The sequence below is a fragment of the Tamandua tetradactyla genome, chromosome 24 (assembly GCF_023851605.1).
Source record: "Tamandua tetradactyla isolate mTamTet1 chromosome 24, mTamTet1.pri, whole genome shotgun sequence".
Lineage (NCBI taxonomy): Eukaryota > Metazoa > Chordata > Mammalia > Pilosa > Myrmecophagidae > Tamandua > Tamandua tetradactyla.
In genome coordinates this window covers 36,500,426-36,625,073 of record NC_135350.1, presented here as the reverse complement: position 1 = coordinate 36,625,073, position 124,648 = coordinate 36,500,426, and the positions used below count along the sequence as shown (strand labels likewise).

At 36.2% G+C, this 124,648-nt stretch overlaps 1 protein-coding gene across 1 annotated transcript; it reads left to right on the top strand.

The window, feature by feature from the left end:
• Positions 1-8,084: 8,084 nt before the first annotated feature.
• On the top strand, positions 8,085-98,462 carry MMRN1 (multimerin 1). Its single transcript, XM_077142864.1, has 9 exons — positions 8,085-8,179; positions 33,064-33,893; positions 54,249-54,368; positions 56,833-56,939; positions 75,858-75,971; positions 77,252-77,425; positions 81,667-83,655; positions 96,204-96,356; positions 97,629-98,462. Exons 2-9 carry the CDS (start codon positions 33,313-33,315, stop codon positions 98,048-98,050), a joined length of 3,660 nt encoding a protein of 1,219 aa, XP_076998979.1. The 5' UTR covers positions 8,085-8,179; positions 33,064-33,312; the 3' UTR covers positions 98,051-98,462.
• Positions 98,463-124,648: the final 26,186 nt, after the last annotated feature.

Genomic DNA, 124,648 nt, shown 5'->3' with positions numbered 1-124,648 from the left:
AATTTGCATTTCACGACACCACTTTGGTTTCTGGGCAGAGTACTGATTATAAGAAACCCAGAGTGGAAGAAGTAAGAACTGTTAGAAAGCCAACAAAACAATCCAGGAGAGTCATGATGATGGTATGGAAGTCCTAGGAATAGGTTAGAATCTGGATATATTCAGAAAGTAGAGATGCTACTTTTGTTTGTGTAGTAGATGTTCTTTGTGAGAGAAAGTGATTGGACAATAGTAGTCATTTACTGTGGATGAGAAGGCTGGGAGGAACACGTTATTTTATATAGGGAGGTGATTGTCAAAATTTCGGTTCTAAGTATACCCCTTACATATCTAACTGGGTATTTCAAACAAGCACTTAGATCTGGCTGTGGAGAAGGCAGCAAAGAATTTTGGCTTGAAGATGTACATATTGGAGTCATCTAAATATAGGTTAATGTAGATATTTGATCTGAATATAGATATTTTAAATCTTCAGACACAATGAGATAATCACCTAGGTATGAAAACGAGAGAGAAAGTACAAAAGGGCCATATGCTTAGCTATAAAGCATTTTAGCATTAGAGATCAAGGAGAGTAGCAGGAAAAAGAAAAGGAGACTAAGAAATATGGGCCCATAAGATAAGAGAAAAAAACAGTACGATCTGATCTCCCACAATCCAAGTGAAAAAATTGTTTCTAGAAAGTTAGACTCACCAACCATATCAAATGCTACTAATAACTGGAGTAAGATGAGGCCTGAGAACTGACCATTAGAATTTGGCAAGATAGAGGTTGCTATGGAGCCAAATCAAAAAGATCTTGAGAAAAACTGAGTTGGTGGAGTAGAAAGGAAAGAAAGCTTAAAGCCTTACTTGGGAATAGTGATTTAGAGAGACTAGAGGATGAAGAAATGAACATGTGTAGTAGAGTGAAATGGTTTTCTGTAAAGAAAAGCAGAGAAATGTGGCTATGATTGAAAGCCAAATTCTAAAAAAGACTTTTTTTTTACCATATTCATATCAACACAGACATCCATTATACGATTTTTCCAACTCTGTTCATTTTTTTAAGCTTCTCTTATGGCATAGCACACTGGAACACACATCAAGTAATAAGTACCTCAATAAATAATGTACCAAATATCATCAAAATATTAAGGTTATTGATAAATGGTTACAGAGTAGACATACACTTTAAAAGTGCTGAACAACTTAATTGAAAGTGATACTGCAATTTTTTTTATCAAAGAACTATGAGTGCTTGTTTTTTTAATATGCTAAAAGGCTATAAAATGAAAATATGAACAATGATATTTGAAATTAGGAATAGAGAAGTTCTATGTTAAAACAATGCTTAAGGTATTTAAAAAATAAGGTAAGGAGAAGATGGAAATTGGGAGAAGAGTAAGAAAATAGGGTAACCCCATATTACTCATAAAGCAATGCCCAGATTCTTTTACTTTACCCATATTAGATAAACTCAGGGAATGTGTTAGTTGCTACAGGAGAAACTCAGAATTATAAAGCCTTGCTTTATTGATGATGCCTTGCTTTGGACATTGTCCCAGCCTTAAAATCATGAGCAAATAAATTTCCATTGTTTAAGCTGAACCATTTCATAGTATTTGCCTAAGAGCCTAGGAAACTAAAATAAAAAATAACAAGTCTTGATCAGGATCTGGAGAAAATGGAATCCTCATATATTGCTGGTGGGTTTATAATATGGTACACAACTTTGAAAAAGTCCGATTGTTCCTAAAAAGCTAAACATAGAGTCACCATATAACCCAGTGGTTCCACTCCTTGGGTGAATTGTAAACATACATCTATACAAAAACTTGTACATGAATATCCATAGCAGCTTTATTCATTATAGACAAAAGGTGGAAATAACTCTACTGTCCATAAGTTGATGAACAGATAAACAAAATGTGTTTACACAGGGGATGGAATATTATTCTGTCATAAAAAGTAATGCAGGATAGGTCAGTGCGACAGTGGCTCAGTGGCAGTATTCTCGCCTGCCATGCTGGAGACCCAGGTTTGATTCCTGGTGTCTGCCCATGCAAAAAACAAAAGTAATACAGATGATGTACTGATACATGTTACAACATGGATGAAACTTGAAAACATTATGCTAAGTAAAAGAAACCAGGTGCAAAAGGCCATATATTCTACATCTGCATTTAGATAACTCCAGAGAGATAGAAAATATATTAGTGCTTCTCAGGGGCTGTGGTAAAGGGAGAATGGGGAATGACTGCTAATGGAAATATTTGGGTGGGGTGAAAGGTGATGAAAATGTTCTGGAAATAAATGAGTTTCACATTCTTGTGACTATACTAAAGCCATTGAATTTTAGTTATGAGGTTGAATTTTATGGCATGTGAATCATATCTCATTTTTTAAATGGGGGAAGATATTCTATATTCATGGAGTATAAAGAAAAGAGGTAAGGACATTCTTCATGTCTCTGAGAAGTTCAGAGCCAGGGAATAGAAATAGATTTGCAGAAAGTGGGACCTACTCTTTCACCCTTTGAATAACATCATATTTTATCAAGGCGACATTTTTTTATATGCATGACATCACTTTCTGGTACCAACTTTTATTATTTTTCATCTATTGTCAGAGGAAAAGTTAAATCTCAGTTATAGTTTATGAGCACACTAGTTTCTTAGGAATCAATTGATTTTTATCAAATGCAGAAAGAAGTGTTGACATTTTTAGCATGACAGTCTCTATGAAGTTAAATCATTTTGATGGTATTTGCTTTTAAAGGATTACATAGATCACTCACTTTTTCTTTGATCTTACTGAATATAACTAAGGAGGCAGAAATAATATTTGTGATAGGGATATGAGCTAAGAGGGCAGTTGGGGCACTGGGAAGAGGATACAGTTTTTTTTAGCCTTATTGAGATCATTTAAACCCAAACATAACATTAAAAAAATTTTTTTTCTGCCTTCCAAATATGAAGTGTTAAGATGCCATGCCAGAAATAGTCCAATTGTAATATCTGTGCCCTCTTCTGTTCTTCAAAAACCTATTAGTCATGCTCATCATAAAAAAAAAATTGCCTAAAATTATAACTTGGTCAGTCCAGCGATGGAGTGGCATAACACTGTGTCCAGGACCCAGGTCCATCCATCCTAATGCTTTGCCCTGCCTGGCTTTTAATTCTAAGTTCTGCTCATGACCCAAGTTGACTGCCAGAGTTTCATATAATGTGTCCATATTCCATCCAATATCAAAGAAGAAGGAACAAAGAAAGGTGCATTTCTCTCTTTCAGGACACTTTCTGGCAGCTGGACAAAGAGTTTCTGTTTACAACCCATTGAACTTAGTCACATCATACAAGCTTATCATGGGCAAAACTAGGACATGAAGCCATTTTCTAGGTGGTAAAGCAAAAATAAGGGATTCTATTACTATGGAAAAGGGGGGAAATAATTATCGGTAGGTCAATTTCCCTGGAAAGCAGACCATAGGATGAAGATTAGCATGCAAGGAAATTTATTGAGGAGTGCTCTTCGGATCAATAACTGTGGAATGTGGAGAAGAAAAGAAGTTTTGGGTAGAGGGAGAAATCGAGATGTTCTGCAGTCCCAACAAAGTCCTAAGCCAACCCATGGGGAGTTCTAGAGCACAAATGACCCATCAGAATTACCCCAAGTTGGGGTGAAAAGGCTGGGCCTTTATATCCCAACATTGGTAATTCATTGCAGGCCATGTTGGAAGGAAATGTGATGAGATGCAGAACAGTTTTCTTAAAACATGATAAATTGCCAAAGAAGACTGACAGCTAAAGACAGTCTTCCAGAAGCTGGGAGAATAAATTCTTCATTCTTGAAGAGGGAATATACATCATATCATCTAATACAGCAGACAGCTAGTAGTCTCTGCCATAGGTGCTATGGAGGATAAAAAACATTAATTAAAATTTTATCTTATAAAATGTATCTTGCCTTGGCACATGAGTACCTTACATTCCAGTTACATTCCAAATAACTCTAATACAAGCTTATGAGGAATAAATGTTTTATAGAGTGTCATGGTTAGGGACAGGTGTCAACTTGGCCAAGTTATGGTACCTGTTCATCTGATTGGGCAAGCGCTGGCCTGTCTGTTGCAATGAGGACATTTCATAGGATTAGGTCATGATCACGTCAGCTACATCCACAGCTGATTCCATTTGTAATCAGCCAAAGGGGAGTGTCTTCTGCAATTAGTGATGCTAAATCCAATCATGGGAAGCCTTTTAAGGAGGACTCAGAGGAGACAGGTTGCATTCCTGCTTTGGCTGGTGAGCCTCTCCTGTGGAGTTCATCCAGGCCATCCATTGGAGTCGTCGGCTTCGCAGCCTGCCCTGTGGATTTTGGACTCTGCATTCCTACGGTCACGTGAGACACTTTCATAAATTTTATATTTGCAAGTGTTCCCTGTTGATTCTGTTTCTCTAGAGAACCCTAACTAATACATAGAGTAATACAAATGAAAAGCTATGAGAGTTCAGAAGTCACTTTTCATCCACTCATTTACAAGTATTTATTAAGCACCTACCACATTCCAAACACTGTACTAAGCAATGTGATAAAAACAAATGAATACAATAGATGTAGCCCTTTGCAATAATGGGGCTTACTAACTCATTTGGGGAATGTCTTAGTTTTCCAGTTTGGCTACAACAGTAATGTGTGGTCTCACAGATTTGGAAGCTAAGAGGACTGCTTCCTCCTAGGGTCAGTAGCATCTGGCTAACCAGCAATACCTGGGTTCTTTGTCTTTTCCCATTACAGGATGATGGCCTCTCCTTTCTCTTCTAGGGTTCCCCTGGCTTCTGGCTTCCCATCTCCTTATAAAGCCTCCAGTAATCCTTATTAAGACCCACCCTCATTCAACTGGACCATCCTTAACTGTAACCTTAACCTTAACCTAGCCTTAAAAAAAAATCTTCAAAAGACCTTATTTACAATGGGTTCATGCTCACAGAAACACAGATTAAGATTAAAAACATGTCTAAATTGGGGTACATAATTCAATCTAATGCAGTGAGAATGATTGCAAACAAGTAGCAAGTAAAACAGCAGTTAGTTGTGATATGCTGTGGGAAGGAAACAAACCATAAATAAATGAACATGTTTGAAGGAGATACTTCTAACAGAAAGAGGGACATATATAGCTGAGAATTAAGATTAGAAAGAATAGCCATGGGAAGAGTTGAAATAGAGTTTTTTTAGACAAGGAGCACAAAAGGTTTAATGACGAAATGACAAGTTTGAGAACTGACTGGGACATGGTAAGCAAAGGAGAGACAGGTGTGAGAGGAATTTGGAGTGGTTAGGAGCTTATTTGGTACGTGGGTTTTATATTAGGACACAATGGGAAGACAAGGATTTAACCACCCACACGAGTGTACATAATCACATTTATATTTTATATACATTTTCTCTGGCTGCAGTAGAGAAAATGATATTTGAAGTTTAAAAAGGCTCCTCCAGAAAGCTTAACAGTTTTTGAAACTGGCTTTCAGCATTCATTAAACAATTACGGATTAAACTCATAAATGGGCCACCTAATGGAGATACGGTGATGAGAAAAAAAGGCAAAATTCTTTACCTCATGGCCTCATAGAGTTTACTTTTCCATCAGGATTGATTCTCTCTATAGCAATTATGGAAATGAATGTGTGAAAAGTAATCTCTGAATTCCAATAGCTCTTTATTTTTCTTGCTCTTCAAAATGCTTATTTCTTTCTACCTTGTATTAGAATTTTATATGCATGTGTGTATATGTATACATATATACATACTATATATATATATTAAGCACATACTGTACATATATATATTATTTGATGCATGTATTCTATACATAATAGTGTAGTAAGCAGTCTTTGCAGCAGGCAGGCCTCTCCCCTCCTTCTTCTGGTTCAGCTGCCTTCTTTGTGGAAAATACCCAAACCCTCTCCCCTAGCTCAGGAACGAATGAAACTGCAAGTAAGCAAGATAAGGCACATTCCTGGGTTAGGGACCCCTCCCTTAAAGGCTTATGAGCTTCTGTAACCCAGCTTTGCGCCCTTCTCAACTTAAACTACCTATTCATTTACCTTACCTTTAACATGTCATCCTGTCTATAAAACAGAGGCTACTCGTCTGAGCCCTATGGCCGTAGACAATAAAAAAACCTACTTCCGGAAACTTTGAAGCCTCGGCCTCGGTTTGTCCTATCTCCCTGTAACTTTCCAGGAGGCTTGAAGCCTCGTCCCTTTTTCATGCAACAATATGTTTAAAATGTATATATTTGTATACAGTTTATATTCATATATGGATTTTAGATACAGTATATTATATGGTAATATATTGACATATTTATATTATATACTAAATTTTGTATTAATATCATTTTCATGTTTTCTGTAGATTTGAATAAAGATACCAATTTACTAGAATAATTTGTACAGTGTATTCTTAGCTTTGGCATGCCCAATACTGTGCGCTAGATCCAAGCAGTGTTGTTTTTATATGTTGCTAAGAAGATAATTTTATATTTTGTTTTAAATATCTTTCCTTTCTTTTCAATTTTGTGTGAAAATACATATCTGTCCAAGTCTAATCTATTTGCAAATGTAATGTACATCAGTGTCAAAGCAAGAAATATTTTTATTTGCTTATGTCTGATTAAGTCATTTTACTTGTACTTCACAAAGCAGTTAGGAAGTTATATACTCTGTCTCAAAAAAGGACAGGCTATTAGGAAATAGAGGAGAACTGAATATAATGCTCTTTTTTATTTCAACAGGTAAAAGCTTTCATAGAATTCTGAGATGGAAGTTTATATTATTTCATGTAAGAGATTTATGACAGTATATACTAAGGTCCTATTCATCTCATATAAGCAGAACAGCTAATGCAATGCTGGTTTGATTAAAAAAAGGAAAAAGAACACAGTGCTCTAATGTTTTTTCCTAAATAGACTAAAAATTTTTTTTCTTTCAAAAGAGAGCATTTAAAAACCCACTGAAATTTAGGTATGACCTAAACCTCTTCAAAATTGTTCCAGGGGCAGAGATCTGACTGTGCTAAATAATTCTGGAAGCTGGTTTTCAACAATGAACAGCCTGGAGACTTTTTCAACAATGTGTTTGGTAGGGGGCGTTTCAGCTGCTTAAAGAGAGAGAAATCTCTAAGGGAGGAAAATATGTCGGGGGGAAGAACTCAGACTTATGTCACAGCTTCCACTACCTGGAAGTATGTGGTCCCTTTAACACATATTTATTTACTGATCACCTACCAGGAGCAGGACTGGACCTTAAAAAGATGAGCAAAGCAGAGGTCTCTTTCCGCTTTCTGCGTGCAGGAGAAAATCTATGTACTCCACAGAAGAAAAGTGACAAACGTTGCAGCAGAGGAGGGTGTGTAAAAGGATCAACTCCTGGGTGCACCAAGAAGTTTTCTCTGTGCTCTGGAAACTCTGCCTATAATGCAGACAGTCAATAACTGTCCCTCCACCCCCCACTACACACACACATTTTAAAGGAGCTGCATAAGAAACTATGTAATGCTTCAGAAAACAATTGGGGTAGATTTTATCAGTGTGGTGTGTCCGAATATGAACTGTTCTCAGTAATGCAACCCAGGGCTATAGCAATAGCCTTTAATCAAAAAGCTAGAGCAGATTACTCCAGCTTCCACTGATGTATTCTGGTTCCTAAAGCAAATAGAATTAAATTTCTAAATCTTACCATTAAAATTATATATTATCTGTTTTCAATACTAGTTTATAGATTGTTAATTAAAAATATATAGCACTATCAGGATATTGGAAACAATTCCCCTAGCCTTACATTATTCTGAACGCTTCAATCACAGTTGCAGCTAAACCTTTGAGTTTGATAACACCTTTTTTTTTTTTTTTTTTTTTTTTTAGCAAAAATCATACGCAACACTGAAAGGACAGGAGGCAGATTGGGGGTCAGTGCCCTCAGGCATCTTAGTTTCTAGGTCTCTGGGCTTCTGTTGCTAGGCATCCACTGAAAGAATAATGGCAGGGCCATTGTAAGGGTTTGTTGTGTTTTCCCCCCTCAAGCTCCCCTTTCTTTGCTACTGAAGATAACAGTATTTGGAGACAGCCATGGAGAGGCCCACGGAGGCCACATGTTAGTATCTAGTTTTTATTCCACAGACAAAGAATATTAAGGTAAGGGAAACTGATTTTTTTTTTTAATTCAGTAATCTGCTTCTTAAAACAATTTTAAAATTAAGGTTTGCCACTGTTGTTTCCAATAAGATGACAGTTCTCTTTACTTTGAGTAGCACAGGAAGTAATTTATTTGGCATTAGTTTCCCTTGAAAATGTGTCTCATTTACCACGATTCAGTAGAAGTGTGGACAGAGAAAATTTACTGGTAGAATTTAACAGGACATGAAAATAGCCTGAAGAACAGCATTTATGTTGAAGACTGTTATCATGTTATTACAGCTTATGGCACAGTATTCAGCTGTTTAGTTGATAAACCGAATCAAGTACGAAATCAACAAACTTTGTGTTGTTAGACTGTTCATCCTTTGGAGGTGATATGTTGCTTCTTTAATTTCACAGATGCTCTGATTGCTCTGGGTGTGGAAACCACAGAAAAAGTTGGTGCCTTTTCTCAATATGACTGCTTTCTTTGAAACCAAGTCTCTTTGTTTGTGGTTTCTTCTTGTTTTCTCACAAACCAGGAGTAGGCTTATATATGTCATTATAATTATTAAAAATCCAAGATAATAGGTGAATCAGGTTAACTTAGGGGAGAGAGTTTAGTTAAGCCCTAGAGAGAGTCAAAGGACCTGGGTTGAAATAGCTGTTCTGTGACTTCACAGTTACTGGATCATGGGCAGTTCCTTAACTTCCTGGTAAAATCAGGGTTATAACAATTCGTTACAGAATTGTTCACGAAATTAAATAAGGTAGTACGGTTATATGACAATAATGTTCTTGGCAGGTCAGTGCATAATAAGCATTAACTGTCAGTATTATTATTATTATCAGGAGAAGGTCAGTGTTAATCTGCTCTTTTATTGACATAAATGAGGAAAACTCAAAAAATGTTCAAGAGCAGTTTATAAAACAAGTGAGGCACACAGAAGGCTTTCTGGTACTTAGGGTAAAAAAAAAAAAAAAGGCTGCCTTGAGGATCAAAATATTCAAGCATAGTGGGTCTAGGCTCTTGCCAAGACAAGAGAAGAAAAAATATAAAGGAAATTATGCAGAAGACTAGTAGAGTATAGCTCTAGTTTTTTGATATTATCATATACCAATTTTTCCAAGAAATTATTTTGCATTATATAAAGCAGTCTCATATGCACTGACACATGATTTTTGGAAGCAGAATAGCCAAGAGGTAACTGAAGCTTGGCGAGGACAAGAAATATGTCTGACACCACACCAGCAGTACGTTATAGAGGGAGGATGCTAGAAAAGGTCTCTTGGACAAACCTGATATTGTTTGCTATGCTGCCTTCTTTCTACACTGCATTTTCTTGTGATTCTAAAAGAAATAGTTAAAGGATTCCGAGGGAAGAGGTCTGTGCAAATATCAGAAAGGGGTAAGAAAATCCTTGGGCTTTTTATTAAGTGAGTGAATATTATCTACATACTGGGATTTGGAAGCAGAAGCAGTGGTACATGTAAGAGAAAGGAATTTATTGACATGCTTTATTGAGTGCAAATCCCAAGCATTCTTTTGAATGTTTTAAGTAGATAATTTATGTTACTGTTTCTTTAATTTAACCTGATGATTTGCGTACAGTAAGCTAAATAACACACTGCAAATGCTAATGGAGGCAATTTCTTAATTTTATTGGAGTGTATGGGAAAATCTAGTTAAGTTTAAATTTCAAGCTGGGAAAATTCATACTTGAAACCTAGAACTTCACTTGTAAACTTGAAGAAAACACAGTGGCAACACATTTCTTAAATTTAAGAGTTGTTTATTCTAATATATTAAAGCACTCCAAGGAAACATGGCTATTTTCTAATAATGATATATAAAATCTCCAAAAGTCGAGGATTGTGGTTGGATGCACTTGTTTTCTTAAAATATTTTTTCCTGATTATAAAAACAAGTGTTATTTTGTATGAATATAAATGTGTGTGTGAATAAATTCTATGCCTTTTCTTTTTTGAACTGAAGGATTGAGCTAGGAGTATTATTTAAAAGCGTTCCGTGTTTGTCAAAAGTTGCTCTTGGTGAATGGAAGTTGTCATATTATAATCAATATTCTTACCATAAATCTAGAAATGGCTCATTTAGTATTGATTCATTTTCTTGGACGCTAAGATATCGTTCACCTTCTTTGATCCAATGATGTTTTGTTGCAAGTTGCGTACTAAATCCTGTGCTGGGCTACCTTTCAATTTTCAATTCACCTTTCCAGAACAGTAATGATAACATTAACGAAGGAGCTGATTACATGTTACACATCCACAATTTCAGAGAATAATTCAGTTATACATAATGTGTTTTGTGAGCTATTTTTGTAATTTTGTCCTGATTATAATACTTTCTAATGACATCTGGTCATTTCCAAAAATATTTCGCTAATGAGACTTAGCAGCTGGGGTATCTGTAAAGTTAAACTAACTTTATATAAATTGGGCTAGTGCATTAACCACCTTTCCTGCTGTTTATTAAAACTAACCCTCTCAGATGTCATATGCTTTAGTTATTTTGCTGACTTTTCTGTGTTACAATTACTTTCCAATAGACTGATCATACTTCTTTAACTTTATTCCTATAAGAGGTGTGGAAATTGTTGCTGTATTTGGAGTGCTTAAAATGTTACAGTAATGGATGGTGATGATGGTAACATGACACTGTGAATGCAATTAATAGGACTGAAATATATATCTATATATGATTATAAAAGGGAAAGTGTTAGGTTGTATATATAGTAAGAGAATACGTTTTTTAAAAGTCCATGGAACTACACTACACAGAGAACTGAAAGTTAAACCACGACCTTTAATTAATAACATAATTGTAAATATGTGCTTTCAATCACAATAAATGTTCCACGCCCATGTAAGGAATTGGTGATAAGATGATATATGGGAACCCTCCTTTTTTTGCATCGTTGCTCTGTAAACCCACAACTACTCTAATAAAGGAAAAATTAAAAATTAAGAGAAAGAATTGTTGGGTTCTATTCAACTACTTATTATTACATTTCTGTTGCTTTGGAAATCCATATTCCTCATGTTGTACCATTTTTATCAAGATTATTTTGACTTAAAAATAAAAGTATAAATACATACATTGTTAGAAACAGTACTTAACAGTTTTTGCCCCCTTAATAAAATTAGGACCAATCTTCCAAATTCTAAAGATAAAGGTAACCAGATTTAGGTGATTTTAAGAGAATATCTGTGATGACAGAGTTAGGTACAGAAAGTCTACTGACCTAGTTTTATGAAACCTGGATTGTAGTGCTGTTTTTTAACATTGAAATCTACTGTATTTTTTCTCTACTGTGTTTTTCCTCCATTTTGTGTTCTACTAATATTGGATTTTTTTGGTAAATATCAATTCAACTTAAGATGACTTTCTGCCCTGTAGATATTCTCTGCTCCTCAGAAGAATATAAATACTAGATTTATTGCTTTTGGTAATGGAAAACTTGCACACTTAAATTAAGAAAGATCAATAAAATGCTACAAATGGGCAAACATTCTTGATTTTCAATTGTATTAAATTTGTTTCTTGTACTTTAAAAAACTAATGTATAATTTACATATAATAAAATGTATTCAATTCACTGAAGTGAATGAATTGTCCATCAATGTACAAGTCAATGGATTTTGACTGTTGTATATATATCCATTATCAACCACCCAAAACAAAAGGTAAAATAGTTCCATCATCCTGGAAAGGTCTTTCAAGGCCCTTCCAAGTCTTCCCAAAGCTGAGAGGAAACTACTTTCTGATTCCTACCATTATAAATTAGCATTTCCTGTTTTGACTGCTTATAAATAGAACAGTAACATATGTGTTTTTCTGTGTGTCTCCTCCCTTGCTCAATATCTTTATTTTGATATTCATCTATAGTATTGCATTTACCAGTAGCTCATTCCTTTTTCAGGTTGAGTAGTATTCCATTGTATGAATATTTTATACATTGTCTCTATATTTTTCTCTTGATGTACATTTGGACTGTTTCTAGTTTCAGGCTGCTACTGTGACTATGGTTGTTATGATCGTTCTTATACCACTTTTTTTGTGCACCTATGTTTTTATTTCTTTTGGATAAATACTAAGTGTAAAATTCCAGTGTAATGGGGGAAATATGGGTGCACTTTATAATTGCCAAACAGTTCACCCAAATTGGCACCATTTTATACTTCTATTGGGAGTGTGTGAGAGTTCTGGCTGCCTCACTCTCTCAACTTTTGGTGTTGTGACTTTTTGTTGTTGCTATTTTAACTCTCCTAATTGTTATGATGGGTGTGAAATGATATACCTGTGTAAATTTAACTGCTTTGCATTTTTGTGATTGAAGATGCTAGGTGTCTTTTCATGCGCATGGTGACTTTTTTTTGTATACTGTTATGGTGAGATCATATTTCATTATTTTTCCATATGAGTATCCTGTTATTGCAGCACGACTTTTTGAATTTTTGCATGTTTGTTGGTTGTGTTTATTTGTTTTGCCTGTTTGTTTTTTGGGAGACTGGAAATCGAACCTGGGTCTCCATCATGGCAGGTGAGAATTCTACCACTGAACTACCCTACACCCCAACTGTAGACCATTTTTATATCTTCTTTTTTGAAGATCTTAAGTCTTTTGACAATTTGTGAATCAGATTGCTTTGCTTCATATTATTAATTTATAGGAGTTTATTATATATTCTGGATAAAAGTAATTTGTTCAAATACTTAAAGCCCTCTATTTTTTCTAAGAAGAGGCTGATAATCTGTGGTATGATGTGGCAATAGAGCTGCACAAAATATCACCACTGGATACTTCTAATCAAATATTTATAAGAGGCAAGGTTCTGGGTGATTATTTATTTGAAATCTTAGAATATTTTTGTCAAACTAAGGAGCATTATGAGATTGTCTGATTGGTTCTAAATGTGCCAGAGAAAGTAGAAAAAGAAAAAGGATGAAGTCAGGTCTTCAAATTCACAGCTTAAATGCTACATAAATTACCTGAACGTTTCTACGTCTGCCTTGAAAGAGAGACTTATCTTGTGCAGCTGCAAAGATGAGATTAAACCCAGACTCTAATCCTGTGAGTAACTGAATTACAATGCAAATTGAATTCTCAACCCAACAGCATGTTTGATATTAAAGTTAAGGCATCTATTGGGAAGGAATGTGTGTTAATTTGCAAGCTGCTGGAATGCAATATACCAGAACTGGAACAGCTTTTAAAAAGGGGATTGTATTAGTTAGGGTTCTCTAGAGAAACAGAATCAACAGGAAACACTTGCAAATATAAAATTTATGAAAGTGTCTCACGTGACTGTAGGAACGCAGTCCAAAATCCACAGGGCAGGCTGCAAAGCCGATGACTCCAATGGATGGCCTGGATGAATTCCACAGGAGAGGCTCACCAGCCAAAGCAGGAATGGAACCTGTCTCCTCTGAGTCCTCCTTAAAAGGCTTCCCATGATTACATTTAGCATCACTAATTGCAGAAGACACTCCCCTTTGGCTGATTACAAATGGAATCAGCTGTGGATGTAGCTGACGTGATCATGTCCTAATTCTATGAAATGTCCTCATTGCAACAGACAGGCCAGTGCTTGCCCAATCAGATAAACAGGTACCACAACTTGGCCAAGTTGACACCTGTCCCTAACCATGACAGTCCACCCCTTGTCAACCTGGCACGTATATATATACCACCTTAGACCATACTTAATTTCCAAATGAAAACAAATAAGCACAAATTTTTTGTTTACCTGACAATACTCAACTGTCCTGCATATAACTGGAAACACATTAAATCTCTCCAGAATAGGGTGCAAATCCTTGGGCAACATTCATTCTTAAACTTGATATCTTACGACTTAAATAGTATAACATGAACAAAACAACATTGCAGTCCTCGTTTCTGTAACTGATCACGTGGTCAAAGTTCATATTTATCACTACCTTCTTCCACTACCCATTCCATGTTCCCTTTACCCTCAGCAAGCACTTCAGCTGGCTGTGGTTCTTTGCCTGGTGGGGTGACCCAAACCTTCATTCCTGAAGTTTCAGAGCCATTAGTAGTCTTGCCTGGATTGTGTTGTTGCAGTTTTCCATTGATTTTAATCACAGGGCATGGTAGTACTAATAGACGCCCCAGGGAATCTCCTATATTCCAAGAAAACTCTTCTTTACCTCCATTATGTAGTTGCAGTCCTACTTCCTTCTGATAGTCAGAGTCAATTACCCCAGACAATAATGTAATTCCCTTCTTGGTGTGTTGATCCAGAGGCATAAGTAGCCCAAAGTGACCAGGTGGCAATCTTAACTTCCAGTTCAGTGGTATCACTGTTGTTTCTCCTGGAGGAAGCACACCCCGTTTTGGAACTAAAACCTGTAGACCAGCAGAACTCAGGGTAGCAGGGACAGGAAGCAAAAATTTTCCTAGTGGATCACGAGGGGTAATAGTGAGTGGCACCACACCCATTTCCACCCCCTTGGTTCCTGGACCCATGGATCCTGGCTATGGGAGAAAGAGCACCATACAGCAGACGCTGATTCAGAGCATACACAGCTTCCTGGAGAACATTACCCCAGCCTTTCAAGTTTTTGCCACCTAGTTGGCACCGTAATTGAGTTTTCAAAAGGCCATTCCACCGTTCTATCAATCCAGCTGCTTCTGGATGATGGGGAACATGGTAAGACCAGAGAATTCCATGAGCATGTGCCCATTCCCGCACTTCATTTGCTGTGAAGTGTGTTCCTTGATCCGAAGCAATGCTGTGTGGAATACCATGATGATGGATAAGGCATTCTGTAAGCCTACGGATGGTACTTTTGGCAGAAGCATTGCGTGCAGGGAAAGCAAACCCATATCCAGAGTATGTGTCTATTCCAGTTAGAACAAATCACTGCCCCTTCCATGAAGGGAGTGGTCCAATGTAATCAACCTGCCACCATGTAGCTGGCTGGTCACCTCGGGGAATGGTGCTATATCGGGGGCTGAGTGTGGGTCTCTGCTGCTGGCAGATTGGGCACTCAGCAGTGGCTGTAGCCAGGTCAGCCTTGGTGAGTGGAAGTCCATGTTGCTGAGCCCATGCATAACCTCCATCCCTACCACCATGACCACTTTGTTCATGAGCCCATTGGGCAATAACAGGAGTTTCTGGGGAAAGAGGCTGACTGGAAACCACAGAATGGGTCATCTTATCCTCTTGATTATTAAAATCTTCCTCTACTGAAGTCACCCTCTGGTGTGCATTCACATGGGACACAAATATCTTCATGTTTTTAGCCCACTCAGAAAGGTCTATCCACATACTTCTTTCCCAGACCTCTTTGTCACCAATTTTCCAATTATGGTCTTTCCAAGTCCCTGGCCATCAAGCCAAACCATTAGCAACAGCCCATGAGTCAGTATACAAATGCACCTCTGGCCAGTTTTCCTTCCAAGCAAAATGAACAACCAGGTGCACTGCTCGAAGTTCTGCCCACTGGGAGGATTTCCCCTCACCACTGTCCTTCAAGGACCCCCCAGAAAGGGGTTGTAATGCTGCAGCTGTCCACTTTCGGGTGGTACCTGCATATCGTGCTGAACCATCTGTAAACCAGGCTCAAGTTTTCTCTTCCTCAGTCAATTCACTGTAAGGAACTCCCCAAGAGGCCATAGCTCTGGTCTGGGAAAGAGAAGGTAATGTGGCAGCAAGAGTGGAAACCATGGGCATTTGTGCCACTTCTTCATGTAACTTACTTGTGCCTTCAGGACCTGCTCTGGCTCTATCTCGTGTATACCATTTCCATTTTACAATAGAGTGCTGCTGTGCACGCCCAACTTTATGGCTTGGTGGGTGAGACAACACCCAGCTCATGAAAGGCAACTCAGGTCTCATGGTAACTTGGTGGCCCATGGTTAAGCGTTCAGTCTCTACTAAGGCCCAGTAGCAGGCCAAAAGCTGTTTCTCAAAAGGAGAGTAGTTATCTGCAGGAGATGGTAAGGCTTTGCTCCAAAATCCTAAAGGTCTGCGTTGTCATTCTCCTATAGGGGCCTGCCAAAGGCTCCAGACAACATCTCTATTTGCCACTGACACTTCCAGCACCATTGGATCTGCTGGATCATACGGCCCAAGTGGCAGAGCAGCTTGCACAGCAGCCTGGACCTGTCGCAGAGCCTCCTCTTGTTCAGTTCCCCACTCAAAATTAGCAGCTTTTCTGGTCACTCGATAAATGGGCCGGAGTAGCACACCCAAATGAGGAATATGTTGTCACCAAAATCCAAAAAGACCAACTAGGCGTTGTGCCTCCTTTTTGGATGTGGGAGGGGCCAGATGCAGCAATTTATCCTTCACCTTAGAAGGGATATCTCAAATGCCCCACACCACTGGACACCTAGAAATTTTACTGAGGTGGAAGTCCCCCGTATTTTTGTTGGATTTATCTCCCATCCTCTGACACGCAAATGCCTTACCAGTAAATCTAGAGTAGTTGCTACTTCTTGCTCACTAGGTCCAATCAACATGATATCATCAATATAATGGACCAGTGTGATGTCTTGTGGGAGGCAGAAACGATCAAGGTCTCTGAGAACAAGATTATGACATAGGGCTGGAGAGATGATATTCCCCTGAGGTAGGACAGTGAAAGTATATTGCTGACTTTGCCAGCTGAAAGCAAACTGTTTCTGGTGGTCCTTACTAATAACTATTGAGAAAAAAGCATTTGCCAGATCAATAGCTGCATACCAGGTACCAGGGGATGTATTGATTTGCTCAAGCAATGATACTACATCTGGAACAGCAGCTGCAATGGGAGTTACCACCTGGTTGAGTTTACAATAATCCACTGTCATTCTCCAAGACCCATCTGTTTTCTGCACAGGCCAAATAGGAGAATTGAACGGGGATGTGGTGGGAATCACCACCCCTGCATCTTTCAAGTCCTTAAGAGTGGCAGTAATCTCTGCAATCCCTCCAAGAATACGGTATTGCTTCTGATTTATTATTTTGCTTGGTAGGAGCAGTTCTAGTGACTTCCACTTGGCCTTTCCCACCATAATAGCCCTCACTGCATGAGTTTGAGAACCAACGTGGGGATTCTGCCAGTTGCTCAGTATGTCTATGCCAATTATACATTCCGAAACTGGGGAATTAACTACAGGATGGGTCCAGGGGCTCACTGGACCCACTGTGAGACATACCTGAGCTAAAACTCCATTGATCACCTGGCCTCCATAAGCCCCCACTCTGACTGGTGGTCCAGAGTGATGTTTTGGGTCCTCTGGAATTAATGTCACTTCTGAACCTGTGTCTGATAATCCCCCAAATATCTGATCATTTCCTTTTCCCCAATGCACAGTTACCCTGGTAAAAGGCCGTCGGTCTCATTGTGGAAGACTTAGAGGAAGGTTAACAGTATAAATTTGTGGCAGTGTAACAGGTTTCTCCCCCATAGGGACCTGGCCTCCCCTTCATTCAAGGGGCTCAGGGTCTGTAAACTGTTTCAAGTCTGGAAAGTGATTAAGGGGCCATGACTCTGTGTTTTTGCAATTCAGGTTAGACTTCTGTTCCCTTGACCTAGAACTCTTTTGTTTATACAGCTCCAACAAGAATTTAGTTGACTGCCCTTCTATTGTATTTCTAGGCACCCCATGATTTACTAGCCAATGCCACAAATCTCTGCATGTCATATAATTTTGATGCCTCCTTTGAGTTTGTTGTCTATTATAATAGCCGCGTCTACCCTGTCTTTGGTGATTAAGTGCTGCCACCTGGCTTCTGCCAACTTGGGATCCTGTCATCCCCATTGTGTTTAAGGATTCCAGCTCAGTGACAGCAGTTCCTACAGTAATATCTGACCTACAGAGAAGTGCAACCACAGAGCTCTTGAGGGATGATGGTGCTAGTCTCACAAACTTATTTCTCACTGTTCTGGTAAAAGGTGCATCCTCTGGACATTCCAGGGGTCTAAGAGCAGGCTTTGCATGATAAATCCACTCTAACATTCCAATCTCTCTAAGCCTCTGGATCGCCTCATCTACATTATACCAGGGCAGTTCTGGAATTTCAACCTCAGGCAATGTTGGCTACGTTTTGATCCATGTTTCAACCAACCACCCAAACAAGCTGTTAACACCTTTTCTAACCACTCGAGCTATAACATTGAATGCAGAATCTCTGCTTAGTGGGCCCATATCAATAAATTCAGCCTGATCCAGCCTTATATTCCTCCCACCATTATCCCACACTCTTAACATCCATTGCCACACATATTTCCCTGATTTCTGTCTATATAAATTGGAAAACTCACACAGTTTTTTTGGAGTATAACATACCTCCTCATGTGTGATACTTTGTACCTCACCTTTAGGGGCCTGTTGGAACTTTAGTCTAGTTATAGGTCTAGAAGAAATGAGGGGTGGTGGGGGTGGGTCATGAAAAGAATTAGAAATATCTTCCAGCCATTTGCTTCAGGGCCTTCATTTGCAGTTTCCTCTGGTGAAACAGGATTAATCACTCTAGGGCTAATCCCTTCAGGAGGAGGTTGGGTGGCCAATTCCTCAAGGCAGGCTGGAGGTGGGGTGGCTATGTCCTCAGGGCAGACTATTACAGGGTTATCTAGAGAAGGCTCAGCATGGTCTAGGGTTTCAACCTCACCCCCAACATCATTATCAATCCATATGTCACCATCCCATTTTTCAGGGTCCCACTCCTTTCTAATCAATGCCCTCACTTTAACGGCAGACACCATGCAAGACTGAGATTTCAGTTTACGTTGTAAAGTTGCTACTCTCACAATAAGATTCTGAGTCTGATTTTCAGAGATCTCAAGTCTACGGCTACAGGAAATAAGATTTTCCTTCAGGATACTCATAGAAACCTCTCCATCATTCAGACAGCGCTTAAGCTTCTCATTTGAAGCCTTAAGCCCATCCCTTTCACCCTTTAATGTAGACAGTGTATCTAACAACAACCAACCAGCATCTCTATAACCCTTATTTCTACAAAACTCTGTAAAGGTGTCAAAAACATTATCCCCCAGAGTCTGGCTTCATACAAGCGAAGCATTAGGAGAATCAAATGATGATATTTTGACTATCTCCTTTGCCAACTCACTCCATGGATTGGGAGTGTCATTCTGATTATGGGAATCAGAGTCCTTAGCGTCTCTGGGTCCAGTCAAAGTAGAAAACCATTCATAAAAACCCATTTTTAAGATTCTGTTCCTTAAGAACCACTCTTGGTACCAAGATGTATTAGTTAGGGTTCTCTAGAGAAACAGAATCAACAGGGAACACTTGCAAATATAAAATTTATGAAAGTGTCTCACATGACCATAGAAACACAGAGTCCAAAATCCACAGGGCAGGCTGTGAAGCCGATGACTCCAATGGATGGCCTGGATGAACTCCACAGGAGAGGCTCACCAGCCAAAGCAGGAATGGAACCTGTCTCCTCTGAGTCCTCCTTAAAAGGCTTCCCATGATTACATTTAGCATCACTAATTGCAGAAGACACTCCCCTTTGGCTGATTACAAATGGAATCAGCTATGGATGTAGCTGACATGATCATGACCTAATCCTATGAAATGTCCTCATTGCAACAGACAGGCCAGTGCTTGCCCAATCAGATAAACAGTACCACAACTTGGCCAAGTTGACACCTGTCCCTAACCATGACAGGGATTTTAATAAAGTTACAAGTTTATAGTTCAAAGGAAGTGAAAGTGTCCAAATTAAGGCACAAATAAGAGGTTACCTTCACTCAAGGAAGGATGATTGGTCTGGAATACCTTTGTCAGCTGGGAAGTCATGTGGCTGGCATCTGCCAGTCTCTTTCTCTTGGTGTCTGTTGCTTTCAGTTTCTGTCCCTGTGAAGGTTCTTCACTTTGCTTCTCCAAGGCTGGCTTTCATCTTTTAGCTTCCCTTGGTTCTCTCTATGTTCTGGCTTGCTTAACATCTCCTGGCGATGCCTGCTGGGCTCCAAGCATCCCCAAACATCTGTGCCTCTGTTCTCTGAAGTGTCTGTTCTCCAAACATCTGTATCTGCTCTCTGTTGGCTCTGAGGTTTCTGTCATTTCTGATTCTCTTCAAAATGTTTCTTCTTTTAAAGGATTCCAGTAAACTAAATCAAGACCCACCTGGATTGGGCGGAGTCACATCTCCATCTACTCAAAAGTTTACACTCCTAATTGGGTGTGTCACATCTCCATGGACATAATCTAATCAAATGATTCCAATCTACAGTACTGAATCAGGATTAAAAAAAAACAGTTGCCTTTACAAGGTTGAATCAGGATTAAAACATGGCTTTTCTGGAGTACATAATACTTTCAAGCTGGCACAGAATGAAATCCTCAAAATTGGATTGGGGACATATGGGCATTTCCTGATGAGCTGGGAGCATTAAGTCCCAAAATTCTGCTGAGTCTTTGTCAGTAGAAACAGCTCTTTTACCCTTATCTGAGGAGGTTAACCTTGCTTTTCTTCAAGTAGAAACTACTCAACTCCTCTGAAGTAGTTGACTTTAAAAATGCTATGCTTCTTCTCAGAATCCATCCACACCATCCCTCTTTACTTTTAAACTTATAACTAAACAACTAATAGTAGGCTTTGAAAGATCTGGCACAAAATGTGACTCATGTGGAGGTACCTATACTCCAGAAGATATGCATGGATTTTCCAATTTAAAGTTTTGGAATAAGGATGGAAGAAACAAAGTTGGATCAGGCTGAATTTATTGGTATGGGTCCACTAACCAAAGATTTTAGATTAAATGCTGTGACTTGAATGGATTAAAAAGAGCTCTAAAAGTTTGTTTAGCTAGTTAGTTTAAACATGGGCCAAAATAAGGTCTACACTAAATTTTGTTGAAATATCAGGGCTGCTTAAATATGCCACAAAAGAAAGAATTCCAAAGCTTAAGGAGATTAGAATATGAGTGTAGTTTTTTCTGTAAGATCTGCTTATCCAATCCAAGAGTGTGCAAGACACACAGCTTTCAGTATGACTGTGAGAAAGAAATTTGTGAGGGGAGTGCCAGAATCCTTGAGATACTTTGTAGTTGTTTTTTCTCTGTAGGTCAGAACCTGTAGTGAGAACTGTTGCCACTGAACAGGGATCCTGAAATGCAATGGGTAGTTGGATCCCAGGATGGCAGTGGTCAAGTAGCAGCAATTAATTGCCAAAAATAGGATGGGCTTGGTTACCATAATGGATAGCAGAGTCAAGCAGTTTCTCCAGAGATCTATGGCATTGGCTAGTTGATCTATGGCCTAGAATAAAATAGATGAGCAGTCTACTAAATTCTTATTTGATCTACATAAACAGAACAGCTTTAGGTCAAGCACATACAAGTCTAATGTGGTAGTTTGAAGCTATATGTACCCAGAAAACATGTTTTAAATGCAGCTCTTAAATAGTGTTGGGGTCTTAATCTTATTACTGGAGTCCTTTATAAGCAAAATGTAATTCAGACATAGAGAGACAGAGCCAAGGAATCAAGAAGCTGAGCATCAATGGAACACAGAAGAAAAGACAGAGAACAGGAAATGCTGCATACATCTTGATATGAGACAAAATAAGGACCAAGGGTCTCCAGCAGTCACAGTCTTCAGGGAGAAAGCACCGCTTGACTTTTGACTTTTCTAACCTCACATGAGTGAATAAATTCTCATTGTTAACCTGACCCATTTCACAGTATTTGTTGAGCAGCCAAACAGATTTTGGTGTCAGGGATATGAGGTGCTCCTATTGCAAATGCCAAAAAATGTGGAAATGACTTTGGAATTGTGTAATAGTCAGAGGCTGGAAGAATTATGAGGTGCTTGATATTGATAGAAAAGGTTTAGATTGCTTCTAAGAGTCTGTTGGTTGAAATATGGATGGTAAAAGTATTTCTGATGAAGGCTTAGAAGAAAATGATTAACGTGAAACTGAAGGGAAGGCAATCCTTGTTATAAAATGGCAGAGAATCTGGTAAAATTGACTTCTGATGTTGAATAGAAGGCAGAACTTGAGAGTAATGAACATGGATATTCAACTGAGGAGATTTCAAGCTAAGTGTGGAAGGTACAGCCTGGTTTCTCCTTGCAGCTTGATGAGAGAGGAAAGGGAGAGCAGAGAGGAAAGCTGATAACTGAATTCCTGAGCACAGAGAAACCAGAAATTGATGGTTTGGAAAATTCTGAGCTTTCAAGAACAGGGTTCCATGGGAGGTTTTAAGTGAACATGGAACCAGTGAGCATTTCCATGGAAGTCAGGATTTGAAATACAGTTATGTAGTAAGAATCTGTGGAAAGTCCTCTCTCTGATGGATTGGAACCCTGTGAACTGCAGGCAAAACTGACAAGCTTTTTGTGAGATTTGTATGTGCAAAACCATACCAGCCTGAACTAAAAGGGACAGAGAGGAGACAAATTGAAGGTAGAAAGGCTTCAGAGGCAGAACTATGGAAGCTGAGGTCTGGACTGAAGATATCTCCTCAGGTCAAGAGAACAGACTCATCCATGTGTGTGGAAAGGGTGAGTCAGCCTTGGTGCTTGGAAAAGGTGTAGGTCCTTTTCCTTCATAACATCATTATGCTCAGAGATGGTGGGGCCTATGCTCCAACATTCACAGAGATTCTGGTCACCACCTTGTGCAGAGAGAAGTTGGGTCCTGTGCCCTGGAAATTGTAGAGAGTCTGGCCAGTTCCCCAGTGTTCAAGGAGAGTGTTCTAGTTTGCTAGCTGCCAGAGTGCAACACAACAGAGATGGATTGGCTTTTAATAAAAGGGGATTTATTTTGTTAGTTCTTCAGAAGAAAGGCAGCTAACTTTCCACTGAGGTTTTTTCTTATGTGGGAAGGCACAGGATGGTCTCTACTGGCCTTCTCTCCAGGCCTCTGGGTTCCAACAACTTTCCCCGGGGTGATTTCTTTCTGCATCTCCAAAGGCCTGGGCTGAGCTGTGAGTGCTGAGATGAGGTATGCTGAGCTGCTTGGGCTGTACTACATTAAACTGTCTCATTTAAGCACCAGCCAATTAAGTCAAACATCATTCATTGCAGCAGGCATGCCTCCTAGCTGACTGCAGATGTAATTAACAACAGATGAGGTTCATGTAACATTGGCTCATGTCCGCAGCAACAAAACCAGGCATGTTCACCTGGCCAAGTTGACAACTGACTCTAACTACCACAGAGAGCATGGTCACTGCACATGCATTTGGAATGGGCAGGGCTGCTGCATCATCAGGACTGGAGGGCAAAATATCATTGCATAGATGTTTCTCAGCTGTTGAAATCTAATGGAGTATGCCCTGCTGGATTTTGAAACTCTTTGGGACCTACAACTCCTGTTTTCCTTCCAATTTCTCCCTATGAGAATGGAAATATTTATCCTATGCCAGTCCCTCCACCATATATTCAAGACATGCAACTGTTTCTTTAGGTTTCACAGGTCCACAGACAGAGGGAAATTGTGCCCCAGTACAAGCCACACTCATAAAACATTTTGATGAGAATTTGTACTTAGCATTTTTTTCTAAAATTACATAAGGCTTTTGAGATGTTATGATGGATTGAATGTATTTTCTGTGTAGAGAAACTAGATCTTTTTGCAGTCTAGAGTGTGGAGTATGGTACTTTGAAGTTTTGTGTACCCCCCAAAAACATATTCTTACATTGGGTTGTTTGTTCTTTTATTGTTGCATTGTATGATTTCTTTGTATATACAGGAAATCAGATCTTTGTCCAAAATGTGATTTCCAAATATGTTCTCCCATTAAGGTGGCTGCCTCTTCATCTTTCTGACAAAGTCTTTTGAGGTGCAGAAGCATTTGATTTTGGGGAGTACCCATTTATCTAGTTTTTCTTTTGTTGCTTATGCTTTGGGTGTAAAGTTTAGGAAGCTACCTCCTATTACTAGGTCTTGAAGATGTTTTCTTACATTTTCTTCTAGAAGCTTTATGGTGCCAGTTCTTATATTTAGGTGTTTGATCCACTTTGAGTTAATTTTTGTGTAAAGTGAAAGATCGGGGTCCTCTTTCATTCTTTTGGCTATTGATATCCAGGTCTTCCATGCCCAATTATTGAAAAGACTATTTTCTCCCAGTTCAGAGGATTTGGGAGCCTTGTCAAAAATCAGTTGACCAGATTTGGTGGTCTATTTCTGCACTCTTGATTTGATTCCATTGGTCAATGCTTCTATCTTTGTGGCAGTACCATGCTGTTTTGATCACTGTGGCCTTATAATAGTTTTAAAGCCAGAAAGTGTCAATCCTCACACTTCATTCTTCTTTTTTAGGATGCTTTTAGCTATTCAGGGTCTGTTTCCCTTCCAGATGAATTTAGTAATTAGCTTTTCCAAATCTTCAAAGTAGGTTGTTGGAGTTTTGATTGGCACTGTGTTGAATCTGTAGATCAATTTGGGTAGAATTGACATCTTAACTATATTTAGCCTTCCTATCCATGAGCAGGGAATGTCTTCCCACCTATTTAGATCTCCTTTTGATGTCTTTTGGCAATGTTACTTAGTTTTCTGTGTACAAGTCTTTTATGTCCCTAGTTAAGTTCATTCCTAAGTACTTGATTCTTTTCATTCTATTTTGAATGGAATTTTTTCCTTAACTGACTCCTCAGCTAGGTCACTGCTTGTGTATGGAAATGTTACTGATTAATTAATTGCACATTAATTTTATATCCCACCACCTTATTGAATATATTTATTAGCTCAAGTAACTTTGTTGTGGATTTTTCAGAACAGTGTCCTGTCATCTGCAAATAATTAAATTTTTTCTTCTTCTTTTCCAATTTGGATGCCTTTTATTTCTTTGTTCCACTGGATTGCTTTAGCTAAAACTTCTAGCACACTGTTTAATAAAAATGGTGACAATGGGCATCCTTGTCTCATTCCTGACCTTAGGGGGAAGCTTTCAGTCTCTCTCCTTGAGTATGTTGCTGTCTATCAGTTTTCATACATTTCCTTTATCATATTGAGGTAGTTACCTTTGATTCCTATTTTTTTGAGTTTTCTTTTTTATCAGAAAAGAATGTTGAATTTTTCAATTGCTTTTTCAGCATCAATTGAGATGATAATGTGATTTTTCCCTTTCAATTTGTTAATATGCTGTATTACATTTATTGATTTCATTGTGTTGAACTATCCTTGCATTCCCGGTATAAACCCCACTTGGTTGTGGTATATAATCCTTTTAATATGTTGTTGGATTTGGTTTGCTAATGTTTTGTTGAGAATTTTTGCATCTATGCTCATTAGGGAGATTGGCTGGTAGTTTTCTTTCCTTATAGCATCTTTACAAAGTTTTGATATTAAAGTAATATTAGCTTCATTAAAATGAGTTAACAAGAGTTCCCTTTTCCTCAATTTTTTGGAAAAGTTTGAACAGGATTGGTGTTTGTACTTTTTGGAATGTTTGTGATGCTGTCTGGCCCTGGGCTTTTCTTTGTAGGAAGATTTTTGATGACTGATTGAATCTCTTAACTTGTGATTGGTTTATTGAGATCTTCTATTTCTTCCTGAGTCAGTGTAGCTTATTTGTGTGTTTCCAGGAATTTGTCTATTTCATTAAAGTTGTCTAGTTTGTTGACATACAGTTGTTCATAGTATCCTCTTATGATTTCTTTTATTTCTTCAGGGTCTGTGGTTAGGCACCCCTTTTCACTTCTGATTTTGTTTACTTGTATCCCCTCTCTTTTTTTCTTTGTCAGTCTTGCTAGTGGCCCATCAATTTTATTGATTTCCTCAAATAACCAACTTTTGGTTTTATTAATTCTTTCTATTGTTCTTTTTTTCTCCCATTCATTTATCTCTGCTTTAATCTTTGTTATTTCTCTCCTTCTATTAGCTTTGGAATTAGTTTGCTGTTTTTTCTCAAGTTCCTCCAGGTGAGCTGTTAAATCCTCAATTTGTGCTCTTTCTTGTTTTTTAATATAGGCATTTAGGGCAATAAATTTCCCTTTCAGTACAGCCTTTGTCACATCCTATAAGTTCTGATAAGTTGTATTCTCATTTTCATTCATCTCCAGATAGATGTTTATTTCTCAAGCAATTTCTTCTTTGGCCCACTGTTGTTTAAGAGTGTGTTATTTAATTTCCATGTATTTGTGAATGTTCTTGTTCTTTGGTGGTTACTGAGATCCAGCTTCATTCCAATGTGATTAGAGAAAATTCTTTGAATAATTTCAGTGTTTTAAAATTTATAAAGGCCTATTTTGTGCCACAGCATATGATCTATCCTGGAGAATGTTCCATGAGCACTAGAGAAGAATGTATATCCTCGTGTTTTGGGATGCAATGTCCTATTTATGTCTGTAGGTCTGACTCCCTTATTAAGTTATTTAACTTCTCTCTGTCCTTGCTGATCTTCTGTCTCATTATTCTATCTATAGAGGAAAGTGGTGTATTGAGGTCTCCTACTATTATTGTTGAAACATCTATCAACTCCTTCCCGTTTTGCCAATGTCTATCTCATGTACTTTGGAGCTCCTTGATTGAGAACATATGCATTTATGATTGTTTTATCTTCTTGGTGAATTGACCCTTTAATTAGTATAGAGTGTCCTTCTTTGTCTCTTATGATGTCTTTACATTTAAAGTCTATTTTTTCTGATGTTAATATAGCTACCCCTGTTTTCTTTTGGTTACAACTTGCATGGAAAATTTTTTTCCATACTTTCACTTTCAATCTATTTGTATCCTTGTGTCTTAGATGATCCTTTTGTAAGCAGCGTATAGCTGGATTATATTTCTTAATCCATTCTTCCAATCTGTCTTTTAATTGGTAAGTTTAGTCTGTTAACATTCAAAGTTATTACCGATCTTGAATCTACCATCTTATCTTTTTCATTTTATCAGATCTGTATATTCTTTTCCCTTTTTCTCTTTTTTTGTCCTTTAGGTTACCCTTATTGGTACTCTTCAATTCTGTGCCCTCCTCCAGACCTCCTGCTCCTGATTTTTTTTTTCAGCCAGCAGAACTCCCTTTAGAATTTCTTACTGGGCTGATCTCTTGTTGACAAATTCTTGTGAGACTTGTTTGTCTGTGAAAATTTTAATCTCTATCGGTTTTTTTGTTTGTTTGTTTGTTTGTTTTTTTGCACTAGCAGGCATTAGGAATTGGACCCAGATCTCTATCATGGCAGATGAGAACTGTGCCTGCTGAGCCACTGTGGCCCCTGTCCCTCAGTTTTAAAGGACAATTTGGCTGGGTATAGGATTCTTGACTGGAAATCTTTCTCTTTCAGGATCTTAAATATATCATCCCACTGCCATCTCACCTCCAGGGTGCTAGTTAAGTAGTCTGAACTCAGTCTTATGTGGTTTCCTTTTCATGTAGTAGGTTGTTTCTCTCTTGTCACTTTCAGAATTTTCTGCTTCTCTTCAACATTTGACAGACTGTTTACTGTGTGTCTTAGGGAAGGCCTATTTGGATTTATTCTGTTTGGAGTTCATTTGGGCTTTTTTGATTTGTATATTTATGTCCTTTTTTAAGGGTTGAGCAGTTTTCCCCCATCATATCCTCAACTACTCTTTCTAGGTCTTTACTCCTCTCTTCTTTTTCTGGGACACCAGTGATTCTTATCTTTGTGTGTGTGTGTGTGTGTGTGTGTGTTTTTGTTTGTTTGTTTTGTTTTTGTCTATCATTTCCCTGAGAGCCAATTCAAATTTTTCCATCTTTTTTGCCATTTGCTGTTTTGAGTGTTCAAAATCAGTTATCCTGTCCTCTATATTGCTTATTCTTTCTTCTGTCTTTTCAGATCTGCTGTTGTGTGCTTCTAGTATGTTTTTTATTTGGTCAGCAGCGTCTTTAATCTCTATGATATCTGCTGTTTTTCTGTTTATTCTTTCAAATTCCTCTTTATGCTCTTCTACTGTCTTTTTGATTTCCTTTATGCCATCCTGCTTATTTTATTAAGTAGAGTTATATGAACATCTTTGATTAGTTGTTCCAATGTCTGTATCTACTCTGGTGTTTTAATTTGGTCATTAGGCATGGCTATATCTGTCTGCATTGTGATATTTTTAGTGATCTCCTGTTGTTTTTGTCACATGTAAATAGGATTGATTTGCTTTGGGAGTTGTTTAAGGCCTTGTGTTTGTGGGATGGAGGTGCAGCAGGGAGAAGGGTATGGGGCAGGCCTGGCACTTGTGAGTGTGGGCACCCAGCAACCAGGGAAGATGTAGCTGTGCAGGTGCACCGGTCTGGGGGGCATTACCCTGGTATGCACTGGTCTAGGGCACAGGGCCCTTTGTGCACATGCATAGAACTGTAGCAGCAGGTCAGTGTTATGCCTTCCTGTGTTGGGAGCAGATGTGACCCAGCTGCACAGGTCAGCACTTTCTCAGAACTGGGAAGCATGACCAAGGGCCATGAGCATGCATGGTTCTAGGACTGCCGTAAACTGAAGTTCCCAGAGCTGAAGGATATGACTGGGGACCCGTGTGCATGCGCTAGTCTAGGAGTGCCATAAACTGATGCGTAGAGCTCAGGGGGGGTGGGGTGAGGCTGTGCAACACTGTGGGTGAGGGGTAGGTGATGGCTGGATATGGAGGTTAGTGCCTATGGCGTTTATGCACTGGTAACAATCTGCAGGGAACAGGGAGGGGGAGGTAGTGCGAGGGAGGGATATAGTAGAGGTGGTTTGGATGCACTTGGGCGGGGACAGTTGGAGCACAGGGAATTGGAGTGGGTGATGGAGTTTGTGTGCCTGGAGTGCGGGGTGAGTCACAGGTCACCAGGCTGCGCCAGTGAGGGTAGCACCATGAGGGTAGCACATTCAAGGAATGTGGCCTGGCTTACTTCCTTACTTACTGGTTCCCTGTCCATGCACTGTAACGGACTCCATACCTCTGCACCAGGGTCCAGCTTTCTGCTTCTCAGTTCCTAAGCCTCTATACCAGAGCCACCCTAGGTGGTGCAGAAGGCTTTCCCAGGTAAGTTGTACTCTTGAATTACTGTCTCAGTCACCCTCCTGTCCCTTTTCTCACTTTTCCATGCAACAGGGCTGAAATCAAGCTATTCTATTTGGCCATCTTCCCAGAAGTCCTACTTTAGCTCTTTGTTTGTCAAGTTACATATTTTTTGGTCCGTTCTTTCTATATTGTTTTCTTCTTTTGTACTGGAATTATTTGATAACCTTTGATTTTCTTTTTATATTTTAAAATATATTTTCTCAGTGATTATCATGGGTTTTATATCTAATACCCTAAATCTGTACCAATCTCATTTGAATTGGTAACAACTTTAACTTCAATAGCATATACAATATTTGTTCCTATACTCATCTGCCCCCATTTTATGTTGCATTTGTAATCAATTCAGCAGAGGGAGATTTTAATGAGCAAGTGATAAGATGACCCATTCTGTAGTTATTAATCAGCTTCACTTCCCAGCTGCTTCTGTTATATGGGCTCATAAACAAAGTGGCCATTGCTGGAGGGATGGTGTTTATACATGGGCTCAGTATGGACTTTCACTTAGCAGCATCAGCTTGGCTACAGACATTGCTCAGTACTCAATCTTCCAGAAGAGACCTACACATGACACCATTCCCTGAGAAAATCAGCCAAGTACCTGGTGGCAGGTTTGTTACATTGGGTTGATTGGCCCTATCATGAAAGTGACTGCATTTTGTTCTTACTGGAACAGATGCTTATTCTGGATAGAGATTTGTCTTCCATACACAACATGTTTCTGTCAAAAATACCATCCTTGAACTTACAAAATACCTTATCCATTATCATAGTATTCCAGAATAAAAGCATTGCTTCTGATCAGCAAACTCACTTCACAGCAAGTGAAATAGAGAAACTGGCCCATGCTCATGGAATTCACTTGTATTACCCCATTCATCATGCTGAAACAGTTGATTTGATAAAACAGTGGAGTAGCCTTTTGAAGACTCAGTTACAGTGCCAACTAGGTGACAATATCTAGCAAGACTGTGGCAATGTTCCCTAGGTGGCTATATGTGCTTTAAATCAGTGTCCAAGATATAGTGCTCTTTCTTCCACAGTCAAGACTCATGGATTCAAGGGGTAAAAATGGGAGTAACATCAAGCATTATGCCCCTAGTGATCCACTAGAAAAATATTTGCTTTTGTTCCCACAAACTTATGCTTTGCTGGTCTAGAGGTCTTAATTTCAAAAGAAGGAATGATTTCACCAGGTTACACAATATTATTCTACTGAACTGGAATTAAAGATGCTATCCAGCCACTGTGGGTTCATGCCCCTGAATCAATAGGCAAAGAGGGAACTTATTATACTGGCTTGGGGAATTGATTCTGGTTACCAAGGGGAAATTGAGCTGGTACTACGCAATAGAGGTAAGAAAGAGTGCCAGGAATATAGGAAATCCCTATAATCTGTTAGTAATACCATGCCCTCTGATTAAAGTCAATGGAAAACTACAATAACGTAATACAGTCAGGACTACTAATGGCCCAGAGTCTACAGGTATGAAAGCTTGGGTCTTCCCCCTAGGCGAAGAAACATGACCCCTTGAGGATTGCTGGGGAATACAGAGTATTGAATGAGTATTAGAAAAAGAAATGAAGACTGTAATTGCTATGAACATTTCTTCTTTATTTTTTAAACAAATATACTTCTTTTCTTCCCTTTCTTATCCTCTTGTCATAAAACATTAGATATATTAACTCCATATCGTAGTATTTAAGTATTGTTTACCTTACATCATAGTATTTAAATACAGTTGACTTTACATCCTAGTTACAGGATATTAAGGAGAAAAGCAAACATCACCCAAGGACTTTGCATCCTCTTCTGTGGAAAGGATTAGTGCCTTTCAGTTGTAAGCAGGATAATTATATCATGTTAGGCAGAATGCCTTTGATATTTTCTTTATTGGAGATTAAGTATAGTTTAAGGAGATATATTTGGATGTTAAAGTTGTCAAGGGCTGGACAGTGATGGTTAATTTTATGTGTCAACTTGGTTAAGGTTATCATGCCCACTTATTTAGTTAAACACGAGACTAGATGTTTCTGCAAAGATATTTTATAGCTCTGATTAACATCACAATCAGTTGATTTCAAATAAAAAAGATTATCCTTGTTTATGTGGGTGTGGGTATTATTCAATCCCTTGAAGACCTTCAGGGAAAAAGCAGGTATTTCCTGGTAAAAAAGAAACTTTGCATCAAGACTCTAACATCAAACCATGTCTGAGTTTCTGGTCTGCCAGCCTGTCCTACAGATTTCATTCTCAGGACTGCAACATCAACATTTACTGAGTTTCCAGTAGGCTGACCTGCCCTATAGATTTTGAACTTGCTAGCCTCCACAATTGTGTGACCCAGTTCCCTAAAATAAATATCTGAATACATATATGCATATATCCTATTGGTTCTGTTTCTCTGGAGAACGCTGAGTGATACAGGAAAAGTATGTCTCTTCCTTCTTTCCAGAAACAGAAGACATTTAATGGGTGTTTTGATGACCAGATATGACTTTGCTCCATGGAAGTGAAAACACCGTTATTTCCAAAATCTTCAAAAGAAATGAGTCTTGAAGACTATTAACTTTAATTAGAAATTAACTTTCTAATTCAAGGACACGCATCTACTAAAATGGAATGTATAAGTTAAGCATTAAGATAGCTTTGCAACCTGTTAGTATAAACATTTCCTTATGAAAGTTATTTAAACATCTTTAATCAATGTGTTACATTTTAATTTAAAGTTAGAAATTTAATGCTAGGACAAAATATGTGGATTTTTTCTCATGTACCACTATGCTCCTCTCACTTAATATTTAGAATTGAATAATTCATTAAAATTCCATATTTCTTGCCCTGTCAGCCCTCAAACCTAAATTTTGCTTTTAATTTCAATTATTTTGCATAGCTTAGAATTTTCTGGCATTAACTACTGCTTCATTTTCTTTTGTTATACATCTCTTAGTCTTTGCTTTATGATTCTAATGTGTGTATGATGGTGTCAAAATAAATCATCTGAGATTATTTTGAGAACAGATGAAGTAAAAACACTGGGGATTTCTGAATTTTGTTTAAGAGGGACTTAGAGGAAGTGATCTGGTTGAAAGATTGTACTTGAGCACTTTGTGGATTTGTAGAGCCAGACGTTGTATTGACTTAGACACTTTTTTTCCTTCTTTTATGTGTTTATGAGGAGGGGAAATAGAGCCCCCTTCTTACTCCTTAATAGGTGCTATTATTGAATATAAAGGGTAAAGAATAAGATGTGAAGAAGCTTCATCTATAGTACAAAATAATTATAGATGATCCCATTTAAGTTTATTTTCACGTGGCTATTTTTCCCTTGTCCATTCCTTAGTGGTAAAATACCAATGACCCCCCAGCTACTAGAAATGAAGGATGGGGCAATAAAGGAAGTAAAATTCTGATTATTTACCCCATTAGTTACTATTTCTGGCAGAAGTTGTGAGAGCAAAATTTAAAATGAGATCAGGATATAGTACTAAAATTCAATTATTTATGCTTTCCTTTTTCATATTATTTTTGGTCACTGAGATTAACTTCAAATAATGCTATAGTGAAAGTGCATTTATAAAAGTATTTTTGCATATATACATTTTTTTTTTTCATAACGCATCCTGTGATGTGTGAAAGGGCAAATACACCATAACCAAGTTTTTTTTTTATGTGCATGTATATATGCTCTTGGCACAAAATGTAGCTCTCTGGATGGGATACAGTGGAAAAGAAGTATCACAAAAAATTTCACAATTTCCTTGAGTAATAGAACAAAATGTTAACCTCCCTGGTCCAGCCCATCCTAACTCATTTCGTACTCCCTATCATCAAAATAAAGTTTCTTTTTTAAATCAGTGGTATGTGAAAATAATTGTACCTAGGAAATAAAGTTCCTGATAGTAATTGCCTGTACTTTCCCATTTAACCTTAGCTTCATCGGAAACACCTCACCACTTCCACAGATCCACTCTACCAGAGGCCACAGATCATAAAAACCTGCAGAAACAGGAAATCAAACTTCCTCAGTCTGCTACCAAAACACAGAAACCTGTTTCCTCTACCCTTCTCAGATTGGCGAAGCTCTGCCCTCGCAAGAATCAGTGTGGAAGCAGTTGTTAAAGGGGATAGAAGGCCTCTGTCTCCCAATTTTATCAGAGCGTTCTTGTTCTAAGCTACTGAGATGAAGGGAATAAGTCTATTTGTCCTGCTCTCCAGTTTATGGAATGGGGGCATTGGAGTTAACAACACTATGTCTCCTTGGACTACCCCTAAGGATGGAAATTCCCAGAAGGCCTGGGAATCTGTTTCAGATCTTCAAAATAAAACACAAAGTCTCCAAACCAAGCAGAACACACTTGCTGAGATAGCCACAACTCCTGAGACAAGAACTTCAGAAGAAGGTCTTCTAAAATCTACCCTGCTCCCCTCAGAAACAAGTGCACCTCTTCAGGGTATGAGAAACCAAACTCTCATACCCACAGAGAAAACAGAAGAAGCGGTGATGGAGTTACAAAGCTTTGCCATCCCTACCAAATCTCGCCTCGAGTTTAGTCCTGCGGCACAATCAGTGGTCCTCTCCAACTCTACGCTGAAATTTCTTCAGAGCTTTGCCAGAAAATCAAATCAACAAGACGGCTCTCTCAACTCAGTTGGTGGTGTAGACAATCGATCCCCACGGGAACCATACCTCAGCAGAGGTGACAGCAGTAGAAGCCGACAAACTGACTACCAAAAATCAAGCTTTGAAACAACTAGAGGAAAGTAAGAAACTTTCTTTTCTTTTTTTTTCTCTGACTATAAGTTGGACAAGATGTGAGGTAATGATTGAATTATCTCACTCTCAGAATTATTTTATTTTCAAGATGAAATTTGATCATATTCATAATCTCACTGTTTCAATTGGCTAGGGCTATTAATTATTGTCTTATTTAGCAGGGAAAAGATGAAAAACCAAGAAGGTCTGCAATTTTGCTATGTCACTTTTCTATTCACTGTATAGTGATGCTTTTACTTGTGATAGACAATATCAAACGATGTACTATCATAGTGGCTGTTAATTTGTTAATTCAGCTGAAAAGTATGTTGGTTGTGCTCAGAAATACACAAAGTGAAAGGAAAAAAATCAGTATATTTTGAACATGAGCTGATTTAAAAATTGGAACTAGCCTGGGGTTGTAGAAAGTCTACAGGTATTAAAGATCCAACAAAGCAGCCCTGGATTGCAACCTTGACTCCAGTCCTAGCTACATCTGTGACTTTGAACAAAGTCAGTTGAGCAACCTGAACCTCAGTTTCTTCATACAGGTATGATATAGATAATGCATATAAAAATATCAGATTTGCAGGTGTAGCATGGAGATTTAAGTTAATGCTTCTCACAGGAAAGGTGGTCAACAGGTAGCATTTTACTAGAATTGATATTATTTCAAATTATATACCTAAGTGTATATATTGAAGTATACTGAATTATATTGTCATCATGAATGTGGCGTATCAGAAAAACCAATTTTTCAAAATGATTTCAGTCTAAAGTCAGAGCAAGTTCAATTTTAATTGTTGAAGTAAAATAATAAGCCAAAGCATAAAGACTTTCAAACTAGGTAAAAACAGACATAAGAAAAAAAGCCTGTGAAAAATGCACATCAGTCTTCTTTTCATCTAATACTCAGGATTATTTGAATGTTTGGAATAATGCTATTGTTCCAAACCTAAACTTTCAGTTACTTTTTATTATAGACAGAACAAATAATTTCAAGTCACCAAACAATGTCTTGGGAGTTTAACTGAATTAACCACATTACTAACAATATAATTCACATTAATAATAGTAACTAAGGCCTGCCACTTAAAAGGCATTATGTTGAAGCTGTTCTTGATATGAGACGAGGAAACACTGGGAAGAATACAAGGCAATCAATTCATATTTATATAAGCTTTATTATTCAAGTCTAGTTTTCACTGTAGTTCAAAGGTTATAGACATTTTTTTAATATGTAAATAAATCAGATTTTAACTAATAACCTGTTCACTTGGAATTGAATCAAGTCTCGATTTACCAGAAAGCAAATGTTATAAAGTATAAAAGGTTCAACTTGGGGTAGGTAGATTTTGTCTGTAACAGACATATTAACAGACATGTATTAATCTTACCCATACTATTAGACGAAAGAATATTGTCTATTAAATAATAATAATAAATATCACTATTGAGACTCTTTTTAAATGATTTATAGGCATTTCTGTCTGTTGTATTTTATTAGAGTCTGTAATGCAATTCAGTTTTTATTTTATGGATTACACAGAACTCAGACACTCATAGGAAATCATTGTGAACCTTTGGGGATGCTGGGTCAACAGGTTTTTAAATAGAATAGGAAATATAATCAAAGAACAAAGGGTCAATTCACATTTAAATGGTACTTACATTTTACATATCATGTAGAAAGTGGCATATTGTTGTTTCATAACTATAAGTGGTAATTGATAGTTGATAAATGCTAGCTGTTAAATTAATGCTAGCTGTATTTCTCCAAGAACCTGGCTTCAGAAGCTTGAGAGTACGTCCTCATTCAAATGATGATTTATAAATTGTTTATTATGTGCCTCCCATTGTATTAGACTCAGAATACACAGAATTTAAAAACATATTAAAAATTCTTGCCTCCAAGGAATTTGTCCTATAAAAAGCAAAAACTAACATATCTGGCTATGAGATTTCTAAGAATTCACTATGTGTTAGGAGGAAACAAGCTGTTTAAGGTATAGCTTGCTGAGCAGACCTTCATTCCATGGCTTTCCAATAAAAATATTAAATCTGAAATCCATGAGATAAAAAAGTACTAAGAGATTCTACAGCCTTAGGTTCTGGAAAATTTGAGGGTTTCTTTTGATAATCCTTTCCATTAAGTCCAAAGCCTCTTCCTCATTAAGTAGTGCAAAGTAAGACACTAGAAGGATATTTGATATTAGGGAAAAGCTGGGTCCTTTGCTTATGGGGCATAGTGCCAATGCAAAGAAGCCTTGATAAGATCAAAAGAGGTTTTTCATACTTTCCAGATTAACAAGTAATAATAATAGTAGAAAATATAATATAATAGACATATCGCCCGGGTGTGCGGGTGGTCAGCTCGCCTTACCTGTGGGAGACCTGGGTTTGATTCCCGCACCATGCACACCCCCCAAAAGAATATATGGAATTTGTTCTTAGGACAAAATTTTTTTTTTTAACTTATTTAGTCAATATCAAACCCCATGAGGAAGATATTGCTGTTATTCCCTTCCAGAGAGCTGAAGTATTTGACCAAAGGTTGCTCAACTAGTGAATCTCAGGACAAAGATTCCAACCCAGTCTGACCACCTTCAGCGCCAGAACTTCAGTAACACTGAGTGGGGGCGACAGTCCCAAGAGTGGGCAGTTCCCTTTGCTGTGCATGAGCCTTCGGAGGTTATCTGCTCCTTGCAGGAAACGTCCAGATTCCTTATAATAGTCTCAGAATGCCATCCTTCACTTGCCTTCTTCCTCCTATTCTCATTTTTTGCTAAAACTTCTCATTCCCTGGTCCACAATGTACTGTTTGTTAGACTGACATTTGTCTCCTAGTTAGCAGGATCACCTTCTCCCACCACCTGCTCCTTTTATACCTAAAAATAATAACTTCAGGAAGTCTTGAAGGCTAAATTGGGCTGTTAAACTGCTCCTATAGCTCTCTTTGGTTTCCTCTATCACTTATTGCATTTATAATAGTGTATTATAATTAGAGAGAACTTGTGATCTCCTAAAATATAGGGAAATATTTTCAGTGCTGATTAGAGTAATTATAATATTACTATGTTATTAGTAGGTGCACAATAAATATTTACTCAAACAATGCAAATTTGGAGGGTCAAAATTTGAGTATAAAGAAGAATCCTTTCTAAGGAAATATTATTTCTCTCTTCGGAAAAAAAACAGGATCATGGATAAATTCTTTTTTTTTTTTTTTGCCCCTTCTGCTCTTGAGAATTTTTTGATAATTCTTAGCATCAGAAACACTTATGTCTATTACTGGCTCCTTTCTACATGATTTTTTGGGCATATATTTCTTTTATCTTGCCCTTTCTTCTTAGCACTGCAGGAGCTCCTGGCTACAACAGAGCTGTGGTTTCCTGTCCAGCAGAGTAGCTGTTGGTCAGTGAGCAAGTACTTTGAAATAGGCAGGATAAAAGGAATAAATTAAGATGAATGTAATTATCAGCTGAACAAATATTTATTGACTATCTAGTATGTCTGGAGTAGTATGCTTGTGCTGGAAATAAAATGGTGAACAAAAGCTTATATAAGTCCTTCCTGCATGGAGACTACAGTCCAAAGGGAAGGGTGTGGGGAGGAAAAACAAATACCGATGCCGTTCAAAGACCGTAAATATTCAGAAAGAAGTATAAAATATAAAGTATAAAATAGGGTGACAGTCTGGCCTGGAGGGGGGCAACTAAGGTTTCCCTAGGAGGCTAATATGTGAAATGAGCCATGGCAGAGATCCTACTGCTTGTCTAACTTCACTTCTTAGTTGTCTCTAAATGGATTTAATTCCCCCAATTCCCTAGCCTGAAAACACATACCTCAGTCTCCACTATCCCATGAACGCATAGCTCCATCAATTAGAAACCTTGAATAGTATCATCTCCTCTTGAACCTTTATCTAATTTATTAACAGCCCTTCTGGTCATCTTGGTACCCCCTTCAGTTTCCTAAATCCCTCTTCTTCTCTTCTTCTTTATCCTACTCCTAACCAACATTATCCAAAGCTAGTCTCCAAACTGATCCACACGCTATCATTCCTGCCTCTTATAATCCATCCTCCACACAAATGTGCTACCTCTGAAGCATTTACGTCAGATTAATGTACTTCATTGGATTGAAGACTTCATAAATTGTAAGTGACACATTATTTGGGGTACTAATAAGAAAAGTTATTGCCAACTGAGTATGGCATCATGCTTTCTTATCACTTAGAAATTTTATTTATTTGTCTCTTTTAGAGTCGGGTAGGTATTTTTAAATCATCTGTTATACTTTTGCATACATAAATGGAAAATATAAATGAAGTAGATGGTTAAGGTATTTCTAAGACAATGACATAACTTCTCTCTGACCCATAGTGAATGAAAATGCCATTGATTTAAAAAAAAGTTCTTGATTTCAGAGATGCATGCCTTAAAATCTGTGAAATATGGTATTTCTCTGGCCTTTGTAAAATCACTCAACGGCTTTCCATTACATTTAGAAATAAAATCCCAAATCCTCTCACCATGGCCTGCAAGGTCTTGCTTAACATGATGCTTGCCTACTTAAGGATTTCTTTTTTCTTCTCTCACTACACTCCCTCCGTTCCATCTTCTCTAGCCAGACTGGCCTTCCGTCTGGGGAGTGAACATGTCAAGTTAAGATGCCCCTGAGGACACTTCCTTTGCTCTTCCTGGAATGTTCTTCCTTAGGCATTTAGAATTAGGGACTCCTTTTCCTCATGTAAGTTCACCTTTAAATATCCTCTCCTCAAAGAGACCTCCTCTGACCACACCATATAAAGCCCACCATCCCTCCTTGCCCACCGTTCCTTAACTTATCACCTTTCTTTTTTTCTTTAAAGTACTTGAAATGCTAGGATCTATTTATTTAGACAGTTGTGAATTTATGTCTTTCCACAGAAGAATATTCATCTATGAGACTAGCAACCTTGTCTATCTTATTTATTATTCTGTTCACTGGCAAGAACTGTGCTAGGTGCATACAAAGAGCTTGATAAATATTTCTGAAGTGAATGCCTTCTGGAGCTCAGAGGAGGTATTAAGACTAGAAATATACAGTTAGGAAGCATTGGTGTATAGAAATATAAGAAGCGGATGTGGATAATGTTTTACATTCTAAGAAAAGGGAAACTAGAATTATTATCTTAGAAACTCTAATAGCCAATAGTCTAAGAGCAGTGTCCCAGGCAGTAAGGAAACTGCGATGGCAGTAAGGAAACTAGAAATATGTGGTGTCATGTAGAGTAAAAGAAGGAAGTATTTCAAGAAGGAGATGATGAGCAACAGGGTTCAATATTGTGAAAAAGAAAATAAAATGAGGACAGAAATTACTGTAAATTCAGTGACATGGAGATGATTAGTAGTGAAGTAAGTGCTACGTTCTAGCCTGAGGGTATTCAGGCATGAAGGGAGGTGAGAAAAGATGAAAGCAGATATGGACAGCTCTATTTACAGGATTTTTTTATGAAAAGGAAGAGTGAGATAGGTCACACAACAGGGCAGGTTCAGAGTTTCCCGTTTTTTGTTTTCATTTTTTTTTGCATTTCATTTTATGGATGGAGAGGTGATAACTGTTAAAATGCTAATGACAAGAGCCAGAAGGAAGGTAAAAGGCGTATTCAGGAAAGACAAGAGGATATTGTCTTTGTGAGTTTAATGACTTGGTTTCTTTTTAAATTTCTTTTATGTTCTTTTTCTTTAAGCTATATAACTCTTTTATGTACAAAGAAAGTAACTTTAAGTGGATTATGACTTCTGGAATTACTGTCTAGATTAAGTTCCGCACATCTTTTATTAGACCACTTGTATATAAAAACATTGACACCTCATTTTTAAAGTTAATGCTCTAATATTATGAAAACTAACCGTTAAGTTAATTCTGTCATCTAGCATTTTGTGATTTTTCTGATCATTTTAGTGAATAACAAGTAAGTTTTAGATGTGAAAAAAAGGATCAGTTGAATTCAAGTCTTATAAGCAAAGTTACGATTAACACCTAATAACATGCAAAGGGGGTTATTCTCATGTGCTATAACATTCTAAAGAGAAGCACACTATTATGTTAAAGAATACATATGTTTTTATTTCTTTGGGAGATAAATGCATTACTGCCTGTGAAAATAAATACTAAATAAATAGAATATTCTATATACCAGTTTTTCTCTTTAATATTTTTAATTTCATTTCTTTGCTACTTCTACTTACTAAATTCCTATTTTGTACTTTACATGCTTGATTTTAATCACTGCTCATATAGTCCAACTTATCAAATAGGAGATTTTTTAATTTCCCCAATTTTGTTTTTCTGAATTGAAAAATAATTTGAAATATATTACTTAGGGAAAATGCTTAAAGAGTCAGTTCACAAGAATAAGTGGATTTAAGGATCACAGAATCTTGTTAGCTTGCCTTTCTGGGAATTTCTGGACAGTGCACTTGGAAAGCCTGACACCTACTGGATTACATATTGTTTACAATTTCCCTGAATGTACTGAAGTTATACTCAGAAGGGGAAGAACGGAAATACAAAATAAAGTACAATTAGGTGAAATAAAACAAATTTAGAAAAATGTTCTATAAAAAATTGTCTTTAAAGATAATTATAGGTGAAAGATAGATATCATACATATTTAATTAAATTTATCATTTAAAAATATAATGTTTGGCTTTAAACATTGCAAAATATATTTGACCTAGAAAATAAACTTCATGCATATTTTAAGGTGCAGGACACATTCAGTTCATTCACCTAAAATGTATTTTGTTATTATACATACACAAGCAATGGTTATTCTGAGGCACTGTGCAGTTGTCAATCATGAAAAATTCAGTTGCATTCAACATACTGTCCCCTCTAAGGAAGGAAAATTAATGATGCCTCACAAAAAACTGTAATTGCAAAAGTTGGTTAAAAAGAGGGATTTCTTCTTAAAACATAAATTAACCAGTAAATCAGAGTATCATAAAATCCCAAGGTCAGATGAAAGTTTTGCATGACTGTCTTTAAAAAATCTATTTCAAATATTATTTGCACACTTTTTTTAAGGCTAATATTTCTATCCAAGTTTGCATACTACATGGGATTTTGATAAAGAATGAATTATACAAAGGGCTTGTACTAAAATACAGTGAATTACAAACACACAATTTTGTTGCTTGTTTGAAAATAACACAGTCATTTTCTTATGGACGTTAGTATCAAGTTGAACTTTTTGAGAAGGAGTATTAGTCAAAGCTAAATATAAAAGGTGCAGTGCTTTATTTAAATGTGATTTACATATCAGAAGTCTTTATACTAAATCTAAGTTCTTGTTTCTCGTTTCTAGTTTCTGAAACTACTTTCTCATGTAAATTCTAGTTAGTCAATAACATGATAAGGGCATTCCCCTTTCAGTTTGATTAGAAAAAAACTAAGATTCTAATAAAATAAGATTCTTTAACACTTTGAAAGTATTAATACTCATGACTTCTTAAGACTATAGAGACATTTTGAATATATTTCGTCTGAAAGCTAACCTTCATCATCTGAATTCAAAATAAACAATGATGACAATCTGTATTGTTTTTCTGGAAACTATTTATTGACTTGAAATATATAAGCAATTATGGGTAAGATGAACTTATCAAATCGTTAAAGAGGAGAAAAAGGAGCCATGGCTCTACTTGAACATGAGACAAAAAGCAAAAGAAATGGGGCAAATAAATACATGCCTTCATAAAAAAAAAATCCCACTTAAATCTGAATCATTTAATCGTTATCAGCAACAGCACACAGACTTATACAATACTAAGTATTTTATATATATTAACTGATTTGGTTCCACAATAATCTTGTGGGATGGATAATATTTTTATCCTTAATTGTTTCAGATAACGCAGCCCCATCTACAGATCAAAGCAATGGCCAATAAGTTGTGAGTCAAGATCTAAAGGCGGGCTCCAGCATCTACAGCCAACAACTCAGTTACAGGTCTCTCAATTTAGGGGAAAATTCACCTGATCATTTTGCATTGCTCTTGCAGGTATTTTCCCCCAGAATTTGGCAATAGAAAATGAAAAACTCCAGACACAGATGCACTCTCTTCTTCATTTGCCCCATGTGTGAAGTAGAAAAAGAGGATGAAAATTTTATCAGGCAGTCTTTCATCAACAGAAATGAACTTCTAAATTTGACTTACAGCGCAAGAAAAAGCATGGGCTTCTCGCGGCTATGAGTTTGAGAGAAACCCCTCCTTTTCCCTTGTGTCCTTTCAGTCTCTTCTCTTTTCCTGCTCCTTTCTGTCCCTTCTGTCTCTTCATTCTTTCCTGCATTTATTTCCTTCCCCTCTTTCTTCTTCAACTTCTGATTTTGGCAAGAGTGATGCAAAATTATTACCTATTACTTTCCATGGCAATTTAACAATTTTCTCCGATTAGGAGTGTGAGTTAGGAAGCGCAATTACCCTGACTGGTGGTGCGATCTAAAATCTGTAGTCTTTTCACTAACCTACAACATTTACTTATTCTCAGTGACTTAATAATTGAACTACTGAACCAAATTAAACTTCATTTGAATGCTTTTCTCCCTAATTATTGACACCACCACCAACAAAAAAAGGTTTTTTGGATATAATCATGCCTTAAAAAATTTAGTTTTCTCTGAAAACCAACTAATTTTCACAAATTTATAGAACAATTAGAAGGAATGAAGCACATATGACCATTTACACTGGTCATTAAAAATACATGGCCACCTTTGATATGGTTAGGGTAAGTTATCCCATTTATTATTTTTTTTTGAGTGAAGATTTAATTGTTATGAACTTGAGGGGTTTGTTGTCCGGTTATGCACAATTTTGCTGTTAGTAATGGTTAAACTTTGTTCAGATAGGTTTTGCTAGGATGTTCTTCCACGTAATAGCAGTCTTTTAATGAAGAAAACAGCGTTCCACGTGAGATAAAGTAGTGACAATATGAATTATTTTCTTATGAATATTTAACATTTTTCTCTTGAAATTAAACCCTTTTAGATACTTCATCCTTTCCCCGAGGCATTTATGACTCCAGTAATACATGTATATATTGTTGTCGGTTTGTGGTTTTTAGTCATTTTTAGATACAAAATAAAGCAGTGATCCTTGGAGCTCCTCAAGTCAGGGATGCATGCGTGGGTGTTAGATGAACCATGGGAAGTTGGGGAAAGGGTCAGCAGATAATCCTCTTTCTTAGGGCAAGTGTTAATTTACAGAGGCAGCCATGCTGTCTTGTTTTATTTTCATCTTGTTCTCCTTTGAATCCCTTTATTCATCTCAAAGAGGAGAATGTAGGAAAGAAAGTCATATCTTCTTCCATCTATTAAGTCTCCCCTGAACATAAAATAGTCCCTAACTTCCAAGAGAAAGTAGCATACTACTGACCTGATTTATTATGGGGATTTTGCTGGTTTACTTTGTTTTCTAGTGTCAAGGTCCTCTGGACCTCATTTTTTCTTCCTTTTATGTCCATTTGAGCCACACGTTACCAATATGAGTCTTGAGACTTTTAACCTTTTAATAATCGAATGACAATTTATTAATCTGTTCTAGGGACTTGTAGAATTGAACAATGTTAATTTCTAGATTATTTTTAAGGAAATACTTTGTATGGTCATTATTAAATGCATCCTTTGTTACTTTAGTCCATTTTCAATTCAGGCTAAGAATGGATGTGATCAGGCCGCGGTGGGCCTTCAATGGCAAATGACCAATGCATGGAGGGTTTTTGTTCGTTCGTTGTGTTTTTAATTTAGTCTTTCTATTATCTCTCTGAAGAATTCGTTTTCTAAAATATTTCAATCAGAAGATGTTTTTAATTAATTACCCAAAAAACTTCAAGCTTTATGAATTGAAATAAAATCCTTTCCCGTCTTCTATCTTGTCTGTTCTGTGGACTAGACCTTTGCTAGTAAATAATCAAAGACGTCTGCTTTTGCCTAGAACAAACCTTTCCCATTAACTTGGAAAATAGCCAGAGAATCAATACAAGCTTTTTTCAGTACATGTTGCTGCGCAAAAGCAACATGGTTATTTCCCTTAAAGAGAATCCCAAGTGCAGTCTGCAGGGTGGAGGGTTATGACCCTATGGAAAGCTAAACACTTCAAAGTGACTGCTCTCCATCCGCCATAATCAGTCTGAAAGGGTAGAAAAGATTTCTAGATTTAAACTAAACGCTTGTCTGGGATCATTGCACTTGCCTGTAAACTGTCTGTCACCATTTTTCCGTGTTTAGTTTCTATTTTTAAACATACATTTTCGGATAATTTGGTTTTAAAATTATATTTACATTTTTAACATCCCTTAATGAGCTTATTTCATTGGTAGCCAAAACCTAATTATGAGTCACACCAGGGGCTCTTTTGCTGTGACGAGTTCTGCCAATTTACACTGGATCAAAGGTTGCTGGGCCATGAGCAATGTGCTGATATGCTTCTTTGCCTACTCAACTATTTTAGGCATGAGATTGTTTTACTATTCAGTGTTTTAAAAAGCGCTCTTTGAGTGACACTGCCTTTTATCCTCACAGAAAATGTATTTCTGTTTTTGTTTTTTTTTTTTTCAAAACCCAGAGTACACAGTGATGGTGTTTGTGTTTTTTGCTTTTTCACATTTTACTGCCCCACACTCCACTCTCTGCAGATATTCAGCAAATAAACATTTGCGTTTGTGGAAGTTATTCATTCTCAGCCATTAGGATAATCAGTGGATTTGCATGAGGAAGCGAGTTAATTTTATTAAGATCCCTTTATTGTGGTCATCTTCATCTTCTTTACTTTTATTTATTTATTTTTTTTGCTTTTTCCAATTCTGTATTACACATCATTTTTGCTTCAAGTATCACTATGCTTTAACAAAGTGTGAAAAATATATTATTTTTAATCTCATTATGGAGCCTGAATTTTTAAAGTTCTTATTCCAAAGAACCTTATGCAATAAGCTGTATAGTGCTCAATTTTATCTGCCTTAGTTAGATGAATGCCTGTCAACCTTATTTGTAGAACATTTAGTGCTAAGAAATCTAAACATTGTGAAGCAGATGTTTATTACCTTCAGCAGATATTTATTACCTTCAGCATCTCTCCTTGGGGAGAGAAAAGTGTCTCTTCTTTGCCTTTAACAGTTAGGTTGATTTTTGCATTATTTTATTTTTAAGCAAAATAGATTTATTACCATTTGCTGATTGAAGCATGCATCTCTTGTTGATTTGTACTTGTAGTGACATTATTTTGCAGTCACACAACATTTCCTTTAATTCTATATATTGCAAATTGCCTCTTCCCTCTCCTTTACTCAACCCCAAAAACAGTCAAAAATAAGAGGAAAGAAAGCAGATTAAGTTTAATAAATTAAGTCTCTGTTTTTGCATAATGTATTCAAAGTAAGAAAAAATGATATAAATAGAAAAGCAAAGGGAAAACAAGTCTTGATTTAATTAAATTATCCAAACAACCTGCAGGGCTTTCTACAGTTTGGCATAGAATATTTTATGATAAAGTGCCCTGTATTACATGCAGGAATGAGGTTATTCCTTCTTTTCTTAAATATGTCTATATATTCCACTGTCTGCCTTTAAAAAATAAAAAAGCAATTTATGACATATATTATAAGCATAGTAAAAGCCTTTTCCAGATTTCTTCCTATAGCAAATAGGTTTCATCCATTAACATGTTATATAATTAATTTTCTCATATGATTTGTTTGATAATTCATTTTCTTATGCAATTGCAAATACTTAACCTTCTATGTCTGCATTTATTTAATAGCTAATATTCAATACTCTATCCACTCTCTACAAATCCATTTGTAGCATTATTGCATATTTTCAATTTAAAATTCCTTGAGGAAGAGTAGTTATCTCTATAACTCATTTTGGATACTTCTACCAGAATGCCATCTAAAAATAGGTACTTTAATGAATGCTGCATCGTCTGATAATGGCATTTTGTGGCAAATAATTTTGTTGCTGTTGAAGTTTCTCAGCTTTATTTAAGCTTTGTGAATTCCTATCCCTATTCTATTCTATCGTTGGAGAGAATACATCAGTGGATGGATCTAATTAAATTTTTTTTTGAAATTCTTAGATTTGAGAAAGGTTTTATATAATATGATCTAACTGAAAAGATACAGGAATCAGAATAACATGCAGCTGAGTGTTTCTATAAGACAAGATTTATTTTATTTTATTTTTATTCAGGATATTTTAAATTGTACTCTACTTTGTGCATACAAAATAATGCATTATCAAACATAGCTTTACTATATATAACTGTGCCTCTAAACAATATATCATTACTTTAATTTCTTGTTTTATGTTAAAAAATCCATCATATTGTATTTACATGACTTGTTTTTGTCATTTAAGTTAAATTTGTTTTATTGCATAATATAACAGTTACTTCCATTTTTACTAAAGAATGAAAAACATTAAGTAATTATGTCAGAATGGATTTAGTCATTCTTCGGTCGATGGGCTTATTTTTGAGTTTTGGTTATTATGAATAATGGTGCTATAAATATTGGAACATAGGATTCTTGGTATACATGTATAATAGTTTCTCTAAAAATACATACATATTTAGAAGTGCAATTGCTGGGTCAGAGAGTATATTCATGTTCAATTTTATAAGACATAGCCAGATTGTTTTTCAAAGTCTTGTACCAATTTACACTTCTACCAGTAATACATTAAATATTCTGATTTTCTATATGTTCTGAATACGTGGGATTACCAAATTCTCAAAATTCATTATTTTTGAGGTATGAAAGACACCTTTGAGGTATGAAAGATCCCTTGTGATCTTAATTTGCATTTTCTTGATAATAAGGAGATTGAGTGTCTTTTTATGTGTGTAATGGGCATTGATTTGTCCATTTTTCTATTATCTTATTTTTCCTTAGTCTTTATTTTACTTTGTTAGTACAAATATTGTATATTATGGATGTTAGTCCTTTTCATGTGTCATACGTGTTCTCCTACTTCATGGCTTCTCTGTACAAATTATTTCTGATTCCTTTAGATTTAAAAAAATTCTTAATTGTAATGTACTCAAATATATAAATCTTGGCTTTTATGGTTAACCATTTTTGTGAGCAAACTCATATTTTTTCTCAAGGACATAAAAAGATCCCATATTTTCTTTAGTGATTTCAAAAATTTGCCTTTCACAATTAAATATTTAATCCATTGGGAAGCGAGCTTGTTAATGTTGTAAGATACTGAGACAGTTTCATTTTCTCCTCATAAGCTTGATCAACAGCTCCATTACAATTTATTAAATATTCCATCCTATCCCCAGTGGTCTATAGTGCAATCGTTTGTTTGTATTTTAGTCATTCCTTCATTTAAACCATGTTTCCTGAGTGCCTAGCATGTGACAGCCACTATGCCTAGGATACAACAGAAGATACAGTAGATAAAACCTGTGTTCTCAGAACACTTTTACTCCAGTTGGGGAGAAAGACAACAATGGCAGACATTTACGTAGCCCTTATTATGAACCAGTCAGTCCTCTGAGTTGGCTGCATGAATTTTGAAACACTTTATTGGATGAATATGCATTCAGGATTGTTGTTTTTTCCTGCTTTTTATCCTTTTATCATTTTGAAGTTTCTCTTTTTTTCCTTCTGGGTATCCCTTTGGTAACACTCCTTGTGTTGAAGTCTTGTCTTGATATTACTACAGCTAGTCTAGATTTCCTATAATTAGAATTTAACTGGTATATACTTTTCATCATTTATAATGTATCTCTGTCTTTAAATATAAATTGCATCTATCATAAACAGCATGTAACTGGGCCTAATAAAAGAAATCCCAATATAGAAACCTCTGTCTTTTAAGTGGGGTAATGTACTTTCTTTTACATTTAGTACAATAATTGATTTTATTAATTTTGTGGCTACCATCTTGCTATTTGTTTATTCATTTTGCCATCTATTTTTGATTATTGTTCTTCCTTCCTGCTTTCTTTAAGATTAAGCAATATGTTTTAGAATTTTATTTTATTTCTTCTATTGGATTTTTATCTTTACCTCTTATATTATTCTAGTAATTACTATATGCATGCTTATTTATGCAGTCTTCATTGACTTAGTATTAAGCCACTTCACATGTAAGAAATTTGCTATAGTCTAATTCCATTTGCTTCCTTCTTATCATTTGTGCTATTACTATCATTTGTTTTACTTTTTACATGAATTCCAAATGCCAAAAAACATTGTTAATTTTGCTTTTAACAGTGAATTAGCTTAAGGAAACCAAGAAATCGGAGAAATAAAAATACATGTTTTGATATTTTCCCACGTGTTTTTTATCTTTTTTTTCAAAATTTTGATTACAGTCTTTGATGTCTTTGAATATCCAGTTTGTATTTGGTAGTAATTTCCTTCAGCCTGAAGAACGTCTTGTAACATTCTTGTAGTTCAAGTCTATTGCTGATCAATCTCAGCCTTTTCTATGTGAAACAACTTTATTTCACCTTTATTTGGAAGAATGTATTTGCTGGATATAAAAATTCTACATTACAAATTTTTATTTTTAAAATTTAAATATATTATTCCATTATCTTTGGGCTTCCACTTTTTCCTGCTGAGGAGTTAGTGATTATTAATATCATTCTGATATATAATGTGCCTGTTTTCTCTGTCTGCTTTTATGACTAAAGTTTTCTTGATATATAATTCACATACCATAAAATCCATCCTTTTAAAGAATGCAGTTCAGTGATTTTTAATATATTCAAAAGGTGTGCAATCATCATTGTGGCAGGGACAGTCTTAGTGTGGCCTTTCCTTGGGATCCACAAATACATCCTGTGCTTAGGACCGTGTGTGCTGGTCTGGTAGGACAGAACCAATCTCCCAGTAGATTAGGGGACTGCCTAATTCCTTCCCCTATCTTCCGAGCATATGCACATGTTTCGTTGGAGACAGTCTGATGCTAGTGGGTATATTTTATGACATCCAGTTCACACCTTAGTTCTCTATCTGCCCCTGGTGGGGAGGGTGCTTGGTTCTTTCACTATGGCACACAAACACAAGAGAAAGGTGCTGCATGTAGAACATCTCCCTGGGTTGGTGATGGATTGGGACCCACTGGCTATAGGGAATCAACACTCACTAGCAAAGATGACTTTGCACTATCTTTTCTCCATGTGAGTAAAAACGTTGTTTCATCCAGTGCTGTGTGAGTTGTGCTTCTGTTAATGATCCCAGCACCTGCATTGTAGTGTGCTGACATCTCTTTAGGTGTCTCTCCTGACTGGCAGTCACCACTATCTAGTTCCAGTACATTTTTATCAATCACAAAAGAAACCCTACAGTCAATTGCCATCACCTCCCAGTCCCAGCCCCAGCCCCAAGAACCCACTAATCTACTTTCAGTTTCCATGAATCTGCCCATTTTGGATATTTCGTAAAATGGAATCCTACAATATGTGATTTTTATGTCTGGCTTCTTCCATTTAGTATTATGTGTCCTGGGTTCACTATTATCGTAGCATTCGTTAGTCCTTCAGTACTTTTTAAAGCTGGATAATATTCCATTGAATGAATGTACCAGATTATTATTAACCATTCTTCAATTGGTGGACATTTGGGTTGTTTGGACTTTTTGGTTATTGTGAATAACATCATGAACATCTGTGAACAAGTTTTTATATATACATATGTTTTCAATTTTCTTGGGTATGTATCCCTAAAATCAAAATTTCTGGGTCATAATGTGACTCATATGCTTAACTTTTTGAGGAGCTACAAAACTGTTTTCCAAAGTGCCTGCACCATTTTACAGTCCTGTGAAAAATGTAGGAGAGTTTACATTTCTCCACATCCTTGCACATACTTATTATTGTTTTTTAACATCTTTTTTATTATAGCCATCCTAGAGGGTGTGAGGTGTTATCTCAACATGGATTTTCTTAAATGCAATTTTATTGAGATATACATACCATGTAATCACTCCGAATGTACAATCAGTGGCTCACAGTATCATCATAGAGTTGTGCACTCATCACCACAGTCAATTTTAGAACTTTTTCATTACTCAAAAAAAATACATATAATAATAAAAATGAAAAAGAACACCCAAAACATCTTATGCCCCCAAACCCTCCTCCTATTATCTATTTATTTATTTTTGTCTTTATTGCTTTACTCATTTGTCCATAACTTGGATAAAGGGAATGTTAGCCCCCAAGGTTTTCATAATCACATGACCACACTGGCGAAGCTATATTGTTATACTCTCGTCTTCAAGACTCAAGGCTATTGGACAGGAGCCTAGGGGTGTGGTTTCCATATGATCCTACAGTACTGTTCCTCTGTATATATTTGGAGGGACTGAGTGTGGGACATGAATGGGCATTTGCACAGGGGCGTTTTGGGCGACAGTATTCGTGATTCCCAATGGATGGAGGTGGCCTAAGGATACAACGACTGAGTAATGGAAGAGGGATCTCTGGCGTATAAATACAATGGACTACTGAGCAGCCTCAAGAAGGAATGAAGTTGTGAGGCATGCAACTAGGTGAACAAACCTTAAGGATTATATGTTGAATGAAATGTCAAGAGCAGAAAGACAAATATTATTATGACTCACTCATATGGACTAACTATAATATGCAAACTCAGTAAACTGAAGTTGAGAGCATGGGTTATCATGTTCAGGCCTATTTTAAAGTGTCGTAGATTGTAAGCTCTTTCAGTAGTCACATATATTCAAGAGATGTAACTGTTATTTCTAAATACTGAGATACTGAGCTGTTTGTTTATAACCTGATTGTCCCCAGAAATTTTAGGTATTTATGTGACAGCTAAGTCAGAGTCAGAGCTCCGAGGCTATGAAAGTCAGCATTACCCCATACAGGTACTATTTAAAAAGCTGAAAAAGGGATCAGACTTCAACTAGAGATGTGAAGGAAGCTGATCTGGATAGAAATAAGGTTTAAGGATGATATCGTCTATATTTCAAAACGTCAACTTCTGTGTGAGACCAAAGGGAGAAATATTTATTTGGTGCAAAATTTATATTCTGGGTAGTGCATTACATAATTTAACTCAGATGGTCAGTTTAGTTGAACAACGTAAGTACATGGAATCTTGAACAGGGCATGAGGTCTTGCTGGTTTGTCCAGGTAGATGTGATGCCCCAATGTATCTCGGAATAATTTGGGCACTGAATAAAGAAGTATTTGCAAAGTCCATTTGAGGGACTGGGAAGAAAGGAGGAAATATTCAGCTTCTCCATTTGGAGAATTCCTAATATTCTTGCAAGCAGTGGCGACAACCAAATCAATAGATTGAGCCCTCAGTATTGGGGTTTGCCCCTAGGAAACTTATTCCTGCAAAAGATAGGCTTAGCCTGCTTTTAGTCCTAACCAGATCTGCTTCATTCATATTTCTAATTGAAGTCTGATCTCTTTTTTCTGCCTTTTAAATAGTTGCTGTATGGAGTAATGGAGTAAAGCTGTCTTTCATAGCTGCAGGACTGTATCTCTGAGTCTCAGGTGTCACAAAGATATCCGAAGTTCCAGGAACTGACCAGATTACACACAAAAAAGCCAACATCTCAGAATTTATAACTAACCCTTACAACTCAGGAATAGTTGTGACTTCTGTGAGAGTTTACAATCTGGGAATCTTTACTATAAGCCTCTACCCGATGACCTATGCTCAAATTCAATTCTCAGAGTTTGCACATTATAGTTGGTACATATTAGTGAGTACATTATAATGTTGGTCTTTTCATTTCTGGCCTATTTCACTTGTTGCATGCCTTAAAACTTCATCCCTTCTTGCAGCTGCTAAATATTCCATTGTATCTATACATCATAGTTCCTGCTTTCATTCATCAGTTGATTTATCCTTAAGCAAACACTATCCACTGCAAATTATAAATACTGTCACCATAAACACCAGTGTGCAAAAATATGTTGTCTTTCATTTCTCTATACAATGTGTTTTAAATTTTTGTACTTATTTGATTATTTTCAATATTATTGTAAATGGAATTGTTTTCTTAATACTGTTTTTGGGTTATTCATTTCTACTGTATGGAAATACAATTGATTTTGTATATTTATCTTCTACCCTGTGAACTTGCTCTTCTCAATTATTAGCTCTATAAGCACTGTGGTAGTTAGATTCAGTTGTCAACTTGGCCAGATGAAGGCACCTAGTTCTGTTGCTGTGGATATGAGCCAATGGTATGTGAACCTCATCTGTTGCTGATTACATCTGCAATCAGCTAGGAGGCGTGCCTGGTGCAATGAATGATGTTTGACTTAATTGGCTGGTGCTTAAATGAGAGAGCACAACATAGCACAGCCCAAGCAGCTCAGCATACCTCATTTCACTAAGCACTCACAACTCAGCCCAGGCCTTTGGAGATGCAGAAAGGAATCACCCTGGGGAAAGTAGTTGGAACCCAGAGGCCTGGAGAGAAGGCCAGCAGAGATTACCCTGAGCCTTCCCACATAAGAAAAGAACCTCAGTGGAAAGTTAGCTGCCTTTCTTCTGAAGAACTAACAAAATAAATCCCCTTTTATTAAAAGCCAATCCTTCTCTGGTGTGTTGCATTCTGGCAGCTAGCAAACTAGAACACATGTATATGCCATCTTTTATTTATTCATTCATTGGTTAATGGACACTTGGGTTGTTTCCATCTTTTGAAAATCATGAATGATTCCTCTGAGTCATCAATGGGAAAATATCTGCTTGAGTCTTTGCTTTCAGCTCTTTTGGGTATACCTGGAAGTGGGATGGCTGAGTCGTTAACTTAATGAGGGACCAATTAACTGTCTTCCAAAGTGGCAGTACCATTTTACATTTCCACCAACCATTACAGTTTCCTTATTTTTCCACATCATCCCCAATTTACTTGTAATTTTCTATTTTTTAAAAATACCAATCCTTCCAGTGGGTGTGAAATGGTATCTTGATGTAGTTTGATTTACATTTCTCTGATGACTAATGATATTGAACATATTTTCATGTGTTTTCTGGCCATTTGTTTATCTACTTTGGATAGATGTCTATTCAAGTCTTTTGCCCATTTCTTAATTGGGTTGTTTGTCATTTTGTTGCTAAGTTGAAGTATATCTTTATACCTATGGTGACTTTTAAAATGATATGTCTGTCCAGCCACCTCATTTCATTACTCTGTCACACATATTCTAACCACCCTAGAACCTGCAAAATTGGATCTGTTTCCTTCACCAAGTGTTCTCTTTCTTTAAGATTCACTTCCCCATGATGCAATTAGAAAAGTTTCTCTAGGAAGGAAGTCATATTGAATGCGAAGCTCGCATCATGCGTTTACTCTCTCGAGAATCAAAACAGTACATTGTCTTTGTCCAACATCTAAAAATTGTTGCTTTATATACATTGTGGAGTTTTACAACTTTTACCATTGGAGAATAAGTCTAATATTCTACTATTACCACAACCAGAAGTCACTGAAATCCATATTCTTAGTTTGATTCATAAAAATTATAGAATAAGCTTGTTTAATTTCTCATATCAAACTATAGTTTTGGTTTAAAAATGCATTTAATCTGTCATTTAATTTGGAGAGAATTGACATATTTACACTGGATCTTCCCATCCATCAGCATGAATTTTCTTAAAATTCTCTCAATGATGTTTAAAATGTTTAAATAATAAATCTTATGTGTTTTTGCTGGATTTTCCTAAGTACATTATTTTTGTTATGGTAAATAGTATTTTTGTTATGGTAAATAGATCTTAAATCTGTGGCTAAACTTTTTAATTAATTATACAAAATTTTATATTGATTTTAACCACATTATTGAACTTTTATTAATTTTAATAGTTGTTTCTAGAATATTTTCTGTTTTCTTTATTCAAATCATAGCATCTACAGCTAATAATAGTTTTCTTTCTTTTTCTCTATCCTTACAGCACTTATTTACTTACTTATCCACTAAATCCTGCTGTAAATTGTTGAAAAGAAGTAAAAGGCCTAGATTTGAGCTTCCATTCTTACCACCGATATTAATATTTGTCACAAAGGCAATTCAGGATTTGACATAGCTGACAGCTAAACACTACAGGTTCTTGTTTTAGCTTTTTATTCTTTCTTTATTTCAGTCACATAGAGTTCCCTTATTTCTTGTGACTACAGCAGTGCATTTATGAATATGTTTTCTTGGGTATCCAAACCTTTTGAAGCTATGCATCAAATTTTCCTAGGCATCTGATTTACCATACTGTCAGAAACAGGTCTCTGGAAATAGTTGCAGTGGGAAGAATTCTTTTTACTAATGATTTATTTTCTAACAAAAATTATTTCCTCCTTAGGAATTGGTGTGCTTATGTACATACCAGGTTATCTCCCACAGTGATACTGGACAACCAGGTCACTTACGTTCCAGCTGGGAGAGGACTCTGTGGATGGTCCAGTGGATCCTGTCCTCAAAGGTACATAAAATTTCTTGAAAATAGCCATGATATGCTCCATGATCATGTACGGCTGGGCATGTACAGAGAAAGTTAGTCTCCAAGGCAGGATTAGAACAGGGGCATCATCGCTTTCAAACTAGGTATATGGCCTTCAGAAAGTTTAAATGCAGTTACTAGTAATACTTGCCGAACAAGATTGTTTTTAGAATCAGAAGAGATACTGCAGTAATAAAACTGGCCTACTGCCTGGTATATTGTGTATTCAGAGAGGATAACTCAACAATTGATTATTCCTATATTTACTATTACTGTTCATTTTGTTCTATGTCTTGCGCAGTAATCCTGTCCTTTAATTCCTTATTCAATTCATGCCCAGTTTTGAAGAGTTATTGATAATTTCCCTTTCATGCTAGTTCAGAGAAGAATCCATGACTTGGCTCATATTCTAAAACACCTTGAAAGTCGCTATTTGCTTTGGTGCATGGTAAAGCAGCTAGGTGACATCTTTCTTCTTGTTAGAAGACCTATGGTATTTGTTTTCATTTTTTAAAATCTATGTAATTGTCCTAAAATGTAGGGCTAATTTCTAAATTCTCTGAATTCATACAGCCTGAGTAGCTCAAAAGGGTTATTTCAGAAGAGTCTGTGATAAAAACTAAAATTGTTCTTCAGACCATGATGGTTAATGTCATGCAAATTGTAATACAAATAACTCAGGCAATGAGTGTGACTTCTTGGCCTTCTGGGACAGTGTGCAGTAAGGATATATAAAATTAAGATGTTTCTAGTTCCTTGAGGAATAGCCAAGGTTCATGGTCCAGAGAGCAGAGCACGTCTTAGGGATTTGGCAGAACTGAGCTGTAGTTGTGACAATGTCCTTGCTTTCATGAGATACAAAAATGCATTGTTAATTCTTCAGTAATGAAAATATTATGGCAGTAACCCCTATGATACTGCCCTTCTGCATTCAAGGTGAGCTTTTTATTTTTTTTTTCCTCTTTAAACAAGCCAGAAATGTATATCTTTTTTTCTCATCTTTCTCTTTCTACCTTTGAATGGGTCTCCATTCATTCATTATTTCAGTACCTACACAAAATTTGTCACTTTTTTCTTTTATGTTGTCTAAGCTACATATAACAGAATTTCAGTTTGCCAAAGCAGGAACATTGATTACAAGAATAACACAACTACCCATACAAACGAAAAATGTCCCTTTTCAAACTGTCCCAATTTCTATTTAGCTTTAGCCCTTGGGCTGGAGATCGTAATGCAGTAGGTAGAATTTGTGAAGAAATACAGTTTGATGAAATAGACCTAGCTAAATGATTATTCTAGTTTTAGTGATAAGGAATCTTATCATTCAATTTACCACTGAAGAATGAACTCAGAAATATTGAGTTAACTGTCATGTTATAGCAGGAAATAAAACCCAAGTCCTGTAATGTCCAGTTCTCCACATGTTCAGGATTTATCAGTGAAAGTAACTAAGTTCTCTTGTACCTATAGTTGTATGTTACCAGTAATAGGATAAGAATATGGGAGACTGTGGGGCAACACAGCTAGATTAAAATCCCAGCCCTACCAATTAGCTCTGGGACTTTGGGCAATTTACTCATCAATTTACTCATCAGCAAATCAGAATACTAATAATATCTTCCTGACTGATATGTGCATTATGCAAGATACTATGTACCCATTTCATACACCCATTTGTTAAAATATTATATAATATTGAAATCATGGGGCTAAGAACAATATGGTTAGTATCGAAATTGTGATATATATTTACGTACACAGAGCCTGCAATTTAGTACCAGTAACTATCTAAATTGATTACTGATTTGAAATGCTATACTTTCTTCATATTTTCCCCCGTGATTTCTTCTGAAATAATACCTTCTTATGTTAGATTCCTTTATCTCAGAAAGTGATATTTTATGACAGATATAGTACTGTATATATTTTTAAAACCTTGGGAGATGATAAGGTGAAGGTTTAAAATGACAGTTATCATTCTTTTAATTAGATCCCTAATATACAATTTGCTTCAAGTTGCTTGATGTTAATCTAGAGGGAAAAGGAGATACCTTTGAATATAATGTTATAGAAAATAGTAGGAATTGAAATAAAAATAAATGATCCCCGTTATGACTATGAAGTTGAAATTGAAATGAGTTTTACCATTGCTCAACAAAAAAGCATTATCAAGGAAAAAGCTGTAGTCTCTTTAGGAAATGAAATGACTGATGTTCATTTAAAATACAAACAGCATAACCACTAATGCTTTATGTAATATATTTAAGGAAATTTAGGTTTGGCAATAATATCAATGATGCACATAATAATAATAACAGCTAAAAAATCACTTACTGAATTTTTATTGTATTTCAGGCATCGTGCCAAGCACTTTACATTTATTATTCCATCTGATAATTTAATGTGAGACAAATCATCTATTTCCCCCAATTTCCCGCCTCTCTAGATCTCAGAAGATATTAAATCCTGTCTATAGGATGCAGCATAAAATTGTTACATCACTGGAGTGGAAGTGCTGTCCTGGATTTAGTGGAGCAAAATGCCAGCTAAAAGGTAACCCCATGTTATTTTTTTTAACTACAATTAGAAGCATACAAATTCTGGAGAATAAGCAACTGATTCCAGTGAAGAAAAGAATTGCATTTTCCTTTGAACCAAGGTAAATTTACATGTAGTCTTAATATTGTGACTATTGATTTTTAAAGAAATTCTTAAGTAGGTAGCTACCAAATATCCTAAGATATCATAAGTGTTCTTTTAATTTATGTCTACATTTTTATTTTAGTTTCATATGATGAGTAAATAGATATCTAAATATCTTACTGTTCTTAACAGAGGTATGCCATAGTAAAATAACATATTAAAATAATATTATAATTGTAATTATATACATTTAAATTATCATTGTAAGTGACCCTGTATAAAAAATAAGAAATGCCCTCTGATTTTGTTCTGGTTCAGTTATTTGAAATAAACATTGTGCCTATGAATGAAATTCTATTTTAAAGAATATTCAAAATATACCATGAATAATTCTGCTTTCTTTTTATCTTAATGGAGCCATTTTTCAACTGAAATTTTAAGGACTTCCCTGCTGGCAGGATTGATAAACCACATGGTAATCCACTGTGGCCTAACATCTAAGTGACTATTATTTTGCTTTTGGCTTTAAACAGGTTTCTTTTGAAAAATAAGATATGGCATCAGCATACATATTTTAAATGAATGAATATCATCACAAGAAAGGCCATTATAGCAGTGGTGGGGAATTCAATCAACAGTGTGAGAGACTGATTAAAAATTAATGTAAGTGTGGAGAAACCATTATGAATCACATTAAGAAAAAGAAAATCATAGTACAAAAGCTCTAGGAACCTTACAGTTTAGTTAAGGATATTACATGTGGCTTTGTTAACCCATATAATGAGAATCTACCGGCAGATTTCATAGTAATACTATTTGTTCTGGGTCTGGCCTGAATTTAAGAGATGCTATAAAATTTAATACATTCTAGAGTATAGCATGAGTAGGTACTGCATTTGCAATCAGGAAAAATAAACTTTTAAAGAAAACATTTGAAAGGGAGGTACTTTCATATATTATAAACACATCAAAATATGATCTCTTCAGAGGATTTCTGATTTCCATGAGGTTACAAGATAAACTCACAATGGTAAAATGTGTTTATTGCTTTTAGATTGTATGTGGCTGATGGTAAAAAGTTCTGGACAGTGTTTAGAATTAATTTTATATGATGTTGTTACCTATATAAGTGTTACCCTAGAAAAACATGCTCTTAAATCTAATATGGATGTGGGCCCACTGTAAGTAAGACCTTTTGATGAGGGCACTTCAGTTAAGTTGTGACCCACCTCATTTAGGATGGGTGTTAATCCTATTAGTAGAGCCCTTTAAAATGGAAGCAAGACAAAGAAAAGAAAAATCACCTGGGAGAGAAAGGAGAGACCAGTAGATGCTGTCATATGCACAGCATATGGCAGAGAGGCCAGAGGTAGCCAGTAGCCAGTCTTCTGGAAGAAAGCATTGCCTTGATGATGCCTTCATTTGGATATTTTCTTGGCCCTGAACTCTTGGCCCCAAAGTTAGTAACATCACATTGTTTAAGACAACCCATTTCTAGGTATCTTCTTTCAGAAGCCAAGGAAACTAAAACAGTTTTTGATACCAGAAGAGTGGGGTGAGTGCTGCTATTGCAAATACCAGAAATGTTGCCACAGCTTTGGAGTTGGGTAATGGGTAGAGGGTGGAAGAATTGTGAACTTTTCATAGAAAAGGCATAGATTGCTTTGAGTAGACTATTTGTAGTAATATGGACACTAAAGGTACTTTCAAAGAGACCTTGGATGGATATGATGAATGTGTCACTGGAAACTGGAAGTAAGGCAATGCTTATTCTAAAGTGGCAGAGAACTTCGTAAAATTGAGTTCTGATCTTGGTTGTATAGCAGAATTTGAAAGCAATGAGTGTGGATATTTAGCTGAAGAGATTCCCAAACTAAATGTGAACAGTACGGCCTATTTTCTCCTTGCACTTTATAGAAATAGGAGAAAAGAAAGAAATAAAGTAAGAACTGAAATCCTAGGCACAAAGAAACCAGAAATTGATTGTTTGGAAAATTCTGAGTTTCCAGAAAGTGAGTCCTCAGAGAATAAGGTCCTATGTGGAGGTTTAAGTAAACATGATTGATCCCAGTCAGCCATTTCAACACAAGTCAGGATTGGAGTGCAGTACAAGTGCAGTTATTCCAGAAGGATCTGTGGAAAGTCCTACTGTCTGATGGTTTGGACCCCTCTGTACTACATATAAAAACCGACAAGTTTTATGTAAGATCTGTATGAATGGAACCATGGCCAGCCTGGACTAAAAGGGACATCAAAGAGAGACTGAAAGAAAAATAACTTCAAGGCCAGAACCATGGAAGCTGAGGTCTGAGCTGAAGACATCCTCTCAGAGCAAAAGAGAAGGCCCACCCTTGTGCGTTGAATGGTGAATTTTCCCTGATGCTTGGAAAGGGTGGGACTTCTGCCCCACTGTACAGGAAGAGTGTGCTGCCACCATAGTCTTCAGATAATTAGTTCAATTATCGTTTCTTCAGGATTCAAGTGTTTGTTTTCAGAGTGCCTTTCTAGAAATTTAATATGTCCTTACACACTCTATTATATACAAGGGCCTGGATGCAAATTGTGGCAGGAAACATGATTTATATTTCAAAGACCATCATGGCCTCCACTGATGAGGACGACTCTTGTTTTGCCCTCTTATTAGTCTCTATGGTGGGTTATATACACCCGGTGGTCATTGGGGGGGATGTGGAATTGGGAACTTCATCATTGTAAACATATATATATAAGAAAAAAAAACTAGTTGTTAGTTTTGAAAATCTACTATGGATTTTCACTCCCTTAATCATGTGAAATATTTAAGCTGAATTCACATAATTTAGCTTTAATTGTTGAATGACGCTGTACTCTAATTGGAAGCAATCTGTGGATATCTTAATACTTGATTTACAAATCAGTGTCTTGAATCCCCATTGACAAAAACATTCCGAAGAGTTGAATATCACCTTCTGTCAATCTAGTATAATTGGAATTACTCAAAATTCAGGTCTGTACTGATTAAGCTGTTGTGGAGAGGTCTCCTTTTTATTGAAAGCTATAGCGGGAATAATTATGGGCAGACAGAAATGCCCATTGTATCCGTTTGAATAGTGACGTGATTCCAAAAGAACCTCATGTTACTCCCTTCAGTAATTTGACTATACTACTTTTCACTTTTATTGTAGTACAAATAGCTGTCAATTTTTTATCAGTAAGAACTGATGGATTGATAATATTAAGAACCACTGTGTTTTTTTTATCCATTGCATCTTCCTTCATTCTGTCACCTAGCCTGAAGTTTTTTTGCACATTTTTCTCTTCTGATACCTACCTAATTACATGCCAGGCTTCCTCTCCCCTTTTTAATACATTTTGTGTATGTGCCAACAATCTTTTATTCTTATACAGGAGAGAAAATTGTCAGGTTTCCTTTGACAATAGTGTCCACACTGTCTTATATGATAAGCTGCCCCACATCTGGCAAGAATAATCAGCTTGGCTGATCCATTCTTCAAACCTCATCCCAGCCTTCAAGGGATTGGAATAACTTGTTATTGTAACTACCATGACAATTACTTCAGGGCTAGTCTCTCACAAAATCAGGAGATTATTTTGTATGTACAGAATTTGTCAAATACTACATAAACTTTGCAAATCCCTTTTCCCCCACAAGTTTCCTCCCCACAACTGAAATAAATTATCTGATATTTTAATAAAGATTTCCCTTCAAATTAGATTGCAGAAGGGAGATCTTTTTAAACATACAAGAAACATCCATAGATCATGAATAAAATGGAGCTGCAAGCAATTGTACTGTTTTACTTCTTCTTCTCCTTCACTTTCAAACCTCTTTCTTTCTCCTCGGTAGATCCATCTCCAACCTGGTAAGCAGGGATATTGTGACTCAAAATCTATGGTTCAACTCTCCCTGCTGTCTTATTTATTCCACGGTACACTGTTTATGATACTGCTGATTTTGCACGCATGCCCTTTAGCTGCAAATCAGTCAATCAAAATAATGTTAATCATAGTTCTAGATTGTCTTATTAATAATTTTGTTCATATTACCAAGAGGAAACCAACTTTCAAAAAGCCTAACTGAAGGGAAGATTGTTCAAAAACAAGGAGCGTTAAGTCCAACATCAAATAAATAGTTTTGATGCATTTTACATTTGTTTTTTATTATTCTTCCAGAGTTACAGGAAACGTTTTGCATTTGGAAAGGGCCCTGAATTTTGTAATTTGGTTTGCAAGACATTTTTTTTTTTGTAGTGTCAGGAGTAACACACTCTTTCAATGTATTTTGTAAATTTTGCAATAACGCATTTTTCCAGTAGATGTCTCTAAAATGTTCTGAAATAGAAGGAAATTGTAGCTTTCTCTAATTACACAAGGACAAGAATTTAAGATCAGATGGTGTTAAATTGGAAAGGAGGATAAGAAAATCTTCTTTGCAAATCTATAAAAAAAATAGAGTCAACTCTAGCCAGTATTTTACAAAATATTATTTTATAAAATATGTCACAGAAGAGTGCTGAAAACATGCAAACATGTACTGTTATTGGAATAAACTGACCTCTAAACAGATGTTATAATTATATGATAAATATTTAGTTCTAAAAATTCTTTGAAATCGGGTGGGCTGTGGTGACTTAGCACGCAGAGTTTTCACCTGCCATGCTGGAGACCTGGGTTCAATTCCCGATGCCTGCCCATGAAAAAAAAAAAAAGAGTCTCTGAAATAATTCAATACACTATTGAACAATATATTTTAAACATGGGGCTTCTCTGGTAAGATTTTTTTTTGTCATGCCAAAAATATGAAATGAAAGTTATAAAATGTAAAGGAGAGGAAAAAGCTATGTTCTTTACATTTGCGTACTAGCTAATTGTTAAAAGAACACCATGTATGGTAAACTTTTTTTTGCACCAAATTACCTACCTTAACCAAATATCAGTATATTTTTATATCTTTATACGTGTACTGAATATTAACCATGTGAGAACTCACTTGCTGCTGCAGGATTCTGTTCTCTTCAGCTGGAAACTAAAGTCTTATCAAGACACCCAGGAAGGTATTCTGGTATCAAGGGCAAGTTAACTCGTTACTTGAGAGGCCATTAATGACTTCCTCCTATCTATTTCAAAGCCCTGAAAGAAAAAAAAACCTCACAAATAAAACCTAATTAAAGGAAAAAAAAACTAATAAGGAAGATGTTACTTTTGATACTTGCTAACCTTGCCCTTTTAAGTCCTTAATCCAATAAGGTCAGCGTTTCTGTTGGGGAGGGTGGGGTGGGGAAAAGCGGGGGGCGGGGTGTTGGTAATTGTTTTAGGAGAAGAGAAAAAAAAGAAATCCAATTTAAAAAAACAGCATTGTATTTCTAAAATATATGAAGTGACAATAATGATCTTTAAATTATTTGACTTAATAAATGCCCCTCTGTCCTTGTTATCTATCTTAGCAGGAAGGCTTAGAAAGGCTTAAGATAAAAATATTTGGAAGCTTGTGCCTTATGGGATAAAGCAAAGATTTGTGCTCTAGTGGAAGATAAGATCAATTGCCTGGAAAACTAAAATCTGTGGCAGTCCTAGTAGTAGAGAATACACTTGGGACAACAGGAAGATTGGTCAATGCAAAAATGGAACAGAATCGATCAACCAGGCTCTTTATCACAGGAGAGTAACTGACTCCACTGTCAGAGATCCTATCAGCACTTCTCCTCCTTAAATCCTATGCAATAAATTGGGATGAATGTAAGTATTGTGCTCCAGCCAACAAATAGATCTAGGAAAAGATAACATAAATTATTGCATTTGGAAAACAAACATTTCAAGTTTTTAGCAGTCTTGGCAGGAAACCCATCTAACACATTCTCAGGAAAAGAGTTTCATGTGACAATTGGATTTCAAGAACCTTTGTGTGATGCTTAATAATAGTTTCTTTAATTCGGGATTACAATTTCTTCACCTAGTTCCTCAAAAACAATTAATTTAAAAAATTAGAAAAAAGGAGAAATTTATACAGGCACATGCAATTGCATTAGTTTCTATCATTAGATACTTTGAAGTATCTTTCTGATTACATTTTCTTTAAACTCAGTCTATTCAAAGCTTTAAATTATATGGAATGAGTGTAATATTCATATTTCATATGTTTTATGTTTCCACATAATTAGAAGTGAACCAATGACGCGAGCACAAGAAAACTAAAGACTTTCATTTTACTTTTCTACATATTTTTTTTTGCTTTCAATTTCATTCTTTTTCACAGCTTTCTTCCTTCTCTCCCAATAGTCACTGGTTTTAAGGTTTGTTTGTTTGTTTGTTTGTTTTCATGGGCAGGCACCGGGAATCAAACCTGGATCTCCGGCATGGCAGGCAAGAACTCTGCCAGTGAACCACCGTGGCCCACCCTGTTTTAAGGCTGTTTTCTTATGTTTTTAGTTTGTATTTCTGGTCTAATGATTTTTCTATAGTCCGGCACTTTCTAGTTCCTTGTTTATATATACAGTCTATACAATACAGTCTTTCCAGATTGCAGAAATGATATTCATCTGATATTTTTTTTTACCATGAGGTCAATAGCAAATTAGATTTTTTTGTTAGAGAAGTTGTGTGTTTACAAAAAATAATACAGAAAATATGGAGTTCCCATATACCCCTCTTCACAAATGCAGTTTTCCCTATTATTAACATTTTGCACTCATGTGATAAAATAAGTAGACTTGGCACACTTTTCAAAAGTCAGCAGGACTGGTTTCTGAGCTCTCAATTTAATTCCATTGGTTTATTTGTCCTTGTGCCAATACCATGCTGTTTGTATTGCTGTAGCTTTTCAATAAGTTTTAATATTGGAAAACATGAGTCCTCAAACTTTGTTCTTTTTCAAGATGGCTTTAAGTGATTTGTGGTCCCTTTCCCTTCCTAAATTTGATGATTGGCTTTTCCATTTTTGAAAAGAAGGCTGTTGGAATTTGTTTGGGATTGCATTGAATCTGTAAATTGCTGGGTAAAATTGGCAGCTTATTATATTTGGCCTTCCAATCCATAAACAAGAAATATCCTCTGCTTTATTTAGTCCTTTGATTTTGTAGTTTTCTGTGTACAAATTTACATCCTTGGTTAAATTAATTACGAGATATTCAATTGTTTTTAGTTGCTAGGGTAAATGGAAATTTTTTCTTGATTTTTTTTCAGATTCTTCATTACTAGTTGTTTTAGTTTCCTAGGCTGCTTAAATAAATACCATGAAATGTAGATTTAAACAGTGGGAATTTGTCTACTTATAGCTTTGAGCTAGAAGAAAGTCCAAATCAAGGCATCATCAAGGGAATGCTTTCTCCACAAAGACTGTGGCATTCTGTCCCAGGACAAGGCACATGACGGCAACTCCTGGTATCTTCCTTCTCTTTCTGATTCTGTTTCAGTTTCTTACGTACTGTGGGTTTCTCTCTCTTTGGCTGAATTTCATTCTCTTAAAAAGGGCTCCAGTAATAGGATTAAGACCCATCCTCATTGAAATGGGCCAGACTTTAACTGAAATAACGTTATCAAAAGGTGCTATTTACAATAGCTTCATACCCAAGGAATGGATTAGATTTAAGAACATATTTTTCTGCAGCACATACAGTTCCAAACCACTATAGTAGTATAGAGAAACTATTGATTTTTACATGTTAATTTTATACCCTGCCGCTTTGCTGAATCATTTATTAATTCGAGTAGCTTTGCTGTGTTTTTTTTTTTTTCTTTTTCGAGACTTTCTGTATATAAGATCATGTCATTTGCAAACAGGAAAAATTGTACTTCTTCCTTTCCATGTTGAATGCCATGTTCTTCTCCTTGCCTCATTGCTCTGGTAAAACTTCCAATACAATACTGAATAACTGTGGAGGCAGTGGGTATTCTGATAGGGAAGGCTTTCAGTCTCTCACCATTAAGTATGATACTAGCTGTGACTTTTTCATGTATGCCTTTTATCATGCGGAAGAAGTTTCCTTCTAGTTCTACTTTTCTAAGTTTTTTTTAGTATGTTTGTTTTTTATCAAAAGGAGTGCCAGATTTTTCATAAGACTTTTCTGCATCAATTGAGATGACCATGTAAAACCATCTGGTTCTAGGCTTTTCTTTGTTGGGAGGGTTTTGATTACTGATTCAATTTATTTACTAATAATCGGTTTGTTGAGATCTTCTGTTGCTTCTTTGGTCAATGTGGATTGTTTGTGTGTTTCTAGGAATCTGTCCATTTCATCTTGGTTGTCTAATTTACTGGTGTAGATTGTTCAAAGTATCCTCTCGCAGTCATTTTCATTTCAGTGTGGTCTGTAGTAATGCGCCCATTTTCACTTCTAATTTTCATTATTTGTATCTTCTCCCCTTTTTTCTTTGTCAGTCTCATTAAAGGTTTGTCAATTTTATTGAACTTTCCAGAGACCCAATTTTCATTTTGTTGTTTCTAATTTTGTTGTTGTTGTTTTCTATTTCATTTATCTCTGTGCTAATCTTCATTATGTTTTTCCTTCTTGTTGCTTTAGGTTCAGTTTGCTTTTCTTTTTTCTAGTTCTTCCAGTTTTGAGGCTAGATGTCTGATTTGAGGTCATTCTTCTTTAACATATGCAATTAGAGCTGAAGATTTCCCTTTCTGCACTGCTTTCACAGCATCCCATAAGTTTCCATATGTTGTATTTTCATTTTCATTTGCCTCAAGTTATTTTTAAATTTCACTTCTGATTTCCTCCCATTGGTTATCTAAGAGTTTATTATTTAATTTCCGAATATTTGTGAATTTTCCATTTCTTCAACTGTTTTTTATTTCTAACTTTGTTCCATTGTGGACAGAGAATATATACTATATGATTTCAGTATTTTTTAATGTTGTTGTGTTACCTAACATACAATCTGTCTTGGAGAATGATTCATGTGTACTCAAGAAGAATGTGTATTCTGTTTTATTTGGTAAAGTTTTCTATATATGTCTATTGGGTCTAGTGAGTTTAGAGTATACTTCAAGTCTTGTATTTCTTTATTGATCTTCAGATAGATTTTCCATTTGTTATTGTAAGTGGTGAACTGTTATCCCTATTATTAGGGTAGAACAATCAATTTCTCCCTTCAAATCTCTAAGTTTTTGCTTAATATATTTTGGAACTCTGCTGTTAGGTATGTGTATATATATATATATATTTATTTATTTATAATGTTGAATTGACCTTTTTATCAGTATATGATGATCAGCTTTGTCCCTCACAATCATTTCTATTTTATCTAATATTAGTATACACATCAGCTCTCTTGGTTACTAATTGCGTCGTGTATTTTTTCCATCATTTCACTTTCAAACCACTTATATCTTTGAATGTAAGGCAAGTTTCTTGCAAATAGTTGAGTCAAATTTTTATATTCATTTTCCCAATCTTTGTCTTTTGATTGATGAGTTAATCCATTTACATTTAAGGTCACTATTGATATGATAATGCAGGACTGTCTTCTGCAGTTTTGCTAATTAGCCTTTGGGGTCATACCTTTTTGTCCTTTAATTCTTCCATTAGTGCCTACTTTTACAATTATTTGATACCAGGGATTTTACCATATTGAGTGTCTTCTCTTTTCCATCTGGTTATATTTTTCATATTTCTCTTGTGGTTACAATGGAGTTAAAATGTAACATCCTAAATATATAATAATAATATTTGGTTTGATACCAAATTAACTTCAATAGCAAGCACATATAATTTTCCTATGCCCTTCTGGCTCCCCACCTTTTTTGAGGGGTGGGGGACTTGTTACCACTTATGCCTCTTTACATCATATGCCCCAAACCTAGATACAACATTACTTTTTATGCATTTGTACTTTAGCACCTAAATTAAGTAAGAAGTGGAGTCCCATTCTAAACAATAAACTACAATAATACTAGCATTTATAATTATCTAAATTGTCACCTTTACCCCAGGTCTTTATTTCTTCATACCTCTTTGCAGCACTGTCTAGTGCCCTTTGAGTTTGAAAGAATCTCCTTTAGCATTTGCTTGTAGGGCGGGTATTGTGGCAATGAACTCCCTCAGTATTTATTTATCTGAGAATATCTTATTCTCTTTCTTATTTTTGAAAGAAAGTCTTATTGGATATAAAATTCTTTGGTTGACAGTTGTTTTCATTCAGAACATTAAGTATTTCAGCCCACTGCCTTCTTGCCTCAATGGTTTCTAATGAGAAATTGGAGCTCAATCTAATTGGTACTCCCTTGTACATAATACTTTGCTTTCCTCTTGCAGCTTTCAGAACTCTCTTTTGTCCTTTGCATTTGATACTGTGACCAATGTACAAAATACAACGGAGTATATTTGTCTTCATGTTTATCCTGTCTGGTGTTCTCAGGACTTATATGTACATCCTCATGTCTTTTGCTAAGTTTGGGAAATTATCTGTATTATTTCAGTGAATATTCTTTCAGACCCTTTTTCCCAGTTTTCCCTTACTTGTCCCAGAGGTGTTTTAGTCTAGTTTTGCTTTTTATAATTCTTTATTTTTTCTTTCTTCTTATCAGCCTGACTCATTTCAAGTGTCTTGTCTTTGAGCTCATTGATTGTTTCTTCTGCCAGCTCCAATCTGTTCTTGAAACCCTCCTACGAATTTTTCATTTCACTTATTCTTGTCTTATAAAATTCCAGTAATTCTCTTTGGTTCCTTTTTAAATTTTCTATTTCTTGACTAAGATTTTTATGTTGCTCATCCACTGTTTTTCAGTTTCTTCTCTGTATTTTCCTTCATCTACTTGGGCATTTGTTTCTTTTTTTTTCCTTGAGTGTTTTTAATGTAATTTTATTGAGCTATCCATATATATTATGCAATCTATCCAAAATATACAAACAGTGAATTACAGTATCATCACATAGCTGTGCATTCATCACCAGGATTATTTTCGAACATTTGCATAACTCCATAAAAAGAAAACTGCAAACATCCCATACCCCTTACCTGCCCCCCTCCCTTACTGTTCTCTAGTATAGCACTCTACCCCAATTTTAGGACTTACAGTAGAAATAGGTTAGCTAAGGCAGTGTAGTGTTGTCAGAGATACATACGTAGATCAATGGAACAGAACAAACCATCCAGAAGTAGATCCATACAATCAGGGAAACTTTTTTTGCCATATAGTTATACAATCATTATCAAAGATAAGTGCTGTTGGATTACAGTTCAACAACTTCAAGTATTTCCCCCTGCTATTCTAAAATATAAGACACTAAAAAGAAATTTCTTTATAGTGACTAGTCAGTGGTCACAGTCATTTGTTAAATCCTAATTTCTCCGTTACATCTCCTTCTTCTCATTTGATCTTTTGCTCAATCTTCAGGGATATCTGGGCAATGTTCATTTTAACTTCTTCATGCTGGAAAGGGGCATTGCACTTATGGATTAGAGGTATGACTCTGGTTGATGTTCTTGAAGAGACTGTACCTCTGGATTTCAGGGCTTATCTGGCATAGCATCAATCCGGAGGCTTTATGTATCTGAAAAAAATAAACTTACAAAGTTTTTTATAGAGACTTGGAGTAACCTCTAGAATGACCTTTTGACTCTTTTGAAATCTTTTAGCCCTGAAACTTTATTTTGTTGATTTCTTTCCCCCTTCTGATCAAGAAGCCATTCTCAAGTCCATGATTGAAGGTCAGGCTCGTCTCTGAGAATCATGTCCCTATGTTGCCAGAGAGACTTACACCCCTGGCAGTCATGTCCCACATAAGGGGGAGGGAAGTGAGTTTATTTGTAAAGTTGGCTTAAAGAGAGAGGCCAAATATAAGCAATAAGAGAGGCTCTCTGGAGGTGAGTCGTAGGCATAATTGCAAGCAGGCTTAGCTTCGCCATTGCAGAAATTAAGTTTTATAAGACCTAAGATCAAGGGCTTGGATTATTAAATTAGGTGTCCTTAATGCCTGAAAGAATATCAGAAATCCCCCAGTTGGGGAAATTTGATAGTTTTGCATTTTGCCCAGTACCTCAGGGGGACTTTGCAAATGCTTTTTTATTTTCTGCCTACAATACTCTGGAATATATCCAGGTATTACATTAACCTATACAGAATTACAAGATCTCACTCCCTATTCCAGGTTCCATGTGATTAGGTTGTCTAAATAAACTGAACAGATCAGTTAAATTAGATAGTATGTTACAGAAAATTTAAATTTTTGACCAATAAACATCCCTTGCTTTGGTCTCACATAGAACTTGAAGCTTTAAAATACAGTCAGTATTATTACCTTTTACTTGCATTCTGGTTTACCTTAGTCCTAACCCAGTTCATTTCATCCATAGCTCTAAGCAAAGTCTGATCTGTTTTTCAGCTCCTTTAACGGTTGCTGTATGGAGTAATGCTTAACATTCTGTGCTGCAGAACTCCAACTCTAAATCTCAGATATTGCACAGATACTCAGTGTTCCAGGGAACTACCAGGTTATACACAGAGAACATAGCATCTCAGAATTTAGAAATAACAATTAAAACTGAAGAATAGGGTTCATTTTCCAGCCCATGCGCTTCCAAACAAACACTCAGGAGTAGATATGACTGCTTTAAGAGCTTACAATCTAGGAACCTTTAAACTGAGATTAAATAAATATTAGTTTAATATTCTGTACTCTTTAATTATCAATTGCCCAATCTCTGCCTACTTTCTATCCATGTCTGCCCACTTTCTATTCTTAGATAGTCTATGCTTTCAAATTCAGTTCTCAGAGTTTGCTCATTATAGTTTGTTTAAAATAGTGAGACCATATATTATTTGTCCTTTTGTTCCTGGCTATTTAACTCAACATAATGTCCCCAAGGTTCGTTCGCCTAGTTGCATGCCTCACAACTTCATTCCTTTCTGCAGCAGCTCAATGTTCCGTTGTTCATCCAATGAAACACCAAGGTTCACCCTTCTGTTCATCTGTTGATTTACTCTTAGGCCACTCCCATCCATTGCAAATGATGAAGAATGCTGCTATAAACACCAGTATGCAATGCCTGTTCATGCACCTGATTTCATTTCTTCCTGTCTTTCTGTCTAATAACAGATTTGCAGGGTCATGTGGCAATCCTATACTTAGCCTCCTGTAGAACCACCACACTGCCCTCCAGGGGACTGCACTATTTTACTTCATTATAAAAAGTAAATAGTTTATTTCTCTCTCCACATCTTCTCCAGCACTTATATTCTTCTGTTTATTTTTAAAACAGTTTTATTCACACATCATACAATCCATTCTAAATGTACAATCAATGGTTCCCAGTATAATCACAGTTATGCCTTCATCACCACAATGTATATGAGAACATTTCCATTTCTTCCACAAAGAAAAAAGAAGAGGAGAAAAGAAAAGGTAAAAAGAGAAAAAAAAAAAAGAACAGGTATCATCCCCCCATATATCCCTCTCTCATTGACATTTAGCTTTAGTATATTTCTTTTGTTGCAGATAATGAAAGAACACTGCTGTTAACCATAGATCCCAGTTTGTGTTAATTGTATTTTCTCCATATACCATCTCATTTTTAACACCTTGCAATGCTGACATTCAATTTTTCTCCCTCAAGTAAAATCTTTCTTGTATTTTTACATTTAATCACCATCATTGTCCACTTTATGTTTTTGCCACTTTATACAGTTCCAGTTTTTATCCTCTATCTTTCCTGTTGTCATACAGGCCCCCATCCTTCCTCTTTCAACCATATTCATGCTCAGCTTTTTTCACTGTACTTACAATATTGTGTCCTGAGGCATTTTTAATATCATTTTTTAAAGACTTTGTTTAGTATGTTCACATTCTGTTCTTTTTCATTGGTGTTTTCTGGATTTTTGTCCTCTTCCATTGGATAGGCATTATTGTCTGTTACTTTGTTTGTCTTGTACGCCTTTATTGCATACTGTACATTTTAATATTTTAAAATGCTCATTCTGGGATTTATTCCCTGAAATGTCTGTTTCTTGAATTTATAACCAGCTGGTGCTAAAACAAAGGTATTTTTGAGTTTCAATCCTTCTATCAGGAAGGACTGTCCCAGGTTTACCCTGTCTGTCTGGGCCTATGTGTTATCTAGGACTTTTGCTTATTGTTTTGGAGTTCCCATATTTACAGGAGTTTGGTTGTCCCCTCTGTTTCCCAGGATACACACCTCCCTCTCCCAGGTATTTGAAGCCTGAAAGTCTTTGCCCCCAAATTATCTGCTTCTCTAGTTTCTTACTTTCCTTTTATTGTCTCAAGCTGCTTTTGCATGGAATGCAAATTTTATGAGGAGGGGCATGTTGGAAACTTTTCTAAGTCAGTCTTTCCCAACTGAAATAAGGCCATAGGCCCCCAAAGGGTCCAAAGTACACTGGAGAGGTGTTCAGGAAGGGTTCCAAGAGCTTCTTCCTTGGCTCCTCAAAGCTGAGGTTTCTTGGCCTGCCCTGCAAAGGCAGCCATTCATCTAACTCTCCTCCACAGCCCTGAGGAAACTTGGTGTCTTTAAGTCTGCTCTGCAGTCTGCCACTGCCAAGTCCTTTGTCTGTGATGGGTTGAAACAACGGTTGCCATTGCCTTTGTCTGGGGAGGGTTGAAACAGAGTCGTCCTCAGTTTCGGGCCCCCAGTAATCCAAAGTTCCTAATCCAAAGCCATGATCAGTGATTGGTCATGTCTATTCCTGGTCTTGGCTGAAAGGATTTTTATATCTCTTTCTCTCCTCTGTGAGTTAGCCAGGGCTTTGAACCCGTTGTGGCCTGCTGTGGACCGGGGAATGGGCACCAGTTGCCACCAAGTGGAGAGAGCAATTTATTGTTCTTTACCGTAATTTATTAGCCTCTTCTTACTGCTCTTCCCTGGATGATGTACAGTGTTCTTCTGGCCTCTGGACTTTCAAAGTAGTTGTTTTAGGCAGTTCTTTTTTGTTTAACAGTTATTCTGGTGAATGGACTGTTCCTGGAGCTCCCTACTTCATCTTCCCATGACTCCCTTATTAACACTTTTTGATAAAATATTTTTGAAAGTTTTATTATTTCAAAATCTTTGCTTTACTTGAAAAATTGTATTATTACTAATGTTTATTTTGTGAAACTGATTTTATGACACTCTACTATTTTCCTCTGGATGATTGCAAAATTTTTATGTTTACTATGAACTTTAACAGATAACAGAATGCAAATGCCATTATGATGAAAAATGAATTAGTAATTTTGATTTTAAATTATACAACTTTGGATCATTATTTGCAACAAACATTTACATATTTGAAATTATAATCCATTGATTTATATTGAAATTCAAGTTGATTTTAATTCTAGCAAAACAAATTTGTTTTATTTTTTTTATTGCTTAGATAATATTATAAGATGTTGCAGATTAATTTAGTTTTCTACAGTACCATCAGATAATCCATGTCTAAGTTTGTTATTAATAAAATGTCTAAGTTTTTTCTCAGTTTCAAAAAATTCTTATTTATGATATCTGAAAAAAATGCTTACAATTTGTTTAAGCTTTTGTCTCTTTTTCAGTGTTTTTAATAATTTAGCATGCTACTCAATTGTAATTATCAAAAACCATGCACTGGGCGGGCCGCGGTGGCTCAGCGGGCAAAGTGCTTGCCTGCTATGCCAGAGGACCTCGGTTCGATTCCCGGCCCCAGCCCATGTAACAAAAACGGAGAAACAGAATACAATAAAACAAGAAAATGTTTAAAAATGTTTCCCTTTCTTCCTTCTTTCCTTCCTTCTATCCTTCCTTCCTTCTCTCTGTCTTTCCTTTAAAAAAAAAAAAAAAAAAAAAAAAAACCATGCACTTAGAAAAATTAACATGCACTTACAAACCAAAGTAAATACCAAATGATTCTGAAGCGCTAGCATCTATATAAATCATAGGCAGCAGTAAATTGATGATTCTGCTAAAACACTGAATGCTTCATAAAGCCTGTGCAGTACAATCATCCCATCTGTCACAACGTGGACCCAACAAACTGGTGTTCTGAAAAGTTCTTAGACATTGCAATAGCAGGAATTCCATTCATTCTATATCCTATAAAATATATACTTTATGATATATCTTACAATTAACTTAGAGTAAGTTTCTACCATAATTTTTATAACATTAATTTCATCAGTTTTTCATTTTACTATTTTATATTTGCCAGCAGGTATAGCTGAATTACAATATTTTACAGTTGGTCGGATGTTTTGCTCCCTACTGATTAAATACAGTCATGGAGTTGGGGTATGTGGACTATTGTTAGATGGGGATGTTACAGCCTAGCTTTCGAGTGGAAAGGGGATTTTATTTCTGAGAGATTCAAAGCTTATCATTAGGGACCATGAGATTATCAGTGGGCTCTAGACTTGAGTGCTGGGAAGATGGCATTCTTCATATGCTTCCATGCTTAGCAGCACTTTCTTAGGCATCTTGTGTTGGGACAAGATGGAATGGCAATATCTATATAAGGAATCCAGGAAGCTATGGAGAGTACCTTCCACCCCACTTTGCTTACTCTTTGTAATCTCCATTTCTCTGTGGAATGGTAAGAGACTCAAGGTTTTCATTTGCTGGAGTTTTGTTTATCTTATCAACAGGCATGTGGTTTTTAAAATGTTTGAAGACTGGTTACTGGACTTCAATTTTAATATGAAAATATCCGGCATTTTCTGCTTTAGAACAATGGGTTGACTTTTTAGAATTAGACAGTTTTATGCTGTTCTAAACCGGTGGCTCTTAACTGGGGCCATGTATCAAAATCACCTGAGTAGTCTTTTTAAAAATGCACAAATGCCCAAATCCTCAAAACTGATCTACGGTATCAGAATCTTCCAATGGGGAACGGAAGGAGTATGCACATGTTTGTCAAAGCTTTACAGGTGCTTCTAATTTCCATCGCTGGTGAAAAAAATATCATTCTAAAGGAATGTAAAAAAAATACATGACGCATTTTAGAAGCTAATGACAAAAAGGAAATTTGTATAGTAATGAAATAGTGTGGCTCTGTTTTTCCTATAATTATGCATTGCTTCCTAACAAATTATCCCTGACCCTTATCCAGTTATGGTCCTGCCTTTAAAGGAACTGACTTTTTTTTTAGCATGTTCCAGCTGAAAAAGTTGAGCAGTAAGAAAATGAAAGGATCATTGGTTCATACTTTAAACCCACTTTGTCCTTCTGCTTTAAATATTTATATATCTGTAACTTGAACACTCTTCCACTTATAAGAGGAATAGGGGAAGTAGTGAGGTAGGAAATTATTAAGGAAGATTTATTTTGGACATTTATTGCTGTGGTTCTTAAAATTCAGTGTGCATCAGAATCAATTTGGAGGGCGTGATAAAAAACAGATTGCTGCTCTCCTACCCTGAGTTCCTAAAATGACTAGGTCTTGGTTGGGGTGCTAAAACTGCATTTCTAAGAATCCCCCGGTGATGCTTATATTGCTGAATTAGGCACACCAGTTTGAGAAACACCAGTTTACTCTCTGTTTACCTTCTTGAATAGACCTATGTTTAAGCTGCCAGAAAATGATTTGCCCTATCAACTAAGCAGGAAACTTAGATGATAAATTTGAAAAATTTATGATGATAAATAGAAAATTTTATGCAATTATTTAATAGCTATATGTATGAATTAGTTTAAATTAAGGCGTAAGAACATTGTTGCTAAGACTCACCAGAAGATTAACACTTTTCCCTAGTCCCTACTAAATACACTTCTCCCCCAGCTGCAGATTATTTCTTCCACCAAATAAAGCAACAATTATACATGACATTCTATCAGACAGTAGAACAAAACAGAGGCACACTCAAAAATAAAAACCTTGGACATGAATGGAAATTCATTAATTTAGCTCAGTGCCCTGAAGAAAAGCCATATAAAATTCAATATAACAATAGAGACTAACCCATATTAGAGCAAAATATATTAACTTTTATGGAGTAGAGATGCTTTAGTATTATTGTCACCACCACATATGCCTCGGGGAGCATAATTAACATGTGCCAGAGGTGCAGAGTTTCATTGGTACATGATTTCACATGGGAAGAAGCACAGCCAGACACCACACTTGTTTTCTCATGTCTGATATGCAGACTTCAATGAATAAATTAGTTTACTAGAAGTCTGTAAATTACAGACATAAATTACTTGATGTGTTCAATATTTTTAATTAATCCTCCCTCTAAATAGTTTTCTCCAAAGAAAAATTATATTGCTGTTTAAAATATTGCTTGAGTCGTGGGAAAGCAATTCTTTAACAGAGTAGATTTATTTTATAATAACTTCTATTTCCTAGAATTTCCATTTCTTTATGGGTTGGTCTCCTTATGAGGTACCCTGTAAAAATTTACCTTTAGTTTTAGTTCATTTTGAGCCTATATATTTCTTAAAAATCTGGGAACAATCCAGGTAAATGGCACTATTCATTAAACAGATATTCTTTGGGTAAAGAACCTGTAGCTCTCTCTTATTGCCAGGTAGACACCAGTTGAAAATCATATTGTTAGGCAAGCAGCCTTATGGCAGCCCACTTATAAAGCTGCTCTAGCTTTTAACACAGATGATTTTAAAGTCTCAATTAAGCAGACAGATTACGTTGGTTAGTTTCCTTAGCTTCCCTAAACTGCCATCCATTTTCATGTAAAGGAGACCCCAATATTTTATTTTATCCAGAGACCTGCATTCAGATTCCAAGGGTGGATCACACTGCCCTGCAAACAGTGGTGGAGCAGCTTACTCTGCAATCCTCGCAGACCATCAGGCTTCAGCACACGGGAAGATGAATGCCAGCCACTTCATTATGCAGGACTGGAAAAATAAGGCTGTCCCAATGCTCAACACTCTCCTCTTTTTGTTTTGGTCTAGCCCAGGAACAGCAGCAATTGATACACAGCAACCAGGCAGAGAGTCACGCAGCTGTTGAAAATGGGACTGTCAAGCAGAAGCATCAACAGCAGCCGCAAGACTGTGGAGACCCAGGTCAGAGATTGTAATGACTATCATCTCACCCCAATTATTGCCAGCACTATTATTATAACTTTCACACAAAAAAATCCCTTGGCCGTCAAATGTTTGATGGTGACACATACTCTCAATCCCTTTATGTTGGTGCTGGGTGAGCTGTAGTTTCCTAAACTGAAAGGACCATGGATGATTACTGAAGCACTGTGGAGAGTACAGAAGGAAAATTAAAATGTTGATGCTGGTTGCAAGAAAATCACAGGTTTCTAAAATATAACAAAATTTCTGTCCTCTGGAGAGTGCAATGATGGAAAAATGTTGACATGCAAGAAGTGTCTTTGACCACACTTAGGGAGCCAAGAAGGCATCCTTCCATTCGTGAATAAGAGATGGCTAAGTGGTGTTGAGCAGTGACTGGGGAAAAAAGAATTGGGACTAAGAACCAATCAGAATCTTGTGTCGATGCAAATTTGGCATGTCACATATTTTTGGTCTCTCTTATAATGCTTTGACAACTTCTTTTAAGGCTCAAATTTAGCCCTTAGAAGCATAAGTTTGGTTATTTTGAACAGTTCCATTTCAGTGTGCTTGGCACAGTTCTGGTCATACAAAACAAGCACTCAAATTGAGAATTGTGACTTAAAGGGATCTTTTGAAGGAATACCTGAGTATACCTTGGAAAATGTACTTCCTTTTGTTTAATTGATTGAAATTGAGTGTCTTTATAAAATGCCATCAATTCCTCTTTGAATTATTGAAGTTGATGTTCAAGGGATATGAATAACGTTGCTATAGAAGAAATTCCAACTGAATTCTGAATCTTTTCATTGTGCATTGAAAATACCTCAAAAAAAGAATCAAATTCTCAGAGTGTAGATACAACTGCACACATATATACAGCCATGCATATTTAATGCTGGAGTATTGGATTTGGAACCAGAAAACAAGCCATTAGCTCTGTCACCTCAAGCAAGGTGCTTAAATTTTCTGAACTTTATTTTCTTCAATAATCTCTACCTTTGAGATTTAAATAAGCTATAAAAAAAGAAGACTGTGAAATTGGTAGGCAAAATTAAAGTACTTTAGAAATATAAGTTATTATAATGCTTTCTACAAATTTATATCCTTCAATAGTCTAACATTCAGGTTGTCATTTGTTAAGTGAATATAGGCAAAATTTTCAGCTATATTATAGCAAACGTGGTTTATTTGAATTACTTTTAACCTGCTCATGAAACTGGAGTGATTTTAAAATCTGTTTTTATAATGCTTCAAGTTTTCTCTCCTTGTACATACAGCTGTGACGCAAAAAATGACTGACCAGATGAGCCATCAGGCAATGAAATTGACTCTGCTCCAAAAGAAGGTTGATAATATTTCTTTGGCTGTGAATGATATAAGGAACACATACTCCTCCCTAGAAGGGAAAATCAGTGAAGATAAAGGCAGGGAATTTCAATCTTTTCTAAAAGGTAAAAATAAAATTAATTATTCATTAAGATGAAGCGAAAAGTCAATGATTCATTCATCTTTTCTCACATCACTTTGGGATCTTTCTTTGAGATCAGATGGCATGGAAGTCTGTCAGATATTTTTTGAATGAGATATTTGAAGGTCACTATTTTCCCAATTATTAAAAAAAAATATGTATTTTATACCATATAGTAGAAGCTTTAACTCAATATTTCCTCTAGTTGCATGACATTATGTACCTAGTTGCAGCCTAATGTTTATTTACAGATAATATGAGCCATACCATAATTTACCTGCATTGTGATATACAGTTCAAAATGGTAATAAGGTAAAGGACTGACTTATCAAGGCAGGCAGATGTATGGCTTTTCTCAATAATGTTGATGGACATATTTAGAATGAAACTAAGATGCTTATTACTGCAGAAATTATCTAGCTCATGGAGTACAATCAGTAAAATAGACCACAAAGTGTTTCAAATCAGAAAAATAATTTCTTTATGAATGTGATTAGCCTTTGCCTGAGTTTTGAGCTTTTAAAACAATGCAAATTTGTTATCTTACAGTTCTCTGAGTACAGATCTTACTGAGCTAAAGTCAAGATGTCAGCAGGCTATGCTCATTTCTGGAGAATCTAGGGAAGAAACTCCTGCTTATTTGCACTCTGGGTGGAATTCAATTTCTTGCAGCTGTAAGAACAGATCTTCATTTTCTTGCTGGATATTAGCTGAAGACCATTCTCAGTTTCTATTAGTTACCTCATTCCTAGGCTCATGATCCCCTTTCTCCATCTTCAAAGCCAGCAACAGCATGTTGAGTCTTCACAGCATCTCTCCCACCCAGCCTTCTACCTTCCTCCTCCATTTTTTATTTTTGTGTGGCCAGGCACCGGGAATCCAGCTTGGGTCTCCTGCATGGCAGACGAGAACTCTGCCTGCTGAACCCCGCTCTTAAAAGTGGCCCACCCCCTCCTCCACTTTTAAGGATGCCTGTGATTAGAGAAGGTCCACCAGAATAATTTAGGATAATCTTCTCATCTCGGGGAACCTAACCTTAATCACACCTGCAAGTCCCTGTTGCCAAGTAAAGTGAGAGTTCCAGGGGATTAGGGTGTAGACATCTGCATTATTCTGCTTACTACAGGATTTGTGTGTAGTGAGTAATTGCTATGACAGGGTTATAAACAGAGCAAAATGAGACCATGTAGGAGAGGCAACCAATACAATTTAAAAGGATCAGGGAAAGCTTCTAAGAAGAAAGTTTTTTTTTTTCTAAAAGAAAAAGCATTGTGACTGATAACCTATGGATCAGGAAGAGTTAACCATATAAAGGGGTTTCAGGTAGATGGATGGTCAGGGAAGTAGTTTGGTTACTTAGGGGTGTCACAATTCATAGGGGTTATTGAATGTTTCCAGGTTTCAGTCTCTTTCATTTTGCTCTTATTCCTAAAAATAGTCTCACTGTACAGGTCTCATTCCCATGATTCACAAGTTATCTTTTATCTATAGTGGCTTACAGATAAAGAAAATAAATAGGTGGAGCCTTGCCATATCTTTTACCTGTACAGACACTTTCATAGCTCAATAGTAACCATGATATTTTTATCAAGTAATTAATCTGGGCCATTCAGCTACTGAAAGAAGGACCTTGTTTTATATATCCAGCACATCCCCCATAGCCAGCACTTGTCAATGGCAAGCATGAGAGAACACTATTTTTTCCTGAAGTGATAACTTGAGAAAGAAGTTAAATAGAAACTGCCATATAATCGACTGTAACCAACTCAGTGAAATTTGTTTAGCAAAATTGCAAAACCAACTGAGAAAATTAGGCCTGCCAATTGCTTTGTGTGAAACTTCTAATGAAATTTCTGGCTCTGGCACTGATATAGAAAAAACATACACTCAGCAACAATACAGAATTCTCTCCTCGGGAGGAGACATCAGTTGTGCGCTGAATGCAATAATTAATGAAAAGAACCAGAGGGCTTATAGTTGATGAATATTCTTAAAGGCAGCAGAGCCTAAACACACCCCCAAGGTGCTGGGATTGCCTAGCAACACCTCACCTTCCTCCCACGCTTTACCTCCCAGGTGAGAAATGCATAGAAACTATCCAGAATCAAATGCCCCAACCCCTTAAGAGGTGTCAGTATGTACCAAAAAGCCATCATTCAAGCCACTGAAGGGACGTGGCAAGTGTCTGATATTAAATATATCTGTTAAGTCAACAAATGCAATACCATCTTTTTAAGAACGTAGACATACATGAGTTATATGAATCAGAATCAAATACAATTAAAATGATGCTCCTCTTCAGTTTATTAGCATAAAACATGCTGATGTAGCTTTGCAAAATCAAATTTTGCATAGATGTTTCTTCAGTAAAAACTTATAGAAATGTTACCTGAAAAGCTCTTTATTCTGAAACAAAAGTTTTAGCTAATAATCTGATTTTTTTTCAGACAGTTCTTTAGATTTTCCTTTTCTCCAATTTATTTTTCCATTGAAGTTTTAGAGCAAAAAACCTTCTATTTTTCATTTCTATCTTTTAACTTTTTCATTAATTACTTTGATCAAGATTCTGTTTATCTATCTAAAGTATTTTCACCTAATATCATTCTAACTTCCAGATCATAAAGCTTTTTGTTTGCTGAAGAGCTCCTATTGTCATTGTCCACAGTTAATTAATTCAATTATGCTCAAGTATTATTTTACCTTTTCAATCTTGAAAATCATCTTAAAGCCAAAATTATAAAGATTATATATTCCCAAACCTTAAACATTTTATTTTATTCCATCAACTTGTTGGTGTCATGAAAACTAAAGAGAAGTTTAATTAACATGAAATGACTACTGATCTTTTAGAAAGAGCAGTACAAATGATTTCATTACTGAGTAACACCTTATACTAGTGAAGCTAACATACTCTATTTTTTAAAATATAAATCTAATTTGCCAAATTTTATTTCCTGTGTGACATATAGGATGAATTCAGTAAATACTTGTGAGTAAATGGGAGAATGGCAAATGTCAAGCAAAATTTAGATAATAAAAATATTTTAAAACCTTTCTTGTGGATTTATGCATACAATTATACTGTTTCAGTATAATTTCTCTTAATCATAGTTTATCTTATATAATTAATTTAGCCATTCCTTAGTACTTTGATGCTGTCATTGTTAATTATTATTTCATATTTCATCCATTTTTTAAGATTTTGATTTTCACTTACTCATAATTTTCAGACTTTTAAATTTATTTCAGCTTTTACCAAGTTTGGCAAAAGTGAAGTAAATTTTATTTTCCTTTTTTTTTTGTTTAGCAACTTTGATCTTGACCATGTTTTATCTATTCCTGTTTTCTGTTTTGAATGCAACTTTTCTTATGTGTTAAAATATTAATTTCGTATTCTAAAGAGGTCTGAATAGTCCTGGATTCTTTTCGTATTCCTTAAAAAAAAAAATGCTGCTTCTTAGAGTTTACCAAAATCCTGGCTTAGAATCAATCCACACATACTAATACTGGATATGCTAACATGTGTTCATTAGTCGCAAGTTTACTCTTCCCTTTTCTTTGGTTAAGAATTGATGTCATATGATAGTCAAAGCACCTCTTGAATCTCTGCTTTCATTGAAATGTACTTAGTTTGGTGATTCCAAAACTTCTCATTATTATTATTTTATTGTTCTTATAAACCATTTTGAATCATGTGAATACAACTTCATATTGTTCCTGATTTGGGAATTTCATTAATTTCTTCTCTGCAGTAATTTTTTATAGCTTTGAGAAGCTCAAAACACAAGCTCTAAAACTTCATTACGAGAAAATGAATATAACAGTTACGAGCTCACATCAGGTATTACTTACTAAGATAGAACACCTAAAGCCCTGTACTTCCATACAAGACTAAGAATAGACCTAGAACTATTGAGTACAGGGTCTATTAGTGGAGTCAGAGGTTCCTCCTTCATGTCTTCTGTCTGGACAACCTCCATTTTATGGCTATGGTGTGTTCTATTCTGTAATTGATTTCTATTCTCGTACTTGTCAGTTAAGAAGGTGATCACCTTCCATGAACTATAGTAAGTTTTTTGGAATTTCATAAATAAACATAGTTGAGAAGTATTTTCATTATCACGTCTACAGTTTAATCTGAAACTTTTTATCTGTAGAGATATCTAAATTCTTACATAATTAAAATTGATATCAATTGTTGTTTTTCATTATTTCTTTCCCTAGGTCTAAAATCTAAAAGCATCAACAGTCTGATAAAGGACCTAGTAAGAGAACAATTAAAAATTTTTCAGACTGACATGCAAGAGACCATCGCTCAGCTATTCAAGACTTTATCAAGTCTGTCAGAGGACCTTGAAAACACTAAGCAAATGATTCGACAGGTTAACAAATCTGTGATTTTAACAGCAGTCCAGCACAAGTCTCTTTTAATGCAAGAAAATAAACCCATTTTGACTGATATACTAAATCTAAAGAATGACATTGCGAATGTAAAGCAGGAAATGACTTTCACGTGTGAGAAGCCCATTAAGAAACTAGAAGCAAAGCAGACTCATTTAGAAGGTGCTCTGGAAGAAGAACACTCAAGGAGCATTCTGTATTATGAATCCCTCAACCAGACGCTTTCTAAAATGAAGGAAGTCCATGAGCGGCTTTTATCAGCCGAACAAGTATCCAATCAGAAGAGTGTTCCAGCTGCTAAGTCAGTTAGCACTAATGTTACTGAGTACATGTCCACTCTCCGTGAAAACATAAAGAAGCAGGGTTTGACGATGCTGCAAATGTTGGATGATCTCCGCATCCAAGATAGTAAAATTAACAATCTCACCATAACTTTGGAAATGGAGAAAGCATCTTTTAGGAATGAATGCAAAGTCTTATTTTCCAAGTACAGAAATGAATTTAAATTTCAAATTAAGGAGACAGAAGAAAATGTGCATATTTTAAACCAAACATTAGCTGAGGTTCTCTTCCCAATGGACAGTAAGATGGATAAAATGACTGAGCAGCTACAAGGTTTGACTTATGATATGGAGATACTGCAACCCTTGCTTGAGCAGGGAGCATCATTGGGGCAGACAATGACAAAAGAACTACCCAAAGAAGCAATAGCTACAAGGACAAATGTGGAAAATCTGGTTAATGCTGTCAACAGTCTAAATTTCATTATCAAAGAACTTACAAAAAGACATAACTCACTTAGAAAGGAAGTGCAGAGTCGTGGTGATGCCTTAGAAAGGCGGATCAATGGATATGCCTTAGAAATGGAAGATGGCCTAAATATGACAATGACCATTATAAACAATGCCATAGATTTTATTCAAGACAATTATGTGCTAAAAGAGACTTTAAGAAGTGTAAGACAAAATCCCGAGGTCCATCATGAATGTTCCCAAAAGATGGAAACTATTTTGACCTTCATTCCTCAATTTCAACGTTTGAATGATTCTATTCAGATTTTGGTCAATGACAACCAGAGATATAACTTTGTTTTGCAAATAGCCAAGGCCCTTGCAGATATTCCTAAAGATGAGAAACTAAGTCAGTTCAACTTTCAAAAGATTTATCAAATGTTAAATGAGACTGTTTCCCAAGTGATAAAATACCAGAAAAATATGAGTCATTTGGAGGAAAAAATGCTCTCAGCCACAAAGATTTCTGAAAATTATGGAACTCGGTTGCAAGACATTGAGTCTAAATTAACCCAGACCCTCATACCTTATTATATCTCACTAAAAAAGGGGAGTGTGCCTACAAATCAGAGAGATCAGGCTCTGCAGCTGCAGGTATTAAATTCCAGATTTAAGGCACTGGAAACGAAATCCATCCATCTTTCAATTAACTTCTCTTTGCTTAACAAAACTCTCTATGAAGCATTAGCTATGTGTCATAATGCCACTGCAAGTATTTCAGAACTGAATGCTACCATACCTCATTGGATAAAAGGTTTCCTGCCAGACGGTCAGCTTCTTCAGAAAGGTCTGACAGAATTTGTGGAATCAATAATTGAAATAAAGACTCAAGCTGCCCTATCTAATTTAACTTGGTATATAGATCAATCATTAACTGGCAATCTTGCAAATATTGTCAAGTCTCAGAAGCAAGGAAAATCATCGCTGAAGAAACCTAATTCACTTAAGAAACCAACAGGGAATTTTACCACTGGCGTGATAGGCCGGACACAAAGAAACACGGACAACACTGTATTTCCTGGTAAGCTATTCCTGAGCCATAGCTTACCGTCTCTCTTTTTATCTAAATGATGCTTAGTACATCTGTACAGTTTAGCAAGACCATAGAATGTGAAATGTGTTACTTGAACTCGGGTTTATAGTCAAATAATGCAAAGATCTTTGAAGTATTATTAGAATCTGTTTCTATGCTATGAATTTTGGGCATCACCAGAAAACAAATAATTTTGATGTAAATACATGCTTTTTTTTTTGCTTTTTCTGACCAGCCCTCTATAAAACACTCAGATTTGCCCTTGTAGAACTTTTTTCTTTGCAGACATAGTTTAAAAAACAGAGGTTTTACATGATGAATTTCTTGATGAATAGGACTGGACTGTGTCTTAATCATCTTTGACATAACCTGGCACAATGTCTGGTATGCAGAAGGCACTCAAGAAATATCTGTTGAATGATGGTCTGATTGAATGAATGCTTAAGTAAGCAGGAATTTGATTTGGGTAGATCACAGAGGGCCATGGCCACAAGACTAAGGCATTTAGACAAGATTTGGTAAAGAATGAAATGTATTTAAAAATTTGGAGCAGAGGATTGAGTGTGATAAGAACTGTGACTCAGGGGAGGGCCACGGTGGCTCAGCAGGCAAGAATGCTTGCCTGCCCTGCCAGAGGACCCAGGTTCGATTCCCAGTGCCTGCCCATGTAAAAAAAAAAGAAAAGAACTGTGACTCAGAAGCATGAATACAGCAGTAGTGTACAGCATGACTGTAGAGAATGAACTTAGGGATACAATGGGATATACCTGTTCAGTCATCACTGGACGAATATCAGTAAGAGAAGTAAGGGAACTATTTAAGGTAGAGGTAGTAGAAACAGAGGCAACAAATGTGAGAAACCTTGTGAAGGGAAAATTGGCAGAAACTGAGGAGTAGTGGAAAGAATTGTGAGCTGAGGGACAAGAGACCTTGATTTTGGTCCTAGGTTTCTGTGTACTGTTAGGAGAAAAATTCATTAAACTCAAGTTTGTATAGTATTGATAATGAATTTCCAATAAACTTTCACACATTGCTTGGAGAACTAAAGAAGTCAGTGATAGCTATTGCCTGTTGTTGTGCCAGTATATTGTAGAAACGGACATATACATCTGCTTTATCAGTAAGCATTCCTGTAAGAATTCTTTTGTAGGCTTTGTAATTTTAATCATCTTAAAATTTAAAATTTGCATGGAGATTTAGTTCCTGGAGTTTTCAGCGTAAAAGTGATGTTCAAACTCAGGGCTTGAGTGAGATCAGTCAGGGGAAGTAGTGGCAGAGTCAGGGAAGCAGCAACTTTAAAGTGTGTTTGGAAAGAAAGAAGCCACGAGAGCATATTGAGAAGAAGCAGAGGTAAGAAGATGAGCCTACCTTCTGTGGACAGCAGTCTCTGATTGTGTTTTCCAGTCTTGCAGAAGTAAAGTGTAAGGTATAAAAAATAATAATCTGCATAATAATCAGAAAGGGGGAATACTCTGATGTAGAAATAACTTGAGGACATTTCAACACTACCCTTTAAATATAACCTAAACTCAGCGACTTTAGTCATTTATCAAAAACTAATGAATTTGCTTGAAAACGTCAAACTGCGTATCTACTATAAGAAGGTGTTTGTAAAACACTGTCCTAGATTAAAAGTACAATAAAGACGCAAGATCTTTTTTATTTATTTTTTGGTTCTGTGTAATATTATCTCAAAATGTTGTGCTAAACCCCATTTGAGCAGGATTTTTAGGGTCCAAATAAAATATCTTTAAAGTTATTATTTGAAAATCATATTCATTAATAATCATTCAACACACCAACTATTAATTAAGTTTCAAATGGGATCAGCTGCTGTTCTAGATGTGTGAATATATCATAATGTTAAAAATATCTCCTTAGAATTTGCATTCAAGCAGTATAGAGAGGCAAAATAACGACAAAAAATGTCACGGTAAAAATAATAAATAAATAGATTAGCTATATAGTATGTTAAAGGTGATAAGTATTTTGAATAAAATAAAAAGTAGAGAAAGGTAAGGGGAGTCTCCCTGTACCTTCCCAGTACCAGGGGATGTGTGTAGGTGCAGACTTCAGCATTATTAAATAAGATGATTAGGATAAACTTCATTTGCTGGAAAAGTACAGTGAACCCTGCTAGGAACTGGGGATATAAAGGAATGGAAAGCAAGGCCCTGGCTTGGAAAATTTTGTAATTTTTGTTATAGCAAAAGCTGATAAGTAGAAACTGTAGCATGTAGATCAATGTGACATTTTAATTGTTATGTTTTTGTTTTTGTCATACTTTTTGAACTTGCTTATGGGCCCAATGTTATTATAAATTTACTTTACAAATGAAAGAAAAGAAACATGGTACTGTAGCATATACCAAGAATTGAATGAGTGCTGTAAGCATTCAAAAACTTATCAGAACTGGCTATCTGGGCAAAACTCATGGAAGAAGTGAACTTAGATTGGGCATTCATTCATCCAACCAATTGCACTGCAGCAAGTATAGCATGTTTAGATTCATTCTGTTGGTAACAGTGAGCAATTAAATATTTTTGAGCAGGCGCATGACAATCACGCATATTCTTTATTAAAATTTATCCTGAGTTCTGCAGACATACTAGCTAAGAAATCGTTACAAAGTCCAGGCATGAGTAGGTAAAGATGTCAACTAGGTTGTAAGAACAAGAATAGAATGGAAGCTGAGAATGTGAGTTAAATGTGAACATATGCTTGGTAGAAAGCAACTACTGAAAATGGACACTCTTAGAATAAAGGTAATACCAACATTTAAAGCATTGGTGATTGGGAAGGTGATCACATAGTAAGGAAAATAGAGCATTAAGGAGGAGGTACAAATGTACACAGTTTAGTCTGTGGTATATTGGACAAAGATCTGTTATTTTTTTAAATATGTCCAAAAATCAATTAGAAATGTAGGAAACCAGAAGATGGCTTGTGGACAAAAGTTGGAAATCACTTATACAGAACTGATACTTGGATACACTGAAGTAAATTAAATAGCTGGAGAAGAGAAAGAAAAGAACGGAAGATAGAAGCCTGGAGATTGTCTATATTTAGAAAGAATAGAAGGGAGGGAGGGAAAGAAAGAGCAAGAGCCAGAACGAGAGCGAGAGAGAGATAGGGAGATCAGTGAAGAAAAAGGGTGGCCAGAAGATGAACCAGGAAGGTGCACGTGGCTTAAAACTTATAGTCTTTAAAAAAAGAAAAACAACAACGAGTCCTAGGGAGGTAGAAGGAGGACTTATGATGATGAAAGAACAGAGGTAAAACTGTTGGTGGAAATGTTTGGAAAATAATAACTAGATCTGAATGGAATATAAAGTCCATCTCAGGGAGTACATATACTGCAGCTGTGAGAAGGATATTCAAGCTTGTTTTTTTTTTTTACTTTTTTTTCTATTCCATGAGGAATGTGTATTTGTTATGGAAAATATGGAACTTCTAAAAAGTGCAAAGAATAAAATAGACTGGCATATAGTAAGCACTAAAATAATGTTAGTTTTCTACTTTATCATACATTTATACAATAATAATAATGATAATTAAAATTTACCATGAGCATTTACTATGAAATTAAGTATTTTGCCCCAGAACTATTCATTTCATGTATTTTAGTACTATTTGCCAAGCATATGGTATTTTGTATACATTCATTAAGTTTCAAAACAGTCTCTGAAGGAGTTACCATTTTTATTCCTATTTTACTGATGAGGATACTGTGGCCAAGAAAATTTAAATAACTTACTCAAAGTTACAGAGCTAACCAATATTCAGCTGGGAATCAAACTGAAGACATCTATCTTATGCTCTAAATGTTACATCATCTCCTCCATTATGTGAAAGAATGTACCAAAATTTATTTAACCTGTACTCTATTGTTGACCTTTAGGGAGGGTCTTCATTTTAACTAAAACTGCACCAATAGAGAAACAAAAATTACGATTCAAAGCTTACATATATTTTTTTTAACATTTTTTATTGTGAAATATAGCATATATGCAAAAGTGATAAATTTCACAATATACTTTAACAAGTAGGTATGGAACAAATTTCAAAATATGGCATGGGTTACAGTTCCACAGTTTCAGGTATTTTCTTCTAGCTGCTCTAAGACACTGGAGATTAAAAAGAAATACCAATATAATGATTCAGTAGTCATCTTCATTTGTCAAATCCTATCTTCTCTATCACAACTCCTCCTTCTCCTTTGCTCCTTCTCCATATCTTCAGGGATATTTGGCCAATGACCATTCTAACTTCTTCAGTTTGGAAAGGGGTGTTGACATTGTGCGATTGGGGGATATAACTGACTGACATTCTTGGAGAGACTTGTATCTCTGGGTTTCAGGGCTTATCTGGCATAGGAACCATCTGGAGATTATAGTTTCTGAAAAATAAACTTAGTGAGTGAAACTTCTGTAGAGTCTCCAATAGAGTCCTGGGTATTCTTTAGGCTTTACAGGATACTGTTGGTTGGGGCTTAGCATACCATGGCAATTAGCATAATCTCAGCTGAAACATATATAACCTCCATTAGAAGCTTATGACTCTATCTGAAATCTCCAAGCCACTGATACCTTATTTTTTTACATTTCTTTCCCTCTTTCAGTCAGGTAGGCATTGCCCACCACATGGTGTCAGGGACATGATGATCCCTGGGAGTCATATCCCACGTTGTTAGGGAGACTCACACCATTGGATATCGTGTCCCACATGAGGGGAGGGTAATGATTTTATTTGCAGAGTTAGCCTGCATATAATTTTGAAGAATTTTATAAATATTGCCAATTTTTCTAAGGGTATCCATTGACAGTCCCCTAAACAGCTTATGGAAGCACCTGAGTATTACATGTATATATACACTTAATGTACACATGCACAATTTAACTCTGCCCGGAAAATTTGCCTGAAAATTTAAAAATGTTACAATACAATATTTTAACAAGCAATGATATTTGCAAAGCAAAATTTAGAAAAATGTATTTCACAGCAATATACTGTGTTGTTTGAGGCATGTACAGTGGTTTCAAGATTGCTGCAAATGAAAATGTTCTCAAATTGATTATGGTGATGAATGCACAATTATATGATGATACTGAGAGCCATCAATTTTGTTGATTATCTTGATTGAGAGCCATCGATTTTATACTTTGGATGGATTATTTGGTGTGTGAATATATCTCAATAAATTTGCATTAAAAAGATGATTGCCATCATCTAGATGCAACATAATGAGAACATCAACAAGGAAAGTTCATAGAGATGAAATGGAAATCAAGGATCAGGGATGTCACTCGTGGGGCATTATACTTAGTAAGGGATAAACACTAGAGCCAAAACATACAAACCAAGCAAAAGGCCTGGGCTGACTCAGTGATTTGAAATCCGCAATCCAAATATGGTTTAATTCCATCACCTCCCCACATTTCCTTATGCACCTTTGTAGGCAAATCCTGCCCCTATTTCCAGTCCCTGACTACTGGTGATCTCTTCTCTTCACTTTACAGTTTTATCTTTGCATAACATCTTATAAATGCAGTAGTACAGTGTGTGTATGCTTTTGAGTTTGTTTTCTTTTGATTAGTAAAATATGTCTGAGATTTGTCCATGTTGTTGCATATATTCCTTTTTATTACTAAGGAGTAGTCCATTGTATGGATGTTTGTTTTTTATTTACCAGTTGAAGGATATTTGGGTTGTTTCCCGTTTTTTATTATCTTGGATAAAGCTGCCATGAACATTCATGTACAGGTTTTTCTTTCTTTTTTTTTTGCATGGGCAGGCACCCAGAACTGAACCCGGGTCTCCAGCATGGCAGGCGAGAACTCTGCCTGCTGAGCCACCATGGCCCCCCCAACGTATAGGTTTTTATTTGAACATAGGCTATCATTACTCTTCAATAATTAGCCATAAGTGCGAGAGCTGGGTTGTAAGCTACGTATAAGTTTAACTTCATAAGAAATGGCAAAACATTTGGTATTTTCACTTGCAGTATATGAGAATTCTAACAGCTGCACATTGTTGTCTGTACTTGGCATTGTCAATATCTTTTATTCTACCCATTTTAATAGTGTGCAGTTGTAGTTCATTGTGATTTTCTTTTGCATTTTCCTCATGACTAATGATGCTGAATAGCATCCTTTATGTGTTTGCCAGACAGTGTTTTAAATTCTCTTTTTGGGTTGAAAGTTAAGACCAGAGAAAAAAGGATGAAACAGGAAAAGCAGACAGTTGATAATATCAGATAACAAACATTTAATTTCCTAGGTCATGACTTAAGATAATAGATAGTAGTTTAATTGCAAGATTTAGAGTAAATCTTGTGAGATAGGGCTAATGCATTTGACAAAGACTGCTGATAATAATCAAATCTGATTTAAAATGACATTTGAAAGGTTAAGAGGAAAGATCCCAGAAAAAATATACATCAAGAAAAACAGATGTGCTATAGAAAGAAGAATGAAAATGAGGATGGGATGATACCGATAGCTTTCTTGAAGGGAAAATAAAGCAGTAAAGATGGTTGGAAGCAATACTTGCATCAATCTCTGCTTCAAAGAACAGAATATGAGGGTTTAGAACAACAATGTAAAAATTTAGTCCAAATTAAAAATATTTGAGTAGTCTAGGAGTTTTGGGACAGGCGCATGTGAAATATTTCTAGAGCAATGGAAATATAAACCTTGCTTGAAGGAAACAATTTTAATAAATGGTAGGGCAAAATTACCATTTTCAACTAAAGATTGAAAATATATGCACCTTGTCTTACTTTGCTAGTCTGCTATCACAAATACCACTAACTGGTTTTGGTTTAACAGGAGGAATTTATTGGCTCATGCTCTTGAGGCTGGAAGAGATCCAAACTCAAGATATTGGGAAGGCTTGCTTTCTCCTCAAAATCTGTGGGTATTGGAGTGCTAGCTGCCAGGAGTCCTTGGGTCTTGACTTGTGTCTTTGCCTCCTGCTACACAGGGGTGTCCTCTCCTTTTACCCCTTCAGCAACTCCCCAGTTCATTTTATAAGGCCTCCAGTAAGGTCCACCCTGCTTCAGTTGTCCACTTCTTCAAGAGGTCGTATTTACATTGGCCTCATACCTGCAAGAATGCTGGTTAAGAACTGTTTGTTGAGGTACATAATGCAAGTTACCACACACCTATATGGGAAATCCAGGGATCTTCGAGGAACCTTCAAAAGTATTGGAATACAAATAAAAGATAAAGAAAAGTGCTAATGTGGTATGGGTATATTATCTAGGAAACAGTCATATAATGCATTTGTATAATTCTTTCCTCTGTGTGTGGCAAAACTGACCCAGAGGCCAAATGATAGATTTCCTCAGTAACCTATTGGAAACTTCATTCTGTCACCAGCAGCTATCAATGATCTACCCTCTGCAACTCTGTTGTTTAAATGAAGAAATGAAAAATAAGACCTTGATGCAAATGTAGAAGTAGCCAATAAAAATAAACATATAAAGTACAATAAATAATAAAATAATATAATATAGCCTATACAATATAACCAACATATAATAATGTATTTATAGTAAATTATTTATTTTCTACATAAAATTATGTATACTATAAATATATACAGATAAACATAAAGTAGAATAAGTCAATACAAGCATATTCCTTCATTTATTTATTCATCAGATCCTTATTGAGCAAGTTCTGACTGAGCACTGACAAGGGTTATATGGATAGAGTGGTCAGCGTAACACAGTCTCTTCTCACGGAGCTCGTACATTAAACAAATAGTTATAATAAAGAATGAGGAAGGCTAGCAGTGTCAGAGTGCTTTGAAAAGGTGAGGAGCTCTCCAATCAGATCAAGCTTGACATGAAAATTTATGAAATATGATTACAGGATTAATGAAAAAATGTAACATGAGCACATATTAGGGTCTGAAAAATTCCAGATCTGAGACATGAAATATTCCAAGAAGAAGGAAAAAAAAAAAGATTTAGTTAGGTACACAGCAGGAAAATGAATTTTGAAGAATTAGTCATGCTACTTGGACAAAATAGAATGTTAAGTAGTACAGCTTTTCATCCACTATCATTGTACTCCATCAAATAACAATAATAATAATAATAATAATAAATGGGCTAGGGAGATTTTAACATATTTTCGAAGTCCCAGATAGGAAAAATGTTGGAAAAGTTTACTTAAAATGATTTCATGTCTTTAGAAAAATGTCAGTGACATCATAGGGTCAAAATTTATATAATTTTTGAATAACTGGAGAAGGGATAAAATATTAGACAAGAATGTGGTCATGTACTCATGCATTAGTTTTTTTTATCATTTAAAAAAATATTTTAACATTCTTTATATGTGGTAAGCTATAGTGAAACAAAGCCTGACCTCACGAAAGCTCACACTTTAAATGGGAAGTAAGAAAGACTTTGAGCAATTATAGAGGAGCACAATAAGGTAAAGAAGAAAAATTACCATCAGACAATAATTCAGAGAATTAAAGTAATTAGCTTTCCTGGAAGAGATGAGGAAAAATGTAAAATAAAATGATGCTTTAACTGAGTTTGATTTTTATTATTAATTCAAGAATAGTCTATTGGGCACTAATATGTGCAGATACATATTAAGTAATGAGGTAAAAATAATGAGTTAAATGATGTACAAAAGTAGATTTGTAGCTAATGGTATACCAAAGTACAAATAGTTTTAGTTGATAAATCAGTGCCAATCAGTCTTTAGTTGTCTGTTATAAGGCTCTGTACTTGGTCCTGAGGAAATATTTTTGTCAGTGACTTAGAAGAAGACATAAAACATAAATTTGGAAAAGGTAAAGTTGGAAGGGGTTGTTAAATCATTGCATACAGAATTAAAATAATGAGTGGCTTCTAAGAACAGGGATGATATGTCAAGTCTAATAAGGAATTTAATTATCATCAATAATAACTGCAAATTCATGTTAAAATGAATTAAATAAACATGAGATTTGGGAGAACATCAGTGATATCAGAGCATGTATGACATATGACATAATCTATGTTATGTGTGACATAGATGCAAAAGTAATCAATGACAAAAAGCAAAAACAAAAAAAGTAATCAGTGACAATTTGGTGCCTATGTGACACGAGCAGGTGTGCAAGGCCATATCAACAGGAGTAACTAGCAATTGTCTCACCGTATCCTGCTCTGATCAGACTCAATCAGTGCAATATGTCCAGTACTGAGTGCCACGGACCTGATTTTACATCCTGTAATGGAGGTGATTTTGTCAGAGACCACAGAAACCTACAACAGCACAGAAACAAAGAAAGGAACTTAAAGCACACGTAGCAGAAGAAGGTGTAGAGAAGTGGGTGAGGCATCAAAGACAGATCATCAGTCGGCACCCGGCGAGATGGCTGAAAGACAAACAGTGCAGGGTCTCAGGAATTTGGGACTATTGACATTATTGCCTCTGCTATTGCAATAGAAGGTCCAGGCCCAATTAGACAGAAGTGGACCCCCCTCCAAATGAAGGACACTTCAGAGGAACTGGAAAAAAGGGCCGGAGGGCATTGTCTGAAATGACTCAAAGGAGAGCAAGGCAAGACCTCAATCCTGGAGGTAATCAGACACGTGAAAAAAGGAGGAGAAAAATGGAAAGCTTGTCCTGCACAATGAATTAAAGTTAAAAACCTTGGTCTAGTAGAATCAGAATAGGGCCACTAGTGATGCAAAGTCAAATTATTTCTAGCGTTTCTTATTTCCTCCTTCCTAGAATAGGTTTGATCCCTGATTCACGGGCAGGAGTGAGTCAACAAATGAGAGTGGCATTTTCCCAGCTTGGAAAATTGGATTTGTAGGGCTGACCAGGTTTTATAAATAATTCACTGTTCCCCAACTTCACTGCACAGGTACCTCGTTCATTCCTAACTAATCCCATGTTAATTTAATTGAACACCTATCATGTATGGAGATCTCTATGCTAGATTCAGAGAATGTGAAATTACATGAAGACAGTGCTATGACAACAGAAGTTACACTTATATAGGTAATGAAGAATCACTGGCACTTTGAAAGCGCGTAAGTAATGAGTTTAGTTTTAGAATGATAACTGTGAAGTGAGTTGCTACAATGCTGCATCGTGGGATGCATAGGTTCAGGTCACAACAGAAACTCAGGAAATGATCCCTTTATTGCTTGCACAGTATAGAGTTCAGAAAAGGCAGATAATCCCTCTGTTATTTGCATGGCACAAGGAATTCAAAAGAGCAGGGGAAGTAGCCAGATTACTACTGGTCTCCTGTGGTGGCCAAATTGCTGGGGGTTGGAGTTGGTAGATGGTAGCTCACAGGTCCCGTGTGGTTTTCATCCATCTCAGTACAGAGGGGGTCCTGCCACTGGCAATTCTTGTTCTGGTAAGTATTGGGGGCTGCTTGCTCCCAGTCTCCAGGTTTAAGGTCTGGCCTGACCTTTAAATCAGACTTAACATCTTCGCAGGTTGTGGAATGGCACAGGAGAGGAAAGGAGGTGGAGGTAGCAGAGGGTCTGAGGATGCTCATCTATTGTGTGTTGTGACTTCCCCCAGAAGGAGGTGGGGGGAGGTGAGGGCAGGGTATAGGCCCCTTCACAGGTGTCCGTGACTTCCCCAACAACAGCTAACAGCGAAGGTAAAGAGTTTAATAGTCTCTTCCCAGAGGTTAGAAAGAGCAATGATGTAAAAGAAATGTGTGATGTTTGAAGCATTTGTTGAAAGGTTTTGCATACGCGTAATATCTTTCACAAAGTTCTTAATGAGGTAATTAGTTTATAGGTTATCACATAGAATTTATTGAAATTACTTTTTAATTACATAAGAATATATGAATTGTAATTTCTTTGAAAATTTCTAATAGTACAGGCATGCAGTTTGGTCACATTTTATGTGAATTTGAATTATGCAGATGTGAAATAGAATGAATATGAAATATTTATTAGTCTGACTCCGTGAACAAAATATTAAACAAAGCAAAGAAGCCCGAATTTAAAAATCATTAATCACGTAGTTTAAAATGAGTAAACCGTAAACTTTACACTATTTAAGCACTAGGTGGCGACATAGTGGTAACTGTGCCATAAGTACATTCTTCAAACCCCTTTCTCCTACATTTATTAATTATGCTTTATGTTTATAACCATAGTAAGTTTTCCAAATAAGTAAAATTATTCTATTCAGACTGTGTGAACTGTAATTGCCTATCTTCTATAAACCAAATATGTTGTTGAATTTCTACCTCAATCTTTAACTGCTGTCTAATATTCCTTCGTAGGAACCTATTGTAATTTTTTTGACAAGTCTCATATCAATGGTCATTTAGGTGTGTTTCGATTTTTCACTAATGCAAATGATTCCATAAAGAACATCCCTGAACATCTTTGCGCACTAGGGAACTATGAATGTAGTATATATTTACCTTGGGAGAAACTTCTGGTTTAAAAAAAGTGAACTTTTAAATTCTGATAAAAATTGCCCAATTGTCCTATTAAAAGATTCTGATAATTTAAACTCTAATCAACATTGTGTGAAAACTGCCAATTTCCCTTCATGTCACCATGACTGAACATCTTCTACCTTTTAAAACGTTGACAGTTGATGTAAAAAATAATTTCTTGTTTTAATTTACTATTCTTTAATTAGCAATTAGCATTGGATTTGATTCGCTTTGAAAAGTTTAGCAAGTTCTCATATTTTTTGTTTATTGACTTGCCTACCCATATTCTTTGACCATTTTTTCTGGTTTTCTTTTTAGAGGGGGTGTTTTTTGCTTTTAATTTTTCAGAGTTCTTTGTATATTATGGATATTAGTTATCAGTTTGCTATGTCTGTTGAAAATCTTTTATCCTAATCTGTCACTTATTAGTATGGATATTAGTCATCAGATTGTTATTATCTGTTGAAAATAGTTTCTTCTAGTCTGCCACTTATTGACAAGTGTTCATAATGGTGGCTTAGAGTGCACGAGTCTGGTTTTTAGATGGTTAAACTTGGTCACATTTTTCCCTCATGGCTTCTGGTTTTTGTTTTATTTTGTAAGCTTTTCTCCAAACTATAAATATATTCACCTTTATTTGATTATAATGGAATCATTGCTTTTTTTGCTCTTGTTTTTATGTTTAGTATTTTTATACACATGGAATTTATGTTTTTTAATGGCTATCCGAATGTCAACCATAATTGAATATATGTATTTTTTGTTCCATGATGAAATAGTTCCTTTATCGTGTTAGTTCCAAATATACATGGATCTGTGTATTCCTAATCCGGTCTACAGTTGACCAAATCGAAACTTTCTCATAGAAACAAATGCAATGGATCAGAGGATTATCCCCACTTCGCACCAGAGGGAAGGAGCTCAAAGAGCTGAAGGATTTGCTGAGCTCCTGAGACTTCACTGGCCAGCACCCTGGGCCTGGGAATCCATTCAGATTCCCAATTCCGTGTTCTCCCCACTCTGTGGCAAGCTAAGATTTGAGAACAGCAGGAAAATAGATCACCTTATCCTCTTTTATCTCGATTCTTTTTCAGCAACAGAGGAGTATTCAGGCTGCAGTAAATCCCCATGCCAGAACGGGGGCACGTGTATAAATGGAAGAACCAGCTTCACCTGTGCTTGTCGGCATCCTTTTGCAGGTAGCAATTGCACTGTAAAGCTCGTGGAAGAAAATGCTGTAGCTCCAGGTAAGAAAAGTACATGTATCCTTGGCTATGCTCAATGTCATAAGCAGGAACAGCTTTTGAAAATATGCATGAATAAATATTTAAACCTGCTTAATCTGGATTCATTTAAGGATTAATTCCTTTTACTTCTGAAACCTACTGAATCATGTGAAATGCTCATTTACAAGTAGGAATGTGTTTTTGTCAGTTAAATTCATATTTACATGTACTTGTTGATATCTGCAATATTGGTATACAAGGCACAGTGTGTTGAAAATCCTACTTCCCCTCCTTTTTCTTTTTCTGGCTCATGTATCTTAAACGAAAGTACAGATATTTATATATGATTGGTATAAATTTCTCCCCAAACAAGCTGTGAGGGAAATATACTTTCAATCTGTGTCAGATATGGTCATTTTAATGAGGCTTTAATAAGGGCTCAGCAGCATGACTTCCTTGAAGGTTAAGCTAATAGTGCCATTTTGACTCGGTGAGGGCAGTTAAAAAGTGCTCAAATGTATTGAGTTAGACGAGATGCCTTTTTTTGTCCGTTTGGTTTCCTGAGTATTGGTTGCTTTAGATTTACTTCAAAAGTGCACCATTCCTGATTTTTATAAAACAAGAAAATATGTGCAGCATTTAAAATGTTATTCTTAATGGCAGCAAAAAACATTTGCAATCCAGACCTTTCTTAACAATATGCTGCATAGTGAAAAGCGGGTTTTTTAGTCTATTTTAAAATATCAGCCTTTGTAAATGCATTTTGCATTAATTACATAGAAAATTGCTTTTGTCTTCTTCTCTGCGGTGCATATGACTTCATTTGGTTTCCATTTTAGCCTCTAGAAACTGTTTGACAAGGTACTGGAAAAATTGTTTCCACATCATGTCAGCCTCAATTCCTGCAAGGGGCTTTAAAACATTCTGCGTACCATAATAATCACAGAGTGCTTTGAATTCCTTTATCTCTGGGAAGAGCAAAGAAACATGCAAATTTATCTTTGAGGCATTCCTATGACAGAGGTATCAGTGTCACTTTCATTCTCTCCTGATATAAACGGAGAAACTGAGTCTCAGGCTCGAGTAATTTGAGCCAAGAGAAAAGGTGGGCATCCTGGCATGTATGTCCTTATTAAATCTGATGGATGACCTTTCTGCTTTTAATAAGACTTTTTATAGCTGAAAGAAGGATAAAGGCACAAGAAAGTAAAAAAAAAAAAAAAAGATACAAGGAAAAACAATATAAGATACAGAAGTGAGGATTAACTCTTTCCATTTTTTTTTCTCTAACAGATTTTTCCAAAGGATCTTATAGATACGCGCCGATGGTGGCATTTTTTGCATCTCATACATATGGAATGACGATACCTGGTCCCATCCTATTTAATAATTTGGATGTCAATTATGGAGCTTCATATACACCAAGAACAGGAAAATTCAGAATCCCGTATCTTGGGGTGTATGTCTTCAAGTATACCATTGAGTCATTTAGTGCTCATATCTCTGGATTTTTAGTGGTTGACGGAGCAGACAAGCTGGCATTTGAGTCTGAAAATATTAACAGTGAAATACACTGTGATAGGGTTTTGACAGGGGATGCCTTATTAGAATTAAATTATGGGCAGGAAGTGTGGTTGCGACTTGTAAAAGGAACAATTCCAGCCAGATTTCCCCCTGTTACTACATTTAGTGGTTACTTGTTATACCGTACATAAGTTACTAGGAAAGACCGACTACCACCTTTATTGAGAAACAGTAGGTGTTTTTATTTATCTTTATATGCACATCTGCTCTGTTTTTTGTTTTTTGTACATGAAATGAAACTCAATTTAAAAATCTGAGTGAAGCTGTAAGTTCATGGCTTTTTTTTTTTTTTTTTTGCATGGGTAGGCACCGGGAATCAAACCCGGGTCCGGCATGGCAGGCGAGAATGCTGCCTGCCGAGCCACCATGGCCCACCGAAGTTCATGTATTTTATAAAATTCTTTGAGTACCTTTTGGATAGTCTGTATAAGTTAGAGTTCTGCTCCTAAAAAGATTTAGTGGTACAGAAAACGAAGTGCATTTATTAGTGTAACTTTAAGTCATTTCAATGTAAAGTAGCCTAATAAAATGGTAATCACCCAATATTGTCAGTTACAGTAGTTTTTTCTTTAAAACATTTAATTTGGTTATTCCTGTGCATTTAAATAATATACAGTTCTTCAAGTCACATATTCAAATAAATTACTTAAAAACTGAGTGCTTTATTTAACTGCGATTTTTACTTCTTTGCTGTTGAGTTGATGTTTTATATATTAAATTTGATACATTAAAATTTTCCTTTGTTATCAAAATTTAGAAAGTTGAATTAGAAATGTGAAGTATGCTTAACAATTTTACTTTCTTCTTCCTGTAATTGTTGGATAAAGTTGTAATTGACAAATATTTGACCATTTTCATCCAAATCTAAGGATACATAATTGTATAATTCACCTGCCTCCTTTATACAACATTGACGGAGGAGAACAGAAAAATTCTTCCTCTAATATCCTTCCACTGCAGTACATGCAGGCTGCCTCTATTCCTAAAAGAGTACAAAATATCCCACAGTAATACCAAAGTTTATGAGGAGTCCTCACTGTGTCCCAGTTCTCTATTAAACAATTTGCATATAATATCTTATTGATTCCTCACCAAGATCATTTTTAAATGGATGCTATTATTATCACCACTTTGGTAGTTGAAGAAGCAGACATAGACAGAGATGCTAAAGAATGTGTCCAGGGTTCTCAGCTAGTAGCATAAAGGTAGGATTTGGAATCAGGCTGTCTCGTTCCAGAGCCCATTTCCATCATTTCTCTATATTGCCTCCCACAGATGTACCAAAATGTATTCAACTTATCAGTGGGCATTCAAGTTATCTCCAGTTGTTTATAACAAATCTTGTTGTAATGAGTATTCTTAAATATATATTCCTTACATATTTGACAAGTATTTCTGAAGAATAGATTACAATAGGTAATAATAAAAATAGTAATGAAATTTGTTGGATTTTTTTTGTTGTAGTAAGCAATTTCTGTGAATTAATTTATTTAATGCCTACCAGAATCCAGCAAATTAGGCAATAATATCATCCTCTTTGCACGTGTGAAAGCAGAGGCACATAGAGGGTAAGTAATTTTCCCAGTATCTTGGTAAATTAAGGAAACTTTTTAGAACAAAAGATAAACATATTTTTCAATTTCGATGAATACTATCAAATTGTCCTTAGAAAAGACTTGTACCAATCCACATCTCCATCAATATGTAAAAGAGTGCTCTTTACCCCCTACCATCCTTCATCAAAACTCAAAATCTCATTGCAGCAAACCACATTTTCCAAAAATTTGCCAAGACTGGAAAACATATCACCATGCAAAGACTTTCACATGAATGTTCATAATAGCTTAATTTGTAATAGCCAAATACCAGAAACAGTTCAACAGATGAATACTTCATCAACAGATGAACAATTCCACAAACTAGTATATTCGTGCAATAGAATACTACCCTCCAATAAGAGGAATGAACATGCTATGTGTAGATCTCACAATAATTGAGCAGAAGATTTCACACTGTAGCCTCCCGGCCTAAAAAACCGTGGCCAGCAAGGCAACTCTGCGGGGAACTCTCACGTGAGTATGGTCTATCACAAATATTGTCTATCAGAATGTCCCATGATGAGCCAAAATATCTGGGCTCAGACCTGAGCCTCCCTCACTATGAGATTCAGGCTGCTGGGAAAGAGGGTGACTTAGGAGTTGACAACTGGGAGAGTGAGTGAATGACAATTTTTTATCCTCTCATATCTGTGAGGTGTCATTTTCCAAAACATTTGAAAAGTTTTGATGCTCTCTTCAGTTCTTGCCTAAAAATTCATCACAATCTAAAATGTTTGTCATTTTATTTCTTCAAGCACTCATAGATTAAATAAAATATTCATTTTTCAAATAGATTTTTCATTCAGAATCCAGTGATTTCAGTGTACTTTTTCTTAAATATTAGTGGAACAGAAGAAAGTAAGTCATTTGACAATATTTGACATTTCATGCACAATTTAATATATTGATTTTGCAACTGGATAATTAAGATCATTTAGGATTAAATGTTATTGTGTTTGGAATTTTAATTTTTATTCTTCATATTAATGCATATTTATAGGTACAATATACACAGATACCATATTATTTCTACTAATTCAAATGAGTATCTAGATTGTAGAAATTCAGTTAAATGATATTAAATTACAAATTGCTACCAACAGTAAAGATGCATTATAGCAACTTTTTAGTTGTTCTGGTCTTGGCTTTGCTATTTTTAAGAGTCAATCAATATAACATGTGACAATTGTCGTTATCAGATTTACCCACGTAGAAACAAATTAGTTGGGATTTTAAAAAAATATCCTCCATAGGACAGCAGACTATTACATATATTATTATTTAGATTTAATGCCAAAGCTCTTCTCTCTCACCAGAACTTCCTCCCCAGCAAGTTCCCAAGTATATCAAGATCCCAATCTCAGAATTATTCACTCACCAATTATTCAATAAATACCCACTTTGTGGCAGGATGATAAATCATATACTGCAAATAAATATCAAGTAAGGCCATCTAGACAAATGCTGTCAATTTAGACGAATACATTTTCAGGAGTCAAACTGGCCTTTATTAGCCATTTGGACTCCATCGTTTTTTATGCTGCTTTAGCTGTCCACAAGCTGCTTCTGCTAGGGAGACAAGCTGTGGGAGGGCGAGCCTGAGACAGGTTGCCTGGGTCAGATTTCAATCTTCTACCTGATAGCAAAGAACTGACATACAGGCAGCCCTAAGGGTTACTCTGCTCCCTTCTGAACAGGGCCAGGGACCTCAGTGGGATTATGGGCTGACTCCACACCACATCACTTTACTGTTTAAAAACAGAAGTTTTTAAAGCTGTGTTTTCTTAGTTTGTTAGTAACTGCAACCCTTTCACTATTTCCTGGAGTTGAAGAAGGAGGAGGCTCTGCCAGTTTTTGCTAGCTCAAAGTTTCTCTGAGGGAACAGCACTCAAGCCTCTTACGGTGTCATCTTGGTCGACTCTGCCCTCAGAACAGCTTTTCCTTACTCTCTTCCACCAGTCAAAATTCTCATTTAGGAGGAATGAGCTAATAATATTTTGGCACTAAGAACGGATTCAAATAAGCCATTCAATATTTCTGTTACCTTGACTGCTTAATCCTCAAAAGGACTTGTTTTTTCATTTGCATGTTTGTCTCAAAATATAAATGTACTAATTCGATTGAATATCTAGTTTGTAGAAATTCAGTTAAATTATGGATGTGTCTACCTAAGGTTTTTTATAATGCTCTTTTCATCTAAGTTCAAGAAAATGGGTATACAAAATTACTTGATAGCTTGATACCTTGAAAGAGATCCTGAATTTTTAAAAATTGCTATGATTTATTAGCATCAAGTTTTTCACACTGAAAACTAATGAATCATATAAATAATTCCTTCATCAAAGGCAATTTTGAACTTCAGCAAAATTTTCAAAACTGTTCCTTTATCATCTGTCATTGCAAGGCAAATGTGAAGACACAATAAAGCAAAAAATGCAGGCTTGGCCTTCCCGAAGTACAGTTTAGCTGGGTTGCTCTCTCTTTTTGAAGACAGAGATGCTTGTGGCCTCAATGATTTCAACAATAAGCCACCTTATTATTAAGGACCTTCCTTTGGGTGCTTTTACCACAGCTCAATGAGAATTCTCAATGACCTATGCTGCATTTGTAGTTACAGAAAACAACAACAAAAGTAGCATTCATTTCTCTGGACTGGCATGCTAATTAAACAATATCATATTCTGGAAAAAAATCCAAATTTTGGAGTTTTTATTACTTTTATTTATGGATATTCTCATGAATTGTCAAAGCCTAGGCTTTAGTCAAAACATTTTTCCAGATACTAAGTGTGGAATGTAATATTTAGAGTTATGCTGCACATTATATTCGTAGTGTTTTTAAATATCAACCTACAGTAGAACCTAGGTATAATGTTATTACTTATTATTTAGAGTAAATCAATACTTATAACAAGCCCACTGAAAGTCACAGTGAAAATCCTACAGGACACAGACCAGGAGTGGATATTTCTCAATGTATTATTTGTATTCAGATACTTATTTGGATTTCCTATTTTCGGGAATTCAATTCAATACTGATATCAGGTCCACCTAAATTAATGGCTACATGATAAAACCTGAAGGGTGGATGTGTTTATAAATATAAAAAGTCTATTCTTTGCTTATTTTAGCCACTGTTCTAGTTTGCTAGCTGCCAGAATGCAATATACCAGAAACAGAATGGCTTTTAACAAGGGGAATTTAATAAATTGTTAGTTTACAGTTATAAGGCCAAGATAATGTCCCAATTGAAGCAAGTCTATAGAAATGTCCAATCAAAGGCATCCAGGGAAAGATATCTTGGTTCAAGGGTCTCTCTTTCATCCGAGAAGGCACATGGTTTTCTCTCTCAGCTGGAAGGGCACATGGTGAGCACAGCATCATCTGCTAGCTTTCTCTCCTGGCTTCCTGTCTCCCATGAAGCTCCCCAGGAGGTATCTTCCTCCTTCATCTCCAAAATGGTGGCTGAGGGACTCTCTGCTTCATGGTGCTGCAGCATTCTCAGCTCTCTCTGAATCTCCTTCATTCTCTAAAATGTTTCCTCTTTTATAGGACTCCAGAAATTTATCAAGACCCACCCAAATGGGTGGAGACATGTCATCACCTAATCCAGTTTAACAACCACTCATGATTAAATCACATCTCCAGGGAGATGATCTTAATACAGTTTCAAACATACAGTATTGAATAGGCATTATTCTGTCTATATGAAATGGGATTTGGATTAAAACATGGCTTTTCTAGGGGACATACATCCTTTCAAGCCAGCACAGCCACTAATGAAGAAAGTGAAGCACTAGTTTACTCTTACTAAAGATGCAATTACAGATGCTTTCTAATTTTTTAAAAAAGTTTATTTCACCCTATTTGTCTTTGTTCTCACCACCATAACCATTAACATGTTATAAAGAGGATACAAGTTTATTTATTCATCTATAAGAATGTGTGGATTAGGATTAAGGGAATTTTCCAGAAGATATATGTAGAAAAATACATTTTTTAACATAATCCAGCCATTGCTAAGAATAATTTAAGGTGACTGGATGGATAATATACATGGTTAAAAAAGGATTTAACAGAGACAAAGATAGTTATCTGCTATTTATACATCAAACATATTTGAAGAACATGTGTTTACTTTATCTTGATATCTTAAACATATTCTCATGCAAGAATTTTCATGATTTATTACAGAATAAATTTATAACAAAGAATATTCTGCAAAGACACTTCCCACAGTCTCAGTCCTTCGTTAAGTTCCCGAATTGTACCCTGGTCCCTATTCCATCACTGAAGGTAGATTTAATGAACTTCTTTAGAGCTTTTTATTCCTGCTGAGGACGCAACTAAGCAGTGTGGAAATTATGCTGTAGATGAAATTCAAAGCACCCTCCAGAGATTGAAATTATTTTATTGTGACATTCATTGCCCTTTGTGAATCTTGTCATTAAATCCTTCAATCATGATCCCATTTCATAAGCTCTAATTCTATTTCCTTTAAATTTGGGTACCCTGATAGGTCACCAGTGGGCTTTGGCCTATCACACACTCTATATTCACACAAAATATAAATTCTATTCCATGCAATGAATGGGAGCAATAAATAAAGGCCATCACTGCATTCTCTGTATATTTTTTTGGCTTTTTTTTCATCATATGTGCTATGCTCTAAATAGAACATATGCTTTGAGGGAAATTTCATCTTCATCATCACCACCAACAGCAATGCACCTATATGTCTGAAAAGCATTCACGGGTATCACAAACAAAACTTATGGTTTAAATATAAGTACATGTTAGATGTCTCTGGAGAAATATTAGTAACAAAGAACTAATTTCCATAGTCTATTCTAAAGCATAAGTGAACTAGGATGTCTATAGCACATCGTCATATTCACTGTGAAGCCACGTTCCAATCGCATATCAGCGAAGTGTCTGGCCCAGCAGGCAGTGAAAGATCATTGAGATCAATCGATGCACAGCACATCCTAGGGATGTGGCAGGAATGAGATGTCTCAACTTCTCTGGGATACTTCTAGGAATTTGCTTAATAAAATCCATTTTACTCAACCTAATGGAGACACATATTTGAAACTGTAACGACCAATCCCCAAATTCGTCTTACTTTCCTTTTGAATCTGGAGAGTTAAAATGTGACATTTGTATTTGGCTAATCTCGTTATCTTTCTTGGATAGAGATTTTAGATTTGCAATGAAAATATGACATTTTCTTAAGATATTCTCTTTCTGGGTTGTAACAACCAGCCACTATATTCTCTAACTATATCCTTAATACACTGATGCTGTTTTGCCAACAAGTTATGTCTCTTTCACTCCAATGGAAAGAATATCTTGGCAAGTCGTCTATTAGAAAACTTTACAGTGGGGCCAAAGGGTCCCAGCCTCAGGGAAAATGACCACTTTCAATGGTAAAAAATATGCAGAATTTGATCTTACTATTCTCAGGAGGAGAAAGAGGAAGAACTAGAGGGAGAGAAAGAGGAAAAGGGGGATAACTCCAAGGAAGGAAAGGGGGAAGGAAGGGAGTAAGAAGGAGAATGAGATAGAAACAGCTATGGTCTAATTGGTCAATCTTGAGAGATAGAATATAGCCAGTATAAATTAATCCTCTGGGACCAAATAAGGAGTGAGATAGTTTGAAACAATGGAAACCACCAGAAATGAAAGATGCTGGCACCATTTCATCAACTTCTTCCAGCCTAAATGATCTAAAATGAGCAGAGGTCATCTGCTATACATGGCAGGGAATCACTACTGTCTCTAGACACTCCAGTTCCCATTTTCAAAAGCCATACATTTGTCTTGAAATGATTTTAAGTCGTACATTGTCCATTGAATTCCACAAATTGTTCTCTGAATCATTTACTATCTAGCTTCATAAACCAGGAAGGAATAAGATAAAGAATACTGCCTCAATTCAAAAAATTATTTGCAGTGATGTGTTCTCTTTTTTTTTTTGTTTGAGTACTCTTGAAACTTGGCCATTTGTCCAACAATAGAAAAACTAAACACCATCATAAATTTTCATTTGTAGAATCCCAAGATTATTTCCTGGTAAAATGGTATTACCCGTATGTTTGTCATCATACTCCTTGAAATGAAATGAAGAAGTGCTTCATATTAAAACAAAAGTCATGAATAGGTGAAGTAGATTTTTGTTTTTCTTTAAATTGAGCTTCAGCTCCAGCAGTGGAATTGCTGAGTTTCTACATAGGCATTGATGCTGAATAAATGCAGGAAGTTACCAAATTATTTAAAATATCTCAGTGTTTTCTGGACTCCAAAAGTGAAAAAGAAATATTGTATGACCTTTTGCTTTTATTTTTTTTGAGTAGTGTCTTTATTTATGGCTGCCCATTTAAAATGAGACTGCTCCGAATTCAGACTCATTTAATAAAGTTTGTTCTGTGTAAATATTGATCAGAAAACAATCTGCAATAATAGGTACTTTCCTGTCTCCCAAACAGGTATTAAGAGAAAATACATTTGCACTTACAGTAGAATTTCACTGATTTCAACCTCCATCTCTTTTGGAAATGGAAAGTCTACTAATAAACAAACCAATTATATAAATAAATAAATGTGGGTTATGAAGCTTGGGAAATGAAGCTTTTTATAAAATCTCAACACATATCAGAGGCTCAATTGTTCTGATTTTTCCTTTCTAAAATATTTTATCTTATTATCCAAGGTTACACTACAATTTTTTTCGGAAGGTACAAAATGTATTATAGAAGGTACAGTATTTTCCTTTCCAACCTTTCTGTTGAAAATGGCAAAGGAATAAGGACAATTCTGTTCCTTTGGTTACACACTTTAAGTCTTACTCTGACCTCTGGATTCACCCTACTTGTTTTTCTAGGTAACATCCCACATCTCTTTGGGTGCCTCTCAAACTGTTATCATTTACCTAGCAATCATGACCGTTAAAGGCCCAGATAAATGGCATTGGCGGTGCTTACCTGAGGACTAGCCAAGTCCTGATTGCTTCTCTCCGCATTCCATTGGCAGGAACTTTTATTCATGTCTCCCCTACATCCGCTCCTTTTCTGTGAAAGCAAGCCCCAAGGCGGGACATCACCTTCTCATTACCCAACAGCTTGAGTCTCTACATGATCCTCTGAATGTCAGCATGTGAATGCCTCGTGTTGCAAGTGAAAGGAAAAGCTTTTGGTCTTCTTGCTTGCATGCTTCTGTTGCTGCTTTTTCTTCTCTCTTCTTTTTTTCCCTTTTTTTTAAAGGCAGTACTTGTGTCTGGTCCTTTCTGTCTCTTGCTTTCACCTTTGTCCTTCCTCCTTTCTACTCTTCCTTTCTTACACACATTTCCATAAACTGTAATTTAAAGAATGAGCAAGTAAAGTAATCCTACTATTTCTTCTTCCTCTTTTACTTTTTGCTGCATATTTTTTAAGGCCCAGTAGTAATCATAAGCACACTAGAGAAAGTATTACATTTTCTTTGAAATTTATTTCCATTGTATATAGCACTAAGGCAGGACTAAATATTTTCTTTGTGAAAGTATTAATACTAATGTACTGTTCCATAGGGTTCTATACGTATCTAAAACAAACCCTTCTAGATAATATATTTCAAAGAAAAAAATTATTTATATCATCATTTTAAAATTGCACCTAGTTTAATAGATGACGTCTTACATATTTACGCAAGATATTTGCCATATGCAAAGAGACATAAAATATTCAAAAAGACACAAACAAAATAAACCTGCATCTATGGAGAAAGATAGCTACCTTTATAATCATATAAATAAAAATAATACACAACTAAATAAAATTATTTATAATAATAGAGGCTGAAGAAATTCATGTGATAAATTATCCACCACACAAAAAGAAGTGTCTCAGTCAAAAAAATATCTTCATAAGTATCAGAAGGCTTTTGAATGCACAGGGTTCACATTATTGAAATCAGTCCATTTCAATTGATGAAGATTAAGCATGATGAGGGCTAGATTGTCTCAGATGAAATCACATGTGCTGACAGAACATCTGTTACAGCCTCTTTTCTTGTTCTTTTTATTGCAAATTTACAACCTATTGCAATTAAAATAACATGATTACAATTATAGACATTTTGAATAAGGATAATTTATAGACCTCTCTAAATAATCAAACCTATTTTTCAAATCATGGAAATGAACAAAAAAGAAAAAATTTCAAATCCCTCATATATATTGCTTTTCATTATAAAGAAACACTGCTTCCTGGAATCTATATTCAGGCATAACTACCACAGAAAAAAATTAAAAGAATTCCAGAATCAGACACAAGAAGTAGGCGCCTGCTTCTATATATATATATATTGGAATTTTTTCACAGGATGTTAACACTGGGTTTTCTTGTTTGAGCTATCTACAAAGTATAGCCCAATAGCTGACATAGTAGATGCTTATTTAACATTTGCTTACTGAATGTTTGATTTCACAAATAAATATGTGAGTGAAATATTCATAAGGCCATATGTTCTAGGTGCACACAAATATATGATGTTACCTGAGAAAGAAAATAGAATTTCTTTAAACAAAAACATGCCAGACAGAATTGCCTAATTTATACATGTAGGTTTATGAGACCAGTAAAAGCTATATTAAGTGCTTATAAAAAAGTCTCTGCCATAAAAATGGATTTACCTGCAATCCTCTCTGTTCAGTATAACAAATAAAATCTATGCAACTGGATAAACTACCAATAGAAAGCTAAAAAATCACGTGTAAGTTACAATTTGCTTATTTGCATGTGGTCGAAAGTTCTGATTTCACTATTTAATGAACTTATATAAGGTAGAATTTTTTTGTCAAGAACTAATCACAGATTTAGGTGCAAAATTAATCTGGCCATGCCTTTTATTTAACTTTTCTGCATCTTCTTTTCTTCACCCATAAAATAGGCATTAATTTAGTACCAACTTATTACGAGGAGTCTTATGATGACTAAATATGTTAATGCATATGAAACATTAACTAAAATGGCTAGCCCTTCTTCCTTCCAATCAAGATGGGGCAGTGAGAATATTCAGCCCCATTCCATCACCACAGAAGCTGACAGCAACCAGCAAGAATGGCAGAAGCATCTTTCTCAAAATTTCAGCAATTAAAAGATTGGAGTAACAGATTATTCTGGTTTGCTAAAGCTGACGAAATACAATATGCCAGAAACGGGCTCGTCTTCAACAGCAGGGATTTATTAGCTTATAAATTTACAAATCCAAGACCGTGAAAATGTCCAAACTGAAGTGTTAAACAAGATGATACCTTCCCTGATGACTGGTTACCAGTTAGCTTGGCTCCTCTTTCAGACAGTAAGGTACATGGCGATGTCTGTTGGTCCTTCTCTCCTGGGTTTTGTTGCTTCACCTGGCGTCTCTGTCTCTGTCTTCCTTTCTCAGTTTCTGTGTCCTTTTCTGTGAGCTTCTCTGAATTTCTTCTCTTGACTTCTTCGTGTTTCATCCCCTGATAAAGGACTCCAGTAGGAGGATCAAGACCTACCTTGAATGAGGTGGGTCATATCCCAACTGAAATAACCGAACTGAAAGTTCACACTGGTCTTAGGTCTTCACCCACAAGAATCCATTAAAAGGACATAGCCTTTTATGGACCACAAAGCAGTTTGAAATTAATACACAGGGTGAGCACTAGCTCGAGAAAAAGGCCACTTTAAAGTGGTAGAATCTTTTGGCCCACTGACTGGCACCTCCTCCATCCCCTCACCAGCTCAGTGAGAGGTGATGCATACTCCCAGAGTATTTCCCTGGTCTTAATTCTAGGGGGAGCAGAGTAATCTTGTATATACACTAGGATTATATATGTCTGGCTCAGTCTCTATGGTGGTAGCATGAGAGTCAGATCCAGGGCACTCATCACAGGGTCTTTGTCCCCAAACTTGACCTGTGTGTTAAGTGTGGCAGTTCACAGAGTTCTCTCACAGAATACTGTTGGAGTGTGGTCAATCATGGCTGCCTGAGAAAATGCACTACTGGTTGTAGAACATGCAGTACAGTGCCCAGGACCATGAGGCAACAATTATCCATGTAAATGGGGGAATTCCTAGGAACATGCATGCTCAAGATAAGCTGCACATTCAGAAAGAATCAAGGAGGCCACTTTGGCATGGAGCTGTCCTCTAAACTCATTGTATAGATATACTCTAAAGGAGAGCACTAACATAGGTCAATATGCAAACACTGGGAAAAGTGCTTTCCTTTTTCCTCCTTCTTCTGTTTTTTTCTTTTTGTTAGCTCCCGGCATTGAAGGAAACCTCTGTCATAACACTTTAAGCATAAATACGCAAAGAACAGACATCTCAGAGGTTAAGTTCCAGTGATAACAAATTAGAATATCAGAATGTCCAGGTTTCAACAAAAGATTACAAAACATACAAAGAAACAGGAAGTGGTGGTCTAGGCAAAGGAGAAATCTATAGTCATCAAATTAACTGTTTCACAGAGTGGTTGAATTCATTATAAAGAGATATCCTGAGTCAAAGAGTATTTGTGAAAGAACAACCATATTAGAACAATCTTAAAACTCATTGACAATGATGGGGGCTAGGTGAAATAATGGGGGATTAAGATGAGGCTGACTCACTTGTGGAGAATAGCAATTTGACAGAGAGAGAGAAAAAAGCACCAAGACGAGAACAGAGAAAATGTTAAAAGATAAACATGCCTTTTGTCATATGCATCTGAATACAGTAAACAAGTACATCTCAACTGTAGTAGTTAGGTTCAGGTGTCAACTTGGCCAGGTGAACGTGCTTAGTTCTGTTGCTGCGGACATGAGCCAATGGTAAGTGAACCTCATCTGTTGCTCATTACATCTGCAGTTGGCTAAGAGGCATGCCTGTTGCAATGAATGGTATTTGATTTAATTGGTTGGTACTTATATGAGAGACTCAACGTAGCGCAGCCCAAGCAGCTCAGCATACCTCAAGTCAGCACTCGCAGCTCAGCCCAGGCCCTTAGAAGGGCAGAAAGAAATCATGCCGGGGAAAGTTGTTGGGGCCCAGAGGCCTGGAGAGAAGACCAGCAGAGACCATCCTGTGCCTTCCTGCGTAAGAAAGAACCTCAGATGAAAGTTAGCTGCCTTTACTCTGAAGAACTAACGAAATAAATCCCCTTTTAATAAAAGCCAATCCATCTCTGGTGTGTTGCATTCCAGTAGCTAGCAAACTAGAACATCAACTTTATAGCACAAAAATTGAAGTACTGAAAAAATTAAGAGAAAATGGTTTTGCACTCTATATTTCCCATCTACATCTGAAAAGCAAATGTTTCATTAAGCTCTAGCAAACAGTGTGTTTTGGGAAAAGGCCAGATACTTAAAATAAGAGCATAGAAAAAGGAAGATATAATAAAATATGAAATTATTTTCTGAAACTCAGATGACAAATAAATTTCTACTTATCTCTATATTATACAATCAAGTAAACATTTTGTTTCATTTGGAGTTGAAAGTAATAACGTCGATATGAACTCTAGCATGAATGTTTAGAGGTTGAAACTATTTTTGTTATATAAAATATCTGAATTTAGAAAAATCACAATCATAGTATTACTATTGTTCTCATGTATTTATCAACTTTGACTGTAATAAATATTGGAAAAGGGGTCATTCTTATTGTGCAATATGAATAATCAAATCACTTGTTAGGTATAGCAGTATGAATCTCAGTCCACAAATGCAAGTGTCAAACCTCCTTCTCTTTCTCCTAAGGCTGGTCCCCTAAACCCAGATCTAATTCCTGAATGCCTGATCCTTTCTAGGATGTGCAATGTTCTGAGAAATGAAATCCAGTCACTCCTACCAATCCTCATTCCCCCATCTGCTTTCCTCTTATGCCTGCTTCTCTCTTCAGGGAGCAGCTCCACCAAGCAGAGGGCTTTCTAGATACTTGGGAATAAAAATTACTTCAGCTAATTTGGTCTATTCATATTTTGTCATGAATTAAGAGACATTACAGGTGATAGATATGCAGTCATATGAGGTAGGTATTTTTAAATAATTCCAAAATATCATTTTATGTGCTATAGTATGCAATCATAGCACTTAAGTCACAGAATGGGCTTTTCTATTACTTCATTACTGTTACAGGGGTATCTTAGACTATTGGACAAAATAAATTTAACTTTGTAATAACAACAAAATCTTCTGCCACTACTCAGGGGCAAAGCCAAGAAGTCACCTATAAAGCCTTTAGTTCCATTCTCTGCACAATCCCCAAGAGCCCCTCCACCCTCACCCAAATAATCAACCTTCTGAGTGTGATAGCTGGAGCTTCCAGTTATGTCTTAGTGTCCCTTAAACAGTGACTGCCTTAAGACCCTCCATTTTACAGAGCTTGAAGCGATCACCTTTGCCACTTGAATTCTGTACTATGTTTTTTATGTATAAGTACAATAAATTTTTTTAAAATATGAAAAAAATGGAAGTATCCGTGCATACTTTTGGGGGTAAAAATGGAAGTATCAGTGCATAGTTGTTTTGGGTTTTTGTTTTGTTTTGTTTTTTTGTTTTTCTGCATAGGCAGGCACTGGAAATCAAACCTGGGTCTCCGGCATGGCAGGTAAGAATTCTGCCACTGAGCCACCATCACACTGCCCCATAGTTATTTTTTATAGTAAGGAAAAGATAACTCCTTCATTTAAAAAAAATCAATAAAAAGAAAATTTTCCCATGTTGGTTTTGAAAATGATTAAATCAATTTTACAATTAAAAGCCCATAAATGTTGAAAACCTGAGGGAGAACAGAATAGTAACTCTACCATTGTACGTCATAGCCCTTGACCTCCCAGAAATCTTAGCAGCCAGTTTTTCAATTCCTTTTTCCTCTGGGAAGAAAGAAGTCAGAAAACATACTTGTGCAATTTAGCTACTGTGCAAGATTCAGTTACTTTAACAGTAGAAATTGAAAGAGAAGAGTGTTTCCTGGAGGTGGTCTGGGGAGGAGAAGGGGTGGGGTGGAAGATGACTGAATAGGGCATATTAAACTTCTGGGCAATAAAATGGATGTCCTAATAATGATCCTTTAACTTCTAATAGAGGAATAACAGAACAAAAAGCCAGATTACAACAAGTAACCAAGGCATTTCAGTGCTAGGGGGTGAAATAATAGGACGTATGAGAAAAGCTAGATGGATAGATCTGGGGACGGATAGGTGGTGCAGATTCTTGGCCAGTATCATTCCTGGGTTGAGGATGAGCAGGACGGACATAGAAGAGTTCATGGACAATATTCTCCTTCTTGTTTTGTTTTAGTACACTGGGCATCGGCACTACCTATTAGTTGGTATTATAATAATGAATTTAGCTATAAAAATTGCGCTTAATATAGGGGCTCCATAGAAATCTCTGTTGAGAGGTAGGTTTCAAAATATAGGTTTATATTTTGCAGATTAACTTCTGCTGTATCAGTGTATTAGACTTCAAGGCCTATTTTATTGGAGAACATTTAGATGTATCTAAGTAACACATCTCATGCCCAGTGCAAGAATCACTTCCCAGATATCTTAGCTATGATTATCCCATCTTCAATACTGTATCAGACAGGAGGTCATTACATAAGGAGAAGTCCATTCTATTTGAGTACACATTTAATTACTGTAGACATTTTCCCTATATTGAACTAAAATATTTTCTTTGTGATTTCCACAAGTTAGTTTAGTTCTGTCATGGTGAGTTATATACACAATAATTTCAATGGTCTTGCTGCTGCTTGTCAATACCCCTTTTAAAGAGTCTCCTGCAGAAGGTAACGTTCTGCTCTGAGTATGGCCACTGGGACAGAAAAGGGGACTTTTCGTATCCCTCGGGTGGGATAGGATGCTTCTAGTAATCAAATCAGGGTAAATAACTGAAAATGATGTTATAATGTGTGGAGTCAAGTCAAATAGAGGAACAGAATGCAAGAGACTACTGATTTGTTCTTTGGAAATATGTTATAATTCTTCACAATTCTTGAAACTGAACCACAGTAAGGGGCTGATTTCTTTGTGTGCTAGGAAAACCTTGATCTGAGTTGTTGGAGGGAGAATGGCAGATCTGACATACCCGAAGGAAGTCAGGTCAACTCAGTTGTCATGGGGGAGGATGCTCAGAGGCTTCTGACTTAGAGGAGTTGTCAGGGGTGGCAGGTTCCTGACATTGAGATTGCCAATGTCTACTCCTCAATACTTTCTGTTTCCCTGGAAGTATTACTCAAGGATCACTGGGGGACTGCCGGCACAGTTCCCTACTTTCATAGCAGTTGAGATCTAAAATAGGCCTAGAACCATCTCACATTACCTGAGGCATTCTATAAATAAAAATTAATCACTGAGCTTAATAGTAAGCTTTAGAAACTGTCATCAAACATATATATAATTAATATGTGATATATATATATACAATATATATATGGTTAAAGTATTCTACAGCATTGTATCTATAACTTATCTATATTTATAAACTTTCTCAATGGGTGAATCCCACTTGGAGAGATGATATGAAGAGAAATATCTCTTATTAATAGCAACATATAAATCTTTAAAATGAATATTTGTCTATATTTTTCTATGTGAATTAGAACAAAAGTACAGAATGAAAAAAAAATCCACTCCTCTTGGATAGCGTATGTGGGATGTAATAAAACCACTGTCCCATCAAGCAATTTGCCTTTTCCAGCCAAGAGTATTTTCGAAAGTGCTGACAACACACACACACACACAATTTCCTCCAAACTAACAATCTTAATGAGAAATTTCTGTGTTGTGATATTCCCACAGCATGATGGTGCCTCTCTCAGAGTATTGTAGCAATCATTTGCTCATTTATGCTGATAACAACATGCTGCCAACTTCCACTTTGTTGGACCTGTCTATTGTATTTTTTTTTTTTTTAAGAGAGAGGGAGGAAAGGAAGGAAAGACAGAGAAGGAAGGAAGGATGGAAGAAAGGGAAACATCTTTAAACATTTTCTTGTTTTATTATATTTTGTTTGTTTGTTTGTTTTTTACATGGGCTGGGGCCGGGAATCGAACCGGGGTCCTCCGGCATGGCAGGCAAGCACTCTTGCCCGCTGAGCCACCGCGGCCCGCCCCTGTCTATTGTATTTGACAGACTTGATCATGAGTCCTCACATTCTTATATGGTATATGCTATTGCCTTAAATAAGGCCTATTCTGTGCTTATGCATCGTATAGTATCTCATTGTTAATATTGCCAAGCATTTTCCTATTCATTTCAAACATGCTATTAAGACCCATGGATATTTAATTCTTGAATAAAGGCATCTTTGGAATTCTTGAATCTAAGCTGTATTCTTCCTTCTAAGACCATCATTCTGAAGTACAGTTTTAGTTGACATTGTTATGCTGATGATATATGCTTATTTTTTATCTCTCAAAAAGCAATTTAAAAATCGATTAAGTATCTGAATGTCATTTGTAAGGTAAAAATTTTGCCTCCATCCATCATCTGAACAGTGCTTTTTATTTCTCATTTTTATGAAAGTTGTATTTATTCCAAAGCTATATGGAGATTTGGATTTATGTATTTAGTAACAGTAGGAAACGTTGCTGAATGTTTATAGTTCAGGCTGCCAGTAATGTGGTACTTTTCTTCTTATTTCAACTGTGACATTTTAGAATATTCACTATTCTGAACTAGATGTCAGAGGTAAGTTATGAACTATGTCTACTTCATGCCAAAATCCACTCTCTCTTACTATGCTATACTTTGTAACAAATGTTTCATTTAAAAAAATTGTGATTGGATCTGATTGGGTTTTGCATTTAAAGATTCACTATTTTGAGGCTTACGGTATTCAACTAGGTGTTTTAAAATAGTTATTTAAACTCATTCATCTTGTTCTCAGATGATTAAAATCAATCATTAAAAATGATTATGTAAGCTCTATCATAATGGAAAGATGTTGGTATATTGTTTGATACTAAAATTAATAATTGGTGAATATAAAAAATAACATTAGGAAAAGCAATGTGGGAATGATATTCTTAATATATTTATTCACAAAATAATTTATATTTTGGACATATAAAGAAATCCTACAATGTTAAATTTATGACCCATGGTGTCCACAAAGAAAATATCAGAGAATATGCAAACCCAGAGAGACAGAAAACAGAATACAGGTTACCAGGGGCAGAGAATGGGGGAATGGAGAGTGAATTCATAGCAGGTTTAGGATTTCTGTTTTTGGTTATGGGAAAGTTATAGGAATGAATGGTGGTGATGGTACTGAAAATAAAGGGTTTGATTAATCCCGCTGAATGGTATATGCATGGGAAAGGTTGAAATGGAAAAGTTTATGCTGGATACATGTTTCCAAATTGAAAAAAAAGAGAGCAACTAAAAAAAGACAATGATAACTAAATGCAATATGTTATTCTAATAACGGAGAAGAAAAGGCTCAAGGGATATTACTGGGACACATGAAAAAATTGAAATGTCAACTGTGAGTTTTATATCAATTTTAAATTTCTTGAACGTGAGAACTGAACTCAAAGTGGTTACATAAATGAATATTCTTGTTCTTATGAAATGTACATGCTAGTATTAAATGTTTAAGGAGTATGATATATACAACTTATGCTCAAGTGCTCAGAAAATGGGTAAATAGATGAATCATTGGGTGGGTGGGTGGGTGGATGGATGGATGCATGGATGGATGGATAGAATGATATAGCAAATGTGGCAAAATGTTAAAACTGGCGGATCTGGGTATCTGAGGAAGGGGGGTGTTGATTTCTCTCTATGGGTTTTGGATCACTTTTGCAACTGTCTTGAAATTTTAACATTACTTCAAAATAAAAAGTTTAATAAAAAAAAGAACTGCAAATCAATAAGAAAAAAAAAGAAATTTTAGCATCCATCTTAATGGGTCTTGAAAAAGGATAGCCAAAGACCAATGACCATATGAAAAAATGCTCAACACCAGAGAAATGCAAAATAAAAGCACAATGAAATATGAGTATGCAATAAATGGATTGTTAAAAATAAAATGATGGAACATAAGTATTGGTAAGTGTATAGACAATGGAACTCTCAATACTGCTGCTGGGAGGGTAAATTGGTTCAATCATTTTGGAAAGCGTATAGCAATGTCTATTGAATATATTCCTGCCCTATTCCCAGCATGTTTTCTAATAGGTATATATCTATTAGAAATGAATCCATTTTTCCCTCAAAGGCTATGTACTAGAATATAGTATTCTTAGTAATCATATGAACAACGGTCCCTATAAGAAACTGCATAAATGGCAACTGAAGGCAGAATAGATACATACATTGAAGTATATTCAAAGAATGGAATACTATGCTACAATGAGAATGAACAATCTACATCTGTATGTGATATATTTTTATTTTAGAAAAGTTTTATGGATGATTCTCACAAACCCTGTTTAATGAAAGAAGCCAAGCACTGAATAGTACATATTGTATGATTCTATTTAAACAAAGTACACAAGCAGACAAAATAAGTCTTGCCATTAGAAGTTGGGATGGGGTTACCCGGGAGGTGGGGGGGTGGGTAGTGATTAGAAGGGAGCACAGTGGGGGCTTCTGAGATTTCCATGGTGTTCTGTTTCTTGCACATGTGTGTTTAGTACACTTTTGGGTTGTATATATTATGATTATACTTCAATAAATAAGAAAATAAATAGAATTCAAATACTTCTAGGAAGATCTCAAGACCAGAACCATTCTACCAGCTTAGAGGAGGGCCAAGTGCAGATGAATGAACACTAAAAGTATCTTCCAACCTGACAATCTCTGTCTGTCTAGAGATAGTCAGAGGCCCTAGAACTTGACCCAGGTCACCAGATCACACTCTTAATATTGAACTGCCTGACATGGTGAGATATATGCAAAGCCATTTTCTCCTTTAGAAAGGAGAATATACACATGCACACAAACATTTATACACAAACACTCATACATATATACATACACATATGCATATATATACATACACATATGGAGAGAAAGCATATAAAATGACACATTCTAAGAATTTTCCTAAGTGCAAAAGTTAGAATCAAAATGAGGTATTTCTCAAAGTTCATCTTTCAAACAACGCATGGTGGGGTTGAATGAGTTGATATTTGGAAAGGCCATCTCACTAAAATTCTGAAGAATTTTAAATTTTAAATTTTGAAATGCCGAGAGCCCTGGGCTTCTCAATATCTAACTCTGATTGGTTCTAACGTTTTACTATATGCAATGTTTTTTACTTAAAAAGTAAAAGCAGTCATTTGTGCCTATTATGACACTGACCTAATCTCCAAATTCTGCCACTTACACTACAATCCACCATGACCTTGCTGACCTTCTCCATTCCTTTCCCCCCAGCTCGCCCTCTGCCTGCCCCACATTTCCTAGTTACTGATAGTCCAGTTGGACACTTGGTTCTCCAATTCACTGAACAAATATTTCTTAGAAACGTATTCTTTCTCTGTTTCTCTTCATTACAAATCTCTCAAAGAGTTTTCTGCATACACTGTCGTCTTTAATTCTTCACCTCCCTTACACTCTTCAGTCTGCTCAGGTTTGGTGAAACTGTTTTCCTCAAGATCATGAACATCCTCCATAATGCCAAATACAAGGGACACTTCTCTCTCCTTTTCTTACTTCACCCCTTATGCTGCATTGGATAGTGTTGATCTTACTTGATTGTGAAACAAGTTCCTCATTTGACTTCCACATCACCATGTTCTCCTCCTTACACCATTGTTTCACACTCTGCATCTTCTACATCTCTTCTTCTGACCTCTAAAATTTAGACTTACACAAAGCTGAAGCTTGATTCCTATTACTTTCTATCTTTACCCATTCAACTGAGATGATCTATTCCTGTGACTTTAAATGTCTTCTTATTCTGATGTCTCCCTGACATATATCTGAACTTCAGATTTTCAAAACCAACTGCCAGATTCATCTTGAACATCAAAGGGCATCTGAAATTTAAATTGTGCAAAACAGACTGTACTTTTCTACTTCCACCTGCCTTTCCCATCTGTTCCTTCTCCAATGCTCCCTATCTTTGTAAATGGTACCACTATCTACCAAGTTGCTGCAATTAGAAATATGAAAGTTATCCTTAATACTTCCTTTTTCATCAGCTACCATGTGTATTCCATTCTCTAATTTTGTACATCCCATTTCCAAAATATACTTTCTATTTAAACATTTCTCTCTATCTCCACTGCTACCATTGTCTCTAGGCCTGGGCTTCAAACTGACCTACTACTTCCAATCTTGTCTGTTTCCAATCCATTCTCTCCATAGCAGCTAGGATGATCTTCAGATAAGTTTGCTTCCCTGCTTTAAAAACTCTAAATTTCCCTAAACATTTTTCTTAATAAATATAATCCATGTGCAACCTAGCTCTTCCTTGTTTCATCAAACTCATCTCAAACTCTCCAAGCCCTCAGGCTTTCCTTCAACTCCTTTAAATTCCTTTAGAACTCCAATATTTTCCTCACTTCATAGTATGCAGACTAATATTTCCTTCTGCATGGAACACTCTGCCACCCAACTCCAATTATTCCCGTGCTGTGATTTCCAGTTTTGGTTTCAGCTTACATTTCACCTCTTTAGAGAAATCATCACTGACCACCAAATGGCAATATAAAAATGAAACAGTCTCTCCAATTATTCTCCATCAGGTCACTCTGCTTATTTCCTTCAGAGCACTTAGGGCGTGTTTCATCAATTTCTTAATGTACTTATGATTGACCTGTTTCCCTTACTACATTGCAAGTTTTATGGGGGATGGGACCACATAGTTTCGTTTTTATTATATTTTGTTTTTAACTTTATTTTATTTCTATTAAAGTTTTACATGCACAGACATATTAAAAGGCAAATAAATGCGTACATTTTGTAACAATAAAACTGCAATCCCTGGACACTGTCAGCTTTTTCCCCCTCTTCCATAGGCAATGAGCTTCATCCCTTTTAACTGTCTCCTATGGTACTATCTCCACAGTTTTCAAGTGCGTACTTGTATTGCTGCTTCTTGATTTTTCAGTTTTAGCAATTGTCCTATCATTTCTTACTCTGAAAGATGAGCATCGAACTCTCCTTCTTCTCCTAGGCCCTACAAACCATCCACCCTTCCTGACACCCAGCTTCCCTAACTATTTTGCTTGGTTAAAGTAGTAGATTATGTTTACATTATGATGATTATGCAAATAGTAGTCACAGATGAGTTTTCTCTGGAGTTAAAAATTATCTTGATTTTTGTTTGTTTGCTTCCTTAGTTTTCTGTGTACTCATCACTAATTCAATCTCAACCCCTTTGCCAATTGTTTAAATCTCTCCCTAAGATAAGACTCCTGAGTCACTCTACCACTTTGATTTTTCTGAGAATATCTTTCCTTCAGCCTTCTCTGACTCCAACCTATTTTCATCACACTTTGTGTACATCTATCATGCTGGGGCTCTTCTTATACCCTTACTGGGGATTCTCTTCACTTCTGTTCAGACTGAATTTAGTCCATGTCTTCCTCTTTCTTGATTTAGTCCCTCATATTTTAACGGGGCATAGTCTCCAGCTGCCTGAGAAAGAAGCTTTTGTTACTCTGGTTAACTAGAAATACCTTTATTCTATCCTATTCCTGGACTTTGGTGGATTGATCTAGAATTCTTAATTTAAAGTCATTCTTCCTTTAGCATTTTTAGCATGATGATCCATCACCTTGTTATCTTCCAAGATAAGCTCACCATCATTCTGAGCCAGGGAGTTCCAGGAAGAGAAGCTCACCATCATTCTGAGCCAGGGAGTTCCAGGAAGATGGCCAAATCAGCCCTGCTCCACGGAAAAGTTAGAGAAGGGACAGGAAGGCGACTAAGACAGCAATTCAAGAGTGCAACTAACCTGCAGAGCTTTCTGCACCGCATGAGGCAGCCCTGGTTGCAGAGGCCGGAGACCTGAGAAACAGAAAGCTGGGGCCCAGCACAGAAGTGCAGAACCCACAGGAGCACACAGATGGAAGCTGGGGACTCGGAAATAAGCCAGGCAAGTTCCTTGGACACACTACCCTCACCAGTTCAGCCCCATGACCTGCAACTCACCCCACACCCCATGTACCCAAACCCCATCACTCATCCCCCACTCCCCACACTCCACACACCCCCCAGCACACCTACCCACCCCACAACCCCACCCTTAGTGCAGCCCAACCCACCTCTCCTGCACCCCTCCTCAGCACTAACTCTCCCTCCCTGATCCTTGCAGGGTGTTGCTAACGCATAAAGGTTGTGGGCACTAACCTCCATACCTAGGCTAGCCCCTCCCCCTACCCGCAGTGTCGCACAACCTCACCCCACCTGCCCACCAGCTCTGCACATCAGTGTATGGCACTCCTAGATCCACGCATGTACACGGCCCCCAATCACGTCACTCAGCTCTGGGAACCTCAGTTTAAGAAACTCCTAAACCTGTGCATGCAGACGCCCCTCAGCCTCACTTCCCAGCTCTGAGAAAGCACTGATCTGCACAGCCGAGTCACATCTGCACCCAGCCCACAAGGCATAATGCCGACCTGCTGCCACAGCTCTATGCATATGCTCAAAGGGCCCCAAGCACACCAGGATTACGCCCCCCAGACCTGTGCACCCCACGGCTACATCCTCCCTGGCCACTGGGTGCCCACGTTCACAAGCACCAACACAACATCCCCAACCTGTGCCTATACCTGACCTGAAGCAAATCAAAGCACTGTTGTGCCCCACCCCATACTCTGCTCCCTACTGCATGTCCATCCCACAAGTGTAAGGTTTTAGACTACTGAAAGAAATCAACTCCCAAATTAAATCAATCAAAATATTTACATGCAGCAAAAACAACAGGAGATCACTAAGCATATCACAAGGCAGACAGAAATAGCTCTGCCTAACAACCAAATTAAAACACCAGGGGAGACACAGACCTTGGAACAATTAATCAAAAATGTTCATATAACTGTATTTAACAAAATAAGTGGGATGGCAAATGACATAAAGGAGATCTAGAAGACAGTAGAAGAGAGTGGACCACAGTGGCTTAGTGGCAGAGTTCTCGCCTGCCATGCTGGAGACCTGGGTTCAATTCCCAGTGCCTGCCCATGCTAAACAAATAAATAAAATAAGAAAATAAAATTAAAAAGAAGACATTAGAAGAGCATAAAGAGGAATTTGAAAGAATACATAGAAAAATAGCAGCTATCACAGAGATTAAAGACTCTGTTGACCAAATAAAAAACATACTAGAGGCACATAACAGCAGATTTGAAGAGACAGAAGAAAGAATAAGTGATACAGAGTACAGGATAACTGACTTTGAATATTCAAAACAGTAAATGAGAAAAAGATGGAAAAATTTGGATTGAATCTCAAGGAGATGATAGACAAAATGAAGCATGCAAATGTAAGAATCATTGGTGTCCCAGAAGAAGAAGAGAGGAGTAAAGGGCTAGGAAGAGTAGTTGAGGATATGGGATTAAATTTCCCAACCCTCAGAAAGGACATAAACATAGAAGTCAAAGAAGTCCAATGAACACCAAACAGGCCTTCCCCAAGACATATACTAATCAGTCTGTCAAATGTAGAAGAGAAGTAGAAAATTCTGAATGCAGCAAGAGAAAAATAGTATACTACATACAGGGGAAGCCACGTAAGACTGAGTTCAGACTACTCAACTAGCACCACGGAGACAAGAAGGCAGTGGTATGGTATACTTAAGGCCCTGAAAGAGAAAGACTTCCAGCCAAGAATTCTGTACTCAGCTAAATTGTCCTTCAAAACTGAAGAAGAGATTGAGGTTTTCACAGACAAACAAGTCCTGAAAGAATTTGTGAACAGGAGACTGGCCATACAAGAAACACTAAAGGGAATTCTTCCAGCTGAAAAAAAAAAAAAAAAGACAGGACAGGGAGGTCTGCAGGAGGGCACAGGATTGAAGAGTACCAGAAAGGATAGCTTAAAGGATAAAAAGAGAAAGAGGGAAAAGAATATATAGATCTGACAAATAAAATAAAAAATATAAGATGGTGCTCAAAAAAAAAAAAAAGATAATATGGTTGATTCAAGAAATGCCTTTTCAGTAATAACTTTGAATGTTAAGAGACTAAACTTACCAATTAAAATATACAGATTGGCAGAATGGATTAAAAAACATAATCCAGCTATATGCTGCTTACAAGAGACTCAATTTAGACACAAGGATACAAATAGATTGAAAGTAAAAGGATGGAAAAAGATTTTCCACACAAGTTGTAACCAAAAGAAAGCAGCAGCTATACTAATATTGGACAAAATAGACTTTAAATGTAAAGATATCATAAGAGACAAAGTTATGAGGCATGCAATGATGTGAATGAACACGTGGGACATTTGGTGAGGCAAATGGAGCCAGAAACAAAAAAACAACAATGGTATGGTCTCCTCTAGAAAATGCTTATAAGAAAGCAGGGGCTTAGACTGTAAACTTTGATAGCAGGCACATTAAGTCTGGAGTGGTAATTATTATTTCTGGATTTTGAGAGGCTGTTTTAAATATATATAACCTGATATTTAGAGATAAAAACAGAGCCAATCAGGTTGGGGTTAAAGTATTTGAGAACACAGGGGTAAGGAAGACATTGTCTGTATTTTAGAACCACACATACTCTTTGAGACCAAAAGAAGAAAGTTTTATTTGTTTTGGAACTGAAGTTTTCTGCAGTGCATAATCTAACTTAATCTATCTGTGTAGCTCATTTGAACAATTGAAACACAGGTGCCCAGAATAAGAAAGAGGGCCTTTAATCCTGTATAGATCGATGTAATGCCTGTATGTATCCTAGAGTATATTAGGCAGATGATCGAATGGTGTGACAAGGTCCATTGAGGGATGGGGGGAAAATACTGAACCTTACCACCAGGGAATCCCCTGATACTGAGTCAGACTTTAGGGACACCCAGGTCAATGCGCCATGCCCTTGATCCTGAGGCTTACACTGTGAAGCTTATGTAGGTAGTGGAGAAGCTTAGAATACTTATAGGTATGCCTAAGAGTTATTTCTGGAGAACCTCTTTTGTTGCTCAGATGTGGCCTCACTCTCTCTAAGCCTAACTCTGCAAATTAAATCATTGGCCTCCCACCTATGTGGGACATGGCATCTAGGGGTGAAAGTCTCCCTGGCTACTTGGGAGATGACTCCCAGGAATGATCCCTGGCACAGTGGGGTCAACAATTCTATCCCGACCAAAAGGGGGAAAAGAAGTGTAACTAAAAAAGTATCAGTGGCAGAGAGAGTTCAAATAGAGTCAAGAGGCTACTCTGGAGGTTGCTCTCATGTAAGCTTCAGTTAGACTTTGCTACCTATCATAACCTGCCAAACCCCAACCAGGACCATTCCAGCCAATCCTAAAGAACACCTAGGGCAATATATAAGATTCCACAAGGGTTTCGTGCACTAGAGTAACTTTCCAGAAACCTACAACCTCCAGATTGGTCCCTGGACCAGATAGGTCCTGAAACCCAGAGGGCCCAACCTCTCTAGAACATCAAATAGTTTCATCTCCCTACCCCATATTAGTGACAGACCCTGCCAACATGAGAAAGTTAGAATGGCCATAGACCAAACACCCCTAAAAGAGGGATGGAAATATCAAAGGTGATCAGAGAAAATAGGATTTAACAAATGAAAATGAATGCTGAATCATTAAATTGATACCTCTTTTAGTCTCCAGTATCTTAAAGTAGCTAGAAGTAAAAATCTAAAATTGTGGAATTGTAACCCATGTCAAACTCTGAAATATGTTCTACAACTAATTGTGGTGTTGTGTTTTGAAATTTATTGCTTTTTTATATATATGTTATTTTTCACAAGAAAAGAAAGAAAAAAGTCGATTGTGATGATAAAAAAAAAATTAAGTCTTCTAGCCTCCTATATTCTGGTGCAGCTAGGAAGAAAACTCAGATGATCATATGGTAGCCCATGACAAGTTTTGGGATCTGTCCTGTAACTACTTGTTGAAGAATGCTTTGAAAACTATTGCTTTTTTATTTCTTTGCTTTGTATATATGTTATATATATATGTTAAAAAATTATTCTGATTCTTAATCTTT

Excerpts from the sequence above, each read along its gene's own strand:
- MMRN1 (XM_077142864.1), top strand. The coding sequence starts at position 33,313 with ATGAAGGGAATAAGTCTATTTGTCCTGCTCTCCAGTTTATGGAATGGG. Across the intron at positions 33,894-54,248 it reads TTTGAAACAACTAGAGGAAA|GAATTGGTGTGCTTATGTAC; the intron begins GTAAGAAACTTT and ends TTTCCTCCTTAG. Across the intron at positions 96,357-97,628 it reads AGAAAATGCTGTAGCTCCAG|ATTTTTCCAAAGGATCTTAT; the intron begins GTAAGAAAAGTA and ends TTTCTCTAACAG.